This window comes from Chenopodium album, chromosome 1 (assembly GCF_948465745.1).
Source record: "Chenopodium album chromosome 1, dcCheAlbu1.1, whole genome shotgun sequence".
Lineage (NCBI taxonomy): Eukaryota > Viridiplantae > Streptophyta > Magnoliopsida > Caryophyllales > Amaranthaceae > Chenopodium > Chenopodium album.
The window spans coordinates 83,816,385-83,960,563 of record NC_137834.1 but is presented as its reverse complement, the minus strand read 5'-3'; the positions used below and the strand labels follow the sequence as shown (position 1 = coordinate 83,960,563).

The following is a 144,179-nucleotide window of genomic DNA, read 5'->3' as shown; positions in this document are numbered from 1 at the left end:
TATAGGACTATCATTGTATATTGCTAAAACTATTTCAATCAAACTTTTTAAAAATAAAATTATAATTTAATTACTCTGTCCACATATTTTGACATAAATAATTTCATATTGTATATTAGTTTATAATTAAATGAGTACACTTGTTCAATTAATATTACTTAGCTAAGTTAAACTTATTTAAGTCGTGCTTAATTATTTTTATATAATAAGAAAAAAAATTGTTGATTTATGTTGTGTCACTTGTGTGCATGTCGATAATGATAATTACGTGAATTTGCAACAAAATGCAATAAATAAAACATAATAATATACCTATCTTGACAAGCAAATTAAAATTCCCTCTTTCCATCTCAATTTCGTCAATCTATGGAATTTCCTACAAGTCAAAGGTAATAGTCATTTCCAATTTCATCAACCTTCAATGGTCTTAAGCTATCAACTTAATTGATTGCCTAAAGGCCTACCCGAATGGACTTTGAAATTTTCGTATAAACTAGGAAACATAAATCTAAGTAGGTGTTGATCAAATAATATAAAAACATAATCTTTTTTTATCTCCTAATCATGAAAATTTGATAATTAAACAATAATCAAGTTTGATTAATAATTAAAATAATAAAATCTTCATATTATTATAATAATAATTACTATTGATTGTCTTGCTGACTGTTTGTTGTGTTATCCGGGACTATGTCAAATAATATTAATAATGATTCGACAAACATAATAGTCAATAATTGTTTGATGGCCTCGTAAAGTTGGAACAATACCTACCCCAACATAATAATAATATTCTGTTATTATCATCATCCTCCGCATGCACGCCATATCACCATAATATTATAGATCCATGTATATTATATAGTTTTTATTTTATAATATATAGTTTTATTATTTCTTTACTTATCATGGAATTTATTCGTTCCCTAGGACTCCCTCCTTTTAGTCAAGGACCTTGGAGCGATCCATCATTATTGTATTTTGTTATTATTATATTATTCTATGGTCATGTAAAGATTGTATAATCATCTCATGCCTAATCAATGATTTCCTAAATTTCCTCGGAGTTGACAATTCTAAAGTCGAGAATTTCATAATATTGGAGTGTAGGTCAATTTTGATATCAAATTTGTACTAATAATTATAAATAATTAACATCACTTTAATCATGATTAATATTCCGTATAATTTTTTGTTCGGATTATGCTAGCATTATTCTTTGAGATCATGACCAATTTTAATTTTAATTTCTTACAATATTCCCTCTATTTTTTATTCATATTAATAATAACAACATAGGTTAAAAGAAATGAGAGAAGTAGTGAATTTGATGGTCTATACAATAAAGCTCGAAACAAGTTTTTTTATAGTTAGGCCAGTCAAACCGTGTCCAAGGTGAGAATGGGTTCATTACCATAAAGCTAGATCCGATATGGTCAAATTGTTAAGCCTTGGTCCCTTTCCATGGAAATTTGTGTGTGATCAGGGTGTAGGGTCTAGCCATTTAATTAGTTAGCAACTAGATGATCTCTCTTCTTGGTTCGCAAGAGGTTTTATCTTTCTTCACAATAAGATTATAGACGTGTCTTTTCATCATATTTTAAAACTTGTTTTAAGTTTACATTTCTGAATTAGGTTAAACCACCCAAAGTTCTTACATGAAGTTCTAATTTTCGTTTAATAAATATTTTACACATATCTATAATTGCATTATAATAAAGAACAAATTAGTACATAAAATATGTTTGGAAAGTAAATGTTTAACCAAATCTAAAAAGATCTCACTAGATCAATAATTTTTTTTGTACATCAATATAATAATTAGGTCAAAATGAAATTTATTTAAGCATAAATCGATTGAGATGAGACCAAACCAAATTATCCGCTAGTAAAATCTCCTTTGAACATCTTATTTTGAGTGAAAAAAAGACACCTTATTTTAAGTGAAAAGAAAATAAGTGAAAAGAAAAGTTTATACATTACTTTCATTCACTCTTCCTCATCATATTCATGATAGCATGTTTGTCATCGAATGAGCAATAATTTGGTCCAAAGGGCCACACTTTATTATTGTATGACTTGATTGCCGGTTAATTATAAATGCAAAAGATTAGCTAGAAACAAATAATTAGTAGAGACAATTTCTCAAAAGTAAAAAAATAAAAATAAAGGTAGGCATATTCTTTTGGAAACAAAATTAAAAGGGATAATACAATACATACACTTAGGTTGTGGAAAGTGCATTTGCATATTCATAGATGACTCGTTGATCACTTTAGCATCTGATTGGATCTCTACGATTATAATTAGTCATTTATATATTTATGCAAGATTAGTCATAAATTTTGAAAGATCACAATCACATTACTCATGATTTTGTTGATTTATGATAATTAAAAGAAAGAGCACATAATTTAGGTTTATCATGTAGTGTTGGTGACCTAACTTCTCATCATTATCATCATCAGGCACACAGCCGACACTGCATTATTTAATTTGTTGTTGAATTTTTAGGAGGGAAGATAACAAATTAAAGCTAATTGGCCCCACTTTTAATCAAACTTTCTAGTTAAGCAAAGATCCAAATGAATCCTATTCTTGGCATCAATTCATTCATATTATTATTATTATTTGTTTGTTTATTTATTTATTATTGTTATTACAATACATACACTTTTTGGAAGTTGAATCTCACCATAGTTTCTTTTAACTATAGTTCTTAATTTATTTTTTTCTACTACATACCTTTTTATTTTAAAATAAAATAATTTTCAGTCACTTTTTGCTTTTGTTACAAGGTAGATGGTAAACGCAAACAACCCATTGGTTTAACATCTTGGTAGTGTATTGATGCACATCCATTACCATGATACAAAAAAGCTTTCTTGTGAATGTCAATTAAATTAATTGGTTAATGTATTCTTAAATTAATAGGTCTTTTGTTGAATTTTGATGAAATCATTTTCGGTTGAATCTCTTAATATATGAAAAAAATAAAATGATTAGTAAATCTCACCTATAATTTGTAAAAAAAAAAAAATAAATATAAAAAAAATAATAAAAAAAAAGACAGATTTTTTTATTGGTACCGATATAGTAAAATGTCATACGCAGTACTTTATAATTTATATTGTAGAAGTATTCTTTTACTCTTTCCGCTCCATGATAATGATTCACCTTTTAATTTATTTAATGATGTTTCACATAGATGTTTATGTATATATATACTTTAATCCCTTAGATGACAAAGAAAATTTCCCCTTTTACCTTCCTTTAGTAGTTTATCCTACCACATGAGTCCACTTTATCTATTTAATAGCACTCATTTTTCAAATTAAACACTTTTCACTTTTCTATCAAAAAGGCAAATACACGTAAGAATACATCTTGATGAAACTAAGAAAATATATAAATAAAACATTTATTATTACATAAATATGGTGGAGTGACATACACATATATTTAAAATCTTAGTAGAATCTAACATCAAAATGATTTCTATCAATTATTAGCAAAAGGACCTCAAATGTACCAAGAAAAAAGACACATACTAAAAATGAACCAATAGGAGAAGTTGAAGCATTGAATAAAAAAGTTAGGCAAGGCTAGGCAAATAGTCTAGTAGTATAATGAAAGCAAAGATAGGATTGAACCCACTTAAATTAGGGTTATTGTAACTTCTTAAGAACAAAGCAAGCAAATTAAAGTGTGGGAGACAGTTCATGTGGTTTGTCATTCATAAAGTGGACAACAAACTTGTGGGCATTGTCCGATCCCACTACTCTTATAATGTTATGGCCCCAGCATTTGATCTTAACCTTGAATTCCTGTAACCTAATTATTATGCCATTTATTTTATATGTAGTCTAGTAATTCTATATATATAGTGGGATAGGATAATTCTTTTTTTATACAATAAATAAATAAATAAATTTTTACAAAGTGTATGTTTGACTCTACAATGTTCTATTTTTAATGGTGATGCATATATACTAGCTAGATCTCATTCCTCAAGAGGTGAGTACATGACCTATACAAGTGCCCAATTGCCCATAGCTTCTATGATCATTATTGTATAGCTGCCCTTGAGTGAGGGCTTGACAATCATCTTATGAGTGGACCAATTATTAGTGGATTTGCATAATTGACATGTACCCAATTATTAAAATGTTGATCAAAATTAATGAATTGAATTTTTACATAATTAATTATTAAGTTTTTGAGTAATTAATTAAGCCAGCTAATGTGAAGTCAAAATGTCCATATGTTACAAGACCTTCTTGTAAAATTGTCGTAGCGATGTGACATTAATATTGTATTTTTTTTTTACGGCTGACATTAATATTGTATAAACATGCTATATATTCACTTTTTATGATTCAATTCAATCCTTTTAATCAAAACATTGAATTAATCATATCTTGTTAATTGTATTCATGAGGTAGGGATTAGTATGCTAAGAGACAGTCACTATATATAACTACCATATTGTTTTCTTACCACACAACCACTTAATTTAAAATGTATTAAACAATAAAGAAGAATAATAGCAATAGCAAATAATAAGAGTAAACCACCCAAAATAATTGAATCATACAACCAATATAATGTTTGAAGTACTCACATTAAAGACACCTATATGTATCAAGTATAGTACAACTAGCTATCAACACTAGTACATAATAAAACCCCACAAAAGAGCAAAATCGTCAAAATAATTATTAATGTAACATAAGAAACATGGAGTCTCAATTAATGCCCCTGTTTATGGCAAAAAGCAAAGATCACAAAAAATCCTTATGAGGGACAAAGTCATGGCAAAATCCAAACATAAAAAGGCAAAAGTTTTCGTGGATATAATTGATAACATTGTAGAACAAACTAAGTACTACTCTTATCTTAACTACTACTTGCACAAACAAAACCCATTAATTTTGGTCTAAATAGTGAAAAGGCGGTGGCCTAGGGTAATTCTTTAGATTTGGAAAATCTACATTTTTTTTCTTTGTTTGTTTATTTTTATCTACAAGTTAAGTATTTCTATGATTAGTATTACTTCTTACGTTTCAAATACTTATATTATGACATTGTTGATGGTCTAACATTTATTTATCACACTCATCATGTAGTACTTAGTATAATTGCATGTGCAACTTGCAAGTGGTTTAAGCCTTTTTTTCTTAGCATATTGAAGGTATGTTTTTCATGATTAAAAGATGTCTAATGAAATAAAATGGAATATGGACAATGAGTCAACTCCATCAAGGAAGAAATGAAATTACTTTAACTTTTTAATTGTAATACCTATATTTTATGTACTATTTCAAAATGCTTGCAACATATAGTAGATTAGTAGCTTCTTGCATATAGTTTAAGAAAGAGGTTACAAAAGGTAAACAAGCAATTTAATCAAAATAGCCAAAGATATATAATTGATTTCGAAATCCTTTTCATATATAGCATGTTACTAAATAATACGAGTAAGCAAAGAACTAAACATCATACTGATAGCAATGTAATCATTGCTTGACAAATCTCACTATCACTAGAGGAAAAATGTCTTTTCGTAGCGATTATTTTGTAGCGATTGTACATTCGCTACAATATGCAAGTCTATTTGTGAAATAATTAAGGAAGTCGTATCATTTTACAATCGCCATGGTTTTCCCATATAAAATCGATACGGAAAATATAATAATACATATCCACACTATTTTTACACATTTATATAATTTTGAGAACTCGTATCATTTACAATCGCCACTAAATCCTAAAAATCGATACGAAAAGCCTTTTCAACACTAGATATATAAATATTGTTTGAAAAAGAATACATAAAATATGACATAGCTTATTGGTGAAACATTTAATACAAGAGTTTAAGGTTGCATGTTCAAATCTTGTAAAGATCATACACATGTTTTTTTTTTTTTTTTTTTTTTTTTTTTTTTTTTTTTTGAAGAAAATGAGTTAAACATTTATAGCGATTGTAATCGCTACAATAATCACCATGATTGGATGTAGTTTTTCGTATCGATTATTGAGGCCAACCCCAGCGATATAGACAACCACTACTAAAGGCTAAGGCAACGGGGGATATTGTATCGAATGACCATTCGTAAGGAAAGCTTTTTGTTGCAATTACAATTGATACTAAATGTTAAAATAATCGCTACGAAAAGGTTATTTTCTTGTAGTGTATCTCTAATTTATTTTACTTTTAACAATTTTCAATCCTAAAATTAATCGCCTATTGTACTCCTATTTTCAAATGTGAAACTCAAATGTTTGACATTTAGGGCCTATTCTGTTCAGTTTAGTTCTGTTCAATTTAATTCAACTTCAATTAATTCATTTAGTTCCTAATTTTTTTTTCTCTCATAAACAATTCATTTCAGTTCAATTCAGTTGTTTTCTGTAAATTGGAACATGCTATATATATATATATATAATGCTAACGAACGCCCTGGGGACATTGGATAAGCTAGTTAAAAGTGGAAAGATTAAATTAAAACTAGCATTAATTACACCGATCGACGCGTAATTTTGTCATGTTTTTCCAAATTAATACCAATTTAGGTAAAATTTTAAATGCTTATAACAATAAATGTCTCAAACTATTGCATACAGTCGTGTATAAATAATCGTAGTTCTAAAAAAAATACACATTAATGAAAAAATACCAAAAGAAAAAAACAAAAAAAAAATAAAGTGGACACACACTGCACACATGAAAAAATTAACTGGTAAATTTCCAAATGTTAAGAGGGTAGACAAAAAGCTAGACTCATGAGCTGACGAATCAACCTCTTGCTCATGATGTGTTTCCCACTGCCATGTGATTTGTGAACCATCCAATCCACGTATGTACATACCAGATTATATGCATTTTAATGTTCATTCGAGTACTTCTTATTTTTGGCAAAGAAATACAAATGCTCCCTCTTTTTTCTTTTAGTCGCAACATTTTATCTTTTATATTATTAGATCTCTATTTATAAATAAGATCTTGCTAACGGACGCTGCGGGGCGTTAGATAAGGAATAATTATATTGGTTAAAACGGTACTCCGTATTAAGTTAGGAATGAATGACAAAATCACGCGTCGTTCAGTGTAATTAATGTTAATTTTACTCTAATATTTCCACTTTTAATTCTCTTATCTAACGCCCCGGAGGCGCTCATTAGCTTTTGTCTTATATTATAAATAAGTATAATAAAAACAATCTTATCAAAAAAAAAAAAAAGTATAATAAAAACAAATATGTTGTATCTCAATACTCACTGTTTTTTAGTCTGGTATTTGCAGGTTAGTGATTATTATTTTGGTGAAGCAGGTTAGTGATTATGAAAGTGGGGGAAATATAAGAGATCCCGACTAGTACAATGTCTCTAATAGTCTAGTGATGCTTAAACCCCTAATTTCAAAGCTAAAAGGTGCAATCCTTATCACCTTATGACTCCGTAGTAGATTGTTGCAATTACGGAGTACAAGATAATAAATGGAGTACAGTATAAAATTTGGTACTCGTAATTTGTATTTTCTTCCTTGTTTTAATTTTAATTTTAGAGTTGGGTATTCATGGTTTTGTTTGGTATATTAATAATGATGGTAAAAGGTAAGGTGGGCCTCATGTTTCAAATGGTCAACCTATGTAAGAGAGATAAAGAACCAGATTCGTCTACTCCTTAAAAATCCCAAACTAATTTATAAAGTTTCATTATATATTTATATTTATATTTACCTATATTTAATATTAAAAAAAAAATCCTCACTGATAGTATTATTAATCACAGCCACCCACCCACCCCAATCCGCCCCCACACCAAGTCTTCTTATTTAGCATTCTTCACCTCCATTTTTCCTCCTCAACTTCTCCACTTTCTCTCTCTTAAACAAAAAAAAAACACACTTCATTTTCTCTCTCTAAAAAATTAAAATGGTTTCTCCTTCAGATAATCAAGAACAAACTCTTACTCTGGGATTAGGATTCTCATCTATTTCTTCTGTTAAGACGAAGAACCCGATACCAGGGCCAGGGACGAAGTTGTGTGATCACGAACCGTCCCTGACGCTCAGCCTATCGGGCGAAACATATCAGACGACAACAGCGGTGGCGGCGGTAGGAAGGAAGGTATTTGTTGATCAAGAGCCGCCATGCAGTGTTAGCGTGGCGTCTTCTCTCTCTAACGTTGTGTCAGTTAAGAGGGAGAGAGAGTCTGCTAGTTCTGACGATTTGGAACTTGAGCGTGGATCTTCTAGAATTAGTGATGAAGAAGAGGATGGTTGTGGTCCCACTAATACTCCTAGGAAAAAACTCCGTCTTACTAAAGATCAATCCGCTCTTCTTGAAGAGAGTTTCAAGCAACAGAGCACCCTCAATCCGGTAATTATTTATTTAACATCTTTTCGTCTCTAAAAGTCCTTCCTGTTAAACGCTAAAAAAAAACATGTAAACCGTAACAGGTTACCCCTGTTACAAACTATTAGCGTTTCTAACAACTTTTTTTTTTTTTTTTTTAATTTAAATTAATTGAATTAGAACTGATTTTTATTTTTCCAATTTTATTACAGAAGCAAAAGCAGGCCTTAGCAGATCGATTGAACCTACGACCACGTCAGGTCGAGGTCTGGTTCCAGAACCGTAGGGCAAGGTAAGCTCTTATTTTTCAATTTTCATTACCCATCGCAGTTACGTATTGTAAGTGGCAGAATGGCCTTGCTGATACGATCCATTATTATCACGGAAACGTGCAGGACCAAACTTAAGCAGACAGAGGTTGACTGCGAGTATCTAAAGAAATGCTGTGAAACACTAACAGATGAGAATAGAAGGCTTCAAAAGGAGTTACAAGAACTGAAAGCATTGAAGTTAGGACAGCCATTTTACATGCACCTACCAGCAGCAACGCTGACGATGTGCCCTTCTTGTGAAAGAATTGGTGCCGGTGTGGGTGTGGGTGTCCCTACAATTCCTGGGACACCTACCACTAATTCTACGCCTGCTTCTAAGACTGCTTTTACTCTTGGTCCTAGTAAATCCCATTTTTACCCTCAGCAACAAATCCGTCCTCTTCTTGTTGATTAGTAATTACTTAATTCTCCAAAAAAATTATATTAATTAATTAATTAATTAAGGTTTTAGATTATTTATTTAGTGGTTTATATTATATCTTAATTAGTTTTATTTTTATGTTATAGGAAAACTAAGTTTAATTAGGTGAACACACCGGGTTGCCGTGGACCGATCTTTTTCTCGGTCCCGGATTATAATTTTGTTTGTTTGTTTTTTGGGTTTTTTTTTTGTTTCAAAACGAGATAGGAAAAAAGAAGAAAATTCAAAAAAAAAAAAAAAAAAATTGAAGAAAAAAGGTGTAGTGTAAAAATTTTAGCCTTATTTTATTTTATTTCTAGAAATAGAATTTACTGATCCAGATGTGGGTCTGTTGGTATTTATCTTTGTAAATATTGCATGAAGATAATATATATTATATCATAAAAATATTATTATTGTTGTTATTATTATTATTATTATTATTATTAGTTGTTTGTTATGATGATTGTCGATAATTAATTGTATCATTGTCGTTGTTGAAACGACTATGTTCTTTTATTTCTTTAGTTTGAGGCTAAGTTTGTTTTGTTGACATCTCAATTTCTTCCAACTTCTAATCAGTTTGGCTAGATTCTGACGTACATACCGTTGTGTCTCCATCGTCATAGAATAGCTTCTTTAGATCCTCAAGACCAACAACTCTATGATTGTTAAGTTTCTTTTCACAAGTGTCTATTGCACAAAAGGAATTGTCGTGATTCGATCCCAAATTTTAAATACTACACCAAACCTTTGTAGATGAAAAATTAATCAAATGGCTTTTGCATGCTCAAAAAATTACGAAAAAATGGCGTGGTATTAAAATTCTTATGGTAGTCATCGTTAAAAAAGACTGTTAGTATACTAATTTTTTATTGGCTGAATTGGATGATTTTTTTTATATTAAATCATTTATCTAATTATTAAAAATTATTTATTTATTTTGATTTTTTTTTTATAATTGTCCTAATTAATTTACAAATTTAGTTTTATTATTACTTAAATAAAAAAAAAATCATAAATTGATTATGAATAAATAAACAAAATTTAAAACATTTATGATTAATTTTGACATAAAAAAAATTAATAATAAACCAATAAAAAAAATTAGCATAATAATAGTAATTTTAACTACCATAAGGTTTTCAAAAACTTTGATTTTGTCTACGTAGATATACATGTTAATAATATTTCCTGGCCGAAAAACAAGAATTCTTTTGATAACGATGAATAGTGTTTAGAAATATCTCTACCCAAAGTACATATATCATAGACAAGTTGTTTGTTTGAATTGTTTATATGTCACTCTACTAAATTAAAAGGAATACTTTTGCCATACTTTTAAAAATTAACACAAATGTACTATATGCTAAAAGTACACAAATTAATGTATAAATAATTGTTTAATCTTTCTAGCTACTTCTAGTGTAATGGCTTGTTCTCTTCAGATCATTTTTAGTTCAGTTCGGCTCCAATAAGTTTAATTCAGTTCTTAATTTTCTACTCTCATAAAATATTCAGTTAAGTTCAATTCAGTTCAGTTCTTAATTTCCTTCTCTCGTAAAATATTCAGTTCAGTTTAATTTAGTTTAGCTCCAATAAGTTCAGTTCAATTTAGTTCAGTCAATCAGAATAGACCCTAAGATAAAATAAAAATTATTTAGTTTTTTTTATTTATCATAATATAATGTTCTTCTACACTTACAATCAATTACAGTATGAATTATACTTACAGCCCTACACAAATGTACTGCCCTTAGGCCTTAGCTTCGTCTATACCCATGTGTACTGTGTATTCGTCAATAATTAGCGTTGCTACCATGGAAAAAAGGCTCAAAATAAAAGAAGAATGAATGAATATGAACTAGAATAGCCGGTGTACGAAAAAACAAGAAGAATTTGCAATCACGACACAGACATTACGGCACTCGGGGTTCCTAAGAAGTCTGAATCAAATGGTTTGTTGTTCCAAAAATGATTCAAAAGTGCGACCAACTTGTTATACTGTCTGCCAATAAGATGTCGGCCAATAAAATATTCAAGGTTTCCTATTTGCACTCATGTGTTACTTTCGTTTTACTACCTTCGTTTGCAACGATTTAACATAAAGTAGAGATGAAAAATGTCTAATCATTACACGTAATCTGTAACGAATGTACTCCCTCCGTCCCTAAATTATATTCCTCCTTTCTATTTTTGGTATTCCAAAATTACATTCCTCCTTTCTATTTATGGTAAGTTTTTTTTAGTAAATCAACTCTCTTTTTCTGTTTTATATTTAATGCTTTCTCACTCATCCTTACCTAATCTCACTCATAATTCTTGTACCAAATTCCAATGAATATGATTGGTTAAAAATTTTCAATTAGGAGCATGTGATTGGTCCTTTTTTTTTTGCAAGGATTGATGACATGTCATGAGTAATAACTAATCTATCTTTGTACTTCCCATCACATTATCTAATTATTGTTATTTGTCTTATTCTTCCCTCCTTAATTCCCGTGTAAATTTCCAAAGAGGAATGTAATTTAGGGACGGAGGGAGTAGTATATTATTTGCAACGATTTGACATAAAGTATTGAAGAAAAATGTTTAATCGCTGCAAATAATATGAAACGGAGGTAGTATTTCTTTCGTTTCATAGTATATGATCGCAATACTTTTCTTTTTTATTTGCTTTATAATAATTATAATATTTTTTTATTTGATAAGTATCCATTATTATTTTATTAAGGATAATGTTATATGCAACATTTAATATACTTCCTTTTTTCAGTACTCCATTATTATTCTATTAAGGATAAGTATCCGTTATTATTCTATTAAGTTAGAAATTTATCGATAATTTACGAATAAATCGGTGTAATACATGTTTATTTATTGTCAATTCTTTTCACTTTTAACTTCTTATATGCAGCTCTTAAGGCTGCATATATCTTTTTCCTTTTATTAACTAGTACAATATCTCTTTAATTAACCACACTTTCACAAATATTTTTAATCTTCTATTAATCCCAACCACTTACACTACTTCACTGTGTTACAAATAGTACTCTAATAAGTAGAAGTTGTCATTCCAATTACAAATCACGGCAAAAGAAAACATAACACGATCCTATTTCACTATGTTAGGCCCCGTTCACTACAACTTACAAAAATAATATTTAGTAAATAATTTCAGTTTAGCAAAAGTAATTTTGGTTCGATAAAATAATTTCGATTCAGTAAAAATCAGTAAACTTACAGAAAAAAAATATAATAAAGAATTTGTAAAAATAATTTGAGTTCAACAAAAATAAGATGAAGTGAACATAATCTTATTTATACAGAAAACTTAAAGTCAAAGTTATCATGCATAAGTTTCATAAAAGTTTTTAGTTGCTAAACTGAAATTATTTTTAGTGAACTGAAATTATTTTTGGTGAACTTAAATTATTTAACCAGAAACTGAAATTAATTTTACAGAATTGAAACTTTTTTTTTCCCGATTTTCTGTTGTATTTCTTTTATAAAGTTACTGAATTTTACTGAACTGATTTTTTAAAAAACTGAAATGAACTTTATTTTACTGAACTGAACTTATTTTTGCTAAACTGAAATTATTTTTATTGAATATTACGGAGTTTTTATTCAAGTTGAAGTGGACATGGCTTTATAATGAACTTCTCAATCTATACTAATATATTAGAAGGCGTTTATAAAAACGTCCATGTACCACGTAGATCCCTTTATAATACGCCACGTCACCTCACAAATATTTCATGATGCCACATCACCCACCCAATATCTCTTTATGCACATCATCACCCAAGCCCTACCCAGTATCTCTTTATGCACATCATCACCCAAGCAATCCAAATTACTTCATACTTGTATATAAAAATGTAATTTTAAGGGGATTTGAACCCCCAACCACTTATAACAAAGGTGGCTTATTAACCATCTTAGTCCATTGTCAAACGTGTTACAAACATTAAAAAAAAAATGTACATAAGTGTAAACCACATGATTTAATTATTAAAAAAAACACATTTTATAATATATATCAATTTCATATTTCAAAATCCTTTAAAAAAAAGCCCCAATTGCACGATTATAAAAGTAGCAACCCGGGGCAGCGCCCGGGCTACTCACTATCATATAACTAATATATAAAGCGAAACTTTTAGCCAGGTCATTAGGCAGTGACACCTGGCGTTTTAACTTTTCTCCAAGTGTCGCGCCACGTTGAATATATTTAAATAGATTTCATTAGATAAAAAAAGTTAGTTTAAAATTTTATTTGGATAGAATTTTAGGATAAAATAGTTAGTTTAGAGTTTTCTTATTTTCGATAAAATACCAATATTTATACAAATTGAATTATAATTTTATTTTAAAAAAAATTAACAGATTATAATTCTAAAAAATTATCATATAGATTTATTTTTTATATCATAATATATTTTTTTTGGATCAAAGGAAGCAGTTCAAAGCGTAAAACATCCATTTATAATATATCCTAATCAGTTAAAATAATATACTTCACAATCTAACAGGATTTTATTACTATATAGAACTGTCAATTAGGGTCAGGTCATGAGTCATCTCAAATTGGTCACTTAAGGTTACAAGTCAAGAAATGTTTAACCCTTGCCCAAAGTTTTGGGTTCAAGTCAACCCAAAAGGCTTTAAACATTAATTTTATTTAATTTAATTTTTTTGGTAAATTTTTTTTTTTTTTAATGTATTAAATTGAATATTTCCACCACCATTATTATTAGCCACCACATGCCTACTAGATAACAAATCGTCACAAAAGTAAATCAATTACTAACTAATTTTGTATCAATGATATATTTTAAAATTTGATATATACATTAAAAATTGATCTTAAAATTCAATAAACAGCCCGAACATCGCACAAGGCACAAAACTAGTTTTCATATTAATTCGATTCAATTCAAATCAATTTTTTCCGCACACGTTATTATAACTATTTTCAATCCAACTCAATCTAACTCCATTAAATCAATTTGTATGTAATTATTTATTAGAGCATTATCAATTACTGGAGTATGATATGGTTTATTGTTTAACTATTATTTGAATGCTTTGCTATAATCAATGATTGTATTATATAGAAACAATACCAGTATAATTTACGTTGTAATATATTTAGAGTACATAAAAGATATATCATTAAGATTTATAATTTTTCAATATGATTTTTCTACAATATATGGATTACTAATAAAATAAGAAATCTAAGAGAATGAGGAATAGCTCAAATGGTTAGAGTTTTCCTTTCGGTTACAGGAGTAGATCTTGAGATCGATTCTCACCCCACCCTTATAGTTCTTAAAAAAAAAAAATTAAAAAAAAAAAACCTATGATTCTTCTCATTAAAAAAAAAACAGTAAGGTCAATAACTTTAAACAGTATGGTCAATAACTAATTACCAACTCCGTAGGAATTACTGAGTAATAAATATATAGTATTCTGTATGTATCCTAAAAAAAAAAAAAGTTTGTTTGTAAAAGTAAAAGATTTTTATTACTAGTAGGGTCGTGATTACCCCTGGTTCTTGGGAGGGTCGGGTTAGGATTGGTGCGTATTGAGTTAAAATGGATTGCATTTTATAAGACCAATGCCAATGCAGGTCACTGGTCCGTCAATAATTAGCGGGCCATCAAATTATCAATTAAAATAAATATTGGACAAAGCCATAATTAAGGGTTTGTTCTCTTCATCTTAAGTTCAGTTCATTTCAGTTCAGCTTCAATCAGTTCAGTTCAATTCAGTTCCTAATTTCCTTCTCTCATAAACAATTCAGTTCGACTCCAATCAGTTCAGCTCAATTCAGTAAATCAGAACAGACGCTAAGGGCCTGTTCTCATTGACTGAACTGAGCTGAACTGAACTGAATTGAGCTGAACTGAACTGAGCTGAGCTGAGCTGAGCTGAACTGAACTGAACTGAACTGAACTGAACTGAACTGAACTGAACTGAACTGAATATTTTATAAGAGAAGGAAATTAGTAGCTGAACTGAACTGAACTGAATATTTTATAAGATAAGGAAATTAGGAGCTGAAGTGTTGAACTGAACTGAACTGAACTGAATTTCAACGTAAGAGAACTGGCCCTTAGTACATATGAATACGAAAATATGTTTCCTTTTAATTTTTATTTTTACATTGTCTATTTTCTTTATGTACTAAATTGGATAAACATTGTAGCCCTAAATTGATCCTACTCCTACCCAATAACGGTCCTGTCTATTAAAAATCATGTCCATTAAGAACCCTATAAATTTGACCCTAACCCTATTATAATTAGACTACCATGTCTAATAGCCAGATTTTGTCTTGATGAATGAAGGAAATAAAAGAACAATTTAAGGAAAGTTTATTGGTAAATCAATGAGAATTTGGGATGGTACGGAGAGTAGTAGTCAAGAGATCATGTGAACATGAAATACATTTGACAATTAATTCGGTAATAAAATGTTTCAACCGTGTTTTACGGGTTCTTCACACTTGGTACACGTCTGATGAGATTCAATCTATGGTTATTTACAATGCAGGTTATAGTAGCGAAAGTATATGGAATATTGAGAAAAAATGATGTGGATCTTACCATCACGTGAATAAAAGAATAATGAAGACAACATTCTAATTAAGTACTCCGTAATTATACCTAGAATGCCATTTTATTTTAAGTACTACTTATGGTGTATATAGGGCTTGTTACTTATTTTCACTTTAATTTAGTCTGATTTCTAATTTCTTTATCTCATAATAAACAATTCTGTTCAGTTCAACCCAATCAATTCAGTTCACTTCAGTTGTTTTCAGTAAATCGGAACAGGCCCATAATACCACAACAGACATGCTCCCTCCGTTTTAGTCTTTCACAATGATCTTTGATTTACATTTGACTATATACGTGCTACGGTGCTAATGAATGTACATATTTTAATTTAATGTTCATAAAAAACAATTAATAATTTTTTTTTAACAAACTACTCATTAAGGACCTGTTCTCATTGACTGAACTCGGCTGAATTGAACTGAATTGAAATGAATATTTTATAAGAGAAGGAAATTAGGAGTTGAACTGAACTGAACTGAATTTCAACGTAAGAGAATAGGCCCTTAGATTCACTTAAAAATAAATAAATAAATAAAAACTTACTAATGAGATGAATCAAATAAAATCCATATTTTTTGGTAAGGAGAAGAGTCCTATCGAGCCGGAATCTCTCACAAGTCTTCTCGGCTCGGACTAGCAATGCAAGCTAGGCACTTTGGGAGCTGAGGGGGTGATAAAGGAATCCCACCCAAACTACCTCTGATATGGTTTGATCCCACAACCTCAAGGTTGGGAAGATGCAAACCTTACCACTGGGTTATATTTTATATATTGAGAGTAATATTTTCCATCTTATGAATAGTACCAAACGGGATTGTTATTATGAAACAAAGGAAATACAACTAAATATTCAATAGTATTATTTGACCATCCAATGATACATAATGCTCTAAATTCATGATATAATTTGTTTATGCATATAAAAAGTTACTTATATACCCCTCGTTACGTTTAAAAACATACATAATGCCGATAATGGTAATACCCCTCCACTAAATATTTATAAATATTTTTTTTATAATGAAAATCACATATCAATAAATTACACATTATTATGAATCTTAAAATAATTTCCAGGGCCGCTTATTAGGTCCAATTATGTATATTTATAAGATGAAAGTCAAAGTAATTGACTACTCCCTTCACTAGTAGAAAAATAAGTGATGGGAAGCGGTTCAAACCCCCTAATGGAAAGCGGTTCTGAACCGCATGCCCTTAGGGGGCTTGCCAATTGGTCTTTAAAATGGCAAGCGGTTCAGAACCGCTTGCCAATTGTAGTGCAAGGGCAGCGGTTTTGGCGCCAAACCGCTGCCCATTAGGGGTATTAAAAATAAAAAAAATAAAAAATATTTGGGGTTTTTTCAATTAAATTGATACATAATCAATCCAAATGTAAAAACATTAATATTTTTATTAATTAATTGTTATAATATTATTTAATTTACACCACTAGCCGCCAAACACCACCAGCCACCACCCACAACAACAACAACCACCACCCCACACCACCAACAACAACAAAATTTTTTTTTTTGTGATTTCCAACCACCAAACACGACCAGCCACCACCCACAACAACAGCCACCACCAAACAACAGCCACCACAACACTAGTAGAAAATACGACCAGACCCCCACCCAAACCCAAACCACAACCCCCACCCACCACGACCCTAACCCAAACCACAACAGCCACCACGACCCAAACCCAAACCACAACCCCCACCCACCACGACCCTAACCCAAACCACAACCCCCACCCACCACGACCCTAACCCAAACCACAACAGCCACCACGACCCTAACCCAAACCACAACCCCCGCCCACCACGACCACACCCCCACACAAACAACGATCAGAAAACGCCGATTTGGACAAAAAAAATTTGACCCACCTTAAAAAAATACCATCTAACACTAGTAGAATAAAGATAATGGGAAGCGGTTCAAACCCCCTAATGGCAAGCGGTTTTAAACCGCTCGCGATTGGGGGGCTTGCCATTGTCCATTTAAATTGGCAAGCGGTTCAAACCGCTTGCCATTTGAAGAGAAAGGGCAGCGGTTTTGGCGCCAAACCGCTGCCCATTAGGGGTATAAAAAATTAAAAAAAAAAAAATTTTTTTTTTGGTTTTTCCAACTGAAATTGATACAGAAACAAAACAAATATAAAAACAACAATATTTTAATTAATTAATTGATGTAACTATTACATTTTCATAAAATATATATATATATATATATATATATATATATATATATATATATATATATATATATATATATATATATATATATATATATATATATATATATAAATATAAAACAATTAATTAAATTATTACTAACAAGTCTAAAAAAAAAGGCTTGTTCCACCACCAGCACCACCACCGTCCACAAGCACCACCACCACCACCGTCCACAAGCACCACCACCACTATCCACGCGTACCACCACCACCACCCCCACTCGCACCACGCACCAGCATTAGACCACGCACCAGCAAGACCACCATCCACCAAATCCCAGCCTACTTCGCCCACCACGACCCCCACCAACACCCCCACCAAATCGGCGGCCTGAAAAAAAAAACCAATTCCACCACCAAATCACCATAAAATTAAAAAAAAAAAACAAAAAAAAAACAAACAAAAAAGGAACATATTATGAATTCCACCAAAACCTCGAAAATTGCTTGAAATTCAGGTTTTAAGGGTCAAATTCGACCATTAAAACTCTAGATCTAGAGTTTTTATGGTCGAATTTGACCTAAAAAACTCAAAAACCCACACGCACGGCACCACCACCGGACCTCAAAGGTCGTCAAGGTCGGTCGTCGTGCACCACCTTCCGGACTTCAAAGAGAAAGAATGGAGGGAGGGGAGGAGAGAGAGCGTGAGAAAAATGAGGTAAGGGGAGGAGATAGAGAGTGCTATGTGAGATCGATTGAGAGGAGATTGAGAGGTAAAGGGAGGAGAGAGAGAGTGTGCTGTGACTCTGTGAGATTGAGAGGTAAGGGGAGGAGAGAGAGCGTGAGAATTGAGGGGTAAAGGGAGGAAAGAGAATATATAGCTGGGCTTTTTAATTTTTTAGGGTTTCTCTAACAAATGGCAAGCGGTTCACGGTTTAAACCGCTTGCCATTTACATTTTGGCAAGCGGTTCACCCCAAACCGCTTGCCATTTGCTTATTTCAATTTTTTTTTAAATCAGGTAAATGGCAAGCGGATTTTTAAAACCGCTTGCCATTTGGGGCTTCCCATTACGTTTATTCTACTAGTGTAACCACAACGACCAGAAAAAGTAGATTTGGGCTTGAAATTATGGTTTTAAAGGTCAAATTCGACCATAAAAACTCTAGATCTAGGGTTTTCATGGTCGAATTTGACCTAAAAAACTTGAACCCCAACACATGCACAAATTTGCTCGATCTTGTTCGAAATTTGCTCGATTTTACTTGGGGTTTTGTTCGATTTTGCTCGAAATTACCTGGTTTTGGTTCGAATTTAAGGAGATGAGAAAGAACAAAGAGAAAGTGAAAGAGAAGAAAGGGGCGAATTAGGGAAGAGAAGAGCAGAGAGAGGAAAAACGAGAGTAAAAATGAAGGAGGAGAGAGATGGAACTCGGCGGAAATGAAAGAGGAGAGAGAGAGCTGAGTAAAGAAAGAGGAGAGAGAGAGAAATAAAAGAAGGGGAAGGTGAATTGCGCGCATTTAGGGTTTTTTTTTTTTAAAATGGCAAGCGGTTTGGGGTTGAACCGCTTGCCAATATATCTAATGGCATGCAAGCGGTTCAATCCCTAACCGCTTGTCATTATATATATTGGCAAGTGGTTCGCGCCAAAACCGCTTGCCATTTAAAATTACAAGATTTAAAAAAAAAAGGTTAATGGCAAGCGGATTTTAAAAACCGCTTGCCATTTGGGGCTTCCCATCACTTATTTTCTACTAGTGCTTTGTCCCAGTTTAGTTGTAACATTTTTCACGTGACACGCTTACCGATGCACATGTTTGACCGTTGATATCTTTTATTATATATTTATATAAGTTATAAAAGTTTATATTAAGAAGCTACGGAGTATACATTAAAATAGACCCAACAACGTCTTACATGATTACATTGACTTTCATATAATAGTTAAAAAAAGATGGTCAAAGAAAAATGTGTAAATAGTGCAAAAAGTCAAACCATTACGAGTAATTTAGGACGGAAGGAGTATATCAAGTTATAAGTTAAAGCAAAGATACACACCCTAAAGTCTTTTTTCCATCTAATTTTAAATTTTTGTTCAATGGACACTTAATCATTTTTGGTTCCTTTTATGGTCTCTACCAAAAAAGTTTTGACTATATATCTTTAAAATATTTAATTATAAGTATGTGGTTGAAAAGATGTATTAATTAGTGTTTAAACATTATCTTCTATGTATTTTGAAATTATGTTAATATTCGTATTTCATTATTCAATACAATAGAATACCTAACTTGCCTTTTGAGCAAACTAATCGAATTTGCAATATAAAAAAAATCTGGAAAAAGAATTCGAAGCCTAATTTTCTCAAACAAATAATTAATATGCGGAATTAAACAAGAACTAAACAAGATTGATGAAAAAATCTCTAGTAATTAGAGAGGCCTAATACCATGTTAAAGTGGAGAGAATATTGGAGAAAACGGCTTAGCCTTTTGTATTCTATTAATCACAAATATATACTCAATACAATAGAATACCTAACTTGCCTAAAACTCCTAAACAAGATAAACTTTCCAAATATACAATATTAACATAATAAACCCAACCAAACTCTAATAAAATTCGTTAACTTTGTTCGTATTTTCTTACAATAATTATGCACCGTGTAATAAAATATCTTAAGTACTACGGTACTACCGAGTCTACCGTTATGTGTAATATTAGGTATTGCTTATTAGATATTAAATATTTCAGAGTTGCACATAACATTTAATGGACCAGAGGTAATACCGTAATATTAAAATTGAACCAAACATGTACTAAATAATTTTTTTAAAAAAAAATAAATTGGTGGATTATATAAATTGAAGAATGGAAAAAATACTATTGGTGGTAGGAAGAACCAATAGAGAAACCACCCAAAAAAAGAGGGCGATGCAATCCGTAGAAAGTAGGAGGAAGGTGCGAACATACGACGAGTAATTATTTTAATTTTTTATTTTTTATTTTCTAAAAAAAAAAAGAGTTGAGTTGATGAGTTGGGTGAAGGAGAGATAATGATGAATAAGTTGGAGGCTGGTTATGATTACGGCAGAAAGAGGTTAGGTCACGTGTATTTGTCTCCGTTTTCCAGAGTGATTAGAGGCGTGTTCTCTAAGAAAGGAACCACTTCACTTCCTCCTTTCTTTCTTATTTCTTTCTCCTTTCTCCTTTATTATTACGTCCACTCCCACTCACCACTCACTCTCTTCCTCTTCCCCCCACGTGAGATGCGTCCCTTCTCCCTTCACTCTCTGCTCCTTTGCCGTCACTCCCCACGTGACCTTCGCCCCCACCCATGGCCCCACTTTTTAATTTTTATTTATATTTTAACCATTTTTTAAAAGAAAATTAATACAAAGTATAAATTACATTTTTTATGTAAACGGTCACATTGTATGATGTCCTTGTAAAAAACAGAGTAATCTCTTACTTCGTATTATACTTATTGACTATCTTTTATTAACAAAGTAAAACTCCTTTAATAATGACAACCCTTTTAACTGCAATAGAGTAACCCATATACCGTAATTGAGTAACCCCATGGCGGTGTGACTAGCCATACAAATTTTTGTAAATTCTACTTATGTACTATTTCCGTCCCAAAATAATTAACACGTTGATTTTGTTTTTTTTTTTTTTTTTTTGTACTAATATATTAACTTTGATGTGCGGTAAAATTTTACTAACATCATAAAAATATTTTTTTTTGATATTATAAAATATGTTGTTAGATAGGTAATAATATAAAGTTCCATAATATAATTCCAATATTTATTTATAATTCTTATTAATATTTAATTATATATAAAACTAAGATCAACTATTGTATAGGTATACGTGTAAAGTTTGTCTGTATTAGTTATTATGTGACAGAAAAAATATTAAATTATTTACATATCGATTTTAATTATGATATGTTTAAATATCTTAAATTACATAAAATTGATTTCATGTTGAGAAGATTTTTATAAAACTTGAGGTTGTTGTCCTATACTTTGAATAAAAGTCAAATTATTGTAGTAGTACTTAGTATTAATGTATTGTTCATTTGTTCATGCGTGTTAAGATGTTGTTTGGCAAGTAATAGGTACACGTATATGTTTTTTAATTAACTATAAAGATGAATTAGCTTAATTTAACTGATTTAGTGATTATTTCAAATCTCACTATTATTGTGATACCAAATTAAATGGGAAAAAAAAAAAATTATTATTAAGTAAGATGAAGGCATATGTTTTTGTTAAAGAGGAGAGAATAAGGGAAAAACTTCATAAAAGTCATGATATATGGTAACAATAAGACAATTAAAATGACTTGAGTTATCCATTAAAACAAAATTTTTATAATATAATAAGACAATTATGTGATTTGAGATATACGTTAATTAGTTGATTAAAATTTTATGATTGTGTGATTTGAGATGTAAGTTGATTAAAATTTTTGTAACAACCATGCATCACTATTCACTAATATATACGGAGTACAATAATACAAGTACACTACTATATTATGAAATAAGACATGGTAGGTTTAAAATATTTAAAACGAACACGTCGGTAATGATTTAGAAAAGGCTATCATATCGATAGTATAAGGTTTCTTTCTAATCATCTAATGTCTTTTTCTCTTTAAATATACAACTTGTGATTGTGAATCTAATATTACTATGGCCTTTACGATAATAGGAACATATCTAATCCAACGGTTCTAAACACGAGATTGTGACTAATTAACGGCTAAGATCGTTAAGGTTATGATGAGCAATCGACATACGTTATTGACACGATACCTTTTACTAGTTTTATTGGGCCCTCAAATTGATGAGAAATGATAGAAGATCTATTGTGGTCCAAATATCATATTACATTACAAACTTTTAAATAAAACGGATGTTCAGTAAATTACTGAACATCCGTTATAAAGTGACAATAAAATGTGTAAAAGTTACACTAAAACGCACAAAAGTTACCCTGACATATATAAGAGTTATTTATGCTTCATTGATAAATTTGACAAAAGTGACACTAAATTTGACAAAAGTGTACCCGATGTTCAGTAAATTACTGAAAACCGGGTGTATACAAAAGTTTTTCTACATTATATACATACAAACTATGTATTTTATCCGTCTGTTTATGTTTGCCCTAATTTTCTTTTTACGAGTTAATAGTAAATATAATTACTATTTATATAATTATATGTGACATAATTGGAATAGAGAGGAATTGGGGCATGGATTATGTTAATGAAGTAAAATGCGAAATAAATTTTAGAGAAGAAGAGAGTAAAATTGTATCCGAAGTAGAGAGTGCTTAAAAATTAATTGATGATGAAGGGAACCTTCGGGGAAGTTTACCTAGCAAATAATTATAACTTATAATGGTCCAACACTCTTTTTTATCATTGTCAATTTGTCATCACTTTCGTCATATCCAATCTTAATTATTTTATCTTTTGGAAAAATTGCATTTGCTTTTCCATTCAAAGAAAATGGAAAGTGATTTGTATTACATGGAGTATAGCACAGCACCACAACATAACAGTGCTGATGATAGCGTCCTCTAACTTCCTTTTAATTTTATTTTCACACTTTACTGAAAAAGTTAATAGATAAAAATACAAAAGAAAAAGAAAAGTAAAGAAAGATGTTTTTATACCTTGTGAAATTATGCTCTTGTACAATGGAATTTCTAGGTAGTACTAATCAACAACCTTTTAGCATTTCCCATGTCATAAAAATATAATTATCGCATTTTGTCGCTTTAAAATAATTCCTTTGGCCTCTGCTACTTTACTTTGTTACACTTTGTTTACACGGTCTCTAATAATGCACGCTTTTAAGTTTTAACCATTATGCTATATCAAAGTATGGATTGGAAAAAAAAAAAAAATCTAATGATTCAAATTATATGTACATAAAGAATTTCGACAACTATAATAATGAGAATTTATACATGATAAAATAATTTCAAATGATTGCCAGGAAAACTACTAGTTTAAAGAAATAGAGATCCTATGTACATGTATTTTTCCCTCCTATTTTAAGATTTTTATCTCAATAATTCTTAATAAAGTTAAAGAGCTAAATATTGGTACCACTCAAATATGCATTTTTGTTTTTTCCCTTTGATCTGGACCACCTAAAAGAATATTTTATAATAAGAAAGATGTTATATACCCAATAAAATATATGCTTTTGTACTTGGAATTTATAGTAGTAATAATCAACGACCTATTAGATATTCCCACGTCATAAAAAGAAAGAAATTTATAATATGCATTTCATATGAATTTTTGATTTTTATTATTCCAATATTTTTAAGATGACTATCTCAGATTCTCATTAAAGTCAACGTGCTAACATTTATATCTTTTCATGCATCCATGCATTTTGGTTTTCCCTCCAAGATCTGGACTGTTTTAGATCACTTGATTGGCAAGTGGATTAATGGAGAAACAAGAAAAGTAAAGTGAAGAAAGTTGCATGTTTGTATACAAACCTTGTGAAGTTTATGCTTTTGTATATGACTTTTAGACAAAATTGTGGAGTACTAATCAACCTTTTATACTTTGTGATTTAGAAGTCTTGTACACATATACATAGAATTTCATGGTAATAATAATAAATGTCAACTTTCTAAGATTAGTGCGTCTTAAATAATTGGTGTATATGTTTGCACATATTGAAATAAAAGGCATATATAATTCATTCAATTTAAGGATTTTAATCTCAAAATATACTGTTAAACTGCTAGCGTACGCGTTGATATTATATATGAGTGATGATACTCATGCATGTATGCGTTTTAACTATTTCTCTCTAACTAGTTGATCGATGCCATTTTTTTTGAAAGGCAGAGCAAAATTAACTATTAATTACGAATAACCAAAATGACTGAAGTATATACACATATTACCACCTAAATAATCGTTAATTATGATAGTCCTCACTTGAGCTCAAGTATGATCAGTGTTACATGCTTTATTTCATGTCAACCCAATGTCATCAAAGTCAAAAAACCAATAATTATTGAAGATTTATTCATTCCAATAATGTATTGTAAGCAATAATTAGTTTGAATAGTATGAAGAATATAAATATGATGTATACATTGATGAAATAAGACTTCAAATGAAATAATCCCTTTTACATTAATATAAGGAAATAAACAAACTATCCTAATATATACAATCAAAGTGGAAAAATTGATCAACGAACTAAATTAGTCAAGTTCTCAATTATTAACTTTTACCGACAAATAAGGAACATTATTCACATTTATAGAAATGTCAACCGTAGTATAGCTAGGTTACTTTCGATGGGAAATTTGGTGCTCCTCACGAAATAAAAACTTTATAATATACACGAATTGAAGTATGAGGAATCTATCAATAATAAAAAGATGAAGCAAATAAAAACAAGGCACTTTTATTCTAGTTGCATGGTGCCAAAGACGTTGCTTTACAATTTACAAAGCTTATGCTATAAGAGGGGAATAATTATAAGCATATAAGAAATTGGTTTCATATTATTGATGTTAACATTTACGTAATAGAATTTTGACATTATTTACAAATATCACGTTTATCATTTTTTATAATTTATACATATATGTTTAAAAAATTTAATTATATCAATTACAAAATTTGTTAGATTCGTCTTAATATATTATACTGACTACGAGTTATGTGTAAAGAAAAAACCATAAACAATACAACTATATACGAGTATACGACTATACTAGTAATATTTTAGGTTTCTATTTTTGAAAGACAAAAAAGAATAAATGAGTGTAAAATTAGCATAAGATTCCATGCCTTATTCAGTGCATGAAACAATGCACACGCGTACGTAATAACCACTTCTAAAACCAAACAAGACACTTGTCCTACGGTGGAAAGTTTGTCGGCTTGTCTAGTTCACAATTTGGATAAAATGTTCTTATTCTAAATCATTGATTTGCTCGATCTTTGCTTAACAATTTTTTTTAATCTTTGCTTTGATCAATGCTTTCTTTTTCGCAATTATATAATGCTATGGTCGTTATCTCATCGATGAATCGAGATTAACGGCAATTGTTAGGGACCACGATATATTAACTAATTCTTCCCCCTGCATGGATTACATTTATATATATTCCGATTCGACCGTCTTGTTTTACTTGTCAATGTTACGTTTTATCGTTTTTTGTGTGAATTTTAATTTTGTTTCAAACGGATAAATAAAATGAGACAGATAGAGTAATATTTAAACAAATATATGGAATAAACTCAAATTTTGAATCAATTATCAGCCATACGGCAATAATTTACGATCAAATTATCGGATTATGGGCTTGTTCACTTCAGCTTAATTTCATATAAGTTCAGTTTAGCTCCAATCAATTCAGTTTAGTTCGGTTCAACTCCTAACTTATTTCCTTCTCTCATAAAATATTCATTTCAGCTTTATTTAGTTCAGTTCAGTTCAGCTTAGTTCAGCTCTATTCAGTTCAGTTCAGTTTAGCTCTAATCAATTTAGTTTAATTCAGCTCAGTTCAGTAAATATGAACATGACCTAAACTTTAACATCTATTTTAAAAAAATAATTAACAGTATTATTGATTCTGGCCGGATATATACTTAAATATTTGAACATCTTTAACAAGATCTCATGTTTGAGGCGGAAAGAAATTATGTCGAATTGTAAAAGGCAAGACCCTCATGACCTCTTGTGATCCAAAAAATCCATGCACAATCTCGATCTCAACTTTTATAAAATAAAAAAAATTGATACTTTCACACATTAAAACACATTTAAAATACAGGGTATCAAATTTGCCAACTACGAGTAATATTTAGCAAAATTGCAAAATATTATTCTAACCTAAAATAATAATAATAATAATAATAATAATAATAATAATAATAATAATAATAATAATAATAATAATAATAATAATAAAAAAAAAAGTACAATAATCTAAGCCGAGATTTAAAATGTTTTGCAGGAGGTGTCTCACACTCCGCAACAATAGTCTCCATTAATAATTTTATACCAATAACGACATATTATGCTACAAAATTTAGGTGCAATTGTGCAAATATCGAAGTCTACTTCTTCTTAATTGCCCAAGTAATCTTACGAGCTTTTTATACGTGGAAGTTAAATGAGAGTTTGATGATTAGAATGTGAGATATGATCCATTGAGATATGAAGTAGCTCTAATATTCTAAAAATCTCCATCTATAAAAATTCTCATTTCTTTGATAAACTTAAGACTTTAAGGATTTTAGATTCAAATTCTCATTACTACCTTCAAATTAAAATTCTCATATACTCCCGATTTTGTAGCTAGAAAAACAATTGGCATGTTACTAAGATTTAGTACATGAGTGTGAAAGATTGTATGTAAGTTTATTTCATACCAAAAAAAAAAAAAAAAAAAAAAAAAGAGCACTGACGGATGTAGTCTTAGGATTGAATAAAAATTAAATAGGTTAGACATTTCTTAAATTGTTACTTCATATTAATTTGAGAATGCATGACAAAAGCAATCATATGTTGAATGGTGTAAAGTCTAGTTATATATGTTTTGATTGACTTAATATATACATATTTAGCTACTTATAGATGCAGTTGCAATTCGTATTCATTATTTTTTCCAGAATTAGCAATTACATATTCTAAAGAACAGGAAATTGTCATCTGGATTTAAATTTGGAAAGGTTTCTCTTTGTTCAAAAACACGAAACAATAAGATTGGTTATTAGAACTAGTTTTTGAGTCCAAACAATGCCCCTATACATTTAACATGAATAATAAATTAATAATGCTTTCTTCAAAGTATTTTTTTATCCGTGAAATTATGATGGATTCCTTTTCACAAAACATATTTTTTGTTACTATATTAACAATAATCGATCTAGTAAAATGTAATGTAGTATGACATAAACTTGTTGGATAAGTTCGAAGCATTGAAATATGAGGTTATGAGTTCAAGTAGTTTATATTGTGGATGGACCATCTCAACCAAAAGCTTAAGCTGATGGTTGAAGCTCAAGAATATGTTTTATACTCTATCACTTCCCCTCACATGAGAGCTCGTTGGCCTTGAAGTGTGGATGTAATATGGTCTCCACGGTACCCATTGTTTAATATTCCACTTTGAAAGGGGTGGATGAGATTCGAATACATGACCATTGTGTCACGCTGACTCTGATACTATGTTAGTGAACTATCTCAACCAAAAACTTAAGTCGATGGTTGATGCGCATAAATATGTTTTATATTCTATCAGTTTATTTCAAACCGTATTTATAAATAAACTTTTTAAAATATAAGTAGAAGATATGAAATGAGAATGAGCATAACATGACATATACATTGCAATTTGCAATATTGCATCTTTATTGACAAACTTGCAAAGCCTTGTTTACTCTTTACAAGTTCGAAGAAACGGCTTATAGTTTGGCAGCCCAACTATGAAACATGACTGTTTAATACTTGAAATTTCATTATTGTTACTTTAATTTGCGAGTTGTGACTTCATTTAAGATTGATAGTTTCCTAACTATAATTTGACAATAATAATCTTTACTCTTTAGAAAACCTAACATGATTTTACGGGTAGTATCCGATTATACTTTGATAGAATTTTCCAGCCTTACAATAACCCTTGTTTGTCATTATTAAATTTGAAAAAGAAGTGTGAACTCAAAGTTTGAGAAATTTTCTTTCAAGTCCCTTGCCTGATTCATCATGGAAAATTAGAAACAAGAAAGAAAGTTCACTACAAAAACAAGAACATATTTGTTAAATATTTTACCTTGATTAGGCTTCATATGATCTTTGAGCTGAGTGATCTAATGTGAACTTGCATATCACATTATATAGCGTAAAAATTCTATGGTAGTCATCTTTAATATGACAATTATTATCGTAATTATTTATTAGCTGATTTATTTATTTATTTATGTCAAAATTAATTTTAAATTTTTTTTATTTATTTTTAAAATTTATTTTTAAAGATTTCAACAGATCGAGCATATTTTTCTCCCAACAGAGCAGAACAGAGTTTTGCAAAGTAGAAAACTCTAAAGAATAAGGCCATACTCTACAAACTCTATATTCGCTATCACCCTAGCTAGCTAGCTTAGCCTATTAAATGAGACTGGTTTTCCTCTCGACTAGTAAACACTTCTCCTATACATGGTGCACAAAACTAGAGGTGTCAATTCGGATAACCGGATGGAGTTTGGGTCGGGTCTGTTCGGGTCGGGTCTGCTCGGGTCGGATATGTTCGGATCAAAATTATCCTTTTAAATCGGATCGGGTCGGATCGGGTCAAATTCGGGTCGGGTCAAATTCGGGTCATGGTCTATCGAGTCCGGGTCGGATATGGGTCGGGTCAACTCCAGATCGGTTCACTTTCGGTTCGGATAATTTTGGATCGAGTTCAAAACGGGTTTAACCGGATAACTTCGGGTCGGATGAACATGGGTCGGGTTGATTTCGGTTCGGTCAAGTTCGGTTTAATTAAGATAAGGTTGATCCGTTGATTCATTAATTGGTCAGTTTCGATTCAATTCCTTTTTGTGTTTGGCTGGATTTTGGTCGATCTGACCAAATTCATATCCAAATAAGGTTATTTTTAATCTAGAGATATTATTGAGTTTTTACCTTATTATTGGTTCGATATGATTATTAATTATGAAGCACGAAGTTTTAGTTTTCTCATTTGATCAAGTTATGTATAATTTTTATCTTAAAGGAAAATTGAGATTGAATAATTATCGATAACTTATCATACCTATATAAGTGAGACCGAGCTAGTGATATATTGATGAGTAATAATAGTTACATATGGTGATATATACAAAATAGAATATCAGTTTTTTAAGGTTATTACAAGGTTACAACTCTTCATCAATTGTACAATCTTGCGAGGTTATGAGTTCTGTACTATTAGTTTAGTTTATTACTAATTCAATTTGTATAAGATATTTGTTATGGTTGTTAGAATTACTTTATTACTAATTCAATTTTTATATTAAAAACTTGACATTATACATAGTGATAGTTAATTGTTACTATGTACATTCTTTTTATTTAAGCATAAATTATTGCATAGGTATGTAGTGTGTATATAACCGTACGATGTATAATGCCTATAATTCTAGGATAATGCACAGTCGTAGAGGAAGTAGTAATGAAGGAAATGTTATGTATTTGTAAATACATAACAACAATTAAAATATTCTAAAAACACATGGTAAAGAGAGAAAAAAGGAGAGAGATAGGAAGAGAGAGCTCTTTATATGGACCCCACCTACTTTTTGGTTAGATTGTCTCACTTGATGGGTTTGTAGTAAACTTAAGACTCTAGACTATTTCTTTGTAGTAAAAAAGTTAACTTATTAATAATTAGTAAATATATAGTATAAGAACTTGACTAAAAAGGTCAATAATCAATTATGGTCGGGTTAAATTCGAATCGGGTAAAAATCAAATCGAGTTAAAATCGGGTCGGGTTAATAACAGTTCGGGTCAAAACAGATCGGATCTGATCGGTTATTTGTCGGGTCAATTTCGGATCGGGTTGAGCTCGGGTCGGGTCAAATCGGTTCGGTTTGAGTTCAGGGCGGGTCAAATCGGATTCGGGTTGAGTTCAGGTCGGATCAAATCGGTGCCGGGTTAAGTTCAGATCGGGTCAAGTTCGGATTCGGGTTGAGTTCGGTTCGGTTACAGATCGGGTTTGGGTCTTGAATTTCTCGGATCAAATCGGTTCGGTTACAGTTCGAAACGGATAATTTTTTTCGGATCGGTTCGGGTTTGACACCTCTACACAAAACCAAGGCATCATAGATGAAATATGTTAAATAGTAAATCTATATGTGTTGACGTGTTGTTGCATGTTTAATTCTTTTACTCTTTCTTGTATCCGTTATATTTCCTCCGTTTTTTTTTATTGTACTATAGGAGATTAGGAGTTGGGCATAACATTATCGGTAGTGGAAAAAAGATGAAAGAGAAATGTAAAACATACAAGACCGTCCATTGATGAAATATGTTAAATAGTAAATCTATATGTGTTGACGTGTTGTTGCATGTTTAATTCTTTTACTCTTTCTTGTATCCGTTATATTTCCTCCGTTTTTTTTAATTGTACTATAGGAGATTAGGAGTTGGGCATAACATTATTGGTAGTGGAAAAAGGATGAAAGAGAAATGTAAAACATACAAGACCGTCCATTGATGGTATACATAAACTGAAAATCAAGTCCTGAAAATTAAGAGTATTTTTGGTATTTATAATGTGAACACAAATATTTATTTTTCTAAAATAGAAATAGTAATAGTGCAATATTTGTGATACTTCCTTAAAAGATAAGTGGTGTAATATTAAAAAACGGAGAAAATAATAAAAATGAAATTGTCTTTGTCAAATGTTATTTCCCATGGTAATTGATTTGTGAAATGCTACTTTAGATTGTTGAGACATGAGTCTTGAGAGTATTGTTTGGACACACGTCGAGAACGAATACAGAAATTTTGGTCTTTAGCTCTCGAGCCTACTCAAATGTTACGCCAAAGGCCCATAATTAATTGCTTGGACCCATAATAGTACTGAATATGATAATAATAATTCATACGAAATACAGTATTAAAGAGTAAAGACCATATTATTATTATTATTATTATTATTATTATTATTATTATTTTATTATTATCACGTAAATTATTTGATCACCATATGGTTGAAGGTGACACGTTTACTAAGTTAGAGAGAGCCAGACAACCAGCATTTCATTGGTGGAGAGGCTAGTAAATGGACTATAGTACTACTACTAAATTAGTAATATTCTTCCATCAATCATTAAAGATTGATAGCAACATGCATATATGTATAAAGCAAACTCAAGAATAATTTATATCACACTTTATTTTAAAATAAAAAAGAAATATATATTATTCTCTGAAAATTGTTATACACTTTGACTTTTGACACAACTTACAGACATTATTTTGATCGTCGTTTTATGTTATATTTAAGTTTTTTTATAGGATATTTTTTATTTCGTCTTATTACATATATTCGGAATATCAGTATAAAATGATAAAGCATTACTGTAAGAACTTTTAGAAACGGATTTAATGAGGACATATGTTTTTTTGTGTTATTATGAGGAAATGCTACATGTAAAGCAAACCATGGGACCATTTGGAGAGCTGGTTAGTGGTTAATTTGTTAATAATATATGGCATTCTAATTATGATTTATCATTGTCATTATTCATTAATTGACCCAAGAGAGTCTTCAATCTTTTTCTGTTTTGGACGTTATTGGTAGTTGAGTAAAAGCTATAAAGAAGAGCCATATAACATATACAAATGGCTGCTAATTCAAAAGGGTAAGTTAAGCTATCATTATGAGCTCTTATCTTTGGAATACAATATGATTATGGTGTGACATTTCCACTTAAATCTTCATCAATCACATCCTAAAACAATGACCGATTTCGTGTACGTGGTAAACGAGTTTGTATATTTCTGTAAGAAGATAATTATATTATATTGATTGTATTAAATACTTCGTAATTTATCAATTTTTTAGATCCTTTGTCAATGCAATTTTTAATTACTACTTCATCCGTTTTTAAATAATTGTAACACTTCCTTAAAATAAAAATGTCACAATACTTGCAATACACTATAATTAGAAAGTTATGTTCAAGAAAAATTGTACTTTTTTCCCTTATTAAACTTAATTATACTTTTAACAACATATCACCCCATTTTAAAGTTTACTAATTCATGTAAACCCCACTTTTTTTTTCTTATGTACCGTGAAAAAGTGTGTGTTGCAAGTATTAAAAAAACGGAGGAAATATTATCTTAAAGTATGTAAAAGTGTAAATCATAAAACTAGATGTTATCAATCAATCAATCAAAGTGTTAATCCCATAAGTGGGGTTAACTGCGTGAACCAAAAGAGATTATTTCGTATAGTTATCCACAAATTTTTTTCCTTCTCCACTCCTTACGATCAAATACCTCATTCTCATGCAAATCCAAAACCTAATGTTATAAAGTTATTAATCGGAACAAATCTATTTACATCACACAAAAGTATAATTTTCCATACATATATAAATTACAGTAGTATATCAAATAAAAGAATATACTATTATATGGATAATGACAAAGTAAAAACGTGTCAACTAGTAAATAAAGAACGACCGATTACGAATGTGTTTTTACTGTAGTACATGTCTACGTTTACGGACTACACCGTAGTGTACTGAAGTATAGGTAGACAAGGTAGTTTTATGTAGTTGAGTGTGAAAAAAGCACCTAATTATCTGGGCCTCTAAAATCTGTTGCCTCGGTACTATGGTGGGCTCATGATACACCCTAAACAGCAGGCCTAATTATCTGGGCCTCCAAATATTTCATCATTGTAAACAAGCAAAGTTCATGTCATTTCCAAACTGGACCATTCAGCATCATCTTGACACAGGCCACAAGCGCAGATTGTTCGGTTCGTCACATATTCACATGGACCGCAAGGCCTTATTAATTGATACTTTATAGTTTATTCATTTTTGTTTTTTCTATAATCTTTAGAAAAAACAAAAACGAATAAAGTATTATTATTATTATTATTTTTTTTTTTTTTTAAAAAAAAAAGGTAATGGAAGGAGTATCATTATTCAAGTGAATTGATATTTATCATCCTAGCTTTTGAGAGAAGGACCCTAATAATTTGGGGTCATTTAGGGTTTGTTCTCATAGACTGAACTCAGCTGAACTGAACTGAAATGCTTATTTTATAAGAGAAATTAGGAGTTAAAATGAACTGAACTGAACTGAAAATAAAGATATGAGAACAGACCCTTAGTTCATTTTAAATTTGATTGTTTCAGTATGATCGACATGAATTAACTTGGTGTAAACTTATTTGGTTCTGATACGTTATATTATGAATACTAATCTCATGATACATTAAAATAATGTCCAATCAAATTTCTTCATGTATTTTAAAATAAGTAAATAAATAATATTACAATTGAAAGAGAAATTTGATTTCTACATGAAAAAGTAAAATATAATGATTGCTATAAGCAATAAATATTTTATGAGAACGTCAAGTTGAATTTAAACTCAATTACTCAAGTATTGAAAAATTAAAGCATAGTACATGTACATTTACTAATAAAAACGCACCAACCTAACATCCACTAAAAATGTTATTGAAAAAATAGAAAAAGTTCATATTCATTTTTGTTAAATGTCGAGGACAAAAACCGGACAATTCTGATTTTTAAACGTCAACAAAATCATCAATCAATACTTTAAAAATCAAATAAACTTCATCTCAAGGACTTGTTCTTATCTTGTGAATAAGATTGATGAACCGCTACTTTTTGAGTGAAATTACCATTTTAACACAAATACGTGGCAGACACATAGCATTAAACACGTGGTAATGGGCCAACAAACATAATTTGACACATGGCATGTATTTATTGGATAAAAGGCTCAAAGCCCGGCCCATAGTTGGAAAAGTAGGAGGTGTTCTAAACAGAGAGTCAGAGAGGGTTGAGAGATGTTTAGAAGTATTTCGCAAGAACATATTGGTCATTTTATATGGGATTTAGATTTTGCTATTTGTAGATTGAGTGGTATAAAATATACTTTCAGCGGTATAATATATAATTTAAGTGGTATTTCAAAAAAATTCAAATGTCTCATTAGGTTGTCAATTAATACCATTAGAGCTTTACTGGTATAAAATACACTTTTCCTGGTACACAATACAGTTGTAGTGGTACTTACAAAAATTCTCAGTTGTATAAAATATACTCTCAGTAGTTATGGTTCCAATTTTTTTTTGTCTTTTTTGCATGTGAAAAACCATTTATGAAGAAAAGGTGGACACACCCCACCATTTTTTCACTCTCTTTTCCTTTCTCCTTCTTCCTAGTACATTTTGTTATATTATTTTATATTGTGTGATATTTTATCTTGTCTTACACCCCTCCAAATATACTTATTCGGGAAAGTAGTAATGCAAGAATGTTATGTGTAAATACACAACAATAATTAAAATAGTTTAAAATACAAGGTAGAGACTAGAGAGAGAAAAGAGGAGAGGATAGAAAGAGAGTAGGTGGAACTAAAGGATTAGAACCACAATCAGGACTATATAGAAGTTACAAATCCTAGTCCTAGTATCAAAGGATATTTTAGGATCTTAGGAAATTAACTAAATTACACAAGATAATATATGCTAATATTCTATCCTATCAAACTATATAATACCCCAATAGAAACTCACCTATTCTTTGGTCAGATTGTCTCACGTGATGGATGGGGGACCACATGCTGATTTGAAAGCTTATATAGTAACATTGAATTTTCAGTGGTATTATTTATGCATAAACTTAGTACAACTTAATATGCATATATAGTATTATCGTATGTTCAATAATATTATATACTAGAATATAATCGAATGATACCAGAATATACATTCATTTATACATATGAGTATTTACAAAAATACTCCTTATTATACATTTTTTCGTTCCTCCCTTTAAAATCCGTTGCTCATAGTATGCATTTGGCTTCAATCATTCTGACAGTGATATTCCTATTTACTGCAGTACTGGGCCAGGAAAGTGGGCCTATTGGGCTGGCCGACAGTCCATAGTTCCAACTTCATATAGAACAAATGGATTGAGCCAAATTGGTCATAAAAACGTTGTTTGATTGGTCCAAAACTTGCCACGAGTCCGTCCAAAAGCTCCAATTTGACTATTTACTGTTATACCAATTCTTATAGATTCCCTCTTTTTTTTGATGTGATTCTAATAATTTCATCATTTTCATAATCTAAAAATATGTGATCCCTATTTTTCTACTCTATGATTGTACAAAAGAATATGTGAAAACTATACTATACGTGATAAATACAATTTGTTAATAAGATATTACACTACACTCTATTATGTTATTTTATACAAAGCCGTCGTACATTATTTTTATATGGAATTTTGTGATTTTTTTTATTTTGTGTGTAACCGAAAAAATCAAGCTTTTTAATGTGTAAGATATATGAAGAAAGATAATAAATTTAAATTTTAAATTGTATTTAAAGCTAAATGCTTGTGAAAAACATTAAAATGAAGGGTTTTTTTTTTTTTTTTTTTTTTTATTTTTTTTATTTTTTAAAAAATAATTAAAAGGGAACGTCAAAAGTCCTTATCTTCATCATCTTTTCATAATTCACTTCTTTTTTAAGATTATGAAAAAGAAATTTAAAATGATGTTTATGTGACTTGTCCTATTAAATTTTGCAAGAAGGAAATATGAGACAAACTCACAAAACAACAAAAAGAATAGAGACCGTTTTGCGTGAAACCAAACTTATCGTGAGTTCTATATATATATATGATGTTAATAATATAATATCTGACATTAATAATCTAATATCTAACATGAGTAGTGTAATATATGACATTAGTAATCTAATATCTTACATGAGAAATCTAATATCTGACAGATTGGAGTCACTGTGATTCCGACTCACCCAATTATTTTCGAAAAGAAAATTAAAAGTAGAGAAAATAAAGGAATCTAAAAGTCACCCTATTGGTTCAAGGCTCTATAAATGACCATTTCAATTCTTTTGATTATGAGCGTAGAGTCTTAGGCCTGTTCCGATTGACTGAACTCAGCTGAACTAAACTGAACTTAACTGAACTGAACTGAACTTATTAATTAATGATTTCTAACTACGGATTAGTGATCTTTGATTATTTATTTATTATTTATTACTATACATATGTGTATATACAAATGTACATATTATTATTATTATTATTAATTTTGATTTTGATTATTATTATTATTATTATTATTATTATTATTATTATTATTTTTAGTATTATTATTATTATTATTATTATTGTTGTTGTTGTTGTTGTTGTTGTTGTTGTTGTTGTTGTTGTTGTTGTTGTTGTTGTTGTTGTTGTTGTTGTTGTTGTTGTTGTTGTTGTTGTTGTTGTTGTTGTTGTTGTTGTTGTTGTTGTTGTTGTTATTATTATTATTATTTATTGATTATTATTATTAGTATTATTATTTCAATTATTATTTTTATTATTATTATTATTTCAATTATTATTGTTATTATTATTATTATTATTATTATTATTATTATTATTATTATTATTTATTGATGATTATTATTATGTTTATTATTTATTACTTATTGATTATTATTATTGTTAATATTATTATTATTATTATTATTATTGTTGTTGTTGTTGTTGTTGTTGTTGTTGTTGTTGTTGTTGTTGTTGTTGTTGTTGTCGTCGTCGTCGTCGTTGTAATAAGAGCTTTAAAGAATGAAATTTGGCTTTATATCATTAGCAATATCATTAGACGTAAATTAAGAGCTGAACTGAACTGAGCTGAACTGAGCTGAACTGAACTGAACTGAATTTCAACGGAAGAAAACAGGCCCTTAGAGGCATTGAGAATTGAACTCTAAACCCACTACTTCAAAGTTCAAAGTTAATAAGGGTATTAACAATTTTATTTTACTCAAAGCCTATGATTTATGCCTTAAAAGAGAATAACGACTTGTTCTTGTTTACTGAAGTGAGCTGAACTGAACTGAATTGTTGGAGCTGAACTGAACTGAACTTATCATTTTACGAGAGATGGAAATTAGGAACTGAACTGAATTAATTAGAGTTTAACTGAAAATAAAAAAAACATTTTTTTCTTTCTTTATTTAAATAATGAGATGGTTCTTGAGTTACAACTTACAAAAGTCATAAAAGTGAACGAATTAAATCTAAATCATTGTTAAAAAAAAAAAAGTCAAATATAGCTGTAGACCAATCATTTTATGTAATTTTCTATATCCATTATATATAATCCAAGCAAAAGTACACCTAATTGTATTACAATTTGCAGGTTGAATTTTTAATACGGAGTACTAAGGAGCTTTTTTTTTTTTTTTTTTTGAAAGGTTTATTACTACTCCGTATTAAGTAATCCATAATACGGAGTAATTTTTTTTTTTTTTTTAATTTTTTTTTTTTGAAAAAAAACTCTGTAATAACCCGTTTCTCTCAAGTTCTAAAACAATTTGGAAGGTCTCCTTTATTTCACTCTAAATTAAACTAAAGATAAGTACTCCGTATAACTTTTGCTTGAATGTCATTCTCGTTTATAAAGGCTTATGCCTTCATTTGAAAGAACACGACACTTATTCCACAATTTGTAGTACAATACATTTCCATCATGTTACCTAGATTCATTGCTATCTCACGTGTCTTTTTTTTTCTCCTCACAATATCAAACTAAAATGTTCCATTAAAAATACTCAGTAATATATGGATTACAGTTCTAATTGCACATTGTTATATTAGATTGTTGTAATAATACATTGTAATAACTAATAATATATTTTACTATTTAAGGTTACATTACACTTGTACTTGAGTTTAGATAGTAGAAGCCATAATATACTCCGTAACATTTTTTTTTTTGGTGTTTAGAGACCTATAAAGGCAAGTGATGAGAATCGATCCCAAAATCTCTTAAAATTGAGAGGGAAGCTTTAACCACCTGAGCTATTTCTCCCTCACAAATAACAATATATACTAGTATATAAAAAACAAAATTGAAATAATAAAATGAATAATGGTAGGAGATAAAGATAAAATAAGAGGTGAATATGAAAAGTAACATACTAATTTCATGACTATTATTAGAAAATAATAATTACAAAAAATAGGAAAATATCAATCAAGTAGCTAACACTACTCAATACATACTACGAGTAGCTAGAGCTGAGGAAACATACGGGTCCTCATAATGGGTTGCAATTAGCTGGATGGAAAATGAAGGCCCTTTAATTAAATCGGCCCGGTCGGTCAAATCACTATAATTCAAGTATTTTTTAACGTGTTATACAAATGTACATGTATATATAAAGCACTACATTCCCCTTTTCTTAATCATCCAACACTCTATTTCTCTCCTTTCTTACACAACATAAGATTATACTACATATGCTTGTTATGTCATAGTGAAAACTATATATTATACGAAGTACAGAGTATTATTTTTTATTGTACAACGACGACTACCATGAACTTCCTAAGAAATATGCTTGTTTTTGTTTACATCTATGTACTTTTGTTACTATCTCTTTCGGTCTCAGCTAAACCAGCAACATTTCAGCAAGATTTTAAGGTCACTTGGGCTGATACTCATATTAGGCCTGTTGAAAGAGGAAGAGCAATTCAACTTAAGCTTGACCAATCCTCAGGTTTGTAATGATTAATACAATTAATACACATTTTAATTCTAAATTTCTTGTTAATATTCATGTATATGTAATTTTATTGTAACTAAAACTTTAATACACTATACTATATCTTCTAATTTTGTTTGAAAACATACATGCTAATGTTAATTTTCATTAATTTGGGCATGATGTAGGATGTGGATTCGCCTCGAAGTATAAGTATCTATATGGACGTGTGAGCATGAAAATCAAGCTTGTTCCAGGAGATTCAGCTGGAACTGTTACTGCATTTTATGTGAGTTTATAATCAAAGATTAGTTTAATGAAGAAAGAAAGAAATTAAAATGTTTATTAAAAGGCTTATCTTAATTAGTTTATTCCTAAACATATATACTATTAGGATGTGATGTGATATATATAGAATATAGCTATATACAAGTGTATACTTGTACTACCAACTCATGTTGAGACAAAAAAAAAAAAATAAAAAAAATACTACCTTCGTAAACTATTATTTGCAACAAAGGAGTATTATTTGTGAGATATAAAATATTCCTTTGTTGCAAATAATAGTTAACGAAGGTTGTAGAAGCTTATTAAGTTGCTAATTAAGGAAATAAAATGGTGATTATTTCATGCAGATGAACTCAGACACAGACACTATACGTGATGAATTGGATTTCGAGTTCTTGGGAAACAGGACGGGCCAACCTTATACGGTCCAAACGAATGTTTTTGCTCATGGAAAGGGAGACAGGGAGCAAAGAGTTAACCTTTGGTTCGATCCTTCCGCGGCTTATCATACATATACCATTCTTTGGAACCACAAACACACTGTGTAAGTCATTGGAATATGCCGTCTATCCACTGTTAATAATGTGTGTGACATTCTTGGTTCATGCAGCTGACCCCAGTCTTTTGAAAAATTTGCTTGTTTTCGTAGTTATATTAATTTATAATGTGGTGTATTATCATTGTTTTAATAATTTGTACAATGTTGAATGTGTAGATTCTATGTGGATGAAGTTCCAATAAGAGTGTACAAGAATAATGAAGCAAAGGGAATCCCATATCCTAAGTCACAACCAATGGGAGTGTTTTCCACTCTATGGGAAGCCGATGATTGGGCGACACGAGGTGGATTGGAAAAAATTGATTGGAGCAAAGCCCCATTCTATGCTTATTATAGGGACTTTGAAATAGATGGTTGTCCTATGCCAGGACCAATGACTTGTGCCTCAAATCTTCGTAACTGGTGGGAAGGTGCAGCTTATCAAGAGCTAACCCCTATGCAAGCACGATTGTATCGTTGGGTTCGCCAAAACCACATGGTTTACGACTATTGCCATGACAAATCGCGTTTCCCTGTTCCTCCCCCTGAGTGTTCGGCTGGGATTTATTAATTAATCAGAATGCATATGTAAATCGCAAAAATAGTGATTATTTTCACATTCTCAAAGGTTGGATACTCTCCTATAAGAGAGATGTTTAGGTGCCACATGTTATTATTCCAGTTATGTTCGTGCTATGTATCAAATGTAGTACGTGGAAATATATATATATATGTGATGTCTCTATGTTTATCGATTGTATACTTATTTATGTGAAAGGACATATAATGTAACTTCAAGTTTCATTGTCTATTGAATAACATTCCAAGCTAAGGTCTACATGCAACGAATTTAGCCCATGCAATTTGTCAAGAGTAGTACTTGAATATCAAATTCAAAACATTATTTTGAGGGGTCAATATTAGCATATAATTGGGTACCACACTACCACTTAAATAGTTTATGTATGTTCATCCTTTACCCCCACCAAACTGACCAAAGCTTGCTGTATATTTTTTTCACCAAAGAATTTAGAGGATGAAAACAAGACAACATTACTACTGATACTTGAACACACGTGAATGCATGGAAATTTTAAATTACTCGTACCAATCAAACTAAGATGTTGTACGTTGAAATGCTAAATTTATTAAGTTCTCCACTTTTCATGTTGATTGCAAAGTCTTTTTGCGGCTCCTTCGTAAAATAATAAATGGTATTTGTAATAATGATAATTTTTAATGAGAAACTACCTTGTAAAAAAAATATTATAATACACTATCTTATAAAAGGTAAAATGTTGTAATGTACTATTCTTGGCCGAATTTTCACCGTTAATCTAATTTTAAAGCGTTGCTACCTCAAAACACCCCCGAAACCACCACAGAGGTTGCTTTTCAAGGTGGTAAGGTTATTTTTGGGGTGGTTAGAAGATATTCCGAGTTGGTGAGGGTAGTTTAATTTCGTAGTTCGAGATGTTTATTTTTGGGGTTAGAGGTGTTGGGTTTGAGATTGGAGGGTGGTTTCGGCTTGTTGAAGGCAATTCCAAGTAGGTTGTGTTGGTTTTGGGGTGAAAGCGGTGGTTTTGGGGGTTTTTTGAGGTGGGTTAATGGTGGATTTCCGGCGTAGGTAGTATTTTATAACAATAAACATTTTGTTAGGTAGTTTCTTACAACATTTTACCTTTTATTAGGTAGTTTTTTACAACATTTTTTTTATTACATAGTTTCTCACAAAATCTAAGCTTTATTAGGTAGTTTTTGACAAAAATTCCATAAATTTATATGAATAATTGAAAGAAAAGTCTAATATAGTCTAATGTTGGGCCAATTACATGTTCATATTGTTCGTGTGTACCTTCACATAGCTCATCTACTGCCTATGTTCTCTTTACTATCTATTGACATTGTAAATTATAATATTTGTATTTCATTACCTTAATAATTGCACAATTATGTGTTACTGAGACTTTTCTTACGAGTTACAAAAAAAAACATACTTGTCATTTCTTTATTCGTAAGATATTTAAATCTATTTGAAGAAGGTAAGGTAAATAAAAATTAACTAGAGCAATCAAGCTTCTCTCAAAATTGTAAATAATATGCCCCATAATATAGCATGTCATGACCAATAATCCCTTGTTATTCAGTGGAGATAGATGACCGATAGATCGATGGTAGCGCATTTTACTTAAAAAAACAAAAAAAAAAAAAAAAAAACCCATCGTGCGCAATATTCCAACTATGAAGTTCGCTTTGCCATTGAGATTGCATGCACTTGATTCTCTTACAAAATTACAATTATCACCAATATAATACAATTTGAATAGGGTGTAAATTTTGTAAAGCTTGCACTTTGATTCTCTTACAAAACTACTAGGCTGTAAATCTTGTAAATTATTTTTACAGAATTGAAATTATTTTTGCTGAACTTAATTTTTTTTTTTTTACTAAACTGAAATTAATTTCACTAAACTAAAATTACTTTTACTTAATACTATGTATTATTTTTGTTAGTTGAAGTGAACAATGCAATGTCTAATAATAATGATAAAAAAGATAGTGGGACAACAAGATTTTAATCTGAATTAGAGGAAATTAATTAATTTGAATTAGAGGTTTCTATGTATGTATATGTGAAAGTCCATAAGCAAGATTTGTTTTGAAATTTTATAGTTGGAGTCATATAATTATTGTAACTTAGGGCCTGTTCCGATTGACTGAATTCAGCTGAACTGAACTGAACAAAACTTATTAATTAGTGGCTTTTAACTACGGATTAGTGATCTTTGATTATTTATTGATTATTTATTACTATACATATGTGTATATACAAATGTACATATTAAAATATTTACGAAAAATATACTATATAATTATAATTATAAAATGTATGGAAAATATATTAAAAACTTGAAACCTCTAAACATTTTAAACACATATACTATTTATTATTATTATTATTATTATTATTATTTATTGATGATTATTATTATTATTTATTGATTATTATTATTAGTATTATTATTTCAATTATTATTGTTCTTCTTCTTCTTCTTATTATTATTATTATTATTATTATTATTATTATTATTATTATTATTATTATTATTATTATTATTATTATTATTATTATTATTATTATTATTATTGTTTTTGTTGTTGTTGTCGTTGTAATAAGAGCTTAAAAGAATGAAATTTGGCTTTATATCATTAGCAATATCATTAGACATAAATTAAGAGCTGAGCTGAACTGAACTGAATTTCAACGGAACAGAACAGGCCCTTAGGGTCTGTTCAAATTTACTTAATTTCAGTTCAGCTCCAATCAGTTTAGTTCAGTTCAGTTCTTAATTTCCCTCTCTCATAAAATATTTATTTCAGCTCAGTTCGGTTCAGCTCGGTTCAGTAAACGTGAATAAGCCCTTAGCTTCAAGTTTTGTGTGGGAGTTTTTTTTTTTTTTTTTTTTTTTTTTTTTTTTTTTTTTTTTTGAAACAAAGTAATAAAGTTCTAATAGAATAACTACTATATATGCAAATTATTCTTCCTTTTCCACAAAACTTCGACATTATTGTACGTATATCTATACTAAAATTACAAATGATGATGACGACAAAAAAAAAAAAAAAAAAAAAAAAAACAAAAAAAAAAACCTGTAAACTGTATTCCGTAGGACGATAGAGTTAAAAATCAACGAGAGAATGAGAACCCATGAATTATACTCCGTAGACCGTAATAGTGAACCACTAGCTCTGACTCTCAGTGCATGCTTTTGGATGCAAGTGTTATGAGCCAAGTCGAGTCACATACTAGTTTTGTATATTTTTTCTTCGGAGAAATAGGGATAATAACATACTAGTTGTTGCCTTGTTGGTATAATCAGATGACTAATATAATGGATGCAGTATTGCAATTTTTTTTTTTTTTTGGTTGGTAAGGAAAAAAGTCCTACTAAGCCGGAACCTCTCGGGTAGCAAACTAGGCACTTTGGAGGGGGAGGGGGGGGGGGGGGCCGGGAGAATGAGGAAAGTCCTACACCAAAGTGTTTCTAATGGGGTTTGATCACAAAACCTCATGATTATGAGATGCAAACCTTACCACTAGACTAAGATATACTTGGCGGATGTGATAGGTTAGGAATCTTAGGATAGTCCCTCTTTCATACTCATATCCAATTGAAGTACTTATACGCACCACCTAAACACCACTCATGGCGGCAATGTATTCAAATTACAGATATATTTTAATCTATACGTATCCCATGCACCTATACTCCCTTAAACTTTAGAAGTATTAATTAAATGAATTTGGAGCACGAGTGATGAGTGAATATGGGCCTATAAGGGGCATGTATGATTTTAAATCAGCTATTTATATCTAGTAACCACTATCCAATCAATATGACTGGTGTGCCTTCTAATGTCACATATATTTTTTGGATAATGCTTACTTGTTTATAATTCTTTAAATTTATATGTACACAATTATGTTAGTTATCTTAATGAGGAAATGTGACATTAACGTATCAACTAATTAAAACAATTCCGGAGAGTACATGAATTAGTGAGAATTAAATACCTAAGAAATCAAATAAAATACAATTAATGGCCGCCATTAAGCAAGTTAGAACAATATCTTTTTCAACTGTAATGCTGTATAACTTTTAACATATAAGCAGGAAGTGAAGTGAACTAACATTTAAAAGGAGTTGTGGCTCATAAAAGGGTTGTACAGATTAGACTAGACAACAATAGGTACTAATTAATGACTATAACATATTCAATAATTCTTATCAAATGGAAGTTATTAGTCATTTTAGCCAGCCTTTCATTGATTAAGCTATGCATGCATACCAACTTTCTCTGATAGTAACATTTATAATTAACCACTTTTGGCCTTATCTACTACTATTGAACCAATTGAAGTGATTGTATACTGTTTAAGTGACAATATATATTTGTTCTTGTAGTTATAACCACACTAATGAAGTATCAAGTATTTCAATTGTAAGCTACTAAGCTATAACAATCAATATATCCAGCTCAATCTAAGCTTATGAAGTTATGAGCATAATAGAAGATCAGAGGATAAAACAGCTAGCTCTGTGCCTTTCAGATGTATGACCTAAGGGTCAAATTTCATTTAGTTCAATGGCGCGTTCTATTCATTTATTTTTTTTACAAAGTTGAGTTTATCTCAACTTTTTTCTAAACTGACTTATCTAAATGTATTTGAATTTATTAGACTTTATTATTAGAACTAATTTTAGTTATATATTGTACTACTTGGTTTTAAATCTCTTATTTGCACATAAATTAACCTTTATTGAACTTATATTTTCTGAAATGAGTAAAAATTATAACAAAAGCACACCAAGACCTCATTCTAAGAGGGATTTTCCTAAATCCACTTTTTTAATTAGGATGAGCCAATAATAATAATATAAAAAAAATATGCCAAAATTTTTTATCAAACCGTTTATATGTATTTTTTTCACCTTTAAATCAGTATAATTTAGGAATAATTAGTTCACGTCTTTCTACCAAATGTGCTTAAATATCTTTAATTTTAAAAGGCGGGATTTATTCAAGGTCAATTTTGGGAGTTTCAGACAATAAAAGTTGTTTCTTGGATCCATGCAGGAATCCTTCAATTACTAAATTAATATAATAAAGCAAATGAGAATTATTTTCACAGCTACAAAAAATCAATGGGCCTCTTGTTGAATAAGGTGGTAAAACAAAACAATTTGGATTGGAAGAGGAAAAGGTTATATACACACGAATGACACGATCATAGCTTTGTTGTAAGATTGATTTTATTCAATTGTTATTATCTCTGTAGTCCGTATTATCAGAATAAGGAGGATGTATTCCACTCTTAGGAAAACAGTTCATTGCATGCATTTGAGAAAATTGTTTTCTACAATACCATTTACAAAGGAAACAATTGAAAAATGGAACCTTGAATTTTGAAATCTCTTGTGAATTCCAAATAAACATGGTCATTATATTGAAAACACTATGCAAATTTAATGTCATACTTTGATAATTGAGTATACTTCTGAGATCGAACGACAAAGTTTCAAGTTTCAACCACCTTAGTATGAACATTTCTAGTAGCTAAAAATGATCATTCATCATAATGGGAGACGATGATTGGTGTAATAATGACATGTATAGTTGCTATCATGTTAATAAATGAGGAATTTAAAAAAATATTTGGCAATTTACAATTTTGCACCAACAAAGGGTCCAATAGTTCAATACACATGCACATTTGCCGCAAATGTAGCAATTCAGGCAATTTTATGGGAGGTGAATGTAAAAGTAGAAAACACTACACAAGGGACACAAAAAAAATACCACTATTAATGAAATGTTGAGTCAATAATGTTGTATCCTTGTTCATATAGACAATAGTTAATGGTCCATTTCATAAGACGTTCCCGTTTCTTTTTCTTTTTTTATTTTTATTATTATTTTTTTTAATTTTTTAAAATCTATATTGCACAATTTTGTCTATAGTAATAGAGTATATAAACCAATTTTTTAATACATAATTTTTTTGAAATAGTATACGTCAAATTAATAAGATCTCTGGTATTAATTTTTTTTAAAAAAAAAAAAAAAATAAGATCTCACCTGATCATGGTTTTTTTTTTTTTTTTTTTTTTTTTTTTTTTTTTTTCAATGACGAGAAAAATGAATTCTTAAGGAAGGAATTAGCCAACTAAACGAGTGTATATGTATGATAAACTTGACCGATTTATATTAGGTGACAAAGAAAATACAGATTATATTGATTTCGAACGTATTAAAAAATGGTCATTTTTTATGTTTAACTTAAACATATTGCAAAAAAAATATTAAGAATATTCACTTGGAAACTGAGAGTGAGGGATAACTCAAGTTGTTAGAGTTCCTCTCCTGATTCCAAGAGATCTTTGGTTCGATTCTCATCACCTGTCCTTGTGGCTCTCTAAACACCAAAAACTTGGAAACTCGATACACCTAAGTGTGTGATTTCTAATACTTCGTAGTAGAGAATAAATTATTGTGAGTACATTATTGTATTCGTATTTAAAATAGTAGGCACAAGATATTTTCCGAAAGAAAACCACACGAACACAAGTTAAAATTTGACCCTACCAAGCTCCAATTAAACTACATTGACGTAGAAATTACTGTATGAGTGGGCATATGTTACATTATTACCTGCTCATAAAGTAACACATTTGTCAATCCTGTAAATGGGTTGTTAAGTAGCTCTCACTTCTTAACAAAATGTCTGATATGTTTTAACCATCAATTCATCTGTGGACATAATTAACCTGTATTTTTTGTTTGGTACAGATCTGAAGGCAGTGGCAGTACAAGTAATTTTTGAAAACATTTTTAAGGAACGAGTTTATCTTTATTTTACATAGTACGGAGTAATTTTTTTTTTATTTTTATTTTTTTTTTTTATCAAAGATTTAACTTACATTTAAAGATTTCGAACTTATAGTGTGTCCATAAACATGCAAAGTCTCAATGTAGAAACATCATCTTTTGTAATGAAGGAACAAGTTTTAGGCTTAGGCGGATTTTTTTTTTTTTATAGAACATGTACTGCAAAGACGCAAAAAATAAAGATTGAACTGATAGTTTAACCTAAAACTCTTCATAATCTATTCTATCAATCTTAACCAAGGTAGAGAAAGGAGGGAAATTAAGAATTTAAGACATCTGTTATATGAGTAAATTAGAGAAATCATGGTAAAATATTTATTATGAAGGGTTGCGACAAAGTGACTAACAATGGACGGTGATAACTCTCAAAAGTCAAAACGCATATGCTCATGATTAATTGATTATGCAGCTTCTGTATCAAGTGAATCCTCACTCCACCAGTCTACCTACTAAGATAGTAGCAAATTCTTCCACTATAGTTGAAGGGAGCAAATCAAGCGAAAGCAAGGATAAAATTGATCATAGATGTTGTTCCTAGTACATATAGTTATCTTCCTATGTGTTGCCCATTGAAAGCAGCAATTACAGGAATATATACTACACAATCGATAGCTCAGCCTACTAGTTTAAACCTTGATTAACAACCTCCCAAAGAAGTAACTGTAATTGTTAAGACTTTAACATGTATGCTGTCAAGTGTCAACTGCTGTGCGTACCGTATGGGGCTGGAAACTGCTTTACAATGTAACGCAGTACAGCAGAAATAGATGATTGAGAAAGCTGAAGTTGCTCTAGCCATCTGTACTTCTGTAGTGTATACTGAACATAGGCGATTCTAAAGGGTAATAATCTGAAGCACAAACTAATCAAATATTCAACTGTCTTTAGATGCTTCTTTATAAAATTAATGATACTACGACATAATGTACAGCTGTAATGCGGAAAATGGAAAAATAAGTCAATACTTCCTCCGTCACTAAAATATAGGCCATGTTTTATTTATAGGTTGTTTCAAAATAACAGGTCATTCTATGAATTTACCTCAAAAATAATCCCCATCTAATCTATCGAAAGATAGTTTCTGTATTTAACACAATTCTTTAATAATGATCCCCAATCAAATGTGTCCTGTTAAGAAATAAAATGACATCAATAACCTGAGGAGCTCCTAATTCAAGAAACAGGGGTGTTAAAAATGGTTCCATCGTCGCCTATAATAAGCATGTCTCCAGTAGCACTTGCAAGGGAAGAAGTTCAGAAGTAATTTAGACAGAGTCCAGTTTGTGATCTATTACTAGCAGGATGGTATCGCTGGTGTCCCTTAATACAAGCACATAACTTTATTGCTAGATTTGTTATTGGTGAACCGATTATCACCAAGACCCAAAAAGAATACTACTATAAACAGGTTAGTAAGAAGAGAGTTTAGAAGTTGAAAATTTCTCAGGATATCCAAGCCGATACCATAGCTGCATAAAGGTTCCTAATACCGGGCAAAATCAAAGGGGAATGCGTCTAGTTTCTGTCTATATACACATGCACGCAGTATCAAAAAGCACCATACAACAGATACTAAATTCAACAGGAAATTATCGTCAGAAGTTTAAATTTTCCAACCCAATTCAGAAACTTCCCCTGCATTATACAACAAATGTTTTTATGTCCCTAGAAACCAGATGAGGTTCAAATTAACATTTACAAAAAGCCACTCTTTTTAGACTTTAACATCATGGTTCAAACAATGCAGCAAGATTTTACCAAACCATAGGAAGCAGATGTCAATTTAATCAATAATTTACTCAGACAGAGAAAGATTTTACCTCAAGAAGAGAAAATATATATTCAGTGATGACTTTTTGTCACTTAATTTCAATTAGAATTCTTCCAGTCTCCAACCTCAAACCATATCCAGCTTTGCTTAAATCACCTTATTCATCCATATGCTTATGTTCTTCCATTTATGTTCCCTTTCCTATTTCTTCAGGGACGCAGCTCTGAGTTTACAACTCGGGAAGCTGATAACATTATCATTAATGTTTATCAGAGAGGAATAAAGCCACTGAAATGCAGATGCAAAGTGGCAAGTTTGCAGGAAGATTTTTTGGGGGGGTTGCACGATACTTGCTAGCAGCAAGAGAAAAGTCACTTGGTGTCCCACTGTCGAATGTTAATGGCTAGCAAAAGATGCAGCTCTTAATGATCAGGATGATTCACTTTTGCATACACTTAGTTTTCTTTGCTTGTATTATATTGCAAATCAACAACACCAAACTCAGTAGCAGCAAAATTACAGATAGTACACCACCACGCTCAAAAGCAGTACAAGATATTGGATGTTACACCAAAATTTTGGATGGTACACCATCACACTCATTAGCTTCTACTTGATAGTTGTACATATTTCATCACAGCGCCACACTTAATACCTGTGGACTAGTATTTTGGCATACTGCCTGAGTGCCTGATGCTTTACTTGATTCTAGAATTAGTTAAAACACCAAATTCCAAATTCCAAATTCCAGCCGAATCACTTGCCAATTGGAATATCGAGAATTTGTTTCCCTTTGGCACGCTCCAGAGTCACTGGCTTTACCAAACATCCTAATATCAACAGGGCTAAGCAAGTTGTTTGAGAACGTAGATGGCTGGAACTTGGAACTACTGAGCCACAACCAAACAAATTATACTTAGTCAACATGTCTTCTAATAGGTTTACCAGGATTCCTCTGCTTAAGCTTTACCTTAACATTAACCCCATTATCTATAATCGATTGAAGGACGAGCTGAAGCTTTCCCTCCAACTTGTCTGCTTTTCGGGGCGTATAAATTACATCATGAATATCATCAGCCAAAGCACGCTGTGCTAGAACTGTTCCCACAGAGGATGCAGCAACTCTACTTTTGGTAGACCCAAGGCCAAATTTCATGTCTTTAGAAATGGAATGTGCAACAACGACAACCTTGCTTGTTACTCGGTGGACTACACAAGCACGAACTGAACCTTTTGACACATGAATGTCAAGACAAAAAGGTTCATGGAAAGGCCCCGTGAGCTGGTTGAAAGTCGGGCTTCTTAACTTTTTCCCAGCAGATGAGCCATCACGATCATGATCACAAATAACATAGTTCTCCTCGATAGTTTTAACAAGCCGCTCCTTGTTCACCAAGAAACAATCTTTTGAATCTGGCTTCTTGCTACTCGCCTGCTGACTGTCCTGACCCTTCAAAGACTTTTGCCTGTTTTGAGCCAAATCACATTTCAGGCTTTCTTTCTTCTTGCTTTCCTTTTCATCATTTGTACTAGACTTTAACTTCTTTCCATGATAGTCAAATTTGTATTCTTCAAACTCCATCGAACTTTTCTCAATCTTGTAAAAAAGGCTTCCATAGAGTCTCATATCTTCAATCTCATCAATATCGGGATCACCCTCAACCTGATCAGGATGATCATCTACTTCCTCTAAACCAACCATTCTCAACTGTGATTCCTTTTGTTCACTCTTTAAAACACTAGACAAACCCGAAGAAATAGACCAAGTATCTAAATCAACAACCTCAATTTCACGACTATCAAGTTGATGTTGATCCCGACAAAGCAATGGCACATTAGAAATCCCTCCAAGATGATTCCTTAAACCATTGTCATTCTCGACCAAAGTTGATGAATAAGAACTCCTTTCATCCTTATCAATACAAACCCGGCTCGAAACATATCTATTAAAGAGGGTAATACTACAAGGATTTACTATCGAATTCGAAGAAGCAATTCTTCTCAATAAGACTAACATCATGCGGTTTAGCACAAAACAATGGCTAACAAATTCGAAATGTCATCAAAATCGACTCTATCCTTCAGTTACAACATACCATTTTTCTGCAATACAAATAGCAATGGAAATCAGAGAAGACAATACACAAGTTCACACATTTCCTACCTATTAAAGCAGGAATCTACCTTCACATATTATTAGCAAAATAATTAACTGTTCATAGGCTTATAACAAAACAAACACAACCCAACAATTAGTTTAATTTAAGCAGTATTGCCAGTATACTTATGATTTTTTATATTTTTTTTTTCTTAATGTCAGCTCAAATTTCTGGGCAAATGATAAAGAAAATCAACAGCAATGAAATAGAAAGTTAAGGGGAAGTTATAAAGTTTTAACCTTTTAATAAAATCTAGATTCAAAACAAAAATTTAACAAAGAGTTGCAATATATATGATTTCAATTCAAACCCTAAATCACTAATAATTGATTTACATTGTCAATTCTGAAAAAAAGAAGTAAAATTTACCGTAGAAGAGGAAGAGGAAGTAAATTAAGGCCACTGTTCACCGGAAAAGGCTGGTGGTCGCCGCCTCGCCGGAATAAACCACCTTTTGAAGCGAGACAGAAAGGAAGAAAGAAGCGCGATTGTTATACTTTGTACAGTTTTTTTTGGTTTTTTTTGGAAAATATAGGTTAAAAGATAAATCTAATGGTAATTTGATGTAACCATTTTTTTTGGTAAAACATAAGAAAACCTCTCTCAATTTGAGTTGACCAATCTGGTACTAGTCTTCTACAATTTACAATCAATTTTACTATTTAATTCCGAAAAAAAAAAAAAAAAGTAAATGTCAATTAAGCTTAGTTGGTTAAAGTTTTAGGATTTAACTTATCTTTGTATGTATACAAGTAAAAGAAGGTTAAGAAAGATTTTAGATACTATTCAGAAAAAGAAAGATTTGAGATATATAAAAGAAGTTTAAGATTGAGTTGAAGTATGGAGTAATTGATACAATGTTCGAAGTATATATATAACAATCGATCTCATTGAAGTGTTGAAGATACTAAGCATGAAGTTGGTTTTATATCTTTTAAGTCGATGAGGTCATTAGACTACAAGCTAATTCTCCATAAGGAGAGCTTCCTAATGTTTATTTCTTCTTACCTTTTTTTTTTTTTAAAAAAAAAAAAAAAAATAGTTCACAAATTACAATTGATTTATTCAGAAACAACCCAAGACAAGTAGATTTAAGTCTGGGTTGTTCATGTGTGGCAGTGACATTATGAGCTTTTCCTTGCATCAAAAAGTTCTTTGTTATCTTTAGCTATCTAATAGGCTTGTGTTCTATTGACTCCAAATGAAGTTTGAGTGTAGTTCCAAATGGAATTGAAATTGTTCTGATGATGAAACATAAATTGTTCAATTTCTTCCATTCAAACACTTACAAATGCTCATATCTCTTTAATTTATAGTTCAATAAGCTATACAGAAGTATAATAATTTCTTACCGTTGGAGAACAAACTTATTTGAATAACTTGTAATCAAATAATTGATCACTGGCATCAGTTATGTACTTATGGTACAATAAAATACATCACTCACGTACATAATTGATTAATGTTCAACTTGCATATATCTCATGAGTGTACTATGCACTCCATTATAAGTATGTGCCCTCATATATGTGTACGCACACAAATTAGACATGACATTCTAAAGGAGGAACTGGATAACGCGATTTATCCGTACAATAATCATAAATCATATGATTCGAACGAACCCATTGATATCTTTGTGCTTGAGTAGGGTTTAGTGTTTGGTATGGAGGTCTTTCCCACCGGTTAATAAGATTCGAAGCACAAGTAGTTGGTCCGGGCACAGCACAACCCTCAATATCAAAATCCTTGTAATAAGCAAAAAATGGAGCTTTCCTCCAATCAATTTTTTCTAATCCACCACGTGTCGCCCAATCATCGGCTTCCCATAATGTTGAAAACACACCCATTGGTTGGGATTTTGGGTATGGAATTCCCTTTGCTTCATTGTTTTTGTACACTCTAATGGGTACTTCATCCACAGAAAACCTACACATTTAAAATTAATAAATTACCATCTACCAATTAAGTCGTTTTCACTTGAAATTGACAAACATAAGTTATATGTGACTTACACAATTTGTTTATGGTTCCATAGAATGGAGTAAGTATGATAATCAGCAGAAGGATCAAACCAAAGATTAACCCTTTGTTCTCTGTTTCCCTTGCCATGAGCAAATATGTTTGTTTGAACCGTGTACGGGTGTCCTGTTCGATTTCCTAAGAACTCGAAATCCAACTCGTCACGTATGGTGTCTGTGTCCGAGTTCATCTAACAATGTTTAAAAAAAAAAACAAATAATTATCTTCCAATGTATACAATGTATGGTGTAAGTACAACTAAATTAAACATTTTTTTCACTTTCAAATAAGTTGGAGTGTAGACTTTAGGCAACTCACGTAAAATGCAGTCACAGTTCCTGCAGAGTCACCAGCAACAAGCTTGATCTTCATGCTAATTCGTCCATAAATGTATTTGTACTTGGACGCAAATCCACACCCTATATTTAATTCATAAAATATTAAGCCATATTCATAATAAGTAACATAACCTTCTTGCAAAGTTTCATCTCAAAACCAAATACTCGTATACACTACTTCCGTAACATATTATTTGCAACTTTAGAATATTTTATCTCTCACAAATAGTACCTAAAGTTTATGTAACAGAGGTAGTAGTATTATTTATATGGATGTAACCACGGCCCACTAAAGGTATAATATTCGGTATACATTTTTTTTTTAAAAAAAAGGGAAGTTGGTAAGGAGAAGGGGCCCTATCGGGCTGGAACCTCTCACAGGTCTTCTCAACCTGGGTAGCAGGGTAGGCACTTTGGAAGTTGGGGTGGAAGGGTAAGGGAATCCCCACTCCAAAGTGCCTCTAATGGGAATTGAACCTCCAACCTCAAGGTTGGAAGGTATAACCCTTTTCACTAGGGAATGTAGGTTATAGTTTTCGGTGTGTATGCTTGTCCTAGACAGAGACACTAGCCTTATGTACGGTAACGTATCCACCATCTATCAATGCTCTTAGAGAGCCTAACACCAAAAGTGTCTTCATACATCATGCATGGTATGCTTATATATAAGCAATGCTCAAATTTAATATTAGGTCACATTTTGGACTTAAAGATAATAAGTCAAGCTTGCATAAAGGGAGAGATTATAGGCAACGACCACAACCACAACCACAATGTAACTTACAACTCTGTAGGTCGTCTCATTTTAAAATCAATTTATTGATTAAATTCGCAACGCAATTAGTTGTTACTTATATATGAATATGTTACCTGAATTTTTATCAAGAATAAGCTGAATGGCCCTGCCTCCTTCAACAAGCTTCAAATGAGAGTCAGCCCATGTAACTTTAAAGTCTTGTTGAAATGTTGCTGGCCTTGCATATATTGCAAGACCATGAAACAATAAAATGAGAGAAACTAGAGCAACATTTCTTATAATAACCATGTTCATTATAACCTTTATGATATTAGAAGAAAAAAATAAATAAATAGTTGAAAAAAAAAAAAATTAGTACCACAAATTTTACTTGGATATTAATCTATACAAGTGATGATGTTCTATTTATATTGTGAATCGCAGGTGCACTTGCAACCAATAGGAAAGTAGATGGAAAATTTGATGTACTATTGTACTATATATACTGTAGTTATCTTAATTAAGAAATCTAACATAAGTATCAATATCGTCCCAATACTTTCAGATAGAGTCCTACATATGGGATCAAATGTCCTCAACTAAAAACATTGCTAGTACAATAGTATTAGTAGGATAGTAAATAGAAAATGCAATTGCATGCAATTCTTTTAAATAACACTCCAGTCCAAGAAACTCCTTAACCAGCTACTCCCTTTTTTCCTAAATGTTTGCTTCATGTCTAAAATTCACTCTATTAAGGTTTGTTAGAAAGGCCGAAAAAGTATGAAGTGTGGATAATCGTCTCGTTTAATATATATTTCAATATATAAAATAAAAACTTGTCACTACGTGAGTTGTCTTACCATAAAAGTATAATACCTTTTTACTATTGGATAATTATTTAAAGTTTATGTTGTTTCACATTTGATTTAAATTTACAAAACTCCATTTTTCTCTCTCTCTCTCTCTCTTTTTTTTTTTTTAAATAATTACTTTAATGTGATGACTCTAAATATTTGCCCTGTTTCTAATATGGATCTTGGTCTCCACCATTAAAAATAGGATGTTTAGTTGTTTACATGTTTCATTATTATTACTTGCCCAATTAATTTCAATACATCCCTTATCAGAAGGGTGGTAAGGCACTAAGAGCATGTTCTGATTTACTGAACTGAATTGATTGGAGCTGAATTGAAGGTCCCGTTCACTTCATCTTATTTTTGCTGAACTGAAATTATTTTTAATGAACTGAATTTAATTTACTGAACTGAAATTATTTTTATATTTCTACTTTAAGTTTACTGATTTTTACTGAATTGAAATTATTTTTACTAAACTGAAACTATTTTTGCAGCATCGAACTTATTTTTACTGAACTGAAATTAATTTAATTGAACTTAATTATTTTTACTAAATATTATTTTTTAAGGTGAAGTGAACAAGGCCGAATTGTTTATGAGAGAAGAAAATTAGGAACTGAACTGAACTAATTGGAACTGAAGTGAAATTAAGCTGAACAGAATAGACCCTAAGGCATTAGGTTTAAATGTTTCTTTTTCTTTTTCACTTTTTACAAATGAATGCAAGTGGGCTAAATAAAACGATTTTTAAAGAACAACACAAAATTAAATATGGGACTAACAAATTAAGACGAACGGACGGAAACTACATAATTAATGAACTAATTACCCGGCCTTTCCTTTCATCCAGGCTGATCCAGCTAACGGCAACCCATCATGGGCCTTCTTGTATCCCTCTTATGTTGATTCTGATTTAATTTCTTCAATGTCTCAATCTTTTATTACTTTATTATTTCATTATCCTTATCTCATTGACATTACCAAATAGCCTCTTAGGAGTTATCAAGTTCTTCATTCATTAAATTTAATTGAGTGAAAAACTAAAGTATGATGTTGATGCTTGAAAAGTATGTCACTTCTTAGCTCATACTCTCAAGTCTCAACCACTATAATAAGAATCGAGCTCAATTTGCGTACTTTGAGATAAAATTACTAGTACTTCATTATTTTCTTGCTTTGGCTGCTTTCTTTTGTAACTTTTCATTAATACATATTCATTCATGTGATTCAAAGATGAAAATGAGTTTTGGAATACATTGTATATGTCATTTGATGAGAAATGAAAATTAACTATTATAATTAGGTTGTAAAGTTTAAGATAATTTTCAAATTAAATGGCAACTGTCCAAAGTCATAGACCAGCTCTACAAGGCGACAGATACACATGCAATGGGGTACATCATGTATCTAGTAGTTACTCCAGTGGGTTTCGTAGAATAGTACTCCAACACATTATTAAGGTGGCAAATTGCACCAGTGTCGGCAATTTTAGAAATGAGAGGACTTTAGATTAAGGCTATTCTTTTACACGGCATGCAATGACATTATTAGAGTAATTGATAGAGTATAAAACATATTTCTAGGCCTCAACGATCCGCTTAAACTTTTTGTTGAGTTGGTCTTCTGATAGGTTGTCGTACACCTGTCAAAAATAAATTCCTAACGAATCCAACTAACAATGTAGTAGGGTAAGTAGGGTCGAATCCACAGGGAGATGGTATTCAATCTAACCTCTAAGAAATTGGAGAAACTAAACAAGTCACGAAACTCGGATTAAAAAAAATAGTCTAAATTAAAATAGGAATAAAACAATTAATAAAAAGACCTAGGGTTATGGTTCACCATGTTTATAGTTCTAAATCTATCAAATATCAATAACAATTCAATCAATCAATTATCTAGAGCAATTGCTAAGCCTACAGTCGGGTCTTAACGCTCTCAATTCAACATATGTAGTTCGGTCGCTAACATAATCAGAATTGTTAATTGTAGATAAGCCTCTAAAAGTAAGATCTTTCGATTCAAACTCTTATTAACAAGAATTAATCAAACAATTGATCAGGTTGCAAGATTAATAAGAAAACACTATCAATTAGAGATATCAATAATCAAATCATAAATAATACCAATCAAGAATTAAAGTATAAACATGGATTCCCAAACCCTAGAAATTTAACTACTCAAACATGAAATAAATAATTAAAGCTAAATCTAATAAAGAAAGCATAATTAAAATAAAGAAATAAAATTACCTCAATGAATAAAATTAAAAAACTCAAGAACAATCCATGGAGAATCCATGGAGTTTGCCCATGAGAAAACTAGGGCTAGAGAGAAAATTACAACGAACGTAAAATAAAAAGTATAAAAAGGCATAAGGGAAAAATAATATCCCTTGAAATATTTATAAACTTCCTAAATCTAATCTAAAACTAAATAAAGAAAAGAAATAAGAAAATAATATTAACAAAAGTTGCAATGCTATTGGATGATAAAATATGATGTGGCACTAATAAGATCGATAAATCAAGGGACGAGTGAAGATGTGTAGCGACGAAGCCTCGTGGGCTGCCTTGGCTGCTCGGCAGAACCTGCGGCCGCAGGGTGGTGGCCGCGCCCTGGCAGTAGCAGCAGCGAGCATCGGGTGGCCGCGGGATATGGTCGCAGGCTACATAGCTTGGATTAAAACGGACATAACTTTTGTTCTAGAAAGCTTCTTGGGTCGTGTGACCTATCATTGGAAAGCTCTTCAAGTCTAGTTTCCAACGCAATAATCGCTTCAATCCGATCGGTAGAACTCAAGTTATGATCAAAAGAGTGATCAAAGGTCTGTTTTTCCACTTTACAAATTAAACCTTTGTTTTTCTTCGTTTCTAACTCAAATTCATTTCCGTAAAGTACATAACGACCCTTGTGATTGCTATATTCATGTCTCATGCACATATTAATCAAAATCAACATCCACAAACATGGGATCTCCAATTAATAAACTCAATTCATCGGCTTCCATCCAAATAGCATCCGAATCAACTCCAAACACTACGAAAGCGTCCAAATGTCTATCAAATCACCTGAAACATTAAGAAAAACACAAACGGAGCGTAATAGAGTACAAAACAAACAACTTATGCATTTACGGCCTAAAAAGCGACTAAAAGACCTAAAAAGCAACTATAAACTTAGCATAAACGTGCCTATAAATCCTATATAAATGTGATTCATCATCTTCTAACATGGTATCGGAGCCAGCGTGCTTGGTATGAGGAGGGCCCATCACTATAAGAAAACAGCAAAATTGCGACGGAAAAAGTTCGTCGTAAAATACGTCAATTCCGTCGTAAAGATGGTTTACGACGGAATTCCGTCGTAAATGGTTGTCGGAAAACCCTTTGTAGGAAAATGGCCATATTACGACGGAATTTCCGTCGTAAACCAACTTTACGGAATTTACGACGGAAATAATATCGTCGGACTTGGAATTGGCCTTTATTGAAGATCCGTCGCAAACTTGCGACGGAACAGTTTCCGTCGTAAAATATAATTTACGACGGAATTTTCTGTCGTAATTTATAATTTACGACGGAAAAAAGCCTCGCAAAATATAATTTACGACGGAAAAAGCGTCGCAAACTCTAATTTACGACGGAATTGGCCGTCGCAATGTCAATATTTGCGACGGAAAATTTCGTCGTTATTTATAATTTGCGACGGAATTTTCCGTCGTAAATTGTAGTTTGCGACAGAAAATTCCGTCGCAAACTATACATTTCCGACAGAAATTTCCGTCGCAAATATGTACATTACGACGGACAATTCCGTCGTAAATTATATTTCCAGCCCAAAACAAATTTTTGTAATTTTCTGCATTTTCAAACCTGAATTTTTTTAATGATAAATCGACAAAAAAAAAAAACTAAATATTGAGTCCTAAAATTGTTGTTTTAAAAAAATTAATTACCGACCTACGAAATTATATTTATGTACATATATATATAATAATTATGTCCTAGTACAAAAGATAGTCCACATTTTGGTATCTATACCTAACAAAAGCTAGGTTAGAGTGATTCTATGCTAGACTAAAGCTAAGCTACGCAATCGCCTGGAAACCCTGGCCTGCTCCACCACTACCCGGGTCGTCCCTAGGGTCTCGATGCTGAGGATGAATGGTGGAACATGAGTCGTTGTTGGTGAGACGACTCATCATCTCATCCATACTCTCCTTGTGTCTCCTCTCCATTTCAGCCATTCGGGCTTCCATTTGAGTTTAGAGAGCTTGCACCCTGTGTTCCATCTGGTCTTGCATTTGAGAAATGACAGACGGCGTGTATTGCTGTGAAGAACGGGAACCTCGACCCATCTGTTTGCCATAGTAGAGCTCTGCACTTTGGCCAAGTCCCTTCACACGCCCCTTCTTATTGCTCCCACCAACCGACTCCCAGTACAACTCATTGGGACTCTTCTGAACCCCCTGACTCCTTGTTTCTTCGAGTTTCTTCTGGTAGGTCTCCTACAAAATATTGAAGATAATAAAAAATATTGTTAAAAAAACAACCAACAATATAAGGTAAGGTTTCTTTCTTCTAACATTCCAATATCACATACTTTTAGGTGCCTAAGGATAGAAATAAAGAGAAATAAGCACATAAGTCAATTTTCGACCCTAACTCATCCAAAATCATCCAAATTTGGCCTATATGGCTAAAACCATGCCTATTTTCTAAGTTTTCAAGAAAATGGACTCGTTCTTTCTTCTAACATTCCAATATCACATACTTTTAGGTGCCTAAGGATAGAAATTAAGAGAAATAAGCACATATGTCAATTTTCGACCCTAACTCATCCAAAATCATCCAAATTTGGGCAATAAGGCTAAAACCATGCCTATTTTCTAAGTTTTCAAGCAAATGGACTCGCTCTTTCTTCTAACATTCCAATATCCCATATTTATAGGTGCGTAAGGATAGAAATTAAGAGAAATAAGCACATATGTCAATTTTCAACCCTAACTCATCCAAAATCATCCAAATTTGGCCTATATGGCTAAAACCATGCCTATTTTCTAAGTTTTCAAGCAAATGGACTCGTTCTTTCTTCTAACATTCCAATATTAATTGATTTTAGGTGCCTAAGGGTAGAAATTAAGAAAATTAAGCACATAAGTCAATTTTCAACCCTCACTCATCCAAAATCATCCAAATTTGGGCTATATCGCTAAAACCATCCCTATTTTCTAAGTTTTCAAGCAAATGGACTCGTTCTTTCTTCTAACATTCCAATATTAATTGCTTTTAGGTGCCTAAGGGTAGAAATTAAGAAAATTAAGCACATATGTCAATTTTCAACCCTCAATCATCCAAAATCATCCAAATTTGGCCTATATGGCTAAAACCATGCCTATTTTCTATGTTTTCAATGAAATGTAGGGGAAACCGCCGCCGTGACTTTCTCCTCTCTCCTTCTCTCTCTCCTTCTCTTTCTCTCTCTCCTCGCGCTGCTTCTTTTTCTCTCTCTGCGTTTGTTTCCCCCCTTTTTTTAGGTCAAGGAAAGAATTTTAATTTTCAAAAAATGACAATGAAATTTACGACGGAAATAAATTCCGTCGTAATTTAAAACTTACGACGGAATATTCCGTCGCAAAACACTTTACGACGGAATATTCCGTCGCAAGTTTTAAATTACGACGGAATTTATTTCCGTCGTAAATTTTACGAGGGAAAATGTCAAAATGCCTCGTAATTGAAATTTTTCGTCGCTAAATTGCAACGAAATGTTTTCCGTCGAAAATATCCACATTAACGACGGAAAAACATGTCCGTCGTAAGCATTCCGTCGCAATTTAGCCTATTTCTAGTAGTGCATGCTGCATCCACAATTCTAGCCTAAATTTTTGGTCAAGTTGGTCCTCTAACAGTAATTGATATTAAGTGATTATATAGAAAGAGAAAACAAAATATACAATGTATTACTGTATTATCGAGAAATTTAAAAGTCAAGGAGAAAACAAACACGAGGTACATAAGTTGAGAGCGAGGTAGAAGAATCATTTAAGCATATCACTTGAAGACTATAAATCCACTCAAACAAGGGTATTTATGCATGTACAAGTACTCCATATATTATCGTGTAACTTATACTTTCTCCGTTTTTTAGTTGTCAAGCTTTGACTTTTACTCTATTGCATTAATGGTAAATAATACTCCAATCTAGAGCTGTCAAAAGTTAACCCGACCCGAAATACCGACTTAAATCCGATTATTAACCGACCCATCTGAACCCGAAAAAATGGTGACCCAAACCCGACCAGACCCGACCCGAAACCAACCCTAAACCCGAGTTGACCTGAGTGTGTGAGACCTGAACATGAATTGACCTGGAGATGACCCGACCAGAATTTAACCCGTAAATTATTGACCTGAACCACACCCGACATGAATCGAAATTGACCCAAACCCGTTTTAACCCGTCAAAACCCGAATTTAACCCGACTTGTTACTAACTTGACCTGAATTCAACCCGACTCGTTCCTAACCAGACCCAAATTTAACCCAACCTATTACAAACCCGACCCGAAATCAACCCGACTTGTTATTGACCCAACCCGAATTTCACCAGACCTATTACTAACCCGACCAATAAATTCAACCTGATATGTTACTAACCCGACTCCACTACTAGAAAACAGGAAAATAACGACGGACTGGTTTCGACGGACCCAGAAATCCGTCGAAAACGTCGAATTTTCCGACGGAATAAAATTCCATCGAAAAATATGTACTTTCCGACGGATTTTTCCGTCGGAAAATCGATGGATAAATATTCCGTCGGAAAATTCCGACGGAATATAATTTTAAAAACCATAATTTAAAGAAACCCTATTTCCCCTTTCCGCCGCTGCTTTTTCTTTCCCCTTCTCCATTTCTCTTTCTTTCTTCTTCTCTCTTTTCTCTCCTCTTCCCTCTCCTTCCCTCTCCTCTTTCCTCTTCGTTCTCCTTCTCTTCTCCATCATCAAGGCCGTTCTTCTATTTCATCTTCTCTTTTACTTGCACTGATTTCATTAACTCAAGCTTACCACGAACATTTATGACAACATATATACGGTTCCAAATGACATTACATGACCCTGAGATGTATCCCCTAAAGTTACAAGGTTTTTCGACACCGGGCCTCGAAACCTCCAAAATTTATCAAAAAGCATGAATATTAACTTTCAATTTTGGAATTTTTGACTTTTTTCGCTCGAAAATAAAAATTTTCGAAATGTTTACCATGGTCCCTAATATCCTCCGGGAGTCTAATGGGGTGGGTGGAACCATCCAATTTGCCTTTAAATGGTCAATTTACCTGTTTATCACTTGCATCGATTTCATTAACTCAAGCCTACTACTAACATCTATGATAACATATAATGATCATATATGGTTCCAAAAGGCATTATATAACCCCTAGATGTATTCCCTAAATTCTCAAGACTTTGCAACATCGGGCCCCGAAACTTCAAAAATTTCTCAAAAAGCGTGGACATTAGCCTTCAATTTTGGAAAATTTTGACTTTTTTTCGCCAGAAAATAAAAATTGCTGAAATGTTTACCATGGTTCCTAATATATACCCTCCGGTAGTCTAATTGGGTGGGTGGAACCATCCAATTTGCCTTTAAACGACCTATTTACTGGTTAAAAACTTGCACCGATTTCATCAACTCAAGCTCACCACGAACATTTATGACAATAAATAGTGATCATATATGGTTCCAAACGACATTATATGACCCCGAGATGTATTCCCTAATATCTCAAACTTTTTTGATACCGGGCCTCGAAATCTCCAAAATTTCTCAAAAAGCGTGGATATTGCCTTTAATTTTGGAATTTCTAGACTTTTATTCGCCCGAATATAATAATTGCCGAAATGTTTACCATGGTCCCTAATACCCTTCGCGAGTCTAATTGTGTGGGTGGAACCATCCAATTTGCCTTTAAACGGCCTATTTACCGGTTTATAACTTGCACCGCTTTCATAAACTCAAGCCTACCACGAATATTTATGACAACAAATAATGATCATATTTGGTTCCAAACGGCATTAAATGACCTCGAGATGCATCCCCTAGAATTTCAAGACTTTTCGACACAGGCCCCGAATCCTCCAAAATTTCTCAAAAAGCGTGGATATTAGCCTTCAATTTTGAAATTTTTGACTTTTTTTCGCCAGGAAATAAAAATTGCCGAAATGTTTACCATAGTCCCTAACACCGTCCGGGAGTCCCATTGGGTGTGTGGAACCATCCAATTTGCCTTTAAACGACCAATTTACCAGTTTACAAATTGCACCGATTTCATTAACTCAAGCCTACCACGGACATTTATGACAACAAATAATGATCATATATGGTTCCAAACATTATTATATGACCCCGAGATGTATTTCCTATAATTTCAAGACTTTTCGACACTGGGCCCTGAAACCTCCAAAATTTCTCAAAAAGCGTGGATATTAGTCTTCAATTTAGGAATTTTTCGACTTTTTTTCCTCCGGAAATAAAAATTGCCGAAATATTTTCCATGGTCCCTAATGTCCTCCGGGAGTCCAATTGGGTGGGTGGAACCATCCAATTTGCCTTTAAACGACCAATTTATCGGTTTACATCTTGCACCGATTTCATTAATTCAAGCTTACCATGAACATTTATGACAACAAATAATGATTAGATATGGTCCCAAACGGGACCCCGAGATGTATCCCATATAATTTCAAGACTTTTCGACACCGGGCCCTGAAACCTCCAAAATTTCTCAAAAAGTGTGGATATTAGCGTTCAATTTTGGAATTTTTTGACTTTTTTTTGCCTGGAAATAAAAATTGCCGAAATGTTAACTATGATCCCTAATACCCTCCGGGAGTCTATTGGGTGTGTGAAGCCATTCAATTTGCTTTTAAACGGCCAATTTACCTGTTTATTACTTGCACCGATTTACCGGTTTACAACGGCCAATTTAATTAACTTGCACCGAACCCGACTAGAACCGAAATTTGACCCAAACCCGTTTTAACCTGTCAAAACCCAAATTTAACATGACTTGTTACTAACCTGACCTGAATTCAACCCAACCCTTTCCTAACCCGACCCGAATTTAACCCAACCTGTTATAAACCTGACCGGAAATCAACCCGACTGGTTATTGATCTGACCCAAATTCAACCCGACTTGTTATTGACTCGACTTGAATTTTTCCATACCTATTACTTACCCAACCCAAAAATTCAACCCAATCTGTTACTAACCTGACTCGAAATTAACACGATTTGTTATTGACCCCACCTAAATTCAACCCAAATTGTTCCTGGCCCGATTTCAAATCACCTTAAATGCAATTTAGACCACCTTATTATTGTTGATTGATCAAAGCCTTTTGTCTTGGGAGACCAAGTCGGTCCAGGCCACCAAAAAAAAAAGGAGCATCATCCTCAAATTTAAGAGTTAAATATAGTATATATTTGTTGTATGGTCAAAGGAGATAATTATCTTCCTAAATCATAGACTATAGTTCCCTAGTATATTGCCATATATATCATAGTCAAAGGAAATAATTAGCTTGATAAAAATGATAATTATCTATTTATAGTTAGTTGAACCTGAATATGACCTGACTTGGAAATGCCCGACCTGATTGTAACCTGCAAATTATTAACTTGAACATAACCCGACTTGAATCCGCGAATGACCCGACTTGGAAATGACCCAACCTAATTTTAACCCGCAAATTATTTACTTGAACCGAACCCAACTTGAACCCGAGAATGACCCAACTTGAAAATGACCCGACTTGAAAATGACCCCTGATTATAATTCGCAAATTATTGACTTGAACCAAACCCGACTCAAACCCGAGAATGACCCGACCTAATTCTAACCCGCAAATTATTGACTTGAACCGAACCCGAGAATTACCCTAACTCGTTTTTACCCGTGAAAACTCGAATTAAACCCGACCTGTTATTAACCGACCCAAACCTGATAAGAAGTATGACCCGACTCAAGCATGACCCAACCCAAACCGCATAGGTTATGGAATTAATATGAATTGACCCGACCCGAGTTGACCTAAACCAAACCCAACCCGTTTACCCGAATTGATAGCTCTACTCCAATCCCTACATTTTGTCCCTATTTTGTGAATACATTTTAATACATGCAATAAATTAATATACGTAATATAAGGCATAAGTTTATGGAAAAATACACTTTAATAATCCCAACTATGGGCGATTTACCTACAATAATCCCAACTAACGTTTATTCTACAATAATCCCAACTATTGGGTCAGTTTTCCTCCAGCAGTCCCAAACCGGTCAACAAAAGTCAACAACCTATTATTGTAGGTTGTTTGACATGTGTCAGCGTGTGAGTGGTTCCCAAAAAAATAAAAAATATACAAAAAAAAAAAAAAAAAAAACCAAAAAAAAAAAAAAAAAAAAGAAAACCAAAAAAAAAAATCTAGCAGCCAACCCTAACCACCACCTCCTCCTGCCGCCCAACCACCATCTCCAGCCCTAACCACGACCAGCCGTACCCCCGGAACACCACGACCAGCCGCACCCCCGAAACACCACGATCAGCCGCACCCCCGAAACACCACCTAAATCGCACCAGCAGCACTCACGACCAGCCGCCCTTGCCCGTGAAACCACCAGCAGTCCAGCAGCCCCAAATCGCACCAAATCGCCCCAAAACCCTAACCCGTGAACTGATTGGAGCTTGAAACCGCGACGCCTTGCCGGAAACCACTCGAATTTGGGAGTGAAGGGGTGGTTGGTGGGGCGGGTTTGCGATTTTGGGTGACTGGTGGTTTTTTAGGTTGGAGGAGGAAGAAGGAAGGGGAGCGGTAGAGGCATGGAGCGGCAGTGTGAGGCTACGATTGGTCGGAATGGGTAGACGACGGTGGGCGGCGGCGGAGCTGCGGTGTTGGGAGAAGAATTGGGGTGGAGCTTCCATGTTTCGTGGTGGGTGTAAGGTGGTTGAAGGGAGGAAGGGTGGCTGGGATTATTTTTGCTATTTTTTTCTTTTTTTTTAAATTTTTTTTTAAATGAAGCCAATCATGTGCTGACATGTGGCATTTAAAAAACTAAAAAAAAAAAAAGTTTACCATTTCAGCAGGTAACCGGTTTTTGGGACCGCTGGAGGAAAACTGACCCAATAGTTGGGATTATTGTAGAATAAACATTAGTTGGGATTATTGTAGGTAAATCGTCCATAGTTGGGATTATTAAAGTGTATTTTTCCTAAGTTTATTAGATGAATAATAAGAAGACACGTTGTTCCTTCTTGGCACGAACTTTTTACTATACCACAACTCCACAAGGGATTTTCTGCCTCATAGTATTCAAACTCTACGAGAAAAAGATGCATGCTTTCAAGTTTCAACATGCTTAATTAGCTTGATGCAACCTCTTCACCTTCGATGATCCAATACTAAAAAAAACAGTTGATTATCTAGCAAATCATGGTTAGTTATAAAATGAAGTTGAAGACATACATCAATTAAAGACATAATCTGTAATTCCAAACCATTCTATTATAATATATTGCATATTGCACAAACATTAAACAACATGATGATTTTTGTACTCGAGCTATAATGCCTTTTTTAGATATGAGTAATTAAAAAAAAAAAAAAAAAATAGTAACATCAAAATAATTTAGAAAATGAGTTTCTGAATGTATCACATCATGTCTCATATATTTTTTTCTTTCTTTGTATAATTTGGGCTTATCAAAAAGAAATTTTATTTTGTGTCAAAAATTGCCCGGGGAATTGGTGGGGATTGGTTTTTTTTTAATGGCAAGTGTTGTGTGATTTTTATTTATTTTTAGATGAAATAAGCATAGCATAGTATTAATTGTGATGGTAATTTGGGGGTGTCTTGCTTAATTTTGTGGCAAAAGGATGTGTTTTCTTCCCTTTGGCCTTATTTTTACATGCAAAAATATATATATTATGGCCGGTTCTCAAATCATGACACTAATGAGTGATGTACCGTAGATGATGACAGATTTTAAAAAATGTTAGCATGTAATCCTCAAACCGGATTTAGTCTATGTCCTTTTTAGGCACTTGTACCTCACATGCTCGCGTGTGCAGTGTATGTTAATTAATGTGCATATGCCTATTAATACGATGAATTTTAAATACTTGTGGCCAAGATTATTGAGGGTGAACTCAATTAAAGTTAAATTTAAGTTTGGAAGGGACTAATCTAAGCTAGCAGTTTAATTAGGTTATCAACCTTCGTTCAATACCAACAAATTTTAGGTTGTTCTGTCTTACTCTAGCTGCCATAAAATTTCCCTGTGATCGATCTTAAATAGTCACTAATATAGTAGTTGCTAATGCAAGTAATATAAATCACATAACACATGTAAGACAAATCAGTTATACGTTTTTGGTTTAACTACGCCGTCTGACCATTACATGTTAATAACAAGATTAATTAACCACAAAATGTTGGAATGATCCCCAATAAGCAGTATAAAAAGCCAGCAAGATGTTGATATTTGAAGTAAACAACTAAACAAGCTGAATTTGTTGTTAACTTGTAATTAACTAACAATGAGCAACTTCAGCCTCTTTCAAGCTGCTAGAATTGCAAGACTGATGTTTTTCCTGGTGCAATCAGCATTCTTATTGTTGCTGTTACCAAATTCATCATTTGCTGCATTAGGTAATGAAGCCCCTTATACCGAGTGTCTTGACCTCCATTCTAATCCTCGGTATCCTACATCAGAAGTTACATACAGCCAACACAACTCCTCATTTACATCCATGCTTCAGGCATATGCTCGAAACATCAGGTTCCTGAAACCTGAAACACGAAAGCCATCCTTTATTGTCACACCAAAGGATGTGTCTAACATTGTTGCAACTATCCAGTGTTGTAAGACTCATTTGTTTGAAATGAGAATTCGGGGTGGAGGACATGATATGGAAGGCCTCTCCTTTACTTCAAATGTTCCCTTTGTCGTCCTTGACATGTTTAACCTACGAGCTATTAATGTAAACTTAGAGGAGGAGACTGCATGGGTGGAGGCAGGGGTACAGCTAGGTGAAGTCTACTACAAGATCGCCGAAAAGAGTTCCATGTATGCCTTCCCGGGAGGGGTGTGCCCTACAGTGGGGGTCGCAGGGCACTTGTCTGGTGGTGGGTACGGAAACTTGATGAGGAAATATGGACTCTCAACTGACCACATAATTGATGCAACAGTTGTGGATGCCAATGGCAGGGTTCTTGATAGAAAGGCTATGGGGGAAGATATGTTTTGGGCTCTTCGAGGAGGCGGTGCAGCTTCATTTGGGGTAATCCTTGCATTCAAAGTACAACTTGTTCGTGTTCCTCCTGTTGTGACTGTCTTTCAAGTGGCACGGTCTCTTGAGCAAGGCGCCTCAAGAACTATGTACCGGTGGCAGGAGGTGGCACCAAATCTACCCAAAGATCTCTTCTTAAGAGCTCGAGTGTCCGTGATCAAGGATCAAAAAGAAGGCTCAAAAAACAGATTGGCATTTACATTCATTGCCCTGTTTCTTGGAGAATCCAAGGAACTTCAAGACTTGTTAGCAAAGAGCTTTCCTGAGCTAGGAATATCCGCGAAGGATTGCCAGGAAATGCCATGGATTAACTCTACTCTTTTTTGGGATGACATTCCAAGTGGAACCTCCACTGAAATCCTTCTTAGTAGGGAATATGAAAGGCTATCTAGGAAAGTGAAATCAGACTATGTCACGAAACCAATACCGCAGGAAGGGTTAGAGCTTATGTGGAAAGAATTGTTAGACATGGATGGACTGGTAATGGAATGGAACCCTTATGGTGGGAGAATGAGTGAGATCCCAGCTAATGAAATCGCGTTTTATCATAGAGCAGGGAACTTATTCAAGATAGAGTATGACTTTAAATGGTACGAAGAAGGGAAAGAAGCAGAGGAACACCGCATAGAGTTATCAAGAAGGCTGTATGAGTTCATGACTCCTTATGTTTCGAATTCTCCTAGGGAGGCATTCTACAACTATAGAGATCTCGATTTAGGAACTAATACTGGTAGGTTTGCGAAAACTAGAGCTGAATTCGGAAACAAGTACCATGGAGGCAACTTTCAAAGGCTAATGAAGGTGAAACTTAAGGTAGATCCTCTGAATTTCTTCAGGGATGAACAAAGTATTCCACCCATTCTGAACCTTACTTGAAGAAACATGGATCTGGACATTAGGGAACAGCTACAATTGCCGCTTGATTAATAATAGTGTAACCAACTAACAATTCATGTTTAAAAAAGTTCTTAACTGATCACATATGTACACAATACTTGCATGTAACAAACAAACAAATGCCGTTTTAGGTATTCTATTGTTTGGTTCTCATTATCACCAGTAAAATTGTAATGTTTTATACCAAGCTAAGCTTGTTAGTTTTGGTATACATGAAAACAATACACTTGTTTATGCACTTCTTGATTTTCATCACCCACAGGATGAGAGCATAAATTACAAAAAAGAAATAAATATGTAAATATTAGGTATGCAAAAATGAGAGAATATTAACAGAAATACTTATAAATGTTATGAAAAAAAAAAAAAAAAAGGAAAAAAAAAAAAGTGAGAGTAGACAAAGGGTAATTACGAGGGAAAATAGTTTCAAGACTCAAGGTATAGTATTTCAATTTATCAAATCTTAATGCACATGATGTGTTTTTCAAATTACAAAAACATGTATTAGTATAAATAATTACTCCTTTAGTCCTTCAGAATTGGTTTTTTTTTTTTTTTTTTTTTTTTTTTTTTGAGGCAAAGAATTGGTATAATAGTACATAAAAAAATTAAGACATTTTTTTATTTCTTAGATGGGACACTAAACTCCATAACAATTGGTTTATAGAATAGTGATTCTTAATATTTTGACTCAAAGAGTCAACTAAAATTAACCTTTGGATTGACCCATTATTTCAGAGGTTGTTTGTTACTTAAGGTTTGAAACCTGAAGTTTTGGCCTGGTTGATTGTGCTCAGTCCTGCTTACCCGCTGAAATTCAATTGAATAAGAACTCTACAATAAAAACACACCCTTCCACCCATAATATTTAAGGGACTGCAAATATGAGTTCTGAATTTCTGTTGAATTTTCACTATTTCAGTATAACCAACTTACAGTACAGTTGTATGCTTGTTTTACAACTAGCATCTTTGAAATGAATTGAACAGATGATACAGGCAAAAAAAATAGATTATGGTGTGTTATTGACAGGATTGTGCAACTATTCCAGAAACTTGGACAGGAACAAACATGTCAAGGCATGTCGTTGAGATACACATGATACGACGGTCACAGAGCTTTTAGTCAAGATTCCGTCAAAGACAATGTAGTTTAACAAATATCCTTTGCCTCAGGAAAACTCAGTGGATTTACGAGCACATCTACGAACCCTCCTGTTTAAAATCCCATAATCTAGAGTTAGTTGACTAAACCAGGTAAATTCAGCTAATAACTGTCGTCAAAGAGGGATTTCAAGTGAGAGAGAAGGGAATATGATCGAGGTTACAAACTTGTTATAAGCCTGGCTGTCGTGCTGGAAGAGTTGAGCAGCCTCAGGATTTGCAGGACTTGAAGGATTGGGGTCGGTTAGAAGGGACTGTAGAGAACACAATAGGTATAAATTGCCATTTTTATAATTAATTATTCAACAATACATTTACATCGTTCTCCAAGCTATAAACAGCAGAACACAGAAACAGAACTAAGCAAAAATCAAGACAATAACTAGTGTACCTGGATAGATGTTAAGATTGTAGCTACATTATGGCAAGGTGACCAAGCTTCTTGGATGATATCCATGCACAAAGTTCCGTCATGATAAACTGCATTCCAGAAAGTAATATTGCAACATATTTCAGCACAATCAGTTGCAACATGTAAAGAAGTCCGTCAACAAGCGATTTTAAGGTAAAAAATCACAATTACTTCATACACGGATACACCCATAGCAATGTACATGACTTGCAAATATAGCTACAATGAAAAATCAACCCCCAGATAAAAAAAAATGAGCCTATAGCAGTGCATAGCATGAAGAGCTGAGGTCTAAACTCTAAAGACTTAATTGACAAACAAGCATTGAGAACCTGAATACACGAATATAATCCCATTGCTTGTAAGAATGATCCGTCACTACATAACGAAACCAGCAGCAATACTTCAGGTAAAATGATATTAGCTGAATTTTGTTGCCATGACCAGATTAGAAATAATTTTCAGCTATGCTTATCATTTTCAGATATTAGTTAGCACAATTAACAGCTTAAACTTCTATTCCCTCACTTTCCTTGTTAAGTCCATTACACTTGCTTTTTTCATCATCAATGCACATTTGCACAACCCATTTTTTTCATCATCAAAGTTTTATGGAAGAATTATAAAGACAAGAATAGCATTCACTTATTCCTATATATCACTTTATATAGAGGTGATAATCGTACTCGATATTAGAGTAACATATATAGTGTACAAGTAATAGTCCATTGATATTTAAGATGAACCCAATCCTTAATATGATGTAACTTTCTATATCAGGGATGAAGGAAATGCTGTAAGTTAGTCAAGTCATAATGCAATAGCCAAAATTAACCTGCAAATTACAAACCAGTAACAAGAAATTCAGAGGGAAGTGAATTATTACCATTAGGATGAAATATATCAGAAGTAAAACGAACTCGAGGAGGCTTTTCTGGGTAATTATCAGTAAATGTCAACCTTAAACTAAAAACTCCACCTGCAAATTATACTTGGTATAACAAAGATCAACCAAAAAAAACCAGAAAATTTCCAAAATCAATCAGAAAATTAACAAAAATGTAAACCCAGATCTGGTGTTCGAATCTAGATACTGTATATAAAAACAAAAATGAAGATGTAAATACCTTCCCATGGAGTTTCATCAGGCCCAAAAATGGTGGCACTCCAAACAAACAGATTATCATCTGACATAGGACTTGCACTACAACCCTGTAAAAATCAATTTAAAACCAACCCCATTAATTCAATTCTTAAGATTTGATTGATTAATTGATTTTTTGATTGAAATTAAGTGAATTAATTACTTCAGGAGGTTCATTGATGATAGATTTGAGATCGGACATGAGGCGAAGCTGAGATGAAGAGGAAGAAGATGCCATTAATGGGTTTTTTTTTAGTGAAAGAATGAATGAACAACTTCAGTCTCTCTCAATTGACTTGACTTTATTTGGGTGTTTGTTAGATTGAGATCTAATGCAATTGTGTGAAGAAAAAGAGGGAATTTGACAAGGAAATAAAGGGAAAAAGATGGGAATTTTGAATAAAAAGGATAAGATTGAAAATGGGAGAAGAGAATCAATGGAATTGATGGGTTTCAGAAGGAGAAGAAGAAGAGAAGGAATCAAAGAAAGAGAGTGATTTTCTTTGAAGTTCCTCTTTTTCTCTCTCCTCGTCTTCCAAAATTCCACCTTCTCTTCTGTGACGAATGTCAAATATCCTTCAAGAGGTGGTTTTGTAACGTTTGTTTTGTTTATTACTCGTATTAGTTTATGTCTAATTGTCTACTATGCACAGAAACTCTCATAAATCTATTCACACAAAAAAAAAAAAAAAAAAAAAATAAATAAATAAATAAAAATTAAAAAAAAAAAAAATTAAAAAAAAAATTAAAAAAAAAATAATAAAAAAAACTCTCATAAACAATGCCATGGTAATTTGCGAAATCGTATTCATTTAAGTGCATCACCTTATTTTACGGAGTAACCGAGCAAAATTTTATAATAGACATTACAGAGTAGATAACTAGTGTGCGGTTCAAGCAACGCCCCGAGTTATTAGTTTGTACTTGTTTATTTTGATAACCGAGTTGAATTGTTTTTAGTGTTTTGATAAATATCTTGAAATTTTCATAATTTGAAAAAAGATTATTTGTATTAGAGAAACCATATTCAATCTTTTGTATGGTATGATTTAAAGATATTCAACAACTACTAACTATGGAAAAATAAACTATGGAAAAATAAAATAATTATTTTTCATCATCATTTTATCCAAGTCAACTATAATTGTTGGATAATGAACTGCAATAAATAGATAGCTAAGGTGAAAAGACTCGTAACTTAGGGTCTGTTCTCATTGACTGAACTCAGCTGAATTGAATTGAATTGAAATGAATATTTTATAAGAAAAGGAAATTAGGAGATGAACTGAAATGAACTTATTAGAGCTGAACTGAACTGAAAATAAGCGTATGAGAACAGACCCTTAATACTCCCTTCGTCCCCGAAAGAATGACCCTTTTGTGTTGATTTTGCGGGTATTAAAAAAGTTAAATAAAAGGAAGTCAAAGTATTTTGAAAGATAAATATATATGGGGTTTGTAAAAAAGTATTAAAAATACATGAAAAAACAAAAATCTATATGGGGAAACTAATTTTGCACAAATATTGTTGTAAATTGATGGATATTTTAATGCAAATGAATCGATCATTTTGGGACTAAAATTAGGCAAAAAGGGTTGAACTTTTGGGGACGGAGGGAGTACTTATTGGTCTCGAGTTCAAGTCTTTCTATAAGTGATGATAAAGTAATAGCAAATGGGTTAGTGGGTGGAGAAATAAAGAGTAAAATATAAAAGGATGCTTCCATTAATGAAAATGATGCATTTATAAGATTTGTCCTAATAAGACAAGTGATGCACTTATTTGATTAAAAAAATTCCCGTCACTTTTACTTTCCTTTTTTTAACAAATATTTATGAACATTATTTTATAATATCCTGTAATGTTTAACTTTCAATTTGACAACTATATATAAAGTATTTTATGTGCATTCAATAAAAATATTTTGACATATAATATTTTATAATATGTATTTTATGGAAAAGAAAATCAAGTATTTGTTTCAATTAAAAATATTGATTTTTATTTTTAATTAATTATTAATTATTGTTAAATTAACATTATAATTTATAAATATGCTAAGTAAAAACCGTGCATATATATATATATACTTTCAATTATAAATCCTCCTCGCCTAAATCTTAATTTTCACTACTAGAAAACATGCATATAACGACGGAATTTTTCCGTCGAAAACACCCTAAATTCCGTCGGAAATGGGGTTTCCGACGGAATTTCCGTCGTAACGGGTCGTCGGAATACATTTTGTAGGAAAACCAGCTTTTCCGACGAAATTTCCGTCGGAAACACTATTCCGACGGAATTTCATCTGTCGGCAGGGATTTTCAGGCCAGAGAAAATCCGTCGGAAAATTCCGACGGAATATGATCCGCCGTAAATTTTCGACGGAAATTCCGTCGTAAAAATGTTTCAAAAAAACAAAAAAAAAAACAGCCACCCACCACCCTAGACCACCACCCCACACCACCAGTCCCCCTCATCCAGACCCAACCACAACCACACACCACCACCCAACACCACCAGTCTTCCCCCCATCCGGACCCAACCACAACCCACACCACCACACACCACCACCGACCCTATCCCACCACCATACACCACCACCGACACCACCACAACAAAAAATTAGCCCCAAAAACCATAAAATACCCCCACAAACCGTAAATTAACCCAAAAAAAAATATTACACGACTAAAGCAAGAAATAACACACAAAACCAGTAGATCTACATATTTAATCAAAATTTCATAAAATAAAACGATGTTTAATCAACAAAAATTAAATCAACTATATAAATATACAATTATCTATTTAAATTTACAATTTATCATTACAATAACATATGTAAAATTAACTAGATCTACGAATCTATCCTAAATTAAAACAAGATCTACCAAAAAAGACGGTGGTTGTTGGGTTTGATATTGATGCAGCCCGGTTGTTGGTGTTGCGAATCTGTTGCGCGCGATTGATGTTGGTGGTGGTGTGTTGTTGCGGTTGTTGTTGTCGGTCGGGTCCCTATTGCGAATCTCGTTGTTGTTGTCGTTGTTTGATGTAGGTGAAGAGAAAAGAAACGAAGGAAAGAGAAAGGGCGGTGAAGAGAAGATAAAAGGAAAAAGAAGGAGAAGAGAAGAGGGGAGAACGAAGGAGAAGAGAAGAGGGGAGAACGAAGGAGAACAGAGGACTGAGAAAGGGGGAATGAAGGAGGGGAGAGAGAGAAGAAGAGAGCAGAAACTTAGAGAAAGAAAGAGAGGCGGAAATAACAAAGGGGGAAGGGGCTGCTTTAGGGTTTGGGAATTTAAGTATAATTTTTTTTAATTATTTTCCGACGGAAAATTCCGTCGAAAATTGTAAATTCCGACGGAAAATTCCGTCGTAATTTTCCGACGGACTATAATTCCGTCGGAAATTGTAAATTCCAACGGAATAACTTTCCGACGGACTATAATTCCGTCGAAAATAGTAAATTACGACGAAAAATTCCGTCGGAATATAAAATTTCCGACGGAATTTATATTCGTTTGAAATCCGTCGGAAATTTCACTTTTTGCGACGGAAATTCGGGTCCGTCGGAACAAGTCCGTCGTAATTTGCTTGTTTTCTAGTAGTGTTTGTGTGCCTAGTCATAATTTAGATGTAACTTTTTTCTTATCCAACATAAATAGAATGTGGATGGAATTTCTAAATTCCCACTGCATGCCTATATATATATATATATATATATATATATATATATTATTGATAAGGTGAACACTTACCTTGAGAGGGGAAATAAGGGAAATCCTTTCGAGGTGAGTTTGATGAGAATCGAACTCAAGTCTCTCACTTGGAATTTGAGAGACTTGGCCAACTGAACCAAGCCTCCTTCTCCCAATATATGCCTACTTATGCAATGATAACTAATGCAATATCAAATATTCTAATGTATGATTCACTTATTATGTACTCCCTTTTTAAAGTGGATTACTAAACACCACCAACAAAAATGATCACCACCGCCAACATTTGGTGTGAATGGACAATCGTACCCTTACTACTTCACCATCCCGGCAACCCATAACCCCTTCCAACCATCGACCCACAACCCCATTTGACTGACGACCCACCACACCCCCCTCTATGACAACCCACCACCTTCCCTAGCCGACGGGAAGGTGGTGGTTTTTTTTTTAATTTTTATTTCAGGCAATCGTGGTAACCGCAGCCCAAAACCGGTTACGTACCGTGCGTGGTAATCGGAACCCAAAATCGGTTTCAATGGATGGTAACCGGTTTTGGGCTCCAGTTACCATGCATGGCAACCGATTTTGGGCTCTGGTTATCGTTCATCTTAATCGATTCTATGGTAACCGGAGCCCAACACCGGCGGTTACCATGCACGGTAATCGGTTTTGGGCTCCAGTTACCACACACGGTAATCGATTTTGGGCTTTGGTTACCACTGTTGCCTGAAATATAAATAAAAATTTAAAAAAGTAGGGAAGGTGGTGGGTCGCCGGTTCGGGTGGCAGCGGCGGTGATCGTCGCCGGTCAGTGTGGTGGTGGTGTTAATCATCAATTAGGGTGGTGGTGTCAAGGTGTTAGTGATTGGTGGCAAGAGGAGTACTAAGGACATGGTTGTCCATTCACACTAAATGTTGGTGGTTTTGATCATTTTGGATGGCGGTATTTAACACCCCCCTTTTAAATACTTGCTCAACTTTTAATTCCTGGCCGAATGATGGATACTCCTTCACTTGAAAAAAATATAAGTGAGGGTATGTTATCTTCGGCTTAATTTCAGCTCAGTTTAGTTCCTAATTTCATTTTTTTCATAAACAATTTAGTTACTAGTCATCTTAAAAAGTATTTTATGGAGTACTTTTTTTTTTTTACAGAGTATCTTAAAAAGAAATAAATTATATGGAGTATTTTTTTTGTATCTCTAGCCCAATTGTTTTAACAAATTCCAATTTCCAATCTTACTCCTCTTATCGGAAAATAATCTTGCCTATTTAGGTGATTAAATTACAAGTACAGTAGTATTTTACAAATTTACGGTCCCATAATTAAACCATTAGCAAAAGCAGTGAGTATGATGTAAGAAAATTAGCAGCAAAAACCTTGTGTGATGTGTAGTATCTCTCCCAACTTTTGGTAAGATGGATTTTAGCAGTTGAGAATAAATCTTTATTTTGTGTAGTCGTTTTTAGCATCAGTTGTGCACAGTAAACAGTACACAGTACTATTCCTATTTTTGATCATTTTTACATTACTTGTTTCTACTTATATCCTCTTCCTCTTACGCTACCATTTTTCAGACTTTCATCATTTTTTCTTCTTCTTTCTCTCTCCTCCCCCCAAATTTTGGCACTGATTAACAACATTTCACATGTTTACTTCTTCCTATAAATATACCTCTTTTTTCCACTTTCCAAAATTGCTTTAAATTTGTTCTTAATTTTACCCTTCTTCAAGCGTTCATTTCTACCACCTTTTTTTTTTTTTCTTTCTTCCTCTGTTAAGGAATGGTTGGCCGTTTGATCGTTCTTGTATTTCTCACATTGTCAATAATTTTCTCAACGACTATTGAAGGTACGTACCCGTCTGGATAATTGTCACGTCACTAGTTCAAGTTATATTATCAACGTGACTAATGTCTTTCTTTTGTATAGGTAGAATGCTTCTTACAGCAACAAATGACAACAACAACAACAACTCAATCTCTAGTCTTTCCAAGGTAAGAATTATATTACCTCCGTTACATATTAGTTGCAATGGAGGTAGTACTTCCAAGCTTCATTCAATTATTCTTCATTTCAAAATTTTGTCTAGTTTGGATGTTAATTTCAATGTTGTACAAACTAATAGAGATCAAAAGAAGAGGCGGTGGCGGCTGCGTTACGAGGGCGAGAGATAGGATCAAGGCCACCAAGATGCGAAGGAAGATGCAAATCGTGCGGGCATTGTGAAGCAGTTCAAGTGCCAACTAACATTTCGATTTCGGTCTCCAATATTGAGTATAAACCTATCACTTGGAAATGCAAGTGTGGCAGCTCTGTCTTCAATCCTTAATTACTCGTACTTATTACTAATTGTAACTTAATTTTTTCACTGGCTTTATCTGTCTTATTTTTTGTTACCATAAAAGTATAAACCTATAAAAGTTTGGTATATATGTATGTAATTAAGAGGATAACATTATAACTATTATCCTATTATAATTTATAAAGCTTTTGGTTATTATTGTGATCAGCCTTCATTGTGGATTTTGGTATGTATCACGTATGTATACAAATTCATACCTGAAAATATTTAGTAAGCTCGGCTATATTTGATAAACAATTTATAGGTGGAGTAGTTCACTAGATGAGTAATATAGAATTATGAAGTAATTTAGTAATATTCTATTCCCTCTTCCCTTTAATTGATTTGGGACTACTTATTGTCCCAAGTCCGATAATGCGGGCTACTATTTTACGATGGTCAAACTAATGCTACTAGATCAATAAAAACGATGATTAAAAGTTATTACTTGTTAGACCATCTAAAGTAATACGAGTAATTAATATTACGTCCGGTACCAAATAAACTAATATGGAGGAGTGTCAGTTAAATTTCAGTTTAGGGAAATCAATTTCCTGTTTTCCACAAAGGTTATGTGATATGGACACTTAGTCCAATTCGGTCAATTGGTTAGCTCATCAAAAAAGTTGGCCGCACTTAAAAGTTTAACCCGGTTGTAAACTTGTAATAATTCTTCAATCTAAAAAAAAAAAATATGGATGTATTTTACTTTTTCAAGAATATCAAATTTTGGACAATGTAATTATTGTTATCAATACTCAAACAGTCAGTCCATAAATTTAATTTCATTTATCAGAAATATTATAGAATTGAAATTGAGATTGAAAACCAAATATTACTTGTATGTCAAAAAAGGAAATACCATTTGGAAAAAAACACAAAAATATTGATTTTGATGTTACATAGGAAAATTTCCATGAAAAGTTGATAAATCATTCATTCATTTTTGCGTTTTCTAGGGTCTATAGAGTGCTTTACAGTCTTACAGATGTAACTGTACTAGGTTGAATCTTGAAAGGTTCTCTCTTCTCTCCTTATAATTGGAAAAATACAGTAATTATTAGATTGATGAACTCATTTTAGAAAGAAAAAAAAAAGTAAAAATGAGAGAAATAAGATCAATCATTCAAGAAGCTCATGAAATGACAGGACACCGGAGTTAACATGTAACGTCTTTTACTCCACTTATTTCTATTAGACACTTACATTTTTTCTGTAAAATCAAGTCACGATATCTATTTTTTTTTTTTTTACTGCAACTACTGTATAATTCAGAAAATTACTAACAAAAGTGCCCGGAGAGAAAACAAACGGCGAGGTATAATAAAAATAAAAAATTATTCAATGTATATAATTACCACCTCAACAAAATTATATTTGTATAGTTTGTTTGTGTGTGTCAAATAGGTGATCGTGTTAAATTCGAGTCGATCAATGTGAACAACATATTCATAGGTTTATTGGTTTTGTAGGAAGATGTTTAGTTAAGTTTTTATACGTCAATCTTAATTTGAACCACGGTAGTTTTTAGTTCACGCAAAACGAATGTATTTTTATTAAATTGCCATGCAAGCTTCAATGATAATGTATTGTACTACCTCCGTTACATATTATTTGCAACGATTTGACATAAAGTAGAGAGGAAAAATATCTAATCGTTGCAAATAATATGTAACGTAGGTAGTATATATGTACTACGAATATGCGTGTTCCATACTCCATATTTTTTATAGCTTTGAATTATTCAAACTGAATTTGAAAATTAAGTTCAAACACCATAGAATAGTTTCAATCTTGCTTCAAATATGCTTCAAAATGATAGAATAAGATTATTACTGTACTTTGTATTATTTAACATAAGACTTTGTTGTCACGGTGTTGATAATTTTCATGTTTATAATTATACGCGAAAAAAGGAACATAAATTTTGTTTATACAAAGAAAATTGCTTTGTGGATGCATTATAATCAAAGTAAGATGAGAGAGTGAGGGATAGCTCAACTGGTTAAAGCTTCTCTTCCGGTTTCAGGAGATATTGGGATCGTTTCTCACCCCTCGCCCTTGTAGCTCTCTATACACCAAAATAATCAAAGTAAGATACGCAAAAACTCTAAAAATTATACGTACAGAAGTGAAATATTCTCTCCGTTTTTAGATACTTGCTCCATTGCTCCGTTTTAAAATTAACATGTACCTAGGATTAGATTGTCAAATTTGACCATCTACAACCTATGATACATCTCCTAATGGCAAGCTACCTCCTAATTCTGTTTTTAATCAAGAATTTTCACAGATTGCTATTTGATATCATAAGAATAAAGCATTGCGATAAAGCTCAATAGGAAATCCAGAATGTAATTAAATAATTTGGAATTATCACATGTAGTTTTATATGTCGTGTAGCTAGTTATGCTACCAAAGAAAGTTCACCAAAGAACTGCAATATATTCAGATAATCTGGGGTTAGAAAGAAACATTTCACTTAATAAATACAAATGCTCACGTGCATTTGGAATATAAGAGCTTTTTATCCAAATTCAGTCCCAGAGAATGTTTCATGGGCACCACCATAATTATAGATTTATAAACGTGAAAATGACAAAGGAGTTTGAAGAATGCTGGGTAATTATATTCCCTCCGTTTCTGGTTAAATGTAACAATGTTTTTAAATTTGTCTTGGTTTAGACTTTTAGTACAGAGTACATATTTGTGATTATTTTTTTTATTAATTTAACTCACGTGATAATTAGGAGGTCAAATTTTGTTGAAATTAAACTAAAATGAAGGCAGTACTCTTTTAATTTTTTTTTTTTTTTAAAAAAAAAACATGTATAGAGAAGGCTTACGAGGTTAACACTCTATAAGATAACTATTTGTCCATATCAAAGGGTTCACTCAATATAAAATGACATGCGAGAATTGGGACAATCTTTAAAGAATGGAACAAGTAACTGTTATGAGCAGATATTTTAAAGATAATTCAGCATATATTCATTCAACAAATCTTAATGAATATAACAATACGCATGGATCGATTGTGATTTGTGATTCCCCACTAAACCCTTACCCTCTCTTATCCCAAGTTTTCTGTGCTCTGAAAACCAATGAAGATATTGCAACTCAATACTTTTTATAAACAACTAAAAAAAATGTGACAATAAATGTAGACAGCGTAAATTTTGTTTTGGGTGAATGAGAATATGATATATTCTGATAGAAAAGCAAAAGAAAGAAAAGGTAAGAATTTCTTATAAATGTATGAAAGTTAAGTTACAGCCTGAGATACTGCAATATTTGGTCCTCTAGTGAACTGCAAAATGAAAATGTCAGTGTTTACATGATTCAATGCAAGTTGTCTTATAACCCTCATTTATTTGGCAGTGTTCCACGACAAGTTTAATAAATGTACTACACTGCTACATTGAAATTTAAATCCAGGTTCATATTGTGAATGAAAATTTAGATCTATATTATTGTTAGTGTGTGAATTAGTAAAGAGATTACAAGACGGAAGAAATCCATTTTCTCTCTCTTTAATAAGCATAATCCCGCCAAATTAAAGACTTGGAAAAATGAAGCTCACCTTCTCTTCCCCTTCCTCCTCTTTACCTCCCTTGGTTTCCTTCATTGCTATCCAAACAAAGGATAGATCAAAATAGGGAGAGAGGGAAGGGAAAGGAAGGGGACAAGGTTCACGTTTGGATAAGAAGTCGGGATAAGGAAAGAAAGGGAGAGGGAAATAAAGGGAAGGGAAAGGAAAAGACGTATAATCATCATAAAAGAGAAACATCCTAATTAAGATAGAATATAACTACTCCGTATTATCCATCAACCCAAGGGTATGTTGGATTTCTCAACTCACCACCTTGCCCGTGGAATTCGAAGTACAGTAATTAAGCTCAAAAGGGTAATTTGTGATCTTTGATTAGGCTCACGAGACCATCAAAATCACAAATTGACAATACTCTATTTCAAGTAATGCACCTATTTCACCTAAAACCTTTTACTATCTACTTTTATGTGTTTTAATCTACTCTTTTCACCAAAAATAACCATACACAAGTTATATAATTGTATCTTGGATTAAGAAATTGGTCCCAAGTTGGGATTCAGCACCAATACTAGGGTAATATTAGAAATATAAAACGTCTCAGTAGTCATTCGTACGCCACAATGCTACGCCGAAAGCTGTTGATATTTAACAAATCTAGACGGCAAATATGGCATTTCACTATCATAAAGTAGAGGTTATAATACAAAAAAAGGATATTTGAGTGTAGATGTCATACATTCAGCCATAATAGGTAAAGAAGCAATGTGAAATCAGCTTCTTGCTCAAACACATGGAGATTACTAAAATCCTGCAGCATAATCTTAATAGCTTGCAAGTATCACATTTTTCGCCATATATACCAAAACTTGTGTGGACTGCAGTTACTTTCAAGCTTAAACAAAGCAGCAGCAGTTTCAGAAGACATTAACATCTGAACAGTCAAAATAATTCAAGTATAGCTCCTTCAACCATTTACAAATAGAGGTCTGTATCATGAACTCTCTGAAGGAGATACAGGAAAAACAGACAAAAATTTCATGTTCATGAGAATAAATGAATCATGTACTATGGAAGTGATTTGCAAAGGGAGAGAAAGCAAAAAAAACCATAATACTAGCACTTGGTATACAACCCACCTTCAGAAAGATTTGGACCCATACCCATTGTCAATGAGACAATGAGTAAACTAGATCATCAAGACTAGATAAACTGGACAACACTATAGAATCTTCAACTAGTCATTTGTTAATGCACATATATGGCCAAAGTAATTCAGCACTTCTAGTCGTCCTATTAAAATGGATCTGTTTCTACAACTAGCTGGAATACTGGACTAATCTTCAGATAACAGCAAATCTAAATTATAAACTGCGGAATTTAAATTTACAGAAATGTAACAAATGTTACTCTTGAAGATGAGTCACTCAAATTAATATATCCAGCACAGATAATTATTCAACTCTCCGTTTCTACCCCCTTTAACCAAAAAAAAAAAAAAGCCTCTGTTTTCTTCATGAAAACCAAGTAGAACTCCAGACATGTAAGAACCCCAAACATTACTTCTGAATTCCAATCAGAAAAAGAAATCAATCAATCAATCAATCAATCAATCAATCAAAGCCTTAATCCCAAAAGTGGGGTCGGCTAACATTAACATCCCATGACATGAGCCAATCAGAAAAAGAAAAAAAAAAAAAAAAAAAAAAAAAAAAATTCAATATGGATCTACTAAGGGCATAATTAAGGATTCGTTTCATCATTTGGTTTGATTGAAAACATTATCAAATATCAATAACATGCTTTTCGTGGAAATATTTTTTAAGGAAACACTATTGGAAACAAATTTTCCTTTGTTTCAGTAAATAAAACTTTATACTTAGTAAAAAGGAAAATGGGAGCAATCTGATGAGGATAGCTGGGAGGCAAGAAAAAAGAAGGTAAGTTCCTTATCTTTTATAAAGTATAAATGTTACCCACCTTTGCCAGTTAATATCTGCCTATTGAAAAAATCATTTTCCTAGAAAACATTTTACATCCAATAGAACATTCCCAAATTTCAATATGGATCTACTAAGGACCAAGTTGTTCAACTTTGCCAAGTCCTACACTTTTAGATAGCATAAACAAAATTGCGATATGGATCTACTAAGGACCAAGTTCAAGTTTCAAAAATCATAACCCGAATTTTTATTTACCACCATTTGGCTGCACATATCAGAGGGAAAGGAGCCACACCCACAGCAAAGATAGCAGAGGGTATCCCTAAATATATTTAGCACTAAAAGGGTACAACATGGTCTTACGAAACATTAATTAATCAATAGCAGATCTCTCAACTATAGTACAACACTATAGTGGCAGAATCAAAGAGGTAGTGATAAAATAGGCAAGTCATCTCATGTAGACATCAAATTTTTTTACCCAAACAACCATTTCCATCCACACTTCCAAGTGGTTGTACTATTTCAGCCTCAGGTTTACATCCAAAACACGAATGACATTTATAGCATCTCTTCTATCAAGCCAAAACTATAGTAGACAGAAACCAAAGAAATTTTGACCCAAGCCATGGTTGATCAGGGAATAAAACCACTCTAACAGGAGGTACTAAAATGTATGGTATAGGATATGTTCTGAGATCTGTCTCTATTTTCCAATTCCTTAATTATTCACAGGATCTTATTAGCAAGCCTAGACCCTAGCTTTTTGCAAACTTTAGAAAATGCTGAGAAGCTCTCTTATTTGTCTCTTTCCTGAATTCTTCCACGATACCAGTCTCATTGTAATTATTAGTTAAAAATCAGGTAAAGTCCTCAGCGACACTTCTATCATAATGGCTCAAAAAGGAACAACCCAATGAGAATAATAAACTCTTGAAAGCATTTATAACCACCACTTAGGTTAAAAAGTACAGTACATAGTGGAAGATGAATTTACAAATATGAAGAGTAGAAGTCTGATTAGCATGTTTCCCAACTCTTTAGAAGATACAGAGCAGCAATATGCTGAATTTGAAGTGAAAATACAAGACAGCAAAATCCTCCACTCCTTCAACTCACAAGTTATACAAGGCGTCAGATTATGACTACTAAAGCAAAATATACTCAAAATATACCTATTGGAATACTCAGTAACTAAATAATAAATGCCCAAAAGAGAACCACCAAGTTCATAAACAAAACGACAATCAAGCTTTTATCCCAAAGATTTTATCTCTTGTACTCGCCAACCACGATCCTCTCCTTCCCACTCCTACCTATCCAATGTTATATGCTCCTGCAAACCCAACTTCTTCATGTCATCCAAGTCATCAATGGTCTTCCCATGCCTCTTATAAGAACCCCTTGATCCCAACCCTCTACTATACTTACTAATCGATTCTCCATTATTTTATCCAAGATGTCCACAACTCCAATTTTCCTCCTAATATCTTCACTTCTAATTTAATCCTTAGAGGTGTTCCCACATATCCATCCCAACATACACACCTTTGCTACTTTATATTTTTAATATGATCCATCCCGAGCACCCCCAACATTCTAATCCATATAAAAATTTCCCTTTAACATCAAAGATATGCTACAACCACACAATACCCCATTTGTTGCTTCTCATTTGAGCCAACGGGCTATATTTTTAACAATTTCAAAACTATCTCAAAAATCAACCCAAGGTACATAAATAACTCGCTTACGGGCACCTCCTTAACATCCAATGTTACTATATCCTCACTTGACCACCTAATTTGCTAAAACTACATTCCATGTACTCAATCTTGCTCCAATTCAATCTAGAGTTTTACACCCCAAAGATTCTAAATTTTGCCTCTACTGCTCTGATTTGGAATTAACCCAACTATAGACCTATAGTCTCATCTGCAAGTTCATAACTAAGTTAAAAGATCCGGGCCCAATAATTATTCAGCAACAGCAGGGTACATTATAACTAATACGAGTACTTTACAATCAATTGTTTAACCCTGACTTTAAATAAAGAATTTTACTGGCTAGGAGATAGATTACCATAACTAGACTAGTCAAATTCGTTGATTATTTTACAGACTTCAGTAAGTAATTTCTGTTCAGGTTAGGTCAGCACTAGCCTAATGTCAAGCCTGGTAACTTTCTTACTTCAGAGTATATAAAATTAGTTGTCAGGATGTGGCCGGAGCATAAGGCAGTGAAAATAGAAGCCCTATCAGCAAACCCAAAACCATGGGGAAATTCATTGTTTGTACTCATCAATTTGCACACAGTGTTCCTTTTTTTTTCTTTCTAGTAAGCTATACTTAAACCACTTGCATGAAATCAACAACATATTAGATTTTCTTCTCATCTTTGGTTAGATAACCCCTAGTGATGATAATGAATTAGCCCCCACCTTGTAGATAATTGGTCTCATAATGCAACCATATGATCCTATCTAGCTATTTTCTGATTTTTCCCTGCAATGGTTTCTCGTGATGGGATGACTAAGCCTGACGAGAAGCTCAAAAGGACCTAAGCTCATTACATTTCCATCACCCCAGGGCCCATTGCAGAAACCTTGCGATGACTCATGCTAAAGTAGGCTTCTGCTGCTTTCCTTCATTTCTTCTAGTGTCCTAGAGGCTTATAGCTACTACAAGGCCCTAATATTATGCAGCCTAGCTAATGGGGTGTTTGGTTTCGCATAAAATAAAGATCAAATTATTTTGCAAACCAAAGTCCCCCTCTTAACAAATACTAATTACATTTTCACAGAACAATACTTAAAATTGGGATCATAATCATCATGTACCATCTGTGTCACTGTATTAAGTACCATCCAACAAACCATAAAAGAGTTATTACCGACATTGATATATGTATGATGTATACACATTGATTCTAATGTGACATTATGATTCTCAGCCTACAGGCACAAATAATCACGGATCAACCCAATGACCATGGGAGTTGACGACTACAAAAGCGAGTCCAAGCAAAGGCTATATCCAGAAGACAAACAAGGAAACCAAAAGTTCTGGTTCATTGGACTAGTCAGTATCGACCAGGAATATAGGACCATTGACTGAATTAAACTTTACAGAATGGTGTGAAATTGAACTCCAGACAATTTATCTGATGTAGTGAAGTATACTTCTGATTTAACAAGTATTGTAGTAAAGGACTGCAGTACTCAGATTAAGAAAGCATCCCAACTCTACTTGAGATACAGAGCAGAAGTAAACTAAATATGATGAACATTAAGCACTGTATCTGAGTAGCATTTAAGCAATTCGAACCTACACGAGCTCCTATCATTGTCAGGCAAACCATACTTGTTCAATGATTACAAACAACAAAATTACAAAACCACAATATTCAAAAAGGGCAACACATAACAAGAACTTGCAAAATAGATGTAACAAACACGTGCCATTTATTACCATTGCAAAGTTCAAAAAGATTTCTCGTAGAGTAATTTACATACTATTATAAGCCTAGGTAATGTTTGGTTTAAAGACAATCAGCTCTCAACAATCCTGGCTCATATAGTTGATACATACTCAAAATAAGTCTATAAAGCAATTCAAAACTCGAATTGGTATAAGAGATAAACCTGTTGTTAGACAGCCGAACTCGCGCTCTGAGCTGCTCTTCTAATATACAGGATGTCTACATTACAGATGCCCACATTCAGCCAATCAATTGATCAAACCCTTCAAAGCTCAGTGTTGAGACCATTGAATGCTCTTAATATCAATCCCTTGCTGATACATTTCATAAAGAGGGCTCATCTCCCTCAACTTTTGAACCTGTTTCACAGTCAACTCGACCGCCTTATCAACCTCTTCCTCCGTGGTAAACCTCCCAATCCCGAACCTAATCGAGGTATGAGCCATCTCCTCATCCACCCCAAGCGCCCTCAACACATAACTAGGCTCCAAACTAGCACTAGTACAAGCACTCCCACTCGAAACCGCCACCTCCTTCAACCCCATCAACAAGCTCTCCCCTTCAACAAACCGAAACGACAAGTTCAAATTCCCCGGGTACCGCCTCTCAGCACTACCATTCACAACCACAGCATCCACCTTATCTCTAATCCCCTTCAACAACCTCTCCTGCAACACTTTCGCCCTCTTCCCATCATACTCCATCTCCCTCAACGCCACATCACAAGCAGCCCCAAAACCGACAACCAACGGAGTCGGCACAGTCCCACTCCTTATCCCCCTCTCCTGCCCACCCCCATTCATCTGCGGCTCAACCCGAACCCGAGGCCTCCTCCTAATATACAACGCCCCAACCCCTTTAGGCCCATAAATCTTATGCCCACTCAAACTCATCAAACTCACATTCATCTTCTCCACATCAATCGGCACCTTCCCCAACGCCTGCGCCGCATCCGTATGAAACGCAACATTATACTCCTTACAAATCTTCCCAATCTCATCAACAGGTTGAATCACTCCAATCTCATTATTCACCATCATAATCGAAACCAACCCAGTATCGGGCCGAATCGCATCCCTCAACTTACCCAAATCAATAAGCCCATCTTTCTCAACAGGAAGATAAGTAACCTCATACCCCTCTTGCTGGAGATGACGGCACGAATCCAACACACACTTGTGCTCCGTCTGGGTAGTGATGACGTGGCGCTTGGTTGTCCGGTGAAAGTGCATAAGCCCTTTAACGGATATGTTGTTGGACTCTGTTGCGCCGGAGGTGAAGATGATTTCCTTGGGTGACGCGTTGATTAGACGCGCCACTTGGGAGCGTGCTGTTTCGACGGCAGCTTCGGATTCCCAACCGTAAAGGTGGGTCCGACTATGGGGGTTGCCGTATTGGGAGATGTAGAAGGGGAGCATGGCGTCGAGGACACGTGGGTCAACCGGAGAGGTTGCTTGCATGTCAAGGTAGAGTGGGCGGCCGGAGATTTTGACCCCTTTCATGGAGATGGGTGAGTCTTCCGACGGTGTATCGACGGTGGCGGCGGCGGCAGCGGCGGCGGTGGAGAAGGGGCGGATTAGGGTTTGAGAGATGGGTTGGAGGTTGCGGAGTTTGGAGATTAGATGCTTCGAGAAAGTCATTCTGTGAAATGAAAAGGAGAAATCTCAAAATAAAATTGAAAAACAGGAATTCAAAATCAATTGAATCTCAAACAAATGAAGAACAGAAATCCAGGAAATTGGATTGTAGAGTACCTGGGCGAGAAATGGGGATTGCAAAGAGAAGAGAGAGAAAGTAAAATTAGGGTTTTGAAATTGGGTTAATTGGGAAGTAATTGAGATAAAATGATAAAATGGAATTTCCTTTGATTAATGGAAGAATAATATTAGGGTTGAGAAAATGGAGAGAATTAGAGAAATGAGGATGAGAGGGGTTTAAGGGAGGGATTTGGAAGGAAACACCGACTGTTGGGGAGATGTGGTGAGAGGAAGGAAATGTGACCACGAGTTTGATGAGGATGCCACCCAACCCTACAAATCAAACATTTTTTACTTTAATCACCTAAATGTAAGTCAATTAGTGGTTCGTAGAGGCGGATGTACAATAAGCATGGTGCATATTATACATCCGCTCCCAAAAAAAGCACAAAAAGAACATTGTATATAGATGTAAAAAACATTTAGCTAAATAAAAAGAACATTTTTTTTTTGGCAAATAAAGATTTTTTTACCAAAAAGGTGAAAAATTACAACTTACAAAGGCTAAGCTGTAAACCCAAAACCTATGTGCCACCTTCTAGGAAGGGTTCACTAGAGGAATCAGTAACTGACCTTATCTCCTCTCCTAGCCACCTTCTAAGAAGAACATTTTAATTAAGGTGAAAAGAACATATTATAGAATTGTAAAAATTAAAGAAATGAACATAACACTATCTTATAAAGAACGTCATCTTCAACCTTTGTCACATTATTCTCAAATTCAACATCTATATTCAGATTCATCAAATTTTAAAAAGAAAATAAACAATGAATTTTATGATTACAAAATATTCTAATTCAAATCTAAAGTAACACAATTAAAGAAAAATAAATACAAAATTTCATTCAAAATTACCTTCAATCTTTGATTAACAAATCCATATATTCACCTTCAATTCATTAAAAATCACTCCATTAACAAACAATGATTAAAAACACCACGAAACTCGATCTAAATGCTCAGCCATCGTCTTCTATTAGAAGAATTTCTTTTTCTCTATAAATTTTCTATTTCTCTCTCTAAAATTTTTATTCCTCTCTAAAAAATTCAAACAAATGATAATTACCAAAACTCTTCATCTATGGGTTAAATAATTCATTTAAAGATTGAAAAGCTAGATGTTCTTTAAAAAATACTATTATGTTTTTTTTATTATTATTATTGAATAAAAATAATATTCATTACATTATATTATCATGCTCTTTATTAATATTACGGATGTTCTTTAAATATATACAAAGAACATAAAGCTGGATGTTTTTTTTAACAAAATAGTTATATGTTCTTTACAAAACAATTATATGTTTATTACAAAACAACCATATTTGATGTTCTTTATAAAATAACTATATATTATTTACAAAACAACTATATGTTCTTTACTGAACAATTATATATTCATTCCGCCTTTTTTTTTTTTTAAAGAAAATCGGATGCACAGAGCATGGTGCATTCGCCTCCATGATAAAAAATTTCAAATGTACTCCGTAGAACAAAAGAACTTTTTTATGGAAAAATATATTTCCAATCTTACCCTTTTAATTAACTATACTCTTTGAAGAGTTTCGACTCAAAAATTATTCTAATCATCATTAAGTATGCATTTTCATTTTTTTTTTACAACTACTTTCATCCTTCTTTAATACAGTGTTAAACTGTTAATATTGATTTATGATATTGATGGAAGATTTTCTCTAAAAGATTAACAGAAGGTAAAAAAAAATGCATTATGAACATATTTTTAAGAAACTAGGGCAGCCAACACGCGCGTTGCGCGCGGGGTGGCTAGCCGTTTCGAGTTAGTTTATTTCAACTTGTGTTTAGGAATGACAATATCCATTTATCACATGTGTACATAATTATCACAAGTGTAGCTAAAATCTGGCAGTGTTTGGGTGGATTTAGAAACAACGAGTACTTTAGTTGTGGACGATTATTATTGTTTTTCATTAATGGGAATAATTATTGTAAATTATTTTTAAGTAGTATTTTAAGCTTCCTATGACATATTGATAACATAAGATGTTGTGTAATAAATTAAATATGGCCTCCATTGAGCATATGAAAAGCTTTTTCACATTTATCAATTATCATCTTTATTGCCGGTCAATTATTGGTTGCAGACCTGAGGATCTTCTTAGTGATTTCCTGAATATCAAAGTCCTCTGAAACACAGGCCCATAATCTCATCTCAAAGTACTCCTTAACTTGAGGATCGTTATATATGAGTTGAGCTAAAGTGGTCTTCCCCATGCCACCCATTCCCACAATTGGGATGACAGGAAGCATCTCTTCTCTCTGCTCGTGGTCGACGCCAGTGGAAGATGAAGCAAGCAGCACACCTAAGATGAGTTTCTTATCATCATCTCTACCAATAACTTCTTCAACATGAACATAAGAATCTGTCTGAACTCTCATAGTTCTGTTCATTACTCTTCCTCCCTCATGAGAGCAGGGTACAAAGTTAAACTGTGTACCATCACTGACTATATCAGCAAGCTTTTCCCGAATTGATTTAATCTTTTTGGAAACACGGAAGGCAAATATCATCTGATTGTAGCGGGATAAGAAAGTTTGTACCTCTCGAGTCACTTTGTTTCCACCCAAGAGCTGCTTGCGGGATGCTATAGTGTGGAACTCATCGAACAAGTCATCAGCTTCATAGACAACAGTGGTAAGCCTCTGAAGCCAACCACGAACAGCATGGCTATCAGGGAGATTGTCAGCTTGCCTCGCTTCAGCATCCAACAGCACATCCTTAAGGGTGTTGATGGTATCCTTGAGCTTATCGAGCTGAGACTTGAAGCCCCAAGCCGAGGCAATCTCTGCAAGGGCCTCAGATCCCAAACTCTTCAGGACTTCCTGTGCAATGCCAAACAATACTGCTTCAGCCATATTTCTCTCTTTGTAATTGTAAGTAGTTTTCTCTTACCAAATATTTTTGTGAGTGTTTGAAATGCAAGATGTGACTTTGTTAATGATACCACTACTGTTAATGATACACTGGCCAAGTGGGTAATTAAAACAAAATTACTTTATGTAAAGATTGGAGACATCTTTCATTTTACTACATTTTATTATCAATTTTTTTTTATCATTTTTCACACCTTTGATTATTGGTTTCCTCTTAGTCAATCAATCGGATCCTTAATATGCCAGCTAGCAGTCAAGCACCATTAACAGGAATTATTAATATTTAAAAGGGCAATTAACGATAGAAAACCGTGCATTTTCATCGATTAAAACAAGATTCTCTTAATCACGTTATCAAACCACCAAAAAAAACACCACAATGGTTTGGGTCATTGCTAATTAAAAAGGATTAACAGTGAAAGAGAAGCAAAAGAGCATCTATCCCAAGTACAAGACAAACACTACTACTACAGTCATTGGAAAATCCGATAAAAGTATGCAAGATGATTATTATTACTGGGGAAATAATTATATCACAAATACTCCCTCCATATTATAATTATATACATACTAAAATAAATGCGTTATTTCAAAATTTTATATTGTAATTGAAAAAAAAAAAAAAAAAAGGAAAAGGCAAAAAAAATCTCTTACAGACATATGATCGAACACCTTGAGAGCATGTTTAAGGAACAACGACTGTTGCGGAGATGTGGTGAGAGAAAGAAAATGTGACCCACGAGTTTGATGGAGATGTCACCCAAGTTGGCAAGTACCCAACCCTACTAAATTACAAATTAAACATTTTTGTAAAATTAAAATTTATTAATTAATAATTGGGTTTAATAGTGGTCGTATTAACTTCTAAATTACGAATTTATGCATCATAAAATTTGACATGGGTAAGCCGTAAGCATAGTACATAGTACTGCTTACTTTGGTTACTACAGTACGGAGTATAATAGTTTCGTCTTTCATTATATTTAAAAGGTTTTTTTTTTTTTTTTTTTTTTTTTTTTTTTTTTTTTTTTGTTATAAATAAAAAAATTACATAATACTTCGTACAAGATTAAATGTTGTAAAATACAATCAGATTTCCATAATTGACCAAAATTTTCAATGTTAACTCACCTCAAACATTTTTGTATAATTTCGATTGCAACTTACATATTAGAGCAAACATATGAAAACATTACCCAAATCTAAACATCGGTGAAGATATTCAAATTTAAAATTTTTGGAGATCGGAAATTCTCTTTGATACTAAAAAAAAACTTTTTGTAATCGTGAATCATTAGAATATTTATGATACGTTTTAATTAAAATCTTACTAAGGGTCTGTTCACATTTACTGAACTGAACTGATTGGAGCTGAAATGAACTGAATTGATTGGAACTAAACTAAACTGAATTGAGCTGAAATGAATATTTTATGAGAGAGGGAAATTAAGAGCTGAACTGAACTGATTGGAGCTGAACTGAACTAAAATTAAGTAAATATGAACAGGCCCTAAGAGCAAGTTTAGCCCCAAGTCTTAAGACTTGGGGTGACATCATCATTTTGAGTCTTAAGATTTATACATAAGACTATTCCCATTTTTCTTCAAAAATCTCAAGCAAGTCTCAAGTTGAGTCTTGAAATTTCAAGACTCAACTTAAAACTTGAGATAGGGACCCACTTTACTCACCCCCCCCCCCTTTTTTTTTTACACTTTTCTACATATAATATGTCAAATATTTAAGTCTTAGGGCTAAAGTGATAAATTTGTGTAAGTCTTAGTGAGTCTTAACAAGAATTTGATGACATCATTTTCAATGGGGACCACAAAAAATGATGTCACATCCAAGTCTTAGGGGTTAAACTTGCTCTAAGACTAGTTTTTTTTTTTTTGAAAAAAAGGCTAGGTTTTTTTTTTATTTGTTTAATTACTAAATTATTTTTGTAAAAAAAAAAAAACCCTTCCCCCACAAGGCACCACCCGTCCCCTGCCAGCCTGTCCCCCGGCGCCGCTACTGAACCCTTCTCTCCCTATCGCAACCCCACTGACCCACCCCAACCCCCCTTCCCCAAAACCCCCCTCCCTCCCCCACGAAACACCTTAAAACCAATCCCCAACCCCCCACCCATCCTTGAAACCCTAACCAGACCAGACCAGACCTAGCAAGGATGGAAAGAGGTCTGTTATCATGGTGGGGGTTACAAAGGTAGAGGGGCTGGTTTTAGGTGGGGTTTTCGTTGGGAAGGGAAGGGGTTTCGGGGAAAGGGGGTTAAGAGGAAAAAAAAAAAAAAAGAATCAATGCTCCATATGGGACTTCGGCTGTAATTTGTAAATCACAACTTCACTCTTTTTTAGATACACTCCTTGGTTTGACAAACTTTACAAAATGTCAACCAACAAGAGGGTACAATTCTGGTATATATTCAAGTGTTGCATAATTTCTCAACAGCTTTGCACATTCAAATGAAATGGAATTATAAAGAGCGGCATGAAAGAATTCATACTGATTTTAAAACGGGACAACGAACAAATACAAGAACAATGAATACTATGGTAAGATAAGAATGCTGAATGCGTATTAAGTATTGACCATATTTTATTTGAAGAATTACAGTCAAAAGGCATGTCCAAATCACAAAAGACCAATACCCACCCACAAACTGTCCATACATTCATCTCGACAAAGAATTTTGAGTGCTTGAGCACTATGAAAAACATTGAAGTAGGAAATTCGTCTTCCAAAGACGAGATTGATCCAATGACAATAACATGAAACAGGAAGAGAAAAACAGAATGATTAATGATGTTCCTTCACCTCAAAGAGCCCATCAGGTCCTGAAAACCACAAAAGACGGTCAGAAAGGCTTATAAAGAGCAAAGACATCAAGTATATGGCATAGCAAAGGTTTTCACAAGGGGCATGCACAAGTGTGAAGACAATTGATCAAATCCATGCTAATTCACTTGTATGTTTACAATAACTAAATGTTTCCCATTCAAATGTATATAAATTCAAAAATTTTAGTAGATGAAATAATATCTATCTATAACTTTTTTATTTATGATCAATAGGAAACAATAAAAAAAAGAAAGAAAAAGAATGCAACTAATATTGACATTGAAGAAAGTGGAGCTAGAGCCAAAAAGACATGGTAGTTCAGGATAAGAAAAGAAAGGCCTGTAACCAAAACAAAAAATAAAAGGCAGATATAAAATCAGACTTCAAAACTACGTGGTTCAGGGTTTCTAAAAACAAAACTTCACCACACATAGATGCCAATAAAGGATGCAGTAACTAAAAAAAAAAAAAAAATCATTATGAAAAAATGATGTTGTAGACTTGACTTGGATTGGTGATTTCCTAACACAACTATAGCTGTACATTATAATAGTGATAATTAGCTATCAAATATGTCAACCCTGCAAAATATAAACAGGGGCTATCCTAAATCATAACATAAATAATATAAGCCAGTCTTCACCCATAAAACAGCCATGAGAGATTCATGTGGACTTGGATCCAGATAATTCCTTGTAATGACTCTAACAAGTATTACCTATCAACCATGATCAGAGTAGTGATTCGTAAATTTATTATAAACAATACAACAACTGTTGTCTCTAAATCTTGATATAGTATACAGGGCATATTCCTATACTATATCAGAGATAGCAGTGAACAATTTGATTGTAGTTTGTCCAGGAAAAGGGGTTGACTTTATAAAGTTAACCAACAATTGAAAAATGTCTTCAAATAAGTAATGCCACATCTTTAATCATGGAGAATAAGGCAATGTATGTAACAAACATAAACAGACCTCCTGTGTACAAATAAAAACGCCAGTATACAGAAATACATGAGACAGACTTAACAAGGTCGCCAACAAGTTGGTTAAGAGGATTTAATAGGGTAAAGAAAAATAGACTGAAATGAAAAAGGTTGGAAACTCATGTTTGATATGGGGTATTAACTAATGCATAAGATAGGTTTAGAAATTTTTTTTTAAAAAAAAAGGGATAATAAGAAAAGCAAATCAACAAAAGCGTCATTCAACTTTCCTATCGAAATTGCAAAAATTTTACTTCTAAGTTTGTTCATCTCTAATTGACAACCAAATAAACAATTCCTCTCGAATCATACTAATCAATGATAGACGTTATATTTATCTCTGCTTCATACGAGTATTTCTAAATCCCCCCCCCCCCCCCCCCAAAATTCACATTCCTTCAAAAGATCTTAAGCAACCCAAAACCCTATAGAGAAGAAACAAAATGAAAATGCCAAATTTACATGGCACAAAATACTGAAAAATCATTAGTGAAATATAATTTAAATGAAACCATACCCCATGGGAACTCCTTGTTGCGAATGTGCATGTAAGGGTATGCCTGCAAACAATTCACATTAAACAAAAATGAGATACTATATATGAAGTACTTCGTATCAACATAAAGATATGTAGATAATCAAGCAAACGCCATTTTTCAACTAGTGTCCTCCGTTACAGGTTATGTGCAACGATTACACATTTTCCTTCTCTGCTTTATGTCAAATGGTTGCACATAACTTGTAACGGAGGTAGCATAAAATTTTACAAATGAAGTTAAACAATACATATAATTAAAAAAGATGCACACACCAAGCACATCATCTTCATGATCTCGTATGATCCGCCACATCAACTCAATTACTTATGACGAAAATACAAACATAAACAACAGAAAATAGGGGAAATGCAACGATCCCCTCCCCCAAAGTGCTCTTAATAGATATATGGTGCTCTCCTTCCCACTAGGCTAAATTTAGAATTGTGTATCAAATTTCCACTGGTCATAGTTAGCTAAGGAGCAAGTAATTTCTAAAAGTCTCAAGCTAATATCTTGACCATTGGATGGGAATTAAGATTAAGAATTAATCCGCTCAAACAAGCTAATTTAGCTGATAAAAGGATGAAAAATGATATTCTATAACAAACTATGAATTATTTATTGACAAATGAAACACATTTAAATAAAAAGCTAGTGGTTAGCATTAGCCAAAAAGTGCAATAAACATAGAAGCATTTCCTTTACTTGTGCTTTTAAAAACAAGAAACAACTAATGAGCATAGACACCAACCATCACGGAATGATCAAAAATTCATACGATCAATTTAACACATGCATAATTTAGCATCATAGCGAAAAACAACACTCAATCCAATGCAATTGACAACAAATGGGCCAAATGAGCAAAACAACAGCGGAAAAATAAGTAATGTAAAACTTAAATAGAACTTACAGGAGGCTCTGGAAAGTGATGATGAGGCTTGGAAAGTTGGTAGATTGCCAAGGTTGTGCAACTAATTATTCCAAGGTAAGTAATTTTCTCCCATTTTGATGCTTCTTTAGCCTCGTCTTCAAATAAATACAAACAAAACAAAAACAATCAACACCCATTTTCCAGAAAATAAAACACATACAAATGAAAATAAAAAAACCCCCAATTCTATTGAAATTATAAAACTTCAATGCTTAAGCTAATTAAGCCCAAAACAAAATGAAACCCTAATTGATTAAATTAAGTAATCGAACATGAAAAAAACGTAATTCAGATTTATGTATATCGTAAATTCATATAAGGGTATTCAAATCAAAGCAAAAAATTTGTGAATTTCAGGGTCAAATCTGTAAGGGAAAAAAGATTAAGAGAGAGAAATTTACAGGCAACGTCGTGGTGGGCGGAAGAAGAGAAGGGGCGCTTGGAAAGATCGGAGGAACGACCAGCACGGATGGCGGATTGAACGCCGGATCTGAGTTTAGCAAGAGTCATCGCCATTGTTGCTTCTCTCTACTTTCTCTCTCTAAATTTTCCTTTTTCTTCTTATGAATAAAACTGGGAAAATGAAATTGGAGTTTGCGAACCTAATTGTAATTTCCAGAATTCCAGGTTGAAGGATCCGAATCTGTTCGGGTGTGTCTATATTTTGGTGAATATGGGCTTGGGCTAAAGCTTCTTACTTTAGTTGTTGAAGGGTGTCCTCGAGACCAGGTATATATTCATGGTCCCTTGTTAAAAAATGAACATTTACTATGATAAAAATTGAACATTTTTTTTAACTTTACATATTTTACAATAATTTTGTATATTTCAATAATTAAATGTTCATTTTCATATTGTGTGATATTCATTGGTTAAAGCGAACGCTAAGAGCGATATCCATTACCACGGCAAAGCGGTAGATCTCGAATTCTTATAAAATAAATGTTCATCTTTCATGTCGTATGATGTTCATTCTAATAAAATAAATATTTATTTTCTTATTTTAATAGACTCTAAAATTATTATGTGGAGACCTTGTTGCTTGTTCAATCGAATAGCCATTGACATTGCCTTTCTTTCTGCATTTTCTATCGACCACCACGCCTTAACTTTTCTTGTGTCAGCAAACAAGACATTATTACCATCATGATCACGAACAACGCCTCCCAATCCCACCCAACCATCATCAGACAAAGTAGCATTTGTTTTCAATTTGACGACCCCTTCTTCTCGGACTTGATTGTTGGGATTTATGAAGGAATTGAACCCATAGACGAGCTTGTTATACTTGTCATGCTCTTCAACAAGCCTATAAACTCGCTGAGCTATGATGCAATCTACAATACTCTTGTTCTGAAAAAGCTGGTTGTTCCTCCTCCCCCCCCCCCCCACACGCTCCATTGCTCCAAGCTAGGAAATGTTCATTTTTTCTAATAAATGTTCATTTTTCTTCTAGTAAATGTTCATTTTTTTTTCTAATAAATGTATATTTTTGTAGCGCAAGACCATCTGGTTGGTCGTGAGACCAACTAAAAGTTTGCATTCTTACTTTTTCCTTATGGACCCTAAGGCATACTTGCCACCCTTTATACTTGGCAAAAAGTTGTGTCGTGTTTTATTTTAAGGTTGTGCAAAGTCATTTCAATTTTAATAATATTTAAAACAAGTTGGAACCTTATTTTTTAAACTTGCTAATTATTTTTATGTCATGCTTAGATTTAAACTGCGAAAAATAACTGGCCCTTTTGACCGAGTCCAAAATATCACGGAAGGTTGGGATGAGATATGAGAATATGTATGACTTGTAAACTTATGAGAGTAACAAATATATGAGAATATGAGATTAGATACAATCTTGTTAGTTGCATTGCCATATTTCTTTGTTGTGTGTGCTGGTGCAAATCAACCATAGTAAAAGAGATGTGATTCATGAAGTCATAATAAGATTGTAAGACAATAATATGCTATTGAATACTATCTTCTATTTTACAAAATCATGATATTGTTCTACAATATCCATGTAAACCTCATGAGATAGCTTATATAGTACTTTGATAGTGGCCAATTCATAAGATCTCAAAGATACAATGAAACAAGCTATACATCTAATTTAAAAAACAAAAAGAGAAAGATCTACATTTTTTTGTATGTATATATCCATTGACGAAATCAACAAACATCAAAAATCTATGTGACTTATTATATCTACATGTGGGTCCATATATTTTTATATTTTATGATATGATCGATCCTAGAATATTACAAAATTGTATCCCAATAAAATCCCACCAAAAAGCAAACATATTTCCCAAATTCTTTTCTATGATTTGCTAATCATTTTAGCATGAAATCACGGAGTTATCAACTCAACCCAAGCTTCATCATCAAGTATCCCACTCTCTATTTCTCCACACTCATCACTCAACGAATAAACGACGTCGTCTATACTCCAACCACCTCTCAGCAACTCCCGCGACATTTTCCTCACGTGCTTCACAGCACCCTCCTTACCACTCACCCCACTTGCTTTCACGCACGTGGACACCACCCCGTCATTGCGACCATGACCTTTACCGTCCATCATCATCATCTCTCTCACATCATCCTCGGCCCACCCGCCATCCCTCAACCGCCACATCACCTCATCGATACAACCATTCAGCTCGTCGTTCCACCATTTACTACACGCGCTCTCACGCGCTGCTGCCTCGGTCCAAAACTCGACACGTCTTGCTTCTTGGGCCCACGCTGGGGTCGTATTATTTTTATTGATACTCCTCCGTGTCCTCCAAACGCAGTCTTTTCTCCAAAACTCCGTTTCCTTAAAAAACCCGCCCACGTCAGCACGCAATAATCTGACGTCACTCCCATGCACGTAAAACACGGGGTTTCCCGCCAAATTGGGCTCAGCCGGAATATAACAGTGCCGAAACACGGGGACAAGGGATGGGGCCTTGGAGAGGAAATGTTGGGCCAATGATTGGGCCTGATCCTCGTTAGTGGGCCGTGGGCCCCAAGATGGGACCCAGAAGTTGTTTCTAGAAACTTCTTGGGAGAGAGAGAGGATAGGGAGGGCGGTGAGGAGGCGGAGCTGGTAGGTTGAGGAGGAGCGCCAGTTGGGGAAGCCTGGGCCCACAGGAAGGCCTTCGGAGAGGATTGATCGGAGGTCGGAGGGGAATGTGAAATGTCCGGCGGATTCTACGGTGGTGATTTCGTCGTTGGTGAGTCCGGCTGCCACGTGGATGTTGGAGGTTTTGAGGGAGGTGATTACGGTTTTCGCGTAGGCGGCGACGGAGAAGCAGACTTTGCGCTGCCGTGTTGGTGGTGGTGGACGGTGGTTGGTGTGGTGGTTTGTGGCCATTGATGGGGATTTTATTTAAAGGGAGGAGAGAGAAAATGAGGAGATTTTTATTTTTTAATGGAGTTGTGGGGGATTTGTTGGTAGGATTATTGGGGTGGCTAAAATGAAATTGACTAAAAATTTGGGGGGTTTTTAATTTGTTTGGAGTGGAGTTATTTGGAAGAAAATCCAAAAAAAGTTGATTTATTTCCCACTTGAAAAATAGAAGAGATTTTTTTTTTTTTTTGACAGAAAAAAAAAAAAATTTATATATTTATTTCTTAGGTGATTTTAATTGAATTATGGATGCAAGTTTATAAAACATATAAATGTGGGAAATGGGTGATGGAAAATGGAGGAAAGTTATTCTCCCATGTTGCTAGTTTGCAACCCGGCCATTTTCTTATTAATACTCCGTATAATTATAGAAATTTAGCATTTTTTTCTTTAGATTGCAACCTTTTTATTTGAACTTTATTTGATGTATGTTTTTTTTTTTTTTTTTTATTTTTTTTTTAAATACGGGAATTTCTTTTAGTTTAATCTATCATTTTTATTCTGTCAAAAAAAAAAAAAACAAAATAAAAAAAAAAAATTATAAGTGAAGAAAAGAGAAAACGTTAGAATGTACTCGTTTTCATGTTCTTCTAGAGTAAAAAGTACTTGATGTGTGTTAGTTTTTTGGTCTAAACTTAATGTGTGTGTGACTTATGAGAGGGAGTATTGAAATTGTAAGCTAAAGCCATAAAAAGTGATCAAATTGTGTTATGTGCAACTAATACAAATATTGTTGTGTTTCTAAAAAAAAAAAAAAAAAAAAAAAAAAAAAATTAAAATATTGTTGCCTATTGGCTCCATATGATCGCTGTTGATTTTCTTTCGAGATGTTGCTATTTTATAAGCATTTTTGGTGTCATTTTATTATTTACATATATGCTCGTATAAAATAAAGTTCAAGATTTTTAATTTGTAAATATAGGAAAAATCTGAAAAATATGTAGAATTTCGTGTTGATTTGTTTCAATTCCTGTATTGTTGTCAATCTGTTTTTGAAATGTTCATCTTGGTGTCGCAGAAGTCTAAACCAAAGAACTAAATATTAGTGAAATGAGTGGGGGATGGTCATAGAAAAAGTTGAGTTATAGTTATTTTAATTTCTTCTTTGTGTGGCAGTGTAGTCAACGGATTGAACTGGATTGGTGGATGGCATAAAAGGTGAAAGCTCAATCTTGAAAAACAAATTGTTGATCTATTTAGCTTTAGTTATGTACTCCGTACTAATTAATTTGGGTTCTTCTTTTTTCATGTTTATCCATGTAGATTCTTAATTATTTATATATCTAATTATGTATTCCAAAAGCATATTTTTGAGTCAAATTTAACAAGTATTACATGACTATATATATTTTTTCTTTATGTATAAATTACAAATGATGGTCAAAGTATAATTTAAATATAATTTCATAATAATCAAAGTGTAAATAAAAGACATTAAGAATGGACATAATGTATGTTGTTTAAAGTATCTTTAGTCATTTACTCTTTACAATATACATATACAATTGTATATCATAAGTTTGACATTTGGGAGGACACATAATTTTTTATGAGAAACAATTGATCAAATCCTACTTTTTAAGAAGTACATAGTAGATAATATGGCAACAATGTCATCACGTTTGGAATACAATTGTAGAGGTTCATAGAGATGGATGAAAATAATGAAAAGAGGGATAGTTCTCACTTTAATGTTAACCATGCATTTTATTGTTCTATACTATATATAACTTGAAAATAAGAGTATCAATCACTCGAGACGACTTCAATGTGAAAAGACAATGCAAACAAAAGTAATAAAATTATTCTAAGTTGATAGTTTTTAAAATTTGATCACGCTAAAGTCTAAAAGTTTAACCAACTAAACTAGTTGACCATCCAAAATATAAAATAATTTATGCATGTAAGTGTATACTCTAAAATCTAGCAAACAAAATCAAAGGGAAAAAAACATTCTATACAGTCTCTTAATCCTAATTAATTATACAACTATACAAGAAAGAAAAGCAATAATAGGGACAAGTATACACTTACATCATAACATTCTACAACAATATTGCAGATTTGTAGTAGTGATCAATTATATTCTATGTATCCTCCAAAAGAAAAGCATACACTTACATCATAATATAGTATATAGCTTCTGCTATTTATGCTAACTGAGTATTATTTGTGTTTGTATTTTCTGTGCTTCACATTACATACAAAGTGGCTCCTTTTGTTCTGTACAAAACAATTCTGATAACACCTGCTTGATTGCAAAGCAAATTCTAGGAAAAGTCCTGTACTGCTTTCATTGTTTAGTCTCCTATTTTCCCCTTGTCTAAACTCGATTCCAACTTAAATGAAATCAACTTGGGACATCAGGAAATACATCTACAGAATGGAATTATTCTGCACTGTCAATTAAGATTAAGGTTCCAAGATATTAGTCCTATTGAGTGCTGTCATCTTGGGAAGTATTAGCATTTTTCGCCTTCTCATCTGATTCTGTAGTAGCCTTGCTTCTGTCTGTAATAGCTGCAGTTGACCCATCTCCAGCAGCAATTGTGGCCGGTCCCTCAAACTCATCATCATTCCCTGAGGTGGAACCAGGACTAATCCTACCTCTCATATCAGAAGACACCTCTGCATCAACTGCAGGAATAGGCCTTATCTGCCCATCATCTGAACTACAGCTTATGTCATCTTGTGAAGTATTAACATTCTTCGCCTTTGCATCTTGCAATTCATCTGATTCTGTAGTTGCCTTGTTTCTGTATGTATTAGCTGCAAATAACCAATCTCCAGCAGCTATTGTGGCCGGTCCCTCGGACTCAGCATCATTCCCTAAGGTGGAACCAAGACCACTCCTAGCAAATATATCAGGAGGCGCCTCTGCATCAACTGCAGGAATAGGCCTTATCTGCCCATCAACCGAACTACAGCTTATGTCATCAGTTGCAATATGTCCCTCTGATAACATTCCGAACTCAGCTTCTGGCAGGGAAATAGACAGTTCAGGTTGCAAGCCATCATTGTTACCCTTCAGACTCTTTACCTCAGCCTCCAGCTTTGAAATGCGGATATTGGAATCAGCCAGTTCAGATAGCAAGCGATCAACAATACCCTTCAGATTATTGACCTCATCTTCCAGCCTTCGCATGCAAGTTATGGATTCCTCTGGCTGTGAAACAGTTCCTCGAGATGACTGAAATAAGGAAGACGCGTAGATTTTCATTTGTTGTGCTGTTTGAGGAGAAATTGAGGGATGGTTGGCTCCAGGAGGGGGAGTTTGCTGCATTATTTGTTGTTGAGCTACACATTTTGCCAAATATAATAGCATTAGATTCATGACTAATGTTTGACATTGTTCGTCAAAAAAAAAAAAAATATTGGCTACGCAATGAACAAATTCAACAGATATATTATTTAAAATAAAGAGCAAGATCGAGCATAGTTCAATCATCAAACACATATCATTCAGGAAACATATCTGAATATTCATTTGAAAACAAGTATAAACTTTTTTTCTACTATTGTATATTGTTAGCCCTTCCTTTGTCAAAGTGTAGACTAACAACTTTCTTTTAACAATGATAATTTTATGGTAAAGACTTTTTGTTATGGCTTCAGTTATTACTCGAAAATATTAATCCCAAACCAAAGTGCTTGCAATATAGGTGTAATATAAGCAATTTCCTCATGATTACAAATTCTAAATAATTTCAAAAACATGCAAAAAAAAAGTTGAAAATAAACAAACTCAATAGTCTAGACAGCTATAATTCAGCAATGACAATTAGTGGAATTCGAGTAATTAACAAAGTGCTAATTAACCCAACACAAATGACAAACCATATCATGTAACTAAGGTTCTCAACACCTCAAGCATACCTGAACTAGTTATAGTATAAACTCCAGCTCCCAATTTTATACCAACATTAGTAACTGAGCTTTGGCTTCCAGAACTGGTAGTACTAGTTTGATCGCGTTGAGGAAGCCCCAACTCTAGTCTCAGCTTTGATGCAGGTGGTCTAGGTGGTTTAGGCGGTCTAGGTGGTTTAGGTGGCCTAGGCGGCCTTTCACCAATGGGTACAGGAGGGCCAATTCCAGGAATATACTCCACACTGCTTGGTTCAGATGTTTTGGCAGTAAAAATTTCCTGCTGCAGAAATGACTCTAATATAGGTAGATTTGGTATCTGAATTGGTGGGGTTAGTTTTGGAAACTCAAACTCAATTGGTGGCTGTAGTAGGGGTTCAGAAACAGCCAGACTCGCCGTCGTTTCAAGAGTTTCATTTAGTAGAGAAGTCAGATCAAGAAGGGCACTATCAAATGGACTGCTGTCATATCTGGGTCTTTTCAAATCAGGTTCAGGTTCTGCATCAGTTGGACTTCTCGGTCGAGTTCGTAGAGATTGTTGATCAGTATCAGGAGCCTCCGTTGCAGGAGCCTCCGTTGCAGGATCTTCCTCAACAGATATAGGATTAGACTGAAAAACACAGAAATTAATCAACCTTTAAAAGTCTAGCTACATTACAAGAAAACCATGATACTGACAAATTTAAATCAAGAAAAACCATGATGAACCAACAAAAGAAATGCTTAATCTGGGTATTTCTTTTGCTTAATCTGCCATTAACGAAACTCGAAATTCAGTAATCACTTGAACAAAGCAGGACACGAAAATTTCATAATAATAAGAGAAAACCAAAGAACAACACCAAGAATTTGATGTTGAGAGTAAAAACCAAGTCAAATTAAATATCTGAAGAAATTAAGCAGAATATTTTACACCTTTTCCCAGTTCATGTCAATTTGATCGAATCAATACTTTAAAACCCATTTAAAATTTCACTCAATTCGCCATTAAACATTATTATTCAGAGTATAATTAACCCAAAAAATCGAAAATGCAGAAATTTAATCGAGGGATAATTAAAGAACAACACAAAGATATTAATGATGAAATGGTAAAAAAAAAAAAAAAAAAACAGAGTTGAAGGAAGTAGAAAATCTTACAGAGGAGGCAGTTTCTTGTAATTCTTCATCATCACAAGTTTTTTTAAAACGGTGAAAATGATAGACTTTGCCCTTCTTCTTCTCGTCGTCTTCCATGGCGATTTGCAATCTTCAAAGATTGTGTTGCAGGGTAAGGAGAGAGATTGAATAATTTTTTTTTGAAAACAAAGATATTGAAATGTGTTTTTTGGCGGTAGAATATAAAAACAATTCTTACATATATATTCACTCAACCTGATAAAAAATACGAAGTATACTATAGTTTACTTGATAATTAGTTGGGCGAGTTCTTAATTTTTTTTTTTTAAAAAAAAAAGTTGGCGGAAAAAAATAATTGAATTAAGATTGTAATTTTTGTTTATTAATTGGTTGTATAATTTCAGCCCAATTTACATTTAAATAGAAAAATGCTACACTAGGAAATCATGTAAATTTAGAAATCATAAAATATAAACACTAATTAAACTAATATATGTGTGTTTTTGTTATGAATTCCTAATTTTATACAATTTTCAAGAGTGTATTATACAAAGTATTTATCGGATTACAATAAAAACTCTCGTGCAAGATAAGTAAAGTTTATAATAAACTCTTTTTTTTTTTTTTTACAATAGCAAAGGAATATAATAAACATGAACATACATAATAGAATTGATAAAGTTATTTATTCCATTCTATCCAAACAAATTATGATACTCCGTACTTGTACACAAAATAATAGGCCTGGTTAGGATTGTATATTGATTTTTTTTTTTTTTTTTGGTGAAAAGGATCGTATATTGTGTGTAAGTAATAAGATAGTTCGTCTAGGATTGATGTTTCCAATATTCCAACTCATTAACAATTAAATGAATTGAATTTAGATATCGAGATGAAATAGCTTGTTTAATGTTGACACAAACTTTTTTCCCCCTCCTATTTCTAAGCAGCTTGAATAGAGAACGCCAACAAGCAATAACTTATATATAGATCTATAACAATGTTTGTAGCGTTACATTTAGTGAGCAATTTTTATGTCTCCTCCAAAACCAAAACATACACTTACAAGTTGTTGAGCCAGACAGAAATATAATACAAATTTTGCTATTGCAAACCTATAACACGAAGAAATCACAGTAATTTTCTGAAAGCCTACATAAGAACATAACTTATATCAGTATATGAAAGATTTTTCGTTATATGCTAACTGATTGTTATTTGTGTTCTTATGTTCCAAGTCTCGTACTACATACAATATGTCTCCTTTTGTACAAGACAAAGCAAATAAGCAGTTCAACTACTTTATATAGTCTCCTATTGACCCCCTCTCCTCCAACTTTCTAATTCCAAAGGATAGCACTAAAAGAATATAAAATCAGCAAGAAACAGCAGGAAACTCATCTACAGAATACAATAAGTCTACACAATTAATCAAAAGAGTTTAAGGTTCCTAGAATTGAACATGAATCATCCAAGTAGGCCTAAGATCATGGAGTGGAAAATCATTGAGTGGTGCCATCTTGGGAAGAATCAGCATTCTTCTTTTCATCTTGTGATCCATCTGATTCTGCACTTGCCTTGTTTCCATCCGTGTTGGCTGCAGATAACCCGTCTCCAGCAGCTACTGTGACTGGTCCCTCGGACTCATCATCATTCCCTGAGGTGGAACCAGGACCACTCTTAGCTCTCAGATCAGAAGGCATCTCTGCATCAACTGAAGGAATAGGCCTAATCTGCCCACCTGAACTACAGCTTATGTCATCCTGGGAAGTGCTAGCATTCTTCGCCTTTGCAGCTTGTGATTCATCTGGTTCTGTAGGTGCCTTGTTTCTGTCTGTGTTGGCTGCAGTTAACCCATCTCCAGCAGCTATTGTGACCGGTCCCTCGGACTCATCATCATCTTTCCCTGAGGTGGAACCAGGACCACTCCTAGCTCTCATACCAGAAGGCGCCTCTGCATCAGCTGCAGGACTAGACCTTATCTTAACACCCGAATTACATCTTTTGTGATCAGTTGTAACTTGTCCCTCTGATGACTTTCCCAACTCAGCTTGCAAGCCACTACTGCTCCCCCTCAGATTCTTTACCACATTCTCCAGTGATGAAACACGACTTTGGCAATGTTCCATTTCTAATAGCACGCCATCAGTGACCTCCTCCAGAATAGACCTCACGTCATTCATGTTACCCTTCATATGATTTAACTCAGCTTCCAGCTTTGTTATGCGACTTATGATAGCATAATAAGGATGTAAAACACCTCCAGCTTGGTGCATTCTTTGTTGTTGAGCTACACATTTCATCCAACACCATAAGTTTTTTCATGAAAGATGTTTGATATTATAAAAAGGCAATTGGCCAAGCAAGTAACAGATTCAGCAGATTCATTATAAACAAAAAGCAATGAAAATAAAAGTGCCCATTCATTTAGAAACAAAAAGAAACATTTTGCTACCAATGTATATATGCTGCTAGACCTTGTCAAGCGCAAAATATAAACTTTGTTTTTTTTAACTGTTATTTATGATTCCTGACAAAGACTTTCAGAAGGCTGTTACAACTTCAGTTGTTATTCGAATATCTTATCCCAAATCAAAGTGCTCAAATATAGGTGTCATGTGAGCAATGTTAAGATATAACTTGATGATTTCAAATTCTAAATAACACCAGACAGTTATAATACAACAATGACTAATAGTGGAATCCGAGTAACAAAGTGCTAATCTACAACAGACCAGTAACTAAAGTTATCGAGTCCTCAAGCATACCTGAACTAGGATCTTCAACTCCCTGCTGACTACCAACATTAGGCGGGCTTTGGCTTCCAGATGCTGCAGCACTTGTCTGAGCACTTTGATTCCCCAACTCTAGACTCGACTTTGATCCAGGTGGTTTAGGAGGTCTAGGTGGTCGCGAAACATTGCCAACTCCAGGAATTGACAATGTACTTCTTGGAGGCATTGGAGCAAAGGTTCTGATATTAGCCCTCAACCATGACTCTATCACAGGCATAACTTTGTTACAGATCAGATTAGTCAGTGCATCAGATGATGGGATTTCATAAAAAGCAGAACTCGTCGATATCTCAGGACTAGTTTCCTGATATACTGGAAACTCTTTATCAGAAAGGGTAGTGTCAGGTGAACTGCTACCATATCTGGGTCTTTTCGCCTCAGGTTCTACTTCTTCACTAGTTGGACTTATAGACCGCCGGTTTCGTAAAGATTGTGGATCAATTTCAGAAGCCTCCTTTTCAAGACCTTCCTCAGTAGATGTAGGATTCGACTGAATGACACAGAAATAATTTAAACTTTAAAAGCAGGTATACATTTCAAGAAACACCATCATATGATAAATCAAGAAAAACCCTAATGAACCAGCAACATAAATAGTTGAATTCCCATCTACTTCTTTTTCTAAATCCACCATTAATTAGTCGTTTCAAAGGTATAATTAACATGAAAACTCGAAATACAGTGATCAATTTTAATAAAGCAGGACACAAAAATGTCATAATTATAACAGATTAATTAAATCATCCTTTAAAAGCTAGTAAACATTTCAAGAAAATCATGGTATTAAGAAATCTAAATCAAGAAAAACTAAAATGAACCAGCAATGTAGTACCCATCTATTTCTTTTTCTCTATCCACCATTATTATCAACCCGAAAACTCGAAATGCAGTAATCAAAGCAGGACACGATAATTTCATAGTTCTAAGAAAGAAACAATCAAATAACAACACCAAGAATCTGATAATGAGAGTAAAAAGTAATCAAATTCAAATCATGAAGAATTAAGCAGAAATTACACCAAGAAGTTGTTCGACTCAATGTCGAGTTGAATGAACCCAAATTTAAGTACCCTTTAATTTGTTTTACTCTTAATTGGCAATTAAACGTTAATCAGAATATGACTAACCCAGAAAATCGAAAATGCAGAAATAATCGAGAATTAATCAAAGTACAACATAAAGATGATAATTATGAGGCTAAGAAAAAAAGAAAAACAGAGATGAAGGAATGAAGTAGAAAATCTTACAGAAGAGGCTGATGCTTGTGAATGTTCATCACTGTAGTCGATTAATTTGCCCTTCATCTTCTTGTCTGCCATGATGATTTACGGTCTTCAAAGATTTTGGAAGGAGATATGTTGAATTTTGTTGAGAGCAAGATATTGAAATGTGTTTTTTGGCGGTAGAATATAACGATTTGTTTTTTTGGTGAAAGAATATAACGATTTGCAACTATATTTCTCTTTACTATTACACGGCTTCACGTCACCACTTCATTGGATATTTTGGTAAAACAAAAAGTTTCATGTGAGTGGTCACACTGTATGATCGGTGTTGATCATTTAAGAGTTACTCGGTCAGAAATTACAAGTTACTCGGTTAGTGGTTACTCGATATGAGATTATTCAATCGGTCAAGAAAAAAAAAGTGCTTCCCCTATTCTGTTGTTAGTTTCCAAACTATTACTCGTATGATTTTAATAAGTTTAGCCATAATTGGATTTTTTAAATGACATATATCATACTACTAAACCACATCGATACCAAGCAAACCCATGATTTTTTTTTTTTGGCTATTTGTTTTTGAAAATCAATGGTATGTGTCATATAAAGATTTTCAAATTAGTCATACCTATTTGAATCATAATAATTTAGAAAACTGACAATGAGTGAAAATAACTTTTTTGAATTTTTGTTTTTGGTTTGAAAACTGAAAACGTAAATCAATAACGAACAAACCCTAAATTTTAAATTGGTGAGTTGAATGGATTAAATAATAATGTATTACATGTATATATAAATAGAGTATTTTGGAAAATTAAAGTTATTTTAAAAGATATTAAGTTAATTCTTTGTTCAAAATTAAGGGAGAGAGTTATTAAGTTATTTTAAGACACATGAGAGAGTTATTTTAAAAGATATTGAGTAAATTCTTTGTCCACATTAAGTGATAACTTAGCTGGTAAAAGACTCCCTCTCGACTTCAGGGGATCTTAAAGTCGATCTTCATCATTCTCTAGATGTTATTTATTTATTTATTTTATTATCTATATAGGAAAGTTGACCCACAATGATCTATATTCCTGTTTAGAATCTTTATGTGAGACAAATTTACTCAAAGTAGGAACATCATTGTAAAACGGATCGGAGGGAGTAAGAATTAAGATTGTGAAAGGAGAAAGATATACTCCTATCGTTTTCTTTTTTAAGTTTTACACTTATCAAATGCGGCTTTATACAAGTGTTAGATTTTCTTTTTTGCCGAAAAACTACATCTTAGTACTATATCTCTTTCCTCTCATAATCTCATCCAAATTTACTACTACTTTTTTTTACACTATAATTTTTTATTCTCACATGTACTTTTGAGAAAAACGGCAAATTGACTTGCTAAAGTCATAAATTAAGACTTTGAGGAAAGGATCCAAACAAACAAACACATTACAACCTCTAGAGTCTCATCTTACATTTTACATGAGAAAAAGAGAGCATCTTATAGAATAAGTGTCATCTAACACCATGTGTAAGGGAGTGTGGCCTTAACCGATTACTATGTTAGAGTCACTGTCAACCTAGATATTTTAAAAATCCAAGCGTGATGCGAGCTGCAAACCGAACCTACGCCTCTTCCACAAACCACCCTGCACCTTCATTTTAAACTGATTGGAGATGAACTAAACTGAACTGAACTGAACTGAACTGATTGGAGCTGAACTGAACTGATTAGAGCTAAACTAAATTGAAGTGAACTGAAATTAAATAAATATGAACAGGCCCTTACCCAACATTTATTTTTTCACTCTTTTTTTTTTTGCTTAATGTCCCCCCCCCCCCCTTTTTTTCCATTATTCTTTCCTCTTTTATTTCTTTCTTTCTTATTTTATTTTATTTTACTTCTTCTAAAGGTCCTATTTATCCATTATCCCAAATAACAATAAAACTTGAATACTCATTAAGTTTAATTCGGTATATTGGATCATGCTATCTAATTTGATACGCAAAATTTGTCAAGTGATTTCGATCCAAACCTATAATAATTTAAAAGATCTTAGAAAAAATAAAGGGTCATTGGTTAAAGCCTTGAATTGGGGTAATATTTAATGGATTTTGGAATAGAAAGGTTTGATAAATATGATTATTAAGTAATAATTTTGAATCTCACTCGTGGAAAAAATTTAACGCTTTAGATAAAAGAGTTCCAGACTTTTGGATGATATACGGTGCACTACCATTGTGAAATGGATCAGAGATAAAACACGGGACAAAAGGAGTTTTTTTTTTTTTTTTTTTTTTTTTTTTTTTTTTTTTTTTTTTTTTTTTGAAACATGGGACGAAAGGAGTATTATTTTTCAATAAATTATTATCTCCATTATCGTGCTTTTAGTCATACAATTTTACAATACTCAAACTACCACACTTACTTCTTGTTATACTACCACACTTACTTCTTGTTACACTACCACACTTACTTCTTGTTATATTTAAGTCAATTAAATAACTTAAAATTACTATAAAACTGTCAAATTTTTAACACTTTAAATAAATAGAGGGTGTATTAATAAAAACTAACACAAGAAATTCAAAATAGGGAGTGAAAAAATTAATAAGTGTTGCACTTGATATCAATAAAAAATAAAATAAAAAAAAGTAACTAAATTATATGGTTGTTGTGGAAAGATAGATATTTAGTGTTTTAACTTTAAAATTGTGGCAAACATGGTGCAAAGACTTGGAGGTCAAAAAGGATATGGATATCAACTTTAAAGTAATAATTGCTCGTAAAGTTGATTAATCACCAATCTTTGGCCCGTAAAATAAAAAAAAAAAGTTACTAATGATCGATGTTGATGTTGGTCGTCGGAATTGTAGTATTAAGTACAGGCGCTCCAATTCCATAATTCATATCATACCAATTCAACAAAGTAGCTACTTCCATTTCTTGAAACAAAACAATGGGTAATGAAATAAAAAGAACCCAATTAATATCTTCATCATGTCTTTCTTTGTTGATATTTGTATGGTTGTTTTTATGCATATGCAACCTCCGTACACATATCGTTTATGGGCAGTGTCATGATGATGACAAGTCCCTACTTCTTGAATTCAAAAATAATCTCACATTCATTCAATTCAATGAGAACAAGCCCTTAGTGTTTAAAGTTAACATTGTGGCAAACATGGTGCAAGGCTTGCAGGTCAAAAAAGGACATGGAAATCAACTAAAAAGTAATAATGGCCCGTTAAGACGTAAAGTAAATTAATAATCAATCTCCACGAAATTTCTTTGGAAAAAAAAAAAAAAAAAAAAAGTAACTAATGATGAAGTTGGTCGTCGGAATTGTAGTGTTAAGTACTTAAGTACATGCGCTCCAATTCCATAATCCATACCATACCAATTCAATTTATTTCCATAAATCATCCTTCACTCTCTCTCTCTTTCAGCTTCTCCCTTGAAATTAAACAATGTGTAATGAAATGAAAACAACCCCATTAATATCTTCATCATTGTTGATATTTGTATGGTTGTTGTTATACATTTGCAGCCTCCATACACATTTTGTTTCTGGGCAGTGTCATGATGATGACAAGTCTCTACTTGTTGAGTTCAAAAACAATCTCACATTCACCCCCGACGCTTCTGACAAGCTAAGGGACTGGAATGATAGCATAGACTGCTGCTATTGGAGTAACGTTGTATGTGACGACTGCCAGGACAGTTACGTTGAATGTGACAACTCAACTACTGGCCGAGTCACTGAATTGTACTTGTCCGACCTCAATATCACTAGTGACATCAACAACTGTAGCAGCTTATTCCGTCTGCAGTACCTCCGAATTTTAGATTTGGCAAAAAACTATATCCAAGGAAGTATCCCACCTTCATTATTCCAATTGAAAGACCTTCGATATCTAGACCTGTCATCGAACAGGTTCAATGGCACAGTGAAGCTAGCTGAGTTCCTTCACAGCTACAAGCAGCTTTACTATCTTGATCTTTCAGGTAATTACTTGTCTGTTGATTCAGATGGTTGTGGCATAAATTCCTCTTTTCCCCAACTAGAAATTCTACACCTTGCTAATTGCAACTTGCGCTCCTTGCCCGAATTTCTTAAAAATCAAACATCACTACATGTTGTCGATCTTTCAATGAATCAGATTTCAGGCATTCTGCCCATGTGGATATGGGGCATTTTTGACCCAGATTTTACGGACTACAGCCTGAACATTTCGAGCAACAACCTGGTGGCAATGGAACAAATTCCATCTCTAAACGTCTCATCTGTAGACCATGGTTACCTATATCTAGACCTCCATTCCAACAATCTTCACGGAACATTTCATGTTGTCCCAATCAATATAGAGTTTTTAGATTGTTCCAACAATCATTTCACTTCCATCCATCCGCCCATTAGCACGTCTTTATCAGATACTACTTACTTGTCTTTTTCAAATAACAACCTACATGGGAGAATCCCTACGGTACTATGCAATGCCACATCTCTTGATCTTCTTAATCTAAAGTTCAATTATTTTAGTGGGACTATTCCTGATTGTCTCATTTCCATACAACTCAATGTACTTACTTTGAGAGGAAACAATCTAGGAGGTTCAATCCCTGATAAATTGGGAGATCAGAGGTGCTACTTAGAAACACTAGACTTGAATGGAAATTTTCTTCAAGGACGTGTTCCTCAATCCCTTGCAAATTGCAAAAATTTAAAGGTGTTAGATCTTGGTAATAACCAATTGACAGACACTTTTCCTTGCCGCTTGAAAAGCCTGGCCGATTTGCAAGTCCTCATTCTTAGATCCAACAAATTCCATGGAACTTTGATTTGCCCACATAGTCATCGCTCAATTTGGCCAATGCTTCATATTGTGGACCTTGCTTCCAATCATTTTTCTGGTGAGCTAAGTGCCCAATATTTATTTAACTGGACATCAGTGATGATGGGAACAAGTAAACCGGAACCAAAACAACGCTATGTAATAAGTAATAAGCTTGCGGCGTATGCTGCATACTATCAAAACCCAGTGGCAGTCACATTCAAAGGTAACACATATGAGCTACAATACATCTTAACGGTCTTCAGCATTATTGACTTCTCCAATAATTTCTTCCATGGGGAGCTACCAAAAGAGTTGGGAAATATGAATGGCCTTATAGTACTCAACCTCTCACACAACTCTTTCTCGGGCAAGATTCCTCCATCAATCGGTAATCTAAGCCAAATTCAATCTCTAGATCTCTCGTGCAACGCCTTTAGTGCGAGAATTCCTCCACAACTTGCAAACCTCTATTTTCTCGGGTATTTGAACCTATCTTACAATAAGTTGTCAGGTGAGATCCCAACAAGCACTCAACTTCAATCATTCAACGCATCTTCATACGAAGGCAACCAAGGACTATATGGTCCACCATTGACACCATTTAGTAGAAATGAAGTTGATCCAAGAACGAATTCACAAGATTCAAATTGGAACTCAAAGAGCGCATTTGAGTGGATGTTGATGGGTGCTGAAGTTGGGTTTCCTGTTGGGATCACCGTCTTTTTAGGGCCTCTTCTTTATGTCAAGAGGTATAGAGAATGGTATTGTAACTTTCTTCATACACTGGTGATGAAAATTCTGCGTAAGGAAGATCATCATGCAAGGGGAAGAAAAAGGAGGGTAAGGCAACGCAACAGGCAACAAAGGCGCAGACGTTAAAGTTGAGACTCGTTTCAAGCTGAGCTTGTCAATGTAAAAGTAATGTGTGATTTCGGTTAAGTACAATTTAATTAAGAGCTTTTTAATCTTTGTGTGCGGTAGAAACAATAATAGCCTAGTTATGTTTTATCTCTACTTTTGTTTGAGTAATTTTAGTTTTGTATGGACTACAATAGCTATTCTAAGAGATTTAAGTTTTAAAGCTCCATTTGATATGGTTGCTTAATTAGCTTTAAAACAGTATGAGTTCAATTAGACACAATAGAAATTAACCTAAAATATGAATGCTATAACAGCGGCATTTGTTGTAAGTTGTAACATGAAAAATCCGTACATATGGGTGTACTTCAACTAGGCTCATATAGCTCAATAGACATTAGACAATCAATTTCAAGAACAATTCGAGCAACTAGGCTCATATAGCTCAATAGAAATTAAACAATCGGGGTGCTCTTCTAACACAAACAAGAAAGGTTCGCAATAACAAAGAAATGCAAACCCCAGATGAATGCTAATGCCTAATATAACTGGGAATTGTATGTATGCTTAATTGCTATTTGCTAATACCTCGGCCATTGATGTAAACGTGTTACTAGTTTGATCATGATTAAAAACATGATCAAATAATTAAGCTTAGTAATGGGAAATTATCTTAGCAGGGGAAGTGGAATTATGACTAGTAGCAGCTATATCTGGCTGTTGTTGCTACTTGGTGCAATGTTCAAGTCTAGTAGTAGGAAAAAATTGTGCAGTGGTAAGTTACGTTATTTATTGACCATTGTGACTTTTTTAACACCAAAAAGTAAATACACGTGAAAAAATGTAGGAGTTGAGATCAATGAAAGGAGAAAGATAAATAACTAATATAACACAGTACAAGATTTTCACAAATACTCCGTAAAGTGATATAGTTAAAGTTAATATACGAGCAATTATAAACAATGTTACACTTGGTAAAAAGGCCCAGAAAGGGAGTGACCTTTTTAGAAATACCAGTTGTGTCAATCACGCGCGATAGCCCAATAAATTAATGTTAAGCGTCGATAATATAGTAGCGTAAGTAAACGTGTAATAATACTTATTGTTGTATTTATCGTTAAGGAGTAGAAACGATTATTATTGTTATGTTAAATAATTATAATTTGATGTTTGTCAAAAATGTAAGAATAATTAAGCATTTTGTAATTAAGTATAGAAATATTATTCATATTGTCTACAAGTATATTGATATTGTATAACATTACCTCACCTTTTTACAATCCAAACTCAAACAGGAGAACAAGAAATAGATACGCAAAATACAACAACATATCATTTACAAGCAAATCCTACAAAGCACATGTGATATATACAATATCCACAATTGATTTTACAACAGAAATCCATCATACATACTAATCACTCCACAATGTGTGAAAACATTCAACAATAATACCATTAATAAACAAGCAATTCAACAATAACAGAAAGGGGAAAAACATTCAACAATGTCAAAGTAATCTAAAAAAAGGAAAATTAATTAAATGATAATAATTATATCAAATTTTAGGGTATGGTATTGACTGTATTGAGTAGCAAAAAGAGTTATAGAGCTCAAGTGAAAGAATAGTGTACCAATTAGAGTAAAATTACACTAAACAGTTTTTCATCCTTGTTCCTTCCTTCAAACCCATTGCAATTTTATTTCTTTATTTCATATACCATTTTTTTCTCTCTATTTCCTTCCTCCATAGCATCTAAGTCTCTTCAACAATTAAACGCTTAGAATGGTCTCTTAAATTGTTTCTCACCTCTCTCTCTATCTCTATCTCTCTCCCACTTTTTTTTTATGCCTTTGAAAATTATAGGTCAAGCTTGTTCCCATATCACTCATTCATTCCTTTAAAAGCCCATGGCCCATACTCTCTCTTAGTCTTTTTCTTTCTTTCTAATCCATTTTGTCCCTATTCTATCCTATAAAAGACATTTAAAATTATAGGTTACACTTGCTTCCTTTTCCCCCAAACCCTCTCCCCCACCCCCCCTCCCTCCCTAACCCCCTTTATTTTCCTCAACTTCTCTACCCACTATATGCCTCTTTATTTCGTCCTCTCTATCCCTTTCTCTCTTCCCTAACCTATCTCTCTTTCCTAGCCCCACTTTCCCTTATTGTTCTATTTCTATCTCTTTTGACCCTTATTGTTCTCTCGTGGCCTTGTTTCTCATTCTCTCTTTATTTCACTCGCTCTTTCGCCCAACTCCCCTTTCTTGCTATCTCTCCTCGCTCCTGACCCCTTTTTCTCACCCTCTAATCTCTCTCCATACCCCTTTTTCTTTCTCTCTCTCTCCTGACCTTCTCACGGTGTGCCCCCACATAGTTGAGAAATTGCCCATCTTAAAACACACAATCAGCCTCTTACTCCTCAATTCAGTCAATAGATTAGCTTATAAACTTCCAAAACCTTTTAAAGCATGAAAAATTATCAACAAATCATAATAACCGGATCCAAAATTCTCAAACCCAAAAAAAATCTGATCAACTTTAATCTAAAATTAAACCCAAATGGGTACCTCAAACATCAAACAAACCCCATTTAATAAATCAACTTAAATAAACCAAATCGGATAAGATCAAGCAATTGGGTCATCAAATGAATGAGGCATTGAAGATACACGGGGACCGCCAATTTTATGTCCTGATTTCCATTTTTTTCAAAAAACTCATTAAGTAATCAATTAGTGTGGCAAGACCCTTTTCATTGGCCATAGCTATCATGGCAATGCCTAGAACATATACTAATGCATATTACACTCAGCTAATCAACTAATTTGTCCATAACCCCCTTCTTGATTCTGACAGCTTATGCACAACCATTAACCATTAAGCTAAACCCAACAAGATGTCAATTAATAAAGCTTACTTTAATTGGGGCAAATTAAACTAAGATAATTAATAATACTTTTTCAGCTAGAGACTAAAGGTAATGTTCATATAGAGCTGAAATGATGAAAAATGATTAATTAAATATGTATGTGCAGTCCTGTCACTATATATTAGTGCCATAACTTACGAATGGAGTAAGTTCACATTAATGAATACCGTATTATCATAAACTTTCAGTATAGAAAGAAAGCAAGAGAGAGGTGGGGCAGAAATTCATACTAGTCAACAAATTGAATAAGATTTAGTAGCTCCTCTTTACAGCTACCAACATAAAAGAAGTCATCAACCACAATATCAGAACCTTTTTTTTGCCCATTATTACATCTCTAAGAAAAACACGATCACCAAGGCTATGCTTCCAAGCAAAGTTGCTTTGTTAGACATTTAAGATGCAATGCAACATGCCATTAGTAAATACAAATGAGACACCTTTAATCTATCAATTTTTTATACCAGTAATTAAATCTGCATCCGCAGGCCTTTTACGAACTTAATATACTATGGCACTTCCAAGTCTTCCATAGTCATGCCACTTCCTTGGTCTTAAATAATTTATGAACACTATTTAATTTTGTCAATACTCAATAATACAAGATATAAAAAAGATGATATATTGCTACCTTTCTATACAAATATTCAAAAGTGTTGCAACAAATTTATCCCAAAATTTGTCACTATAGATAGTTCTTCATGTTCATTTGTTTTATTATGAGATGAGTAGATGACTCTAGTCTATAAGCACACATTCTCCACTTGTCTGCCAATATTTTATCAAGGCAAAACAACTTTGGAAGTTGAATCTGTATAAATATAAAATAATTTACCTAAAAAATTGAATTTGTATCTTCTCGAGATCATCTCAAAGTTCTTCATTTCCAGTGAGCTTCTAGCTCTCGGATTCAGCCTTAACAATCCCCTGACCTACATGTTGGATCTGTCGGCAAATTACTTGACCTTCTTCTGTAAAAGCAATAAGATGTTTAGTAACCAAGAACCCTAACTTCTACCACAACATTATTCATGAGAAGAGGATCATAATTTAAAATTAATATTTTTAACTTCTGTTTATAACTTGTCTTTCTTAATTACACTCAAAACTTGTTATACAAGTTCCAAATTCAAGATACACTCCAAATCCAAAACCCCAGATTTGTATAGTTCATGACTTTCCTAAATCTGCTATATATCTATGCCTCTAATGTATACCAAATTGTAGGGAAAAAAAAGCAAAAAAATGGTACCTTAATTGTGTGAACAGAAGGCTACGATTCTCCATAACTTTTCCAATCCACCTCTCTGATTTCAACACATTAATCTGACCTAACAAAAGATAACGCAAAGCGATATACCCAACATCAAAAACAAACATATGAATAACCAACACTACTAGAAAACAAGCAAATTACGACGGACTTGTTCCGACGGACCCGAATTTCCGTCGCAAAAAGTGAAATTTCCGACGGATTTCAGACGAATATAAATTCCGTCGGAAATTTTAATTTCCGACGGAATTTTTCGTCGTAATTTACAATTTTCGACGGAATTATAGTCCGTCGGAAAGTTCCGACGGAATTATAGTCCGTCGGAAAGTTCCGACGGAATTATAGTCCGTCGGAAAATTACGACGGAATTTTCCGTCGGAATTTACAATTTTCGACGGAATTTTCCGTCAGAAAATAATTAAAAAAATTATACTTAAATTCCCAAACCCTAAAGCAGCCCCTTCCCCCTTTGTTATTTCCGCCTCTCATTCTCTCTCTAAGTTTTTGCTCTCTCCTTCTCTCTCTCCCCTCCTTCGTTCCCCCTTTCTCAGTCCTCTGTTCCTCTTCTCTTCTCCTTCGTTCTCCCCTCTTCTCTTCTCCTTCACTTTCCTTTCTTCTTCTCTTCACCGCCCTTTCTCTCTCCTTCGTTTCTTTTCTCTTCACCTACATCAAACAACGACAACAACAACGAGATTCGCAACAACACACCACCACCAACCGACAACAACAACCGCAACAACACACCACCACCAACATCAATCGCGCGCAACAGATTCGCAACACCAACAACCGGGCTGCATCAATATCAAACCCAACAACCACCGTCTTTTTTGGTAGATCTTGTGTTAATTTAGGATAGATTCGTAGATCTAGTTAATTTTATATGTTATTGTAATGATAAATTGTAAATTTAAATAGATAATTGTATATTTATATAGTTGATTTAATTTTTGTTGATTAAACATCGTTTTATTTTATGAAATTTTGATTAAATATGTAGATCTACTGGTTTTGTGTGTTATTTCTTGCTTTAGTCGTGTAATTTTTTTTTTTGGGTTAATTTACGGTTTTTGGGGGTATTTTATGGTTTTTGGGGCTAATTTTTTGTTGTGGTGGTGTCGGTGGTGGTGTATGGTGGTGGGATAGGGTCGGTGGTGGTGTGGGTTGTGGTTGGGTCCGGATGGGGGGAAGACTGGTGGTGTTGGGTGGTGGTGTGTGGTTGTGGTTGGGTCCGGATGGGGGGAAGACTGGTGGTGTGGGGTGGTGGTGTGTGGTTGTGGTTGGGTTTGGATGAGGGGGACTGGTGGTTTGGGGTGGTGGTCTGGGGTGGTGGGTGGCTGTTTTTTTTTTTTGTTTTTTTGAAACATTTTTACGACGGAATTTCCGTCGAAATATTTCGGCGGATTATATTCCGTCGGAATTTTCCGACGGATTTTCACTGGCCTGAAATGGCCTGAAAATTCCTGCCGACAGATGAAATTCCGTCGGAATTTCCGTCGGAATAGTGTTTCCGACGGAAATTTTGTCGGAAAAGCTGGTTTTCCTACAATATGTATTCCGACGACCCGTTACGACGGAAATTCCGTCGGAAACCCCATTTCCGACGGAATTTAGGGTGTTTCCGACGGAAAAATTCCGTCGTAATTTGCATGTTTTCTAGTAGTGCAACATCAGCGTAAAGAATTAAATAACATTATTTTATGTAGAAAGATACAAGGATATAATTTTCTACCTTTAATTAAATGCATAAGGATCATCTCCATCAGCATATGGATTCAGAGACCCTTCGGAAAATATTTCACCGATATTGATAGGCTGAGAGTAACCCAATGCCCTAACTCTCTACATTAAGAGACTATGTCATCAATCATTTTGTCTTCTAATTTATTGGTGACTTACAAAAGCAGCAACCAAGCATATCAAAACAACAGTCCAAATCACGAGTAGAAAAAGCAATCAACGGTGTAGGACAATTTATGAACCTAAGCAAGATAAAAGAACTCGTCTCTAATTATTCCGATAAAATACTCAGCATATATGGCACAGCCTACATAAACAACCAAAACAAGTGCAAACGATAGCTTTCATTACAGGATAAAACTAATCAGATTTATCAAAATTATCAGTGGTAATCAAAGCATGGGATGCCATCATTTGTGTTTCTACTTTTACAATCCAGAACTGTTTACTTAGCTTCTATGTTAACTGATGGGTTACCAGAGAGGGGAAAACCCCACCATGGTGAGAACCGAGATTTTTTTTTAATGCCTCTAAATTCTATCAATTTGGTATTAGAATCTGGATTGCAATTTTTAGCACTAAGCAATAGCAGATATATTTCCTTCAAAATTCTTAGGTTCATAGATAACACACATTTACACATAGATTACCTATATTACAGAACGGTGACACTCTAATGTGATAAATTTATGGAAAATATACAGCTGGCTCATAACTCACTCTCTCCCTACTTAACAACAATGTCAAAAACAGTATGACCAACACATTAACAACTCTTTCTAAATAATCCCATCATCAACTAAAACCCCCTTTAAGCCAGGCCAAAAACATTATGACCAACACATTAACAGCACTTTAAATTATCATTTACAGCATGAAACATTAACACTCCTTAAATGTAATTAAATAGAAGGGAGAAAACGATTACTCACAGAAAATTATGAAATCATATACTGTAAATACAATATAAAGGTATTACTCTGACAGAAAATTATGAATTCATGTACTTGTATATATTCCTGGGATTTCGGTTCCTCCAAATTCGAATCCTCGCTGGAATTGGCTTCTCTTTGAGGTAGCATATTTTATGATTCCTCAGTTGCCTCTTCGTAACACAAACTCATTAGGCGTGAGAATTGTCCCCTGAGCTGCATATGTTGATAACACCAAAAGTCAATCAATTTCATTTTCCCAAAAATTTAATTGAAAATACAGCAAACTTCTTTTCATTTTTATACAATTAATTAACTTACCAAAGAAAAAATCTCATGTTGTGTTATCCCACAAAATCTCATGTCTCTTCCCCCCCCCCCTCTCCCCCAGCAGCCCTATTCTCATAATATTCCTCACAGTAATTCTACTTTCACTACTCTCTCATGAAACTACCATATTGGAGTACTATTTTTACTTCACGCGAAACAAATAATGTAATTCACTCTACATAAGCAGATAAGATAGTACATTCTCCTAAATTGCTATGATCACTTAAACATACCATGGAAGACACCTAAACTTCTTCTCATTCATCAACATGATTGCATAAATGAAACTTGTATCATGTGAAAGAATAATCAATGTAAATTTCACCAATACAATTTTCACGCAAACAGCACTCGATTTTGCTTATGAATTTCTACTGCAAATTTCCAAGAGCTGAATTTCATTGATCTTAAGACCCGATATCACTCGATTTTGCTTATGTATCACTACCTTCTACTTCCTAAATTCTTATTACCATTGTTAGACTTAGAACCGATGTTAGGTTCTTGAAAATTAATACTCCCTCTCATCACATAGTTCTCGGACCTATTTGATCTGCTATGAAAATTTTACAATAATAAACAATGTCTTGCAATAAATTTTTGAAATCATCAATTTGCAACAAACACAGTTTCTATTACTCCCCTTAATCACATTAAATCATGATATATACTCTTTCACAAGTCACACCATGGAAATCACTCATATATTTTGTAAAATTGCAGAAAAAAAAAAAAGAAATAAAATCATCTGATGCGCACATTCAATATCAATCAAAAAAATCAATAAAAAAATGAGATATTAGTGACAAAAATTACAGTAATTTAAAAGTAGAGGAGAGAGAGAAAACAGACAGAGTGGTAAGAGCACTGACCCATCCTACTTAAAGGGACGGTGTCGCCGGCAGAAAGAGTAACCATTGATAGCAACATTACTGAGATTGCAGCAAAGAAAAAGTCAAAATAATTGCATAATACCTCTTGAGGAGGAGCATATTTAGTCTGATATTCGACTTTAGTGCGAGGTATTCGAATAATGTTGTAATCAAACAGTGATAAACTTGGAATACGCTTCAATGGAGAAGAAACTACCTAATATTCTGAAAGTTTGTGTTTTTGGGTTTAGAGTCTATACAGAGAAAAAATGGATTAAGGAGAGATGAGTGCAGAGTGGAGAGCGAAGAGAGAGAAAATGAAGTGAGAAAGGAGAGATAGAGTGATAGTGTGGAAGACTGGTTCAAAGGAGAGAGAAAGCAAATGGAAGATTTGAATGGTGGAGCATGAAAAGGGGAAAAAGTAGGACTGAAAGAAGACCAACAAGACAAATGCTGAAATCAAGCCTGAAGGGCAATTTCGAAAATTAAAAGTAGCTCGAGGGTATAAACGGAAGCACAAATAGCGTCATTACACTATTTGTAAAATACTATTACAAGGATAAAAGCGTCATTACACAAGGATAAAAGCGTCATTACACATGTTGTGGTCTTTGAAGGGTTGTAGATAGATATTACACGGTAGTAGACTAATATTGGAAAGATAGGTGTGAAATGTGCAACTTTGTGGCAAACACGGTGCAAAATCAACTTAAAGGTCAAAAAGGAGATGGAAATTAGCGCAAAAGTAGTAATGGCCCGTAAAATGGATTAATTTCCATTTTCCACGAGATTTCTTTGCAAACAAAAGGTTATTAATCAATTCTAATTCAATTTTGCATGACCAGCATGTTGTTAGTCTAGTCATCGGAATTAATTGTAGTGTTTAAATAGAGGTGCCCCAATTCCTACCATACCATACCAATTCTACAAACTAGCTACTACCATTTCTTCCCATAAATCATCTTTACTTTTACTCTCTCTTTCAGCTTCTTCCTTGAATTTAATAAAATGCATAATGAAATGAAAAGTATCCCATTTCTTTCTTGGTTGATATTTGTATGGTTGTTATGCATTTGCTGCCTCCACACACATTTTGTTTCTAGCCATTGTCATGATGATGACATGTCTTTACTTGTTGAATTCAAAAATAATATCACATTCACCCCCAATGATACCAACAGGCTAAGGGACTGGAATCAAAGCACAGACTGCTGCTTGTGGAATGGCATCCAATGCGACGACTCGTCTACCCATGTCACTGATCTGTCTTTATCCAACTTAAATATCACTGGTTTCATCAACAACTTTAGTAGCTTGTTCCGTCTGCCGTACCTCCAATTTTTAGATTTATCAGAAAACAATATCCATGGAAACATCCCTGGGTCGATTTCATCAGCAAAAAATCTTACACAATTGGATCTTAGCTACAACCACATCAGTGGTAGTCTTACAGCTATAGATTGGGGGAAACTAGCCAACTTAATGAAAATGGATTTGTCATACAATTCATTAAGTGGAAGTATTCCTACCTCAATATTTGCGATGCCATCACTCCAATGTTTATATTTGAAGGCTAACAAATTCAGCGGTCAAATAAATGAGTTTGTGGCACCTTCTTCTAATCTACAACTTGTTGATTTCAGCAACAATAACTTGGAAGGCTTAATCCCACAGTCAATATTCCAATGGAGAGAGGTTGAAGAGCTATACCTGTCATCAAACAGGTTCAATGGTACACTAAAGCTAGCTGCGTTTCTCCAGAGCTATAAGAACCTTTGGGATCTTGATCTCTCGTACAATCACTTGTCAGTTGATACTAACGGCTGTGGTATAAACTCTTCTTTTCCCCAATTAGTTCATCTTAATCTAGTTTCTTGCAACTTACACTCCATTCCTGAATTTCTAAGAAATCAAACATCAATAACTACTCTTGATCTTTCAATGAATCAGATATCAGGCACTCTGCCCTGGTGGATATTGGCCAATACAAACAACTTGAACCTTTCTGGCAACCACTTGGTGGAATTTGAACCAATTCCAGCTTTGAACATCTCATCCGTAATTTCTGAAAAAGAAAAAAGCAAAAAACACCACCACCATTTCCCCATAATATCTGCCTTCGGTATGAATGTCACAAGAAAAGTATCAACTTATTCGAATTATTTAGATTTTTCCAACAATCATTTTACTAATTATATTGACACAAACATAGACATCTATCTAACCAATGCTTACTACTTGTCTTTTTCAAATAACAACCTACATGGGAATATCCCTCTGACACTATGCAATGCCACAGGTCTTAGTCTTCTTAATTTAGAGTTCAATCATTTAAATGGGACGATTCCTGATTGTCTTCTTTCCATGGAAAGCCTCAACGTACTTAATTTGAGAGGAAACAATCTAAAAGGTAAAATCCCTGCTAAATTGGTTGATCAATATTGCCAATTAAAAACACTAGACTTGAATAGCAATTTTCTTCAAGGACGTGTTCCTCGAACTCTTGCCAATTGTGAGGAATTACAGGTGTTAGATCTTGGGAATAATGAATTAAATGACAACTTCCCTTGCCACTTGAAAAGCTTGCCCAACTTGCAAGTACTCATCCTTAGATCCAACAATTTTAATGGAACTTTGGTTTGCCCACGTAGTCACTCAATTTGGCCAAGGCTTCAAATTGTGGACCTTGCGTCCAATCATTTCTCTGGTGAACTAAGAGCCAATTTCCTTTTCAAGTGGACACTAATGATGGAAGGAACAAGGAAAGATGAATCAAAACTACTAAGTGATTTAGGTGGTGAATATTATCAAAATTCAGTGGCAGTCACATTCAAAGGTAACACATATAATCTACAATACATCTTAACGGTCTTCAGCATTATTGACTTCTCCAATAATTTCTTCCATGGGGAGCTACCAAAAGAGTTGGGAAATCTAAATGGTCTTATTGTCCTCAACGTCTCACACAACTCTTTCTCGGGAAAGATTCCTCCAACAATTGGAAATCTGACCCAGATTCAATCCTTAGATCTCTCTTGTAATGCCTTCAGTGGAAGAATACCTCCACAACTTGCAAACCTGAATTTCCTCGAGTATTTGAACCTATCTTACAACAAGTTGTCAGGAAGGATCCCAACAAGCACTCAGCTTCAATCATTCAACGCTTCTTCATACGTGGGAAACCAAGGACTGTATGGTCCACCATTGACACCCTTTAATAGACATGAAGTTGATCCAAGAACGAATTCATCATCACAAGGTTCAGATTGGAGTTCAAAGAGCGCATTTGAGTGCATGTTAATGGGTGCTAAAGTTGGGTTTCCTGTTGGGATCACCGTCTTTTTAGGGCCTCTTCTTTATATCAAGAGATATAGAGAGTGGTATTGCATTTATCTTCATATACCGGTGATGAAAATTCTGCGTAAGGAAGGTCATGCAAGGGGAAGAAAGAGAAGGGTAAGGCAACACAACAGGCAACAAAGGCATAGACGTTAAAGTTGAGACCGTTTCAAGCTTAGATTGTCAATGTAGAAATAATGTGTGATTTTGCTTGTGTTTGTATTTTCTTAATTTGCATTTAGTACGATTTAAGTGTCAAAAAGGGCAAGCGAGATTAAAGCTAATGGCAAAAATTTCAATGAAAAATAAACAAAATCAATTTTTTTTTTTTTTTTTTTTTTTTTTTTTTGACAACACAAACTCAAAAGTTGCCAATCAAAGACAATATACATTCTTATTTTAAACCAACAAATACCAGGAATTCTCAACTTATAACAATTTGAGTGAAATCTAGGAACACACGTTGGTATTAAACTATACTTTAGATGGTTTTATGATTAAGATATTCAAAAAATCGATCTGAACTGAAAAAAAAAATGACTCGGACCAGACCGATTTTTTCCTTAAATTTATTTATGCATTAAATCTTAGATAATGGTTAATATTATTCTTAATAACCTTTAAAAACTTTAATTATATGAGATTTTTTGAACTTAACATAAAAAAAAATAATAAATAAAAAAAACGCTAAAAGTAGAGTTTTTTTTTTTTTTTAAGTTTTCCATAATATTATTAAAATTTAGCATTTTTTAAAGGAAATTTAGAAAATAACCCCACAAAAATCACACAAATTTTTTTTAACACCACAAATTTTAACACTTTTATTATAACACCACAAAAAATCCAAAAAATTGATTTCATCACCACTTAACTTTGTCATCCAAAAAACCGTTAGTGGGCCCCATTTTGTACACATTTCAATTATTTATTTGATAAAATATATATAAATTACAAATATTTCATCCTTAAAATTTTAACCCAACCACCACCGGCGTCAGTTTCCACCACTAGCGTAAGTTCCCTCGGCCATCACCCCTACCCAGCCCCCACCGTCGTCACCCAATCCCAGCAAACCACCCTCGACCTACAAAACCAGCCAAAAGAGCCCATTTTCTTTTCAAGTGGACATCAATGATGGGAGGAACAAGGAAAGAGGCAGCAAAACTACTAAGTCATCTTAATTTAGTTGATGCATACTATCAAAACCCAGTGGCAGTCACATTCAAAGGTAACACATATGAGCTACAATACATCTTAACGGTCTTCAGCATTATTGACTTCTCCAATAATTTCTTCCATGGGGAGCTACCAAAAGAGTTGGGAAATATGAATGGCCTTATAGTACTCAACCTCTCACACAACTCTTTCTCGGGCAAGATTCCTCCATCAATCGGTAATCTAAGCCAAATTCAATCTCTAGATCTCTCGTGCAACGCCTTTAGTGCGAGAATTCCTCCACAACTTGCAAACCTCTATTTTCTCGGGTATTTGAACCTATCTTACAATAAGTTGTCAGGTGAGATCCCAACAAGCACTCAACTTCAATCATTCAACGCATCTTCATACGAAGGCAACCAAGGACTATATGGTCCACCATTGACACCATTTAGTAGAAATGAAGTTGATCCAAGAACGAATTCACAAGATTCAAATTGGAACTCAAAGAGCGCATTTGAGTGGATGTTGATGGGTGCTGAAGTTGGGTTTCCTGTTGGGATCACCGTCTTTTTAGGGCCTCTTCTTTATGTCAAGAGGTATAGAGAATGGAATTGCAGCTTTCTTCATATACTGGTGATGAAAATTCTGCGTAAGGAAGATCATCATGCAAGTAGGAATAAAAAGTACTTGGTGCTCTTAAGAAGGTGAGAATGTTTTAATTCTTAGAAAGAAATTTGACAATTTGAACCATTCTTACAGTGGCATTTGAAAATTAAAAATATTAATTGAGCATTACAATTAAATAAAAATAATAATTTCATAAAAAAAGAAAAATTTGCAAATTGTAGTCATTAAAAGTTTGTACTTTGCAATTTGCAGTCATTTTAAAAAAAAAAAAATTGCAAATTAAAGTCCAAAAGTTCTTATAAATTGTAACTTGCAGCCCGATTCAACTTTTTCACCAGTTTACGTGTCGAAAAATATTCGGTTATGGTTTTAGGAGCTAATTACAACAAGAACAATTGCAGCAACAAAATCGACTGCGAAGTCGTACTTGTATCCGTATTTGTTCTTATCCTGATTTTAGCATCGGTTGCCATCGTCTGTGACAACCATGGTGATTCTTTTCCAGAGTTTGAGGTTGATTCTCTTTCCATGAAAGTATATAATAATACTGAGAAACGTGTAACAGCTGATTTGAACTTTACTGTCACATTAAAGAACAAGTATGAAGGTTTATTGTGTTTTGATGAAATGCAAGTGTTATTAGAGTATCACCAAAATGATGAGGTTATTTCATCGACGTCACTTGATGCTTTTCTTATGGATGATAAAGAACGCCAGATTGAATTTGGAATGCTCATCAATGCACACAACCTTGGAAACGATTCAATCTATCGGGATAATGTTATACGGTTTGGTTTAGAAGCTCAGGGTCACTATGTACGTCCTCGTGATAATTATTTTGACAAGTGCGATATTAAGGTCGTGTGTGATGATATCGGAGTTGGGTTTTCGCCCTCGTCCATCATCGGGAGTTTGATTGTCAGTCCAATCCCTTGCAAATGCAAATCTGAATGTAAACCTATAACATACTAGCTTACTAGAGAATAGCTTTCATTCTCGTTTGCTATTCTACATTCTTGGCAATGTCTGTAGTGGTCCACGTAGTTTTTATGTTATTTTGTTTTAAAGATGTGTTATTTCACAACTTTCTGTTTCATTGCAGTTTTTTTTTTTTTTAGGAAATGTTTCATTGCTGTTTATATATCATTATCATTTGCCCATAAATTTGAGCTGACATTGAAAAAAAAAAAAAAAACCATTAATATACTGCTTAAATTAAATCAATTGTTGGGTTGTATTTGTTTTGTTAATTATTTTGCTGATAATATGTGAAGGTAGATTCTTGCTTTAATATGTAAGAAATTTTTTAACTTGTGTATTGTCTTCTCTGATCTCCAATGCTATTTGTAAAACTTGTAACTGAAAGATAGAGTCGATTTTGATGACATTTGGTATGTACTATGTGTTAGCCATTGTTTTGTGCTAAACCGCAAGATGTTAGTCTTACTGAGAAGAATTGCTTCCTCGAATTCGATAGTAAATCCTTGTAGTATTACCCTCTTGAATAGATATTTTTCAAGCCGGGTTTGTAGTGACGAGGGTGAAAGGAATTCTTATTCATCGACTTTGGTTGAGAATGGCAATGGTTCAAGGAATTGTCTTGGAGGGATTTCTAATATGTCATTGCTTTGTCGGATCAACCTCAACTTGATAGCCGTAAAATTGAGGTTGTTGATTTAGATACTTGGTCTACTTCATCGGGTTTGTCTAGTGTTTCAAAGAGCAAACAAAAGGAATCAGTGGAGAATGGTTGATTTAGAGGAAGTAGATGATCATCTCGAACAAGTTGAGGATGATCCTGATATTGATGAGATTGAAGATATGAGACTCTATGGAAGCCTTTTTTACAAGATTGAGAAAAGTTCGATGGAGTTTGAAGAATACAAATTTGACTATCATGGAAAGAAGTTAGAGTCTAGTACAAATGATGAAAAGGAAAGCAAGAAGAAAGAAAGCCTGAAATGTGATTTGGCTCAAAACACGCAAAAGCCTTTGAAGGGTCGGGACAGTCAGCAGGCAAGTAGCAAGAAGCCTGATTCAAAAGATTGTTTCTTGGTGAACAAGGAGCAGCTTGTTAAAACTATCGAGGAGAACTATGTTATTTGTAATCATGATCTTGATGGCTCATCTGCTGGGAAAAGGTTAAGAAGTCCAACTGTCAACCAACTCACAGGGCCTTTCCATGAACCCTTTTGTCTAGACATTCATGTGTCAAAAGGTTCAGTTCGTGCTTGTGTAATTTGTTTGGCTTTGGCTCAGTAGTTCCAAGTTCCAGCCATCTACTTTCTCAAAAAACTTGCTTAGCCCTGCTGAAATTAGGATGTTTGGTAAAGCCAGTGATGTTCTGATGGGTGTTAAAGGTAAACAAATCCTCGATGTGCCAATTAGCAAGTGATTCGGCTGGAATTTGGTGTTTTAATAGGTTCTAGAATTAAGTGAAGCATCAGGCAGTTGCTAGAATACCACAGTCCACAGGTACTGAGTGTGGCGCTGTGATGAACTGTGTACAAGTATCAAGTAGAAACTAATGAGTGTGGTGGTGTAATATCTTGTACTGCTTTTGAGCGTGGTGGTGTACTATCTGTAATTTTGCTGCTACTGAGTTTAGTAGTGTTGTTTTGCAATATAATACAAGCAAAGAAAACTAAGTGTATGCAAAAGTGAATCATCCTGATCATTAAGAGCTGCATCTTTTGCTAGCCATTAACATTCGACAGTGGGACACCAAGTGACTTTTCTCTTGCCATTAGCAAGTATCTTGCAAGCCCAAAAAAAATTCTTCCTGCAAACTTGCCACATTGCATCTGCATTTCAGAGGCTTTTTTCTTCTCTGATAAACAGTAATGATAATGTTATCAGATTCCCAAGTTGTAAAGTCAGAAATAGGAAAGGGAACATAAATGGAAGAACTTATGCATATGGATGAATAGAAGGTCATTTAAGCAGATATTGTTTGAGGTTGGAGACCAGAAGAATTCTAATTGAAATTAAGTCATCACTGAATATATATTTACCCTTCTTGAGGTAAAATCTTTCTCTGTCTTCACCTTCCTGAGTAAGTTATTGATTAAATTGACATCTACTTCCTATGGTTTGGTAAAATCTTGCTGCATTGTTTGAACCATCATGTTAAAAGTCTAAAAAGAGTGGCTTATTGTAAATGTTAATTTGAACCTCATCTGGTTTCTAGGGACATAAAAATATTAGTTGTATAAAGCAGGGGAAGCTTCTGAATTGGGTTGGAAAATTTAAACTTCTGACTGATGAATTTAGTATTTGTTGTATGGTGCTTTTTGATACTGTGTGCATGTGTATATAGACAGAAACTAGATGCATTCCCCTTTGATTTTTGCCCGGTATTAGGCACCTTTATGCAGCTATGGTATCGGCTTGGAGTTCCTGAGAAATTTTTAACTTCTACTTATTTGTAGTAGTATTCTTTTTGGGTTAAGGTGATAATTGGTTCATCAATAACAAATCTAGCAATAAAGCTATGTGCTTGTACTAAGGGCTAGTAAGAGATCACAGACTGGACTCTGTCTAAGTTACTTCTGAACTTCGTCCCTGGGATACTTGCCAGTGCTACTGGAGGCATGCTTGTTATAGGCGACAATGGAACCATTTTCCTCTCCTATTCATTTTTTTCGCATCAGATGTTTTCCATCAAAATAATTGAAACCCAAATACTATCTACAATATAAATGTGAAAGTACTTGTATGTTTTTGGGTGAACATGTGAAAGTACTTATATGAAAGTACGTTATCTAACAAATCTAACCATAATATTTCACAACATAGTCCTTTGAAATTTTGAGCATGTGTACAATAAAAAAAAATGAAAAGCCATTCAATATGATAGAAAAATGAACCAAAGGACTACGGACAATTAAAAAATTTAGCAAAGGGTCCTATATATATATGTGTTAGGGTACCAAGAGATATTAAGTTGCGTTTTAAGTCAGGAATGTGACGAACCTTAGTTAAGGTTCTGACAACGCCATCATGAGTCTTGATTTTGATTGATCCTATGCCAACATCCTTACAGGAAACATCATTTCCCATTAAGACTGTACCACAATCAACAGATTCATATGTGGTGAACCAGTCCCTATGAGGACTCATATGATAGGTGCAACCAGAATCAAAAATCCATTCATTGAAACTTTTCTTTTCAGAGGTTACAAGTAACATTGTGTCACTTTCAGAATCAGTCTCAACGTTGCTAGCTTCAGCGGATTTTTGAGGTTGTTTGGATTTTTCTTCTTTTTCCTTCTTGTTTTTCAATCTGAAACAATCAGAGACTTCGTGCCCAGATTTCTTACAATAACGACAGGTGACATTTGGTTTACGTCCCCTAGATTTAGATCTAAATTTCTTTTTGTGTGAATTTCCTCTTTCTTGAGATCTCCCTCTTACATTTAAACCTTCTCCTTTATCTTCAGTATGAACTTCAAGGTCAAATTTTTCTTTTGATAAAAGATTTGATTTAACATCTTCAAAAGAAAGTGAATCATTACTTCCATAAAGCATGATTTCCTTGAAGTGTTTGTAAGAGGGAGGTAGGGAGACGATTAATAAGACAGCCTTATCTTCATCATCAATCTTCACATCCAAATTTTCAAGATCTATTATGATAGAATTAAATTCATTGAGATGGGTTTGGAGAGATGTACCTTCAACCATGCGAATGGTGTAAAGCCTTTCCTTGAGCCGGAGTTTGTTTGCTAGACTCTTGGTCATGTAAAGCGATTCCAACTTCAACCATAGACCGGCAGCAGTCTCCTCATGTATGACTTCTCGAAGAACCTCCTTCGTAAGACATAATTGAATGGCGGACAGAGCTTTCTCATCTAGCTCTTGCCATTGCTCGTCGGTCATTGAAGATGGCTTCTTTGATTTACCATCCAATGCCTTCTTCAATCCGTTCTGAGTAAGAACGGCTTTCATCTGGATCCTCCAGATGCTGAAGCTTATCTTACCATCGAATTTCTCGATGTCGAACTTAGTAGTAGTCGACATAATGACCTTTGGCTCTGATACCACTTGTTAGGGTACCAAGAGATATTAAGTTGCGTTTTAAGTCAGGAATGTGACGAACCTTAGTTAAGGTTCTGACAACGCCATCATGAGTCTTGATTTTGATTGATCCTATGCCAACAGCCTTACAGGAAACATCATTTCCCATTAAGACTGTACCCTAGACTCTCTTGGTTACAAGTTTTCGGCTGAAGGTGGAGTTTTGAAGGTCACAAAAGGTGCCCTAGTTGCCTTAAAGGCCAATAAGCATGGCAGTTTGTATGTCTTGCAAGGACATACAGTAACAGGTGCAGCAGCCGTATCATCTTCACTATCCGATTCTCAACTCACTCAATTGTAGCATATGCGCCTTGGTCACATGAGTGAGAAAGGATTGGAGATCCTGAGCAAACGTGGACATCTTGGCTCTCCTGGCACGAGTAAGCTGCAATTCTGTGAGCATTGTGTTTATGGAAAGCAGAAGAAAGTAAGTTTCTCTACTGCTACTCACAGAACTAAAGATATTCTTGATTATGTCCACTCTGATTTGTGGGGACCTAGTAGGGTCACCTCTTATTCTGGAAAACGTTATTTCATGTCTATCATTGATGATTTCTCCCGTAAAGTCTGGGTTTATTTCTTAAGGCAGAAAAATGAAGCCTTCTTCATTTTTAAGAAGTGGAAAGCTCTTGTTGAGAACCAGATTGGGAAGAAAGTCAAAAAGCTCAGGACTGATCGTGGTTTGGAGTTCTGCGAAGATGAATTTCAAGAGTTTTGTGCTCAAGTTGGAATTGCTAGACACAAGACATTTCCTGGGAAGCCGCAACAAAATGGAGTTGCCGAGCGTATGAATCGAACTCTTCTAGAAAGAGCTCGATGTATGATCTCTAATGCTGGATTGTGGCATCGCCGAGATTTGTGGACGGAAGCAATATCCACGGCAGCATATATTGCCAGCCGTTCTCCACACTCTTCCATTGACTTCAAAGTTGCAGAGGAGATATATTCAGGTACAACTGTTGATTACTCTCCTCTTAGAGTATTTGGTTGTACTGCTTAAATTATGCTCATATTAATGATGGCAAATTAGCTCCTAGAGCTGTTAAATGCATTTTCATTGGCTATTCTTCTGAATCTAAGGGATATAGATTATGGAATCTCGAGTCTAAGAAAGTCATTCTTAGCCGAGATGTTACTTTTAATGAAAATGCTATGATTAAATCATCTAGTTTGGAGTCCTCTAGTGGAGAACATGAAGATAGTGAGAAGGTGGAGTTTGAGATTAGTAGCCCTTCTCACACTACTGAAGATGATTCTTCATCAAGTCCACAATCTAGCCATGATGGTGATACTCCATCTACCAGTGATTCAAGCCAGCCATAAAGCCCACAACAACAACAACCTGATGATTACAATCTTACAAGAGATCGTTCGAAGAGGCCAATCAAAAAGTCATCAAAATACTCGAGTGATGAGTATCTCCTTGCTTATGCATTATCAGTTGGTGAAGAAACTCCAATTGGAGTTGAGCCATCATCTTATTCAGAGGCCATCGCAAGTCCCGACTCTTATAAATGGCTTGTGGCGATGAGTGAAGAAATTGAAAGTCTTCACAAGAATGACACTTGGGATTTGGTCAAGCTTCCAAAAGGTCGAAAGGCACTCACTTGCAAATGGATTTACAAGCAAAAGGAAGGAATCCCCGGAGTTGAACCTGCAAGATGGAAGGCACGTCTAGTAGTCAAAGGATGCCATCAAAGAGAAGGTATTGACTTTAATGAGATTTTCTCTCCTGTTGTTCATCATACCTCTATTAGAGTCCTTCTTGCTATGGTTGCTATGTTTGACATGGAGTTAGAACAACTCGATGTCAAAACTGCCTTTCTCCATGGTGAACTTGAAGAGGAGATCTATATGAAGCAACCCGAGGGATTTGTTGCTCCAGGAAAGGAGAATCTTGTTTGTCGCTTGAAGAAATCCTTGTACGGCCTTAAACAAGCTCCCAGACAATGGTATAAGAGATTTGACTCTTTTATGGTTGGACGAGGTTACACACGCAGTCGATATGATCACTGCGTCTATTTTCGGCAGCATAATGGTGATTACATCTATTTGTTGTTGTACGTGGATGATATGCTCATTGCATCTCGTGACAAGTCTCTGATCGATGACTTGAAATCTGATCTCAACAAAGAGTTTGAGATGAAAGACCTTGGAGCAGCAAAGAAGATTCTTGGCATGGAAATACATCGAGATCGACAGGCTGGTAAGTTATTCCTATCTCAGAAAAATTATATCATGAAAATTTTGAATAGGTTTAATATGAACAACTGTAAGACTGTCTCTACTCCTCTTGCTGCTCATTTTAAGCTATCGTCAGCATGTATGTTGTCCTCAAACTGAGGGAGAAATTGAGGAAATGTCTAGTACTCCGTACGCTAGTGCTGTTGGTAGCCTTATGTATGCTATGGTCTGCACAAGACCCGATTTAGCATATGCTGTGAACATGGTGAGCAGGTACATGCACAACCCTGGAAAACAGCATTGGAATGCTGTTAAGTGGATATTTCGCTACCTAAAAGGTGCTGTGGATCTAGGGTTGGTATATGATAGAACCCTAACACCTTCTACTGATGTTGTTGGGTTCGTTGACTCTGACTATGGTGGTGATCTCGACCGTAGAAGGTCTATCTCCAGTTATATCTTCACTCTGTGTTCTGGTGCAATAAGTTGGAAAGCTTCTTTACAATACAAAGCGGCTCTCTCTACAATTGAAGCCGAGTATGTTGCTGCAACTGAAGGTATAAAGGAGGCTACATGGTTGCGAGGTCTTGTCATGGATCTTGGTGTCTCACAAGGAGTTACTAATGTGTTTTCTGATAGCCAAAGTGCTATCTTTCTCACCAAGAATGATGCTTATCACAACAAGACCAAGCATATCTCAGTCAAAATTCACTATGTCAAAGATACAATTGCAGAAGGAGAAATTGCTGTGAAGAAAATTTATACTTCTGAAAATCCTGCAGACATGCTCACAAAGCCACTTCCTACCACTAAGTTCAATCATTGTCTGGACTTAGTGGGTTTCCATTCTATCTAAGGTCTTCGGGGCCCATACGACGAGCCCATGAAATTTGGTCCAAGGTGGAAATTGTTAGATGTGGCCCAAAATTTCATATGGACCAAGTTTTAAAGAAGCCCAATACAATTCTTCTTGCTTCTAGAGTATGTCAAATATTCTACAATTATGTTGATTATTCTAGAAAAATGGTCAACTTTCTAGAAGCTATATTATCATGCAAGCAAATCTAGAGAATTCTTCATACATCTTGAGGCATCCATTTCCACCGACCTAACCAACTATAAATAGTTGGAGTTTGGCTCATATTGAGGCATCCAACCAATATACATTCAACCTCCATACAAATTTACTCACCCACAAAATTACTCATCCATTTACACTAGTCTCCCTAGTTAATCTCCTCCTTGTAATTTATTCCACTATTCTCTTTTCTTTTATTTTGAGAGTTTTAATTGTAAGAGTTGTATCTCAATACCCTATTATTGGGGTAACTTTGTACTCTCATTTTATTATAGTGGAATTTTTTGGTGCTCGTCGTCGTGGGTTTTTTACCTCTATTTAGAGGGTTTTTCCCACGTTAAATACTGTGTCTCCTTTTAATGCTTATCTTACATTTTACCTTTAATTTCTCGTTCTATTTTACATTTCCGCTACGTGCTCATACCCTAACAATATGAATTGAGTCCTAACAGCTGATACATTGTGGCTCGAAAAAAAATAAGCAGGATTTAGCCAGTGGAATTCATCTTTAACAAAATAACACTAAAACTAAGGGTTCGTTTGGCATCGTTGTGGTTTTCTGTTTTTTGGTTTTTAAAATTTTAAAGTATACAATATATGTCACATAATGAATCAAAAATTATTTAGAATTATTAAAATCGTGATAATTTTGAAAACTGACAACAGAAAAGTGGAAACACCTTTTTCTTGTTTCCTGTTTTTGGTTTTTAGTTTTCAAAAAAACAGAAAACTGAAAACCAAAAATGATGCCAAACAAGCCCTAAGATTTGCAGCAGCTGTTAGTACAAACACTACAAGGTTTAAATCTATTAAGTACCATTTAAGCTTGTGCTCGAAACACCAAATCACTAACAAAGATAACTATTCAAAGAAACACATATAACAACAAAACAATGAAGGATCTTAATACTCGCCCTCATCATCCTTAACTCCAACCTGTTCATAATCCTTCTCCAGCTCACTAGTCTCGGAAAAAGTCTCGAAGAAGAACATACGCCACAAACACGACTATAATCAAATTTGTGACGATTAGCCATCGTTTGACTACTTCACCCAATTCCCAATTAAGATAGAAATTGAATAGGACACCAGCGATAGTATACGCACTAACGCAAAAGCTGATAATTCTGTCAAACTTCGAGTCTGCATTTGCCTTGTTTCTGTCTGTGTTGGCTGCAGAAAACCCATCTCCAGCATGTAACGTGACAATATGATCACCACCACCCCCAGCACTCATACTAGAAGGCACCTCTGCAACTCTAAGATTAGACCTTATTTGTTCCAACTCAGTTTGCAAGCAACAAATTTTATCCCTCAAATTGTTGTTTACATTCTCCAGTGCTGAAACACGGTTTTGGCAATCTTTCTCAGCTAATAGCACGCCATCAGTGACAGCCTCCAGAGCAGACCTCACGTCATTAATGTTACCCTTGATATGATTCAACTCAGCTTCCAAATTTGTTATGCGACTTACGATATCAAAATATAGATGTAAAACACCTGCAACTCGGGGCATTCTTTGTTGTTGAGCTACACATTTCATCCAACACCATAAATTTTTCATGATATTATCAAAAGGCAATTGGCCAAGCAAGTAACAGACTAATTAGCAGATTCATTCTAAACAAAAAGCAAGAGTAGATCAATCATCAAACATATTACACATATCAGGATCAGGCAGGAAAATATATATAAGTGCCCTTTTTATTTGAAACAAAAAGAAGCATTTTGCTACCAATGTATATATGCTGCTAGCCCTTGTCAAGCGCGAAATAACAACATTGTTTTTTTTACAGTTACTTGTGATTCCCTAACAAAGACTTTCAGAAGGCTGTTACAGCATCAGTTGTTACTCGAATACATTATCCCAAATCAAAGTGCTCAAATGTAGGTGTGTGTAGTGATGTGAGCAAGGTTAAAATACAACTTCATGATTTCAAATTCAAAATAACACCAGACAGGTACAATACAGTAATGACTAATAGTGAAATTCGAGTAACAAAGTGCTAATCTACCGCAGACCAAGTAACTAATTTAAGGTTATTGACAACTCAAGCATACCTGAACTAGGACCTTCAACTTCCTGCTGCTGACCACCAACATTAGGCGGGCTTTGCCTTCCAAATCGTGCAGCACTTGACTCACCACTTTGATGCCCCAACTCTAGCCTCAGCTTTGCTCCATGTGGTCTACGAGGTTTAGGTGGTCTAGAAACATTGGCAACTTCAGGAATTGACCATGTATTTCTTAGAGGCATTGGAGCAAAGTTTCTGATATTAGTCCTCACCCATGACTCTATCACAGGATTCACAGGTACAAGTTTGTGACTGATGAGAAAATCAGTCAGTAAATCAGCTGGTCGCATTTCATATAAAGGACTCATCCATCTCTCAGGAATACTGTCCTGATTTATTGGAAAGTTAGGACAAGAAAGGGTACTGTCAGGTGAACTGCTACCATGTATGGGTCTTTTCCTTTCACGTTCTACTTCTTCACTAGCTGGACTAATAGACTGCCGGTTTCGTAGAGATTGTGGATCAGTTTCAGAAGCCTCCTTTTCAAGATCTTCCTCAGTAGATGTAGGATTCGACTGAATGACACAGACATTATTTAACCCATTAATAGCAAGTATACAGTCCAAGAAAAACCATCATATGAAAAAATTTAAATCAAGAAAAACCCTATTAATGAACCAGCAAGATAAATGAAATACCCATCTAATTCTTTTTCTAAATCCACCATTAATTAAACATTTCAAAGGTATAATTAACCTGAAAACTCGAAATGCAGTGATTAATTTTTTATTAAGCGGACACAAAAATGTCATAATTATAACAGATTAATTAATTTAACCTTTAAAAGCTGGTAAACATTTCAAGAAAATCATGGTAGTAAGAAATCTAAATCAAGAAACAGTAAAATGAACCAGCAATATAGATAGATACCCATCTATTTCTTTCTCTATATCCACCATTATTATTATCCCGAAAACTCGAAATGCAGTAATCAATTGAACAAAGCAGGACACGAAAATTTCATAGTTCTAAGAAACTGATAGATATTATATTTAGGATAATATTTGTTGCAGATTAGGATATATTTATTGTATATTTTGTATGTTTATCATATCTAGGATTCCTATCATATTGAGGCCTAGCTTTGTAAACGCTATATATTTGATCAATGGTACACACTCCAGATTGAGGAGTTTTCCCGAAATCTAACATGGTATCACAGCTTAGGTTTAGATCTCAATTTTAATTTTTCCAAATTCTTGGTTTTTTGTTTTATTGGGACCTTGCTTACCACGTATTTCCGCTACTTTTTACTCTGCTTTTTGCTTCAGATTTCAACTCCTTATTGCTTTAACTTTCTGCTCACTGTTCCATTGAACACTCCATGGCCAAGGACGACGAAGTACCCAACTCGCCTCCACCGCCTCCAACGTCGGAATTTCATCCGGCTCTAGCAGTCAGTAACATCAAGAATGCCATACCTTTGGTTCTTGATTACGAGAAGGTTCAATACTCCAACTGGGTGGAGTTGTTTGAGAATCACGCTTGTGCGTACAATGTGTTAGATCACATCGACCCAACCGTTTCCCGACCGACTGAGGTTTCGGATGCCTTATGGAAGCGTCTCGATGCCATTGTTAAACAATGGATATACGGCACTATCTCAACCGAACTTCTCAACACGATTTTGGCCCCTAAATCTACTGCACAGCAACTTTGGGATAGAATTAAAGAAATTTTTCAAGATAATAAAAATACAAGGGCCGTTTATCTTGAAAATCAGTTTAATTTGCTTCACATTAGCAATTATTCTAATGTCACTGCTTATTGTCAACAGATTAAGAGTATTGCAGATCAATTAGCCAACATTGATCAACCGGTTTCGGAGCAGAAGATGGTCATCCGTCTTGTTTCCGATCTCACAAACTCAGACTTTGACACGGTGGCGACGATGATTCAACAAACCGAACCACTACCGTCGTTTAATACGGCCAGGTCACGGCTATTACTCGAGGAATCCCGTCGTGCTAATGACCAAGCACAATCAAATCAGTCGGCGTTCGTCGCTCAACAGGACGCTTCATCATCCTCCACTCAGCAGCAACCCGCCGCTCCTGGTGGCCGTGGCTCAGGTGGTCGCGGACGTGGGGGCCGAGCAGGTGGCAGAGGTGGTGCGAGTAAAGGCCGTGGAAAAGGGAGAGGATCAAATTCCACTAAGCAGCCCAATATCTCTCAACAACAACAAGCCCCACCTCAAGCTCAACAATGGCCCACACCTCAGATGTGGCCCGGTTTTCAAGCCCAGCCGTGGCAAGCCCAGCAGTGGCATGGATCTTGGGCTACACCTCCTTGTCCATATCCAACCACTTCTGGCCCAGTTGGTCAACCTAGGCAACAAGCACCAAATGGGCCTTCTCAACAGTCAGGCCCAACGCACCAAGCTTACTTGGCCAATCCATCACCTTATGGCCAACTCTACACTCCCACTCAGCTAGGTTCGGCCTACTCGTCCATGACTTTACCTAATCCGGACAACGGTTGGTATATGGACTCGGGTGCAACATCTCACATGACTCATAACCCAGGTACTCTCATGCCCCTATTTAATTTAAGCACTAATAATAATATTTTAGTTGGCAATGGACACCGCATTCCTATTACGGGTTATGGTCATACTACCCTTCCTAACAATAAATTACTCCTTCGTGATGTTCTTTTAGCCCCTCAAATCATTAAAAACTTAATTTCAGTTCGCAAATTCACATCTGATAATAATGTTTCTATTGAATTTGACCCTTATGGCTTTTCTGTGAAGGACCTTCGAACGGGGAGGATAGTAACGAGATGCAATAGCTTGGGCGACCTTTATCCAGTCACCACCACCACACCTTCATCATGCCTTGCCTCTACTCTTATGGTCACTACCCCATCTACTTGGCACAATCGCTTGGGTCACACTGGAGCTAGTTCTTTTAATTTTTTAAGGAGCAATAAGTTAATTAATTGTAATAAGGAGTCAACCTCCACTTTTTGCAATTCTTGTCAATTAGGAAAACATGTTAGAATACCGTTTTATGATTCTACTAGTCATACTACTTGTGCTTTTGATATTATTCATGCCGATTTGTGGACTTCCCCAATTCGTAGTGTTAATGGTCATAAATATTATCTAGTTCTCATTGATGATTTCACTCACTTTGTCTGGACTATTCCTATTACTTACAAATCTCAAGTTTTCTCCACTTTTGTGCATTTTCGTAATTATGTCCAAACCCAATTTGAACGGCCCATTAAAGCCTTTCAAAGTGATCATGGCCGAGAATTTGATAATGATCCTTTCAAAAAGCAGTGCTTAGATATTGGTATGGTCTTTAGGTTCTCTTGTCCTCACACATCCCCACAAAATGGAAAAGCCGAACGTATGATTAGAACCATTAACAATGTCAAACGCACTCTTCTCTTTCATGCCTCCCTTCCACCTAATTTTTGGGTCTATGCTCTTGAGACCGCTACATACCTCATAAATATTTTACCAACCAAAGCTCTCAAAAACATAACTCCAACTCAAGCGTTGTTTAGAAAACAACCTTCTTATGCTCACTTACGGGTGTTTGGGTGTCTTTGTTTTCCTAATTTATCATCTACTGATCCACACAAATTAGCTCCTCGCTCCGCTCCATGTGTCTTCTTAGGTTACCCTTCGAATCACCGAGGCTATAGATGCTTAGACCTTTCATCAAATAAAATTTTTTTGTCTCGCCATGTCACCTTTGATGAAACATTGTTTCCATATATGAACTTGAGCAAGTTTCGGATTGGAGACTATAATTTCTTGGGCCATGATGATTCTTCTCCTCTTCTCACCCATGTGCTGATGCGTCACTCCCACCATTCCACAAATCCGGCCCAACTCAGAAGCCCAACCCCACCTAATACCCCAGCCCAACCTGCCCCGCCATCACCCACCCAGCAGGGTACTCCACAACTGGGCCGCGGCACACCTAGCCCAGCCACGGACCCCATGCGGAGCCCACTGACCCCACCTGGCAGCAGCCCCACTCCTGCGTACAGCCCACCACCTCTCCGTGGGGTGGCGCCCATTCAGCCCACTCGGCCTCCACCACCCTCCCCTCGTGTCACTCGTAGTCAACGAGGCATATTTAAGCCAAACCCAAAGTACAGTCAAACCTCTTTGATCACTTCGGGTCCTTCTATTCACAAATCACCCCTTCCAAAAAGCTATAAAAAGGCCTTAAATGACCCTAATTGGAATGCGGCGATGTTCGATGAGTATAGTGCTTTAATTAAAACGGGGACATGGGATTTGGTGCCTAGACCAACGGGGGTGAATGTTGTTAATTGTATATGGTTGTTTAAACATAAATTCAAGTCTAATGGTGATCTTGAAAGGCACAAAGCTCGTCTTGTTTGTGATGGCAGGTCGCAGGAAGTTGGTGTAGACTATGATGAAACTTTCAGTCCGGTAGTTAAACCGGCCACTATTAGAACTGTTTTGAGCCTAGCTATGGCTAAGAAGTGGTCGATACATCAATTGGATGTCAAAAACGCATTTTTACATGGTGATTTGCAGGAAACAGTTTATATGCATCAACCTCCGGGTTTTGTTGATCAGAGGGCTCCCTATCATGTTTGTCGGCTTCGCAAAGCTCTCTATGGTTTGAAACAAGCTCCCAGAGCTTGGTACCAACGCTTTGCAAATTTTCTAATTAAATTGGGTTTTGTCATTGCTAAAAGTGACAACTCTCTTTTTACTTTCCGGCAGGGAGATGACATGGCATATTTACTATTATATGTTGATGCTATTATTTTAGCTACTTCATCTGACAGGTTGCGCACAGGGATCATCTCTCAGTTGCAAACTGAATTTCCCATGTCTGACTTGGGACCTCTTAGCTATTTTTTGGGTATTGCAGTAACCCGAAAACCTTCTTATATGCTTCTTTCTCAGGAGAAGTATGCACAGGAGATTTTAGAGCGTGCAGGTATGGCCTCTTGTAAACCTACCGCCACTCCAGTTGACACTAAGTCCAAACTTAGTGCAGATGCAGGCCCACCTTTTCGGGATCCTACTTTGTATCGCAGTTT

General features: G+C 33.9%; 13 protein-coding genes, 1 long non-coding RNA gene and 1 pseudogene across 15 annotated transcripts; 7 read left to right on the top strand and 8 right to left on the bottom strand.

The window, feature by feature from the left end:
• Positions 1-7,860: 7,860 nt before the first annotated feature.
• Positions 7,861-9,526, top strand: LOC145623307 (homeobox-leucine zipper protein HAT22-like). The gene is made up of 3 exons (XM_081676470.1): positions 7,861-8,387; positions 8,576-8,655; positions 8,759-9,526. Exons 1-3 carry the CDS (start codon positions 7,941-7,943, stop codon positions 9,087-9,089), a joined length of 858 nt encoding a protein of 285 aa, XP_081532596.1. The 5' UTR covers positions 7,861-7,940; the 3' UTR covers positions 9,090-9,526.
• A 29,442-nt stretch (positions 9,527-38,968) lies between these two features.
• On the top strand, positions 38,969-40,908 carry LOC145623149 (putative xyloglucan endotransglucosylase/hydrolase protein 6). Its single transcript, XM_081676461.1, has 4 exons — positions 38,969-39,293; positions 39,467-39,567; positions 39,914-40,110; positions 40,282-40,908. Exons 1-4 carry the CDS (start codon positions 39,113-39,115, stop codon positions 40,673-40,675), a joined length of 873 nt encoding a protein of 290 aa, XP_081532587.1. The 5' UTR covers positions 38,969-39,112; the 3' UTR covers positions 40,676-40,908.
• Positions 40,909-49,721: 8,813 nt separating this feature from the next.
• LOC145559222 (uncharacterized) lies at positions 49,722-52,078 on the bottom strand. Its single transcript, XM_081620662.1, has 2 exons — positions 51,856-52,078; positions 49,722-51,430 (listed from the first exon to the last, which is right to left on the bottom strand). Exon 2 carries the CDS (start codon positions 51,345-51,347, stop codon positions 50,244-50,246), a length of 1,104 nt encoding a protein of 367 aa, XP_081476788.1. The 5' UTR covers positions 51,348-51,430; positions 51,856-52,078; the 3' UTR covers positions 49,722-50,243.
• Positions 52,079-52,812: 734 nt separating this feature from the next.
• On the bottom strand, positions 52,813-55,046 carry LOC145622992 (putative xyloglucan endotransglucosylase/hydrolase protein 6). The gene is made up of 4 exons (XM_081676452.1): positions 54,717-55,046; positions 53,827-53,927; positions 53,502-53,698; positions 52,813-53,415 (listed from the first exon to the last, which is right to left on the bottom strand). Exons 1-4 carry the CDS (start codon positions 54,895-54,897, stop codon positions 53,031-53,033), a joined length of 864 nt encoding a protein of 287 aa, XP_081532578.1. The 5' UTR covers positions 54,898-55,046; the 3' UTR covers positions 52,813-53,030.
• Positions 55,047-68,052: 13,006 nt separating this feature from the next.
• Positions 68,053-69,681, top strand: LOC145637220 (berberine bridge enzyme-like 3 pseudogene; annotated as a pseudogene).
• An 888-nt stretch (positions 69,682-70,569) lies between these two features.
• Positions 70,570-73,011, bottom strand: LOC145622840 (ubiquitin-conjugating enzyme E2 2-like). The gene is made up of 6 exons (XM_081676451.1): positions 72,585-73,011; positions 72,405-72,489; positions 72,164-72,256; positions 71,257-71,345; positions 71,034-71,119; positions 70,570-70,916 (listed from the first exon to the last, which is right to left on the bottom strand). The coding sequence occupies exons 1-6, from the start codon at positions 72,657-72,659 to the stop codon at positions 70,874-70,876; spliced, it is 471 nt and encodes a 156-aa protein (XP_081532577.1). The 5' UTR covers positions 72,660-73,011; the 3' UTR covers positions 70,570-70,873.
• Positions 73,012-77,702: 4,691 nt separating this feature from the next.
• Positions 77,703-78,650, top strand: LOC145622687 (EPIDERMAL PATTERNING FACTOR-like protein 2). The gene is made up of 3 exons (XM_081676448.1): positions 77,703-77,996; positions 78,077-78,141; positions 78,273-78,650. Exons 1-3 carry the CDS (start codon positions 77,930-77,932, stop codon positions 78,474-78,476), a joined length of 336 nt encoding a protein of 111 aa, XP_081532574.1. The 5' UTR covers positions 77,703-77,929; the 3' UTR covers positions 78,477-78,650.
• An 8,771-nt stretch (positions 78,651-87,421) lies between these two features.
• LOC145559211 (cysteine desulfurase, mitochondrial-like) lies at positions 87,422-89,471 on the bottom strand. Its single transcript, XM_081620650.1, has 2 exons — positions 89,216-89,471; positions 87,422-89,102 (listed from the first exon to the last, which is right to left on the bottom strand). Exon 2 carries the CDS (start codon positions 89,099-89,101, stop codon positions 87,734-87,736), a length of 1,368 nt encoding a protein of 455 aa, XP_081476776.1. The 5' UTR covers position 89,102; positions 89,216-89,471; the 3' UTR covers positions 87,422-87,733.
• A 1,854-nt stretch (positions 89,472-91,325) lies between these two features.
• LOC145637213 (disease resistance protein RGA2-like) lies at positions 91,326-92,859 on the bottom strand. Its single transcript, XM_081688693.1, has 2 exons — positions 92,787-92,859; positions 91,326-92,081 (listed from the first exon to the last, which is right to left on the bottom strand). Exons 1-2 carry the CDS (start codon positions 92,790-92,792, stop codon positions 91,326-91,328), a joined length of 762 nt encoding a protein of 253 aa, XP_081544819.1. The 5' UTR covers positions 92,793-92,859.
• A 1,844-nt stretch (positions 92,860-94,703) lies between these two features.
• On the bottom strand, positions 94,704-98,048 carry LOC145622552 (cytochrome c oxidase subunit 6a, mitochondrial-like). Its single transcript, XM_081676413.1, has 4 exons — positions 97,835-98,048; positions 97,413-97,528; positions 96,478-96,520; positions 94,704-94,966 (listed from the first exon to the last, which is right to left on the bottom strand). Exons 1-4 carry the CDS (start codon positions 97,947-97,949, stop codon positions 94,929-94,931), a joined length of 312 nt encoding a protein of 103 aa, XP_081532539.1. The 5' UTR covers positions 97,950-98,048; the 3' UTR covers positions 94,704-94,928.
• A 1,525-nt stretch (positions 98,049-99,573) lies between these two features.
• On the bottom strand, positions 99,574-100,794 carry LOC145622393 (uncharacterized). The gene has a single exon (XM_081676406.1). The coding sequence runs from the start codon at positions 100,792-100,794 to the stop codon at positions 99,784-99,786; it is 1,011 nt and encodes a 336-aa protein (XP_081532532.1). The 3' UTR covers positions 99,574-99,783.
• Positions 100,795-113,290: 12,496 nt separating this feature from the next.
• On the top strand, positions 113,291-115,537 carry LOC145637208 (receptor-like protein 35). The gene has a single exon (XM_081688689.1). The coding sequence runs from the start codon at positions 113,291-113,293 to the stop codon at positions 115,535-115,537; it is 2,247 nt and encodes a 748-aa protein (XP_081544815.1).
• A 2,940-nt stretch (positions 115,538-118,477) lies between these two features.
• On the bottom strand, positions 118,478-123,937 carry LOC145622248 (uncharacterized). 2 transcript variants are annotated; one of them, XR_014108981.1, is made up of 5 exons: positions 123,597-123,937; positions 122,470-122,610; positions 121,455-121,564; positions 119,702-119,780; positions 118,478-119,420 (listed from the first exon to the last, which is right to left on the bottom strand). It is a non-coding gene; the product is annotated as an uncharacterized LOC145622248 (long non-coding RNA). The 2 variants fall into 2 exon arrangements; XR_014109032.1 differs by having other exon boundaries at positions 119,702-119,775.
• A 781-nt stretch (positions 123,938-124,718) lies between these two features.
• On the top strand, positions 124,719-127,091 carry LOC145637204 (receptor-like protein 48). Its single transcript, XM_081688681.1, has one exon. It carries the CDS (start codon positions 124,719-124,721, stop codon positions 127,089-127,091), a length of 2,373 nt encoding a protein of 790 aa, XP_081544807.1.
• Positions 127,092-130,466: 3,375 nt separating this feature from the next.
• LOC145637202 (uncharacterized) lies at positions 130,467-130,982 on the top strand. Its single transcript, XM_081688679.1, has one exon. It carries the CDS (start codon positions 130,467-130,469, stop codon positions 130,980-130,982), a length of 516 nt encoding a protein of 171 aa, XP_081544805.1.
• The last annotated feature ends 13,197 nt before the right edge of the window (positions 130,983-144,179 follow it).

Coding starts and splice junctions, on each gene's coding strand:
- LOC145637202 (XM_081688679.1), top strand. CDS start 130,467: ATGGTTGATTTAGAGGAAGTAGATGATCATCTCGAACAAGTTGAGGAT.
- LOC145559211 (XM_081620650.1), bottom strand. CDS start 89,101: ATGACTTTCTCGAAGCATCTAATCTCCAAACTCCGCAACCTCCAACCC.
- LOC145559222 (XM_081620662.1), bottom strand. CDS start 51,347: ATGATGTTAGTCTTATTGAGAAGAATTGCTTCTTCGAATTCGATAGTA.
- LOC145622840 (XM_081676451.1), bottom strand. CDS start 72,659: ATGGCATCTTCTTCCTCTTCATCTCAGCTTCGCCTCATGTCCGATCTC. Junction 71,346..72,163: donor TGATATATTTCATCCTAATG/GTAATAATTCAC, acceptor TCTGGAATGCAG/TTTATCATGACGGAACTTTG. Junction 70,917..71,033: donor GACAGCCAGGCTTATAACAA/GTTTGTAACCTC, acceptor GATTTTAAACAG/GAGGGTTCGTAGATGTGCTC.
- LOC145623307 (XM_081676470.1), top strand. CDS start 7,941: ATGGTTTCTCCTTCAGATAATCAAGAACAAACTCTTACTCTGGGATTA. Junction 8,388..8,575: donor AACAGAGCACCCTCAATCCG/GTAATTATTTAT, acceptor ATTTTATTACAG/AAGCAAAAGCAGGCCTTAGC. Junction 8,656..8,758: donor TTCCAGAACCGTAGGGCAAG/GTAAGCTCTTAT, acceptor GGAAACGTGCAG/GACCAAACTTAAGCAGACAG.
- LOC145623149 (XM_081676461.1), top strand. CDS start 39,113: ATGAACTTCCTAAGAAATATGCTTGTTTTTGTTTACATCTATGTACTT. Junction 39,294..39,466: donor TAAGCTTGACCAATCCTCAG/GTTTGTAATGAT, acceptor GGCATGATGTAG/GATGTGGATTCGCCTCGAAG. Junction 40,111..40,281: donor TGGAACCACAAACACACTGT/GTAAGTCATTGG, acceptor TTGAATGTGTAG/ATTCTATGTGGATGAAGTTC.
- LOC145637204 (XM_081688681.1), top strand. CDS start 124,719: ATGTCTTTACTTGTTGAATTCAAAAATAATATCACATTCACCCCCAAT.
- LOC145622992 (XM_081676452.1), bottom strand. CDS start 54,897: ATGAACATGGTTATTATAAGAAATGTTGCTCTAGTTTCTCTCATTTTA. Junction 53,928..54,716: donor TATTCTTGATAAAAATTCAG/GTAACATATTCA, acceptor AATTAAATATAG/GGTGTGGATTTGCGTCCAAG. Junction 53,416..53,501: donor TGGAACCATAAACAAATTGT/GTAAGTCACATA, acceptor TTAAATGTGTAG/GTTTTCTGTGGATGAAGTAC.
- LOC145622393 (XM_081676406.1), bottom strand. CDS start 100,794: ATGGCCACAAACCACCACACCAACCACCGTCCACCACCACCAACACGG.
- LOC145622552 (XM_081676413.1), bottom strand. CDS start 97,949: ATGGCGATGACTCTTGCTAAACTCAGATCCGGCGTTCAATCCGCCATC. Junction 97,529..97,834: donor CGCCCACCACGACGTTGCCT/GTAAATTTCTCT, acceptor ATTTATTTGAAG/ACGAGGCTAAAGAAGCATCA. Junction 94,967..96,477: donor CAACAAGGAGTTCCCATGGG/GTATGGTTTCAT, acceptor TGTGGTTTTCAG/GACCTGATGGGCTCTTTGAG.
- LOC145622687 (XM_081676448.1), top strand. CDS start 77,930: ATGGTTGGCCGTTTGATCGTTCTTGTATTTCTCACATTGTCAATAATT. Junction 77,997..78,076: donor TTTCTCAACGACTATTGAAG/GTACGTACCCGT, acceptor TCTTTTGTATAG/GTAGAATGCTTCTTACAGCA. Junction 78,142..78,272: donor CAATCTCTAGTCTTTCCAAG/GTAAGAATTATA, acceptor ACAAACTAATAG/AGATCAAAAGAAGAGGCGGT.
- LOC145637208 (XM_081688689.1), top strand. CDS start 113,291: ATGTGTAATGAAATGAAAACAACCCCATTAATATCTTCATCATTGTTG.